This window comes from Thalia democratica, chromosome 4, assembly GCF_965202585.1.
Source record: "Thalia democratica chromosome 4, ktThaDemo2.hap1.1, whole genome shotgun sequence".
Classification (NCBI taxonomy): Eukaryota; Metazoa; Chordata; class Thaliacea; order Salpida; family Salpidae; genus Thalia; species Thalia democratica.
In genome coordinates, this window is record NC_139168.1 from 1,966,017 (window position 1) to 2,110,195 (window position 144,179).

Consider the following 144,179-nt stretch of genomic DNA (forward strand, 5'->3'; position numbering starts at 1 on the left):
GAAACTTTGGGATCCGCTCAGTATTCATTCTCAGGATATGACCGAGCCAGCGAAGCCTGAGCTGACTGAGGGTAAAGTACATAGTGGTAAGACCAGTACGTCTCAATACTTCCTCATTGGTGATCTTTTGCTGCCATGTAATTCCAAGGATGCGACGAAGGCATCGTAGGTGGAAGGTATTGATTTTCTTCTCCTGTACGCTAGGTAACGTCCATGTCTCGCTACCGTAAAGCAGAGTACTGCAGACACAGGAACGGTAAACGTTAGCCTTTGTTCGAATGCTTAGCTTTTGGTTATCCCAAACTCTTGCAGTCAAGCGAGCGAAAGTGCCTGATGCTTTGCCAATGCGACTATTTATTTCTTTGTCCAATGATGCGTTTGACGCAACATTTGAGCCAAGGTATACAAAGTTATCTACATTCTCGATATCCTTACAATTGATCTTGATTGATGGTAAAATATTTGTTCCTTGAATTAGAATTTTAGTCTTCTTAAGGCTTATAGTAAGGCCGAAATCCGAGCATGCCGAAGAAAACTGATTCAGCAGTGTCTACAGGTCTTGGGCAGAGTGAGCCACGAGTGCAGCATCGTCAGCAAATAAAAGATCACGTATGGTGACTTTCTTCAGATTTCGCTTAGCTCTTAGATTTGAAGGGTTGAAAAGGTGTCCGTCAGTTCTTGTATGAAGCTTGATTCCAGTAGTTAATGAATTAAAAGCATGCTTTAATAGCATCGGAAAGAAGATTCCAAACAAAGTTGGAGAAAGTACGCAGCCTTGCTTTACCCACTTTTGATTTCAAATGAATCAGATACACTACCATCATATTGAATGGTTGCCCTTGTGTTTGTATGAAAAGACTTCACAATATTGAATAATTTTGGAGGACATCGAATTTTCAGCAGTATAGTATATAGTCCTTCTCTACTTACCAAGTCAAAAGCTTTAGTGAGGTCAATGAAAGCGATGTACAAAGGCATATTCTGCTCATTACATTTCTCTTGTAACTGACGTACAGAAAAAATCATGTCGGTGGTAGATCTTTTAGACCTAAATCCACATTGAGACTCAGGATATACTCTTTCAGCCAGCTTCTGAAAACGAGGAAGAACCACTCTTGCAAAAACTTTACCAGCAATCGCAAGAAGAGAAATTCCCCTGTAACTATTGCAGTCCGATCTGGAACCCTTGTTTTTATATAAGACTATGATCTTAGCATCACGCATGTCTTGTGGCACTATACCTTCTCTCCAACATTTGGCTAAAATATCATGTAAATGAGGTAACAAGCATGACTTACAATTGCGGACCAAGTCCGCTGGTTTGCCGTCACTACCTGGAGCTTTCCACGGAGCCATCATATCAATGGCTTTACTGAGTTCATTAGTAGTTGGTACGCTATCCAGGTCATCCATCATTGGTAGACTATCCATTCTGTTAAGGGCATCATTAGTAACAATATTCTGTGTAGAATACAGAAGGGAAAAGTGTTGAACCCATCTACTCAACTGTTCATTCCTACTGTGTAAGATTTCACCAGTCTCAGATAACAAAGGTGATATTGACCTCTTTGTTGGTCCAACTGCTTTTCTTATTCCTTCGTAGACTGATTTGGTATCTCCTCTGTCAGCAGCAGCCTGAATACGGGCAATAGCCTTTAACCAAAACTCAGTACCACATTTTCTAGCTGCCCTCCGAAAATTTTTTCTGGCTTCACGAAGTCTATTAAGACACGTGTTACTTAGGTCACGTTGATAATCAACATGAGCCTGTCGCTTTTTCTTTAAAAGAGGAGATAAAATATTGATATTTTCTTCGAACCAGTCTTTGTTGGCATGTTTGTTCTTTCCAAAAGTTTCAAAGGCATTCTGATATATACTTTTTTCGATCCTAGACAAAGACTCAGAAGCAGATGTGTCCGACAAAGAGACAGATGGCATCAGAGTTGAGAACTTTTTGATATTTTCCTTGTTCCGCATTGCACCTACATTTAGTCGAACTTTACGAGCTAAATTGTTTGAATTGTGCATGAACTTTTTTGAGATGTGCATTTTACAGCAGACCAAAGAATGATCGCTGTTGCAGTCTGCGCTTTGATATGATCTAGTTAACAGAACATCGTTAATACGATGGCGTCTCACTAAGATAAGGTCTAATTGGTGCCAGTTTTTAGAACGGGGATGTCTCCAAGATTAATTATTAAACTTCAAAAAAATTTTCTAAGTTGTGTATTTTCAAATTTTTTTTTGATATTTTAGGTGTTTAAGTTGTTTTACATTTAGTTTTATTAACTTTTGATTTATGGAAAACAATATTGTTTTCAATTTTGGTTAATTTAATGAATCTAAGACAGGCTTTTTATTTTAATAATGGTGGTTTTAAATGATATTTAATTGATTTAGTTTAATGTTTTGTTTATTTATAACCAGTTATCTTAATACATTAGTATTGAAGGGACTCAATTCTGACTCAAAGAAGTGTCTACAATGTACATTCAGTTTAACTATAAACTTATATACTTAAAATCAAGTAATTTGAAATTAATTTATAAAAACATATTAAAACTTTTTTTTGCTTGAAATAACTTAATTTTAAACTTTTAATTGCTATGAAAGGAAGAAGTGATGGTTATTTTCAACCCTGAACTTAATGGAGTACAAAATTTAGTACATGCAATGAACAATAACAGCTTCAAGTAATATTTTACTCAAATCAACAGTATACATACTTTTTGAAGTTATTTGAACTTAGTTTGTTCTTTCTTTTTTGTTCAACATCTATGTTAAATACAGAAAATAATAATAAAATAATGTTGAAATTATTTCATGTATGTGTTTAGTTCTTAGTGAAACATTTGAGAGTACTAGGTATTTATTAAGGTAAGCGGAAATGTGTTTATTTAAACTTGTAAAAGGAAATCCATATTAATGCTGTAGAAACAAAATTGCATAAAAAAAGAGGACTGCATGATAAGACTATTACAAATTTAAGCTACAATTGATATAGTTGAGGTATTTGATCAGATATATTTGATCTTTCAGTTGATATTAGTTTGATATAGTTGATGTACTTGATTAGTATATCGGATCAATATATCAGTTGATGTATTTGATTTTTCAGTTAATATTATTATTATATAGTTGATATGGCCTTCAGCTTTCAGTTAATATCAGTTTGATTACATATTTAATTAAGTTTAGTTAATTGTTTCTTGTCGTAAAATTGTATTTCAAAATCAATTAAAAGTGTTTTCGTGTTTCTGCCACTAGAGGCTCTCTTAGATCAGATCTTTGGGTGAACATAATTTTTCTTTGCTGTTCAGTGTGCTAAGATTTCTATTAGCTTGATGGTTCAGGTTATGTGTAATTAGATTAATTTCTACTTATTGTTTAGATCAGTGGTCGTCAAGCTTATCAATAAAAGTTCTACTTTCAATATTTGTTTAGATATTAAACTTGCAATATAAAAGTTTTACAAATGATTTAAAACTAACTTATTATCTACAGTAACCTAAAATATATATAAAAATGTCAACTTTTGAAACCACAACTGGCAACATTGAAGCATCGAGCGCACCTGGTGTTAAAAAAATAAAAACCACGAATTCTGAGAACAATGAATTATGTGAACAGTTGCTCAGGAACTTCGATGAAAACAAAAATTCCGAAGACGAAGTTGTGAAAACTTTCAAAAGAAATGCAGTTTCGTGTTTTCATGGAAGTGCATTGAAAAGTTTCTCGAATTTTTTTCGTACAGGTAAAATGTTTTTTTTTTACTTTCTGTTAATCATATGATGATTAACTCTCTGTTTTTTACTCTCTGTTAAGTTCTGTGATGTTTTTTTTGTAGAATAAAATAAATACTTATGATAGTAATCATCTCTATCTAGTTTCAATAACTTCTGTTTTTTATTTATTAAACTATTAAAATTTGAATTTAATAACCTTTTGTAGGTAATGCGAAATTATCCAACGAAAATTTCTTCAAACTTTACAAAGTGGCAAAACTACTTAATTTCGCCAATGCAAAGAAACATTTACTCGACTCGTTCAAGATTGACCTGAACATTGACAACGTTTGTTTCTACCATCAGTTTTCCATTATTGCCCAAAACAAGCAAATTCAAAAGTGCACTTTCGACTTCATAACAAGATGGTTCTGCTATTTGGCCGAGAATAAAATGCTGGACGGTTTGAGCTTTGATGTCTTTGTGAGGATCTTGTCCAGTTCAGGCTTGAATATCACCTCGGAACTTGAGGTAGCAAAAGCTGTGAACAGTTGGATTGAACACGATCCAAAATCAAGAAGCAAGCTTACATTAGGTTTGGTGAAAACAATTCGTCTACCTCTGCTCTCAACTGCTGCTCTGAATACATTGTTAGAATCTGACACATTTTCAAAATGTGCTGAGAGTAAGGGGGTTATACTAAAAGCTATCAGCGATAAACCTGTTCAGAATCTTGACCCGAGCTCTGCCGACTGTCGAGTGAGACATTGCGCTCAGGATAATTTTGAGGTGGCACTTTGCAGCAAATACCCTACCTATCGCGTGTTTAGGCTCGATAAGAAGAACTACTCGTCCTTCACTGAGATAGCACGTATAGATAAAAGTTTTGACTTGTTCTCCGTTGAGTTCGTGAACGGGATCATGTACTTCTTTGGTAACGAAGATTTACTTGATAGTTTGTCGGTGCTGTCTTACTCAGTTTTGACTGGATCCTGGGAGCATGTAACGTTTCCCGATGATTCTTTGATAGACTGCGATGATTTTTCAACTTGCACTTTGGTTGGAAAAATTTACATTTTAGGAGGAAAACGTCAGCAACGTGACCTATCAGGAACCAACTTTGTCCTTTTTGATCCCAGCACTAAAAGTTTTAGGAAACTGGAAGACACCAAACACTCCAGGGAAGGAGCCGCGTCATGCGTATTCAACGGGAGAATTGTCACCTCAGGAGGATCCGATCATCCGACATCCGTTGAAGCGTACGATCACTGCGCAGGTGAGTGGTCACGTGACATGCCCGACATGCTGGAGGGAAAAAGCGGTCACGCTTCGGTAAGCATCGGCAGCAAAATGTACGTGATCAGTAGATGGGAAGGTTGCGAGGTTTTTGATCTCTTCAGCGGGAAGTTTGCTCTTCTTCAAGCTCCGTGGGTTAAGAGGAAATTTTTCACTTCTAAGTGCGTGGTGATTGGCAGCAAGATGATAGTGGTTTCTAGCCACAATCATCGAGATTTTAATTTCATTGTTTTCGATTCAGAGGGATTAAAATTGGAGAAGGATGTTAGTTTGAGGCAAAACGAGCTGGATATTAATTGTTATCACTGTGTCAAATATCCCAAACTCAATATTTTTCCGGAAACTTTTTAATTGTGATTTTTATTTTTTGTATTGTAGTGCTAGATAAAGTATAACTGAAAATTTCAACTTGGTTTTATTTCTTGTAATCAAGTTTGTTAAGCTTAACTGAAAAAAGTATGCTCAAGATATCATAAAAAAACTTACAAAAAATGTGTAGTTTATTTTTATAGAAAGCAAATATATGTAAAACAGTTTTTACCTTTATTATTTTATAAACTTGTTTGTTTGTTTGTATGTATATAGAAACTGTTTAAAAAGAACTGATAAAATTAGATACTTTAAAAATAGAGTTCAATTGAAAGTGTTTAAAACAATAAAAATCTAAATTTTTAAGTTAGATACCAATTTAAGTAAACATTATCTTTACTTAAGTAAACCATAACGAATAACTTATGATTTACAAGTTTAAAAAAATAATGTTTCATACAATAAGTTTTATCTATAGTAGCTTTAAATGGAAAGGTTTTTAAACAATGTAAGTTTCTAATGTCCCGAACAAGACGTTAAAAGGTATCCGTGGTGTGCGACTCGATAACATTAACTAAAAGGTTTTATTGTACACAAGGTCATTGGAACAAATACTTTTGAGTGGTTTTTTCAACGTTTCATAAGATATTAATTTCATTGCAACTTTCATTTTACAACAATTAAAAGTAATATCAAAATTTCATTGGTTTATGTTTCTTTTTCTAAATAACATAAGGTACGATTTGAAGGGAACCGCTCATTTCCAACAAGCGATCATTTCCCACCTGGTCAAAAACGAGAACCGCTTACCGACCAAGGGTAAGGGTTTGGTGTAATGGTAATAAATAAACAAATTATAAATAAATAGCTAATAAAAAATAGAGGAACAGATAAAAAAATAAGAAAATATTGTGGGGGAATTGATCAGTTGGAAATTTTCGATATACCGATTTCAATTACATAATTTAATGAAACTGACATATACGAAGTGCAGATTGAATTTATAAATTGTATTTTTGAGTGTACAAATATACTAGCATTCACAAACTTTATGTAACTTAGTAAAGAGTATCAATGCAGATATGCCATCATAAACTTTAAATTAGTTTCAATATCAAATATAAATTTTGAATAATTTTGTGCTAAATGTAAAGATATCACAAGAAAAAAATTAAGCTAATGTTTAACTCTTTTAAGTTCATTAGATGAAAATTTAGCAAAAAAACACAACAAAATATATTTACACATGTTAATTTTCTGCTTAATAAACGTTTTTAGTAAGTTATCTACTTTCTTTTTAAAACTCGTAAAAATTGTATTTCAAATCTTGCCCTTGATGTCAAATGAAAAACTTTTAGGACTGGTAAATCTTTGATCTAAGAGAGGTTTTTCTTTTTTTTTTAGAAGGCTCCCTTAAATAACCAAAAAAGCTATGGCACCCTTTAACGAAAATTCTCATAATACTAATGTTGTATAAGACCTTTTGTGCTCCTCACCTTCAACTCGAAAATATCCAGTGTAAGTTTCAAATTATCGCCCCTTTTCATCTTATGGACCCTAAATTTCTAATATAGTCCATTTTCGGAAACTCTGATCTAAGAGTAACTTTACTGAAAGAACAATTAATGTATCAGTAAGTTGTATATATTTAATTATTTTAAATATTATTTTAACATGACTTAAATAAAAGGGTCGGCTGCAGTTGTAAGGTTTTTGAAATGTTTTCATTCATAACATTATGTAAATGAGGAAAAGTGACATAATACGGCAGAATATTAAAAACATCTACAACCAAACCAAATATATAAAAATAACCCTTAAAAAAAGTTATAATTTAATAACATTAAATAAATTATCCAATCAGAAGCGATTTTAGAACTACAGCCGCTAAAGCAAGCATTTACTTATGATAGCTTGCTTATAGAGTTGGTTTCTTTACTTGCAATAAAAAATGTTATTTATCAAAGTTATATGTTTCACTAGACGGTTGACTATATTTAAATTATTGGTAAAACTTTTTGTTTGAATTTTTGTAGAGAATTGGTACTTAGAGGTAAAATATAAAACTATATTTTTGACTTAAGAGCGTAAATTTAAAGTAGTTAATGATTTATAATAGATAGGTTTGGAATAGTTTCAAAATTTATCTTGATGTTAATACTAGTAGAAGAATTTAGTAAACATATTTTAAAATTATTTTAGAAGATACTAAGTTTTTACAATGTAATCCTAAAGCTTAACTTTATTAAAAGAACAAGTGATGTTTTAATTTTTTTTTTGTTTCAAAAGTTAAACAGCACAATCATTAATAAAACGTGTTAAACTTATAGGTATTGTTATAAAAACTTGAAATTTATTATGATCAGTAGTTCCTTAAAAATAACTTTTTTTACTTATCGGTAATGAAAATCATGTGAAACTCAAGTTTTACATAAACTTTAATTTTTCATTTAAAACAAACAAGTTATACAACTGTGAGAAGTTTTACTTTTACTTTACAATTCTACCATATCTCGATTAAGTGACGTTTTCCCTGTGTTTCATTTGGCTTTTTATAAAATGGCCATATTAATCATAAGACTATTCGAGTCTAAAACTCAATTGTCATATTTTAAGTTCATAATGTTGCTAAGAAAATATTTTAAAGTAAAGGAAATATGTGGATGCTACATTTATTGTCTATGGTTGAGTATGGAGGAAGTTTTGTTTGTCATCAAACTACAATAATGGTAGTAAATTAAATGAATTAAACTAAAGGGCTAATTTTTTTCTTGTTTTTAGTAACTTTTCTCAAATTATTATATTTTAATTATTAAATCAAGTTTACTAATTTTAAATAAATTAACTAATATTTTATACTTTTTACACTAGATAACTATTCTTACATTATAATATAAATAGTTTCTTTAATAATTTTACTTAATATTAAGTACTATACTTATAGCAAACTTTAACAAATTATTCTCAATAAAGTATATAAACTCTTATCTACAAATACATCTTGATAATAGCTAATTTTTTTGTAACAAACATTAATTTTGAATAAATCAAATTATTAATGACCATTTATTTCTAATGTTTTTTTGTGTTTATATAGAATTTGAATAGTACGTATGAAATTTATACAAAATATAGGTTTTAGATTAATACAGAGTTGCCACAAACTAAGGCTTCTTTAAACTTTTTAAAGCTTTTGTGAAAAATCAAGACTGCCTTAGGTTTTTCTGAATTTCTTTTTAGTAATATCAGGCTAATTAAAAAACTTTTCTAAAATAAATTTAATCTAGAGAAATTTACTAGTTTCAGATTTTGAAAACTTATTTTTAAAGTTATTTATAACTATCTATCTGTTCAGTTCTTTTGATTTTAATGAAAATCTTAAGAAATTTATTCTTGATTAACTGTACATTTCTCAGTTATTCAAATTATGTTAGCTATTTTCTTTTTATCCAAAAGTCTGGATAGTCTCAATCTAATTTAATGAAATATTTGCTGTTTTTTTTTACTTAGATTAATATTTATACTTTATTTATACTTTTAAAAATAGTTTCTCTGTTAATAATCAGTTAATATCAAGTTTTAAGTTTTAGTATGACTCAGGGATGCCACACTCACACACTCATACCAGTAAAACTTTCCTTAAAAATACAAATTTACTAAGGATATCTTTTTTTTATTTTTCAAAACTTAAAATAGTTTTGAAATTTTTAACAAATCTCCGGATACTTATATGACTCAGATATTTTTTTAAAGTTTTTTTCAATATTAAATCTAACTTTCATATTGTAATAATGATAATTTGAGATATTAAGGAGTGATTAGGTTTATAATTATTTTACTTTTTGCCTTTATCTTTTTCATAAACTTAAGATTACCCAGGCTAGTTTGATGTAACTCATGTTGGTTGCCATACACTCAAGATAAGTAAAGCTAGTTAGAATAATTTTCTGAACGTTTGATGATAAATTGTAATGATGCTATAGTTCTGGCTAATTTAGACTAGTTTGAAATAAAGAAAAAACTTAAGCCAGTTTGATTTTTTATTATAGAAAAATTAGCATTATTTCAAATTTTTAGGAAATTTCATTCAAGTTTTCATCCTAGAAACAAAATCTTGAATGCGATTTGTTTGTTTAAGTTTAAATATTTTTATTATTTTTCGCCAATTTAGTTTGAAAACTGATTTTTAAAAACCTATCTAATTTTTTAAAAATAAGTGTTTTAAAATATTTCAAAACATTTCAAAAACTCACGATGACTCAGGACAGTTTTAAGTTCTTAAGTTTTCTTTTATATGACAAGTTGCAACCCTGCTAAAGTTGTTATTGGTTACTCAGACTGACTTTGTTTTGGTTTTAAGAAAGGCACAACTTTTATTTATAAAATGTCATAAACTGTTTTAATTTAACTTAAACTATTCTTTATTCTTAAATTATTCTTTATTACTATAATGTTTTAACTTTATTACTTTTATCAGAAAGTTTATAATATAAGAACTCACAATAATAATTGTTAGCTGTTTATTTTTAGCAAAAGTTCTTGAAATTGACTTAAAATAGTTTTATGTTTTATACTAAAATAATATGTAATTTAGAAAATACCAAGTAAAACTTCAATTAAAATATGAAATTATTTTTTTGTGTTTTAGTTAAAGTTTGTTCCAAAATAATGAATTTTTTTTTTGTTTCAAGTGTTTCCAAATTTTTATAGTTCTTCAAATGTTTTAATAACCTAAAAACTTGAATAAAAAACTGATAGCTTTTATTCATTTTAAGTATTCAAGTGAGTTTTTATTCTGTTATTTGAATAATGTAAGTTAGTTGAGGTATTTTGAGATTCAAATCAAACCTTAGACTGTTAAGGATTTTTTTAGTAATAAGGTTAAGTTTAATTTTTTTTTCTAAATTTTAATGCTAGTTTTTTTAAATTTAAAACCTTTTGAGCCTTAATAATAATATTTTCAGGCATATTAGAAATGTTTTTGTTTATTTATAAAGAGCTCAGGATCAGTGATGTTAAATCGGAGAGCGAATAATCCCCGCAGTAGAATAAAAAAATAAAAAGCATGGCAATAGAATTAAAATTTCTTATGAAAGCAAAAGCTTATTGGCTTATAAATTTCTTTTTTCTTCTAGCTCTCTCACTTTTCACTTTAGTTTCTTTTATTTCTCCAAATTTCTCTCAATTTACTATAGAGCTTTAAAGCGCGTGTTTACAATTAAAACAGCTGTATTTAACTGCCATATTGATTATAACATGACTGCTCAGGATAGTTTGAGAATTTCTGAAAATCTCAGAGTTTTTTCAAATATTTAAATGATATAAGGTTGATTAAGGTTAAATTTTCGTTTATATATAAGTAGTTTTGTTAAAAAGCTGGATTTTTAATGATTTTAATTTATTGTTTAGGTTTGAAAGGACTCAGGGCAGTTGTAGTCACTCGAAAGAATTTATTTTTGACCAAAAGAAGTGGCAACAATGTACATTCAGTTATAAACTTAAAATAAAGTCATTTAAAACAAACTTATAACAATTATTTTATTTTATTTTTATGCCTGGAGTAACTTAATTTACAATTTTTAGTTTTTTACCACGAAGAAGTGACAGTCTTTAACAATCTTGAACTTATTGGTGTACAAAATTTAGTACATGAAATAAACAATAAAAGCTTCAAGTAATATTTTACTCAGAGCAACAATATACATACTTTTTTAAGTTAACTGAACTTTGTTTGTTTTTCTTTTTTGTTCAACATCTATGTTAAATACAGAAAATATTAATAAAGTAATGTTTAAGTTATTTTATGTATGTGTTTAGTTCTTAATGAAACATTTGAGTTTACTGGGTATTTACTAGTATAAACGGAGGTGTCCTTATTCAATTGTGTAAACGAAAATCCATATTAACGCTGTAGAAATGAAAAGACATTAAGACTGCATGATAAAATTGTTATAAATTTCAGCTTAAGTTGGTATAAGGCTTTCAGTTGATATAGTTGATGTATTTGATCAGTATATCGGATCAATATATAAGTTGATATGTTTGATCTTTCAGTTGATAATAGTTAGATATAGTTGATATGGCTCTCAGCTTTCAGTTAATATTAGTTTGATTACATGATTAAAGTTTAGTTAGTTGTTTCTGATATTAAGAATGTATTTCAAAATCAATTAAAAGTGTTTACGTATTCCTGCCACCAGAGGCTTTCTTAAATTAGAATTTTTAGGTGAACATAACTTTTATTTGCAGTTTAGTGTGCACAGGTTTCGAAAAGCTTGACGGTTTAGGCTATGTGTAATTAGACTATTTTTTTTTGTTGTTTAGATCAGTGATCGTCAAGCTTATCAATACAATACTTTACCTTCAGTTTTTTGTTTAGATATTAAACTTGCAATATAAAAGATTACAAATGACTTTCAACTAACTTATTATCAACAGTGAACTTAAATAAATGTATAAAATGTCAATTTTTAAAAACACAACTAGCAACATTGAAGTCTCTAGCGCACCTGGTGTTGAAAAAATAAAAACCACGAACTCTGAGAACCGTGAATTTTGTGAAGAGTTTCTCAGGAACTTCGATGAAAACAAAAATTCCGAAGACGAAATTATGAAAAGTTTCAAAAGAAATGCAGTTTTGGGTTTTGATGAAAATGCATTGAAAAGTTTCTCTGATTTTTTTCGTATAGGTAAAAAGTTTTTTCTATTCTCTTTTAATTATATGATGGTTTTTTCGTAGAAATAAAGAATATACTTTTAATAGTTAGCATCTGTATCTAGTTTCATTAACTTCTGTTTTTTTTATTAAACTAATAAAATTAGAATTAAATAAACTTTTGTAGGTAATATGAAGTTATCAAACGAAAATTTCTTTAAACTTTACAAAATGGCAAAACTACTCAATTTCGACATTGCCAAGCAACATTTGCTCGACTCGTTCAAGATTGACCTGAATATTGACAACGTTTGTTTCTGCCATCAGTTTTCCAACGAAACTCAAAACAAACAAATTCAAAAGTGCACTTTCGACTTCATAACAAGGTGGTTCTGCTATTTTTCCGAGAACAAAATGTTGGATAGTTTGAGTTTTGATCTCTTTGTGAGGATCTTGTCCAGTTCAGACTTGAATATCACCTCGGAGCTTGAGGTAGGAAAAGCTGTGAACAATTGGATAGAACACGATCCAAAATCAAGAAGCAAGCTTACATTAGGTTTGGTGAAAACAATTCGTCTACCTCTGCTATCAACTGCTGCTTTAAACACATTGTTAGATGCTGAAACATTTTCAAAATGTGCTGAGAGTAAGCGGGTTATATTCAAAGCTATCAGCGATAAAACTATTCAGAACCTTGACCCGAGCTTTGTGGACTGTCGAGTGAGACATTGTGCTCAGGATAGTTTTGAGGTAGCAATTTGCGGCACTAAGAACCGTAACTATCACGTGTTCAAGTTGGAAAATGAGAACTGCTCCTTTGTCACTGAGATCACGCGTTTTGATGAAAATATTGACGTGTCCTCAGTTGAGTTCGTGAACGGGATCATATACTTTTTGGGTTACGAATATTTTCTAAACAATGTATCGGTGCGGTCTTATTCAGTTTTGACTGGATCCTGGGAGGAATTGAAGTTTATCGATTGTTCGTTAAACTGCGGCGATTTTTCAACCTGCAGCTTGGCGGGTAAAATATACATTTTGGCGGGAAACGCGCTACGTAACGTATCAGGAACCAACTTTTTCGTTTTTGATCCCAGCACTGAAAGTTTCAAGAAGCTGAAACATACCGAACGTTCCAGGAAGGAAGCCGCATCATCCGTATTCAACGGGAGAATAGTGACGTCAGGAGGATTCGATCATCCGACATCCGTTGAAGCGTACGATCACTGCGCAGATGAATGGTCACGTGACATGCCCGACATGCTGGTGGGAAAAAGAAGTCACGCTTCGGTGAGCATCGGAAACAAAATGTACGTGATCAGCAAAGTAGAATGTTGCGAGATTTTTGATCTCTTCAGCGGGAAGTTTTCTCTTCTTCAAGCTCCTCCACTTAAGGAGAATGTTTTCAGCTGTCACTATGTAGTAATTGGTAGCAAGATAATAGCGTTTGCTGGCAGCTATGAATATGAATGTGTTGTTTTTGATCCGGAGAAATCAGAATGGGAGAAGAAAGTAAGACTATGTTTCAGGCAAATTGGACTTTGTGGTAGTTACCACTTTGTAAAATATCCAAAATATATTTGTCCTTCGTTTTTTTACCATGTTAAATAAACTTACTACTGAAATTAGCAAAGGTCTAACATTGTTGCCCTAAATGTTTCTTACGTTATTTAAATCACTAAAGTTACATTTTTTTTGAAGTTTGACATGTCCTGGACATGACTTTAAACTTTATTTTGGTGTATGAATCAATAACCGAAAGGTTTTTTCGTACACCAGATCCTTGGACCAAGTGTTTGAGCGTTTTTTGTTTTCGTTCAATAAACATCTTGAATAACACCACACAGCTTTTCAAACTTCAACTAACTGTGGAAACTTTTTCTACAATTGACTACATATAAAACGTTAATTACTATTTTTACTCTGTAAAAATAGTATTACAAAATATAATTATAGCTTTTAAACAAAGGATAATGTTATTTAAAAAAACAAAATTGGAAACCCTAATAAACTAACTAAAAATTTATTTTCTTCATTTATCAAGATATTACTAGTATTTGATAAATTAGAAGAACAATATCAAATAACTTTATATAAACATAAATGTAAAAGACGTTTGGGAATCTGTTCAATTACAACTCTATTTTTAATTGCTGTTTTACTAAAATTAGCAAAAGTTTGCTTAACTCAAATGTATTTTTTACAATAACCGAGTTTTAGCAAAACTTTAGTAAATGGCATTGAAACTTTTGAAGTAAAATTTTACTATTTAAATTGAAAAAAGTGAATAATGATTATTTATACAAGTATAATAGATTTGTTAACTTTATGTAACTTTGTTAATAGTATTAGTACAAAAAGCTCCCACAAGTTATAAATTCATTATGACATCACAGATAAATTCTATTTTTAACTCAGTTTCCGCTTTTAGCAAGTGTAACAACAGCAAGTTACAAAATTTTAGCTTTTTTTGATTTCTTATAAGTTAATTATTTAAAATTTTACTAAAAAGTATAACAAAATCTAAAATTAAGTTTCTGCTTTATAAACGTTTTTAGTAAACAACCTACATTTTCAGGAGTCGTAAAAGTTGTTTTTCAAAATACGCTCCTGATGTCAAATGAAATACCTAACAACTTTTAAGACTAAGGGAATCTTTGATCAATTACAGGGTTTCCCTTTTTTTTCGAAGACTCCCTAAAGAAACCAAAAAGCAATGGCCCATTCAACATATTTTTTCAAAATATTTATGTTAAATACACCTAACATCTTTGTTGGATGTTAATCATCAACTCTAGAATATATAAAGTAAGCTTCAAATTATGGCCTTGTGGCTCCCCTTTCACATCTCACGAACCTCTGACTTTCTGAAGTTTTACCAAAATATCTAGTATAAGTTACAAAACTACTCTTAAACACGCCAAGACCTACTTTCGCTTTTTACCACCAAACTCAGAATAACTAGTGTAAGTTTCAAAATATTGCCACTTTTGAGCTTATAGTCCCCTAAATTCTCTCGGAAACCCTGATCTAAGAGTTACATTACTGAAAGAACAATACCAAAAAGTTTCATGGGGATATTATTTTAAACATGATTTTAAAGAAAGCTTATACTTACGGTTTCTAATTTGTGCAGTTGGTTTCTTCATTGGCAATTTTTTTGTTTATCTATAAAAGTTATACGTTTTACTAGTCTGTTGATTAAATGTTAGCATGTTTATATTTGAATTTTTGTAGAAAACTGGTATTCAGAGGTAATAAATAATATTAAATTATCGTACTTTACAGCTTAAATTAAAAGTTGCTATTGATTTAGAATAGATAGGTTCGGTATAATTTTATAACTTTTCCTCTTTTAATGTTGACACTAGTAGATGGAACTAGCTATAAATTCTTTGGAAAACAAAAAAAAATTACTTAAAATTTAGTTTGTTTAAAAATGCGGTAACGTTTTAAATATTTTTATTTCAAAAGTAAAACAGGAATTAATAAAACTAGTTACTATTGACATGTTTTCTCAAAAAGTTATTGAAAATGACTTAAACAATAGTTACAAAAAAAGTTTAGTTACTTTATGCTAGAGATGTTAACAATATATTTTATTATAAATTCTGAAAATGAGTTAATAAATATTCTCTAAAAATTTACTTGTATTACTTACTGATAAAAAGAATTGAGTAAAAATAAAAATATTTGATAAATATTCAGGGTTTGTGTGCGATTTTTTTTTTCATTTAGCCTGACTGAGACCAATTTAGCCTGACATTTTTTCAAAGTAAGTCAAATACCCTTTAGAAGTCATTTGAGGTATTGGGAATCTGATTAGTACTGTTGTAGTCTCCTACTTTAACCAGCTTTAGATCAAAACTTTATAAACCTTTTTGAACTTTAAAAATCTGCAAAAAGAACCTCATAGCTTAGTTACAACTCAATAAAATAACGCTAAACTGTGAAAAAGGTGATTGACCCCCCTTTGCCCTTAACATAACAAATTAAGTGATAACTTTTTAAATAAGTGATCTACTACTAGTGTAAAAAGTTATATTGTATATAACTAAACACAATTGTTCAATTTAATTAAGCACTAAGTTAAAACATTACAACCAGAAGATTTATAATAAAACGACGTGCATTTTTGTGTTTTATTAAAATTTAAAATGAAACGCTTACACGAGTATTAAAATTCAAACAAACAGCTAAGTTGTTGAACTAAACTGTAATATTTAAAATGTATTTTTTTAATGAATTTTCAAAATTATGACGTATATAACTTACTCAAAATCAAATAATGAAGATTCTTAAAAACTTTATAGAGATCCAACAAATTTTTTCAAGCGTTTATTTTTACAAATAGTGACTGATTTTGTTTTTAATAACTAATTACTAAATTCACATCTCAATTTTATCTTTTAAAAGATTTCTCGATTTTTTTATAATTAAAAATTTTCAAGCATTTGAACTCAGAAAAACTGAGATTGTTAAACTTTTACATAAATAAATTGATTTAGCCTGACGTTTGTCAACTTTTTTCAAAAAAACTGATTTAGCCTGACTTAGGACGCGCACGAACCCTGAATATTAAAAAATAATTTATATAACTTACAGGTTAAAAAAAATGTAAAACTCATAGTTTATATTAAATTGTACTGTTAACGTTATAATAAAAACAAATATAATATACAGCTGTAAGAGGTTTATTGATTATTCGAATACAAAAAAAATAATAAAAATAAAAACATGCAAAAAAAAAAAAAACACCAGCAAATAATAACACGATACAAGAAAAATAAAAAAATGTCAACTGTTTAAAATATTCAATAAGATATGATTTAAAACAATTTGCTTCCAAAGGACTTTTTATCAAAATTGGACCTAACTGAAATTTTATGCTGAAAATAGATATTTTGTTATTCTGTTTAACAAAAACTTATATTCGTATTAAGTTCATTTTGGCAAAAAAAAAATATTCAGTCCAAAATTACAATAAATTCATACGTAAAACTCGCATTAATAAGTATTTGTTTTCATATTTTGTAGTTTACTAAAAATTTTCAGTCAATGAAAAAAAAGACAAAACAAGTTCAATAAAAGAGGTTAACTAAAGGCGTTTAAAAAGCACCCAAATAAAAAAATTAAAAGTGAAAATCAAATAAATTTAAAATCATGCTGAAATTAGTCAATAATTTCGTGGTAAAAATAATAAAAAAGTGTTGCTTCTTTTTTTAACTTGCATTTTACTTTTTTTTATGTTAACGTGCGCTAAAACAGGCTGAAAATTTATATATATTTTTTTAAGTTTTTTTACTTTTTTTCAACAATATGTTTTTAAAAACATTTCAGTAAAATACGAATCAAGCGAATTACAACTTCTACGCCCTCATTCATCTTTACCCGTGAACTTTTCTTTACTTTTAATTACGAAGTCAATCATGGGTGTTTTTTGTGATTATGACGTCATGAATAAACTCACGTCACAATCAGAATATTTCTGCGAAGCAAGAAAAACTTGTGTTTTAGTCACATACTGTAAAATCCTAGTAGCTGTTTTACATAGCGACGTCAAAATTACACAACTATGACATCATTTATTATGACGTCACTCGAAATCGTACACCAGTATTTTGGTGTCTTCAGTCTGGCGAAAAGCTATTATGACGTCACTCAAAATCGTACACCAGTATTTTGGTGTCTTCAGACTGGTGAAAAGCTATTATGACGTCACTCGAAATCGTACACCAGTATTTTGGTGTCTTCAGTCTGGCGAAAAGCTATTATGACGTCACTCGAAATCGTACACCAGTATTTTGGTGTCTTCAGTCTGGCGAAAAGCTATTATGACGTCACTCGAAATCGTACACCAGTATTTTGGTGTCTTCAGACTGGTGAAAAGGTATTATGACGTCACTCGAAATCGTACACCAGTATTTTGGTGTCTTCAGACTGGTGAAAAGCTATTGTGACGTCACTCGAAATCGTACACCAGTATTTTGGTGTCTTCAGTTTGGTACCTGCTGCCCACCGCGCACACCAGCTTGGAGGAGGAAGCGGAAATCCTCCAAACGACTCCTCCGCTGCCTCGGGATTCCAACTCGACTACGTTCCTTATCACCTGAAAAAAAAGTTTAATTATTATTAACATAATCAGGATTGCCAGTATTCTTTTTGAGAATTTTTTTCACAGGTTTTTGGAAGTACACGTTCAATTCAATTATTATTACTGAGGTACCGGACCTGGACTTTTTTTTCAAATAAGAATCCGGCCGGAACCGGATCGGGATTTTTTTTTCATATCAAGATCCGGCCGGATCCGGATATCAGACAAAAGTGGCAATATCCGGCCGGATCCGAATTTTATTTTCATATCAAGATCCGGCCGGATCCGGACTTTTTTTCAAATTAGGATCCGGCCGGAACCTGATCCGGATTTTTTTTTCAAATTAGGATCCGGCCGGAACCGGATCCGGACTTTTTTTTCAAATTAGAATCCGGCAGGAACCGGATCCGGATAGTGAGTCCGGTACATCACTAGTTTTCGCATAAAAAGTAGAGCTTACATTTGTAGTTTCAAAATTTCATTTCTATAAAAGCTAAAAAAAACTATGAATAAGTTTAAATTTAGTATAAGGAAAATTGATAGAAAGATAAAGTACATCACAGAAACAATATCTAGTAGCTAAGATTAAAATCAATTAAATGAGATCAACTTGTAAAAATCAAGGAGGACCCCCCCCCCTATAGCCTTACCAATCTAAAATCAATTAAAATCAAGTTCTTGAACAGAATTAACTAGAAAATCACAAAATATTGAAAACTGGATCAGCTTAAACTCATTCAAAATCTAAAAGAAAACCAGCCTGAGTTTTTCAAAAAAATCTCAAAACTAGCCTAACAATTTTGGTACAACATAGGTAAAGAATTGCATTTCTAAAATGTTTATTTCATAGTTTAAATCTAAACAAATGTAAATTAGCCACGTGTTCAAAATGGGCCAATCATGGTAGGTGTTTAATTTTAACTGACGAAAATGAATCTTTTTAATTTACAAAGGGTTTTGTTTTGAAAAAATACTTTTCTGTGTGCTCTTTTTTACTAACTAGATCTGAATCGGCCGGATCTCTGTTAGGATCCGGCCGGAACCGGATCCGGACTTTTTTTTCATATCAAGATCCGGCCGGATCCGGATATCAGACAAAAATGGCAATATCCGGCCGGATCCGGACCCGGAAAGTGACTCCGGTACATCACTAATTATTATTAATATAATCAGGATTGCCCACATATTTTTAGATCCATTTTAAGTCTAAAGTTAAGTTTAAAAACTGTGTTGAGTAGTATAAGATTATTGAAAAGATTTAATGAATTTTTTAATAAAATAAATTTTATGACAATTTTCAATATGATGATTTTTTTGTATTTTGTCTAAATAAACACGTGAATACTCTTTAAAATTCTCGATTTATTTAAACTTTTCTCAAATACCAGGTTTTTCAGCAACCCTGTTACAAAACATTATGGTTCAATATAAGCAATGAAAAACAAATATAAATTACTTGTCCGGTGTTAGCGTTACACAATTTAACAGTTCCGTCATCAGATGACGTAACAACGAATTTTCCGTGAAGTTGTAGTGAAGTCACTGCCGATTCGTGTTTACTGTTTCCTGTTAGAATGCTTAATTTTCATATATGTACATATACCTATTTAAAAGTATAAATTTAAGTGTTTGTTAACAAAAAATCCTAGAGAAACAAGCTCACTGGCTTATATAATAAAACACACAGAAACATATGTCGGTACAATATAAGAAGGATACTGTATATTTTGTTTTTATTATATATATATAAGCTTAAATTTTATTTATCTATAGTAATCATATTTATGTTTTGAATCTCCTGTAATGACTTATTTATTCTTATATTATTAGTTATACATACTGTTCAAGTGAATTAAGAGTGAAACTTAAGAGTGCTGATTCGAGTTTACTATCCTTGTGTAACAAGATTTAATTACATTTATTGTTGTTCAGGGTTGCAACTCTTTGGAGGCAAAATATTTAAGCTTTAAAACTTCAAACTAATCTTAATGGTCCTAAGTTTGGGGAAAATCTAAATGTTTTTATCAATCCAAAATACTTTGTTGTAAATGAAAGTGGATTGTAAGAAATCATTAGTTAAAAAATAAGTAATATTGATTGACTAAATATAGACATAACCATTCTATATTATCTAACAAAAACTTATAACAATAAACAAATAACCTTCCAATGTAGTAAGACACTTTCCAGTGGGTATGTTCCATATTTTAACGGTAGAATCAGCATTTCCTGATACTAATATGTTATCTTTCAACTGCATACCACTTGTTAGTGACTGGTGGCCCAACAATTGGTGCAAAAATCTGCCTGTTGATCCAATGTAGTGTTTAAAGATATTAATGTGTTAATAAATAAATTACCATGTAGTTAAATATCTATATGTAGACAATTATTAATTAAATTTATCAAAAAAATAATTAAATACATTTAGAAGCTTCCCAAACCCTTATTAATGTGTGAATTTTATAAATTAAAATATATATTTATCTTTTAATATATTTATTAGTTTATATTTTACCTGTAGAAGCATCCCAAACTCTAATTGAAGTGTCCAAAGATCCGCTTACTATGTATCTCCCGTCGAACTGTAGATATAAATAGTTTAACAATATATCACATTGTATAAAGTTAACAGCTAGAACTGGTTACAACACGGTTATACGAAAATATAAGGTTTAAAATTAGACAATTAAATATTTATACACACAAGGCTCTAAATACTTTATAATCTAATAAGATTAGTGATTATTGTTTGTATAAAAGTGTCACATATTTCAAATTATAAAATGTTAACTGTGTCAAAAACTGTTTATTTAACTAGTTTTTAAAATAACAAACTGTTTAACCCGTATAAAAGCATATAACATCTTCTGAATTAAAAACATGATAAAAGATTTGCAGACATAAAAAGCTAGGAATTTTTTTATAGACAATACACTAATTTATTTTATTGTTTTATATTATTACTTATCGTTCGTTCAGACAAACTACTGTCTGGGGACCTAGTAAGAACCACTAACGACTTTTTTAATTAAAAAACAAATTAACATAGACTACGGCTTTTTATAACAAAATTTATAAATACGCTACCGATTTCATTTTGAGTAAACTACATTGCTTATCTGATAATTATTTCTTTACAATTTTGGTAATTTTTCAATACTTTTTTTGTTTGTTAAAATTTTTTGAACTATGGTGGCCTGCAATGAATTTTTTATTAAATCACTAATTAAAAGGCTAAAAATTTTTATTTTGATTCAAGTACAAACAAAAATAATGTATACTTTGATGAAAAACTAAAAATTAAAACTAAAAATGTAATTTATATTTTGCAGCTAACGGAAATTTGAAGGGAATTTTCTGTTGTAAGTAATTTGAATAAACACTAAATAAATAAAGAATAAGTATTAAAACAAATTTCCTGCAACGAGTTAACTATGTATGTCCATTATATATTATGTCTAAGCAACGAATACTATTACTATTTAATAAATTAATAAATAACAAACTAAATAACATGTAATGAGATTAAAGTAAGATTAAATAAGTAATTGATATCAAAATATTAAACTGTTTCCTTGTCTATATATATAAACAACACTAATAATAAATAACTATTTCCGACCTGTAAAGAGTAAACCCTGTTAGTGTGCCCGTGAAGGGAGTTTGTGCAAGTTTCAGTGTTCGGGTCCCAAACCTTGACGATGAAATCGTACGCTCCACTGACCACGCGGTTGCCATCGTAACAGACGCACCTGACGGCCGCTAGGTGGCCGACCAGCTGGTGGGTGCACGTTCCCATGGTGACGTCACACATTCGCAACGTTGCGTCACGTGATCCCGATACAACTCTGTTGGGTTGGGATTAATTATATTTTGGTAATTAGTAAGCTGTATACCAGGGTTTCCCAAACTTTTTTTTTTAAACTGCCCCTTTTAAAGAAATTGTATAACTATTGCCCCTCCAACTAGATTACTCTAAACCTACCATTTAAAACTCCTAAGACCTTTTTTTTGTTTTTTCTCTTCATCACTCAAAAATGTCTAGTGTAGGTTTCAAAATCGCCCCCTTTACTAATTATTGACTCCCAACTTACTCAAATCGCTCCCATGGTTTACATTTTGTTTAAGCATTGTACAAAGTTTTTATTAGTTCTTTATTCGTTAAAAAAAGACCTTGTTTATTAGAGCTTGGTGAAAATAAAAAAATAAACAAATATTTTAATAACATCAATGTTCGAAAAGTTTTTTTACCATGATGTTTTTCAATCAAGTTTTTGCCCGTTGTTAATATTTTCAGCTCAGCGTGGTAATAAATAAGACAAAAAGAAAAAAAAAAGTTTACTTACTTTAACCACATGAGTTCTAATTTTTGTTAGTTTCCAATGTGAATTAACTTTTAAATAGTATATCACCATATCATAAGTAGATTGAAGTGCTTAACAACTTAACAATACTATATAACAAGTTAGTTTTAGATAAAATATTTTTTTTTATAAACCACTTTAGCAGTGTATAAGCAATCTAAAAAAAGTTTTGAAGACTTTACCATTGCGTTTAATGAGAACTTTATAGGAATAAACTTGTATGTTTGTTTGTTAAAAAAACTACACTCAATAGTTTTAATCTTTTTACACTAAAATACCTTAATCTATATTAATTAGCTTTGTGTTGAGTATTTAAAGGACTTTTAGTTTGTAAAATTTAGTTGTTAGCAACTATCCTATTATTAATTAACCAGCCCAATTAAAAAATTTTGTACCAATAAATCTCTAATTAAGGTTCAGACTATAAGCTATAAGTATTGTATGAACTTAATTTGCTTCATACCTTATGTTGAAATATAGTTATTAGCTATAATTCAGATGAAATAACTAACTAAAATTACACATTTGTAGAAGATCTAAAAAGTCGTTTATCTAATCATTACTTTTTAAATTTATTTGTAATTTGTTTAACAAATTAAACAACTTTTAGCTGTGTCATTTTATTAAGAACATGGTGTTATTAAGTTTTTATATTAGCGTATACTTTAATTATAAAATGATGTATTAATAAGTTTCTTGATTCAGATTAAAAAAATAACTAATTACACAAGTTCTAAAAACAAGTTTAATTGAATAAATATCTCACTGATAAATTAAAGCTGCTAAGTTGTGTAAAAATCTTGTTTGTTTCATAAAAATCTAATTTGTTCACAATTATTTTAAATAAATTTAATATCTATTAGCTGTGTCATTATATCAATAACGTGATATTACTGTATTATTAAATCCTTACATTAGCGTATATTTAAATTGTTAAATGATCTAATGACAAAGTTTTCAAAAGGATAATGAGAGTTAAAGAATAACATTGAAGGTTTTAACTTGGTTTTTTTAGCTTTCTAAAAACTTTTTAAAACTTGCATATGTTACTAGACTAAGATCTTTAAAAAAGCGCTTAGAAAACAAATTAAACGCCATACAAGTTTTAAAATACATATAAAACGATTAAACAAAATTTTTATTCGTTTTATTAAGCTAAACATTGAAATATAACAAATGATAATTATTAAAAAAAAATAAAACAAACTTAAAAAGTCATAAGACTACTGCGTATTTTGAACAGACATTACAAACAAAGTGTTTGAAAGTGAAGCTTTAAATGAACATTGGAAAGCATCAAAAATGTATTTTACACATTTACGTACTCTGATAAGTATTAAACTGTTTGAAAATTAATTAATAAATTAATAATTAATTAAAAATAATTAACAACAGTCCATGAGATATTCTGCGATTTAGTCTTATCCTTATTACAGGGTAGCCACTGGATTTTAGAAACTTTTCCAGGTTTTTGTAAGTACACGTTTTTGGGTCTACTTTTATTTTAGAGATAAATTAAAGTTTAGAGATAAATTAAAGTTTAAAAAATGTATTAAATAGTATTAAAACACTGAAAACATACTGTAAAGCTACTTTCAGTGTGTTTTTTAATAAAAATTTTATTTATGTATATGACAGATTTTTCAGGTCAAATCAAAACTTTACTACTAAAAATTTAAAAGTTGTTTGAAATTACAGATTTTTTAAAGATTTCTCTTGTTCCAGGTTTTTCCGGGTTTTTCAGCCTAAATTGTCAAATTCCAGGTTTTCAGGCAGACGCAGCCTCGGTGCCTCATCAGTCAAACTAAACGTAAATTAAAACTAAAACATCTGTTTGTGGAAATAGATGCCACGAAGTTGTTTATAACTGAAGGTCAGTCAAGGCCATAATAGGCACTCATATTTGCTGAGTCAGCACAAAAAATAGACGAGTTTGTTGTGGAAGATAGCTCAATCTGAGTTTAACATTGTTTTGAAACTATTAATTGAATACTATTTGTTTGTATTTTTTTTCTTTGTATGAGTAGCAGAAAAAAATATTATATTTCATCAACAAAGTAAAAGTAAACAGTTTAAAGTGTTTAAGGAAAATTGCTGATAAAAATTTCACCTTTACCCATTATTCCTTGTCTCAAAATTTTTGCCTATATAACCTTTGGTTGAGATGTAGAAACAAAAGAAAAACCTATTCAAATTAAAAAAAAAGAGTAATTTAGAGATTTAAAAAACATAATAGACAATGAAGTGCCACAATTTTTGCGCCAGGTCAATAGTAAATTTATTCAACACGGTAAAAATCGAACCACAAAAAAAACGATCAATGAAAAACATTAAATTTTGGATATTTAACGCAGTGATATTTACGATACAACTCAAGTGGCTCGAAACTAACATCCTTCTCCCATTTTAATCCCTCTGAATCCAAAATAACATAATCAAAGTTAAAAAAAACCGCTATTATTTTGCTGCCAATCACCACGCAATGACAGATGAAATATTTCTTCTTAACCCACGGAGCTTGAAGTAGAGCAAACTTCCCGTTGAAGAGATCAAAAACCTCGCAACTTCCATATCCATTGATCACGTACATTTTGCTGCCGATGCTCACCAAGGCGTGAGAAAGTTTTCGCTCAAGCATGTCGGGCATGTCACGTGACCACTCACCTGCGCAGTGATCGTACGCTTCAACGGATGTCGGATGATCGAATCCTCCTGAGGTGACAATTCTCCCGTTGAATACGGTTGACACGGGTACCTTCCTGATGTGTTTGGTGTCTTCCAGCTTCCTGAAACTTTTAGTGCTGGGATCAAAAAGGACAAAGTTGGTTCTCGGTAGGTCAGGTTGAAGACGGCCCCTGACGATACTTGACGCTTTACGGAGTTTTCCCCCTAAAATGTAAATCTTTCCCGCCAAACTGCAAGTTGAAAAATCACTGCAGTTTATCAAAGAATCGGAAAACCTTACGTGTTCCCAGGATCCAGTCAAAATTGAGTAAGACCGAACCCACAAACTATCAAGAGAGCGATCGTAACCCAAGAAGTATATAATCCCGTTCACGAACTCAACGGAGACCACGCGAATATCTTCATCTATATGCGCGATCTCAGTGAAAGACGAGCAGTTCTCATTTTCCAACCTGAAAACGCGATAAGTACGACGAGTGTTTGCATCAGTAACGCGATTGGTGGTGCAATGAGTGGTGCATCAGTACTGGGTGCAACAGACTTGTTGCCGCAAATTGCCACCTCAAAATTATCCTGAGCGCAATGTCTCACTCGACAGTCGACAGAGCTCGGGTCAAGACTCAGAATAGTTTTATCGCTGATAGCTTTGAGTACAAACCCCTTGCTCTCAGCACATTTTGAAAATAATCCAGCATCTAACAATGTATTTAGAGCAGCAGTTGATAGCAGAGGTAGACGAATTGTTTTCACCAAACCTATTGTAAGCTTGCTTCTTGATTTTGGATCGTGTTCAATCCAACTGCTCACAGCTTTTGCTACCTCAAGTTCCGAGGTGAAATTCAAGTCTGAAGTGGACAAGATCCTCACAAAGACATCAAAGCTCAAACTATCCAGCATTTTATTCTCGGCTAAATAGCAGAACCGACTTGTTATGAAGTCGAAAGTGCACTTTTGAATTTGTTTGTCGTGGGCAATATTGAAAAACTGATGGTAGAAACAAACATTATCAATGTTTAGGTCAATCTTGAATGAGTCGAGCAAATGTTGCTTTGCATTGGCGAAATTAACTAGTTTTGTGACTTTGTAAAGTTTGAAGAAATTTTCGTTTGATAACTTTGCATTACCTACAATAGTTTAGTTAATTGTAATTTTATTAGTTTAATAAAAGAAAAACATAAGTTATTGAAACTAGATAGAGATACTAACTACAAAAAGTATATTTTTTATTTTACAAAAAAAAAATTCACAGAACTTAATAGAGAGTAAAAAACAGAGAGTTAATCATGATATGATTAACAGAAAGTAACAAAAAAACGCTTTACCTGTACGAAAAAAATCAGAGAAACTTTTCAATGCACTTTCATCAAAACACAAAACTGCATTTCTTTTGAAAGTTTTCACAACATTTTTGTCTTCGGAATTTTTGTTTTCATCGAAGTTCCTGAGAAACTCTTCACAAAATTCACGGTTCTCAGAGCTCGTAGTTTTTATTTTTTTTAACACCAGGTGGAATAGACACTTCAATGTTGCTAGTTGTGTTTTTAAAAGTTGACATTTTTATCTATATATTTAGTTCACTGTAAATAATAAGTTAGTTTTAAGTCATTTGTAAAACTTTTATATTGCAAGTTTAATATCTAAACAAACATTGAAGGTAAAATATTATATTGATAAGCAATTGACCACTTATCTTAATAATAAAAAGAGTTTAATCTAGTTACACATAGCCTAAACCGTCAAGCTAATTAAAATCTGTGCACACTGAACAGCAAAGAAAAATTATGTGCAGCCAAAGATCTAATTTAAAAGAGCCTCTAGGGGCAGAAACACGAAAACACTTCTAATTGATTTTGAAATACATTCTTACACTTAGAAACAATTAACTAAACTTTAAACATGTAATCAAACTACATCAACTGAAAGCTGAGAGCCATATCAACTACATCAAACTATAATCAAGTGAAAAATTAAATACATCAACTGATATATTGATCCGATATACTGATCAAATACATCAACTATATCAAACTAAAATCAACTGAAAGATCAAATATATCTGATCAAATACCTCAACTATATCATCTGAAGCTGAAATTTATAATAATTTTATCATGCAGTCCACTTCTTTATGCAATTTTATTTCTACATCATTAATATGGATTTCCTTTTACAAGTTTAAATAAACACATCTACGCTCACCCTAATAAACACCTAATTCTCTCAAATGTTTTATTAAGAACTAAACACATACATGAAATAATTTCAACATCATTTTATTAATATTTTCTGTATTTTACATAGACGTTTAACAAAAAAGAAAGAACAAAGTCCAGTTAAATTAAAAAAAAAAGTATATTTTTGATATGAATGAAATATTACTTGAAGCTGTAATTGTTCATTTCTTGTACTAAATTTTGTATACCATTAAGTTCAAGGTTGAAAAAGATTGTCACTTTTTTCTGTTAAGCAATTAAAAGTTGAAAATTAGGTTATTTCAAGCAAAAGAATGTTCTAAAATTTTTTTCTAAACTAACTCAAGTTACTTTATTTTAAGTATATAGTATTATAGTAAAACTAAATATACACTGCTGCCACTTTTTTGAGTCAAAAGCGAGTTACTTCAAATCTTAACAAAAATAATCAAAGTCATTAAATATTAAGCTTTTTAATAAAACTGGCTATAAATAAACAAAGTATTAAACTAAATCAACTAAATATCATTCAAAACATTCATTTTTGAAAATCCGGTCAGAGATTAATTAAGTTAGCCGAAATTCAAAACAAATTGTTTGCCATAATTTAAAAATTAATAAAACTAAATGTAAAACAACTTAAACAACTAAAATATCAAAAAAAAAACTTTAAAAATACACAACTGAGAAAAAGTGTTTTAAGTTTAATCATTGCCACAGATTAAGCAAAATTATGGAAACTAGTATGAATTCATATTTAAAATATAAAACCTATGTAACTATAGTGTTTTGAAAAAGTTGTTACATTGCTTTGTTTAAAAAAATATATATATAAAATAACTATTTTTAAAGTCATTATGAATAGTTTAAGTGTTTGAAAATCCTGTTTTCTATAAAATTAGTTGTCCTTACTCGCTTTAAATCAAGAAAAAAAACATTTAAAAAGTATAAATAGGGCCAGTGGAAAAGTTGTGCTAAATTTCAAACTTGAAGTAATTTTAGGTAGGTATTATACACTAAAATTGGGAACAGGTCTAAATTGCACTATTGGATTAAAATGCACAAAGCCGAATTTGCACGAAGGCCCAAAATTGCACGAAGACGATTTTGCACGAAGGGTCAGTTTTGCACGAGAGTAAAAAAAGTACAATAAAAATAAATGAAAAAGAAAAAAAGAAAATAAAAGTAATTGACCGAGGGTAAGGGCTAGGGGTAACAGTGATAGTTTAAAATATAAAATTAAAAAAAATAATTAATCACCAACCGAAGGTAAGGGTAAGGGGTAACAGTGAAAGAAAAAAAAAACAAACTAAAAAAAAAAATAATAATAATACAGATATTAAAAGAAAAAAAATTATCCCATGCAAAACTTTTTCCACGCAAAATTATCTGCTTGTGCAAAAGTGTCTTCGTGCAATTTTATGCACTCGTGAAATTTTGTTCCTCATGCAATTTTGTACACTCATGCAAATTAGAAAGCTACCTACCTAAATTAAATATAATCCTTTAGCTGTTTGAAGCTTATTTTTGTTTTTAAATATTTTGAAATTGTTGCAAAATATAATAAAATAAGTTAAATAAAATTTTAGTTGCTAGAAAATTTAAGTAAAAATGACATTTCAATAATTTGCAACTAAAATAAAGTTATTTTGTACTAATATCAGAAATGCTACTTATTGAGACAAAATACTTTTTTATTAAGATAGTAGTAAGGGCGAAATACTGAAAGAAGACATTATTAATGAAGCTGAACACCTAAAATATAATAGATATATAAGAGGCATAATATAAACAAATTAAAACATTATCCTTAACGCAAAAAGGTTTTAAATTCAAAAAACTAAGCTGTAAGTTAAGAAAAAAAAGTCTGAACTTCGTCTAATTAATAAAAAATCCTTGACAGTCTCAGTTTTAATTCAAATCTCAAATACCTAAAAATATCTTTATTAATTAAACTACATAATAAAGTACATATAAATTCTTAAAATGAATAAAAGCTAACAGTTTTTCTTTCAAGTGTTTGCTTATTAAGAATTTAAAGAATTATAAAATACTTTGATTTATGTAAAATAGAAAATAAATTTTGATTGTTTTAAAACAAACTTTATTAAAACACTAAAAACTAATTTCATATTTCACAGGATATTGAAGTTTTACTTAAATTGAAGTTTTAAATTACATATCAGTATAGTACAAAACAAAAAAAAAGTGTATGTCAATTTCAATAACTTTTGCATAACATAAACAATATTTTTTTTTAACAAAACTTCTGATGAAACTAATAAAATTGAAACATTATAATTATGAAAAAAAAAACTAAGATTCCTAGTTGATAGTTTAAGTTAATTCAAAATAATTTATGATTTGTTATAAGGAGTATAAAAATAAAAGTTATGCGTTTCTTAAAACCGAAACAAGGTCAGTTTGAGTGACCAATAACAGCTTTAGCAGGGTTGCCACTTGTCATATAAAAGAAAACTTAAAGGCTTAAAACTGTTCTGAGCCATCTTGAGTTATTGAAATCCTTTGAAAAATCTTAAATATATATTTTTTGATGTAGATAATGTTTAAAAACTCAGATTTTAAACAAAATTGGCTATAAAACGAAAGAGCATTAAAACTAAAACAAACAAATCGTATTCAAGATTTAGAACAGCAATTCTTAATCAGGGGTAAATTTTCTTGTTTTCCGGAATTTTATTTTATTAACTACAAGTTATGTAAGTTAGTGTTTTTAATTCTTGATATACTTTTAAATAAGTAATTAATTGTTGATTTTTTTGGGTTAAATAAACTCATTAAGTTTAACTGTTTTTAACATTTATTAAGCCTAATCATCTAAAAATCAAGATTTTTTTCTTAAAAATTTAACACCACTTTGTACATTATGGGTAAATTTAGTACTTACATTTCAAAAAGGGTAAATTTGGCTATGACCTTCTAGAAAGGAGTAAAACATGAAGAAAGTTAAGAACTACTGTACTCTTTAGATAAACACTGGACTGAAGTTTTCTATAAACTTTAGTTTATGCTAGATTTTTTATTTAAAAATTAAAATGGCCCGGGTTATTCTAAGTTTGTTTTTTTCAAACTACTTTGAGTTAACCTGAATTATACCAGCACTATATTTCATCATGAACTTTGTTTTAGAATTCTAGCTGGCCTTAGTTATCCTGTGTTTATGGTAACTAAGCAAAAGTTACATCAAACTAGCCTCGGTCATCTTAAGTTTTACAAAATAAAGTAAGAGAAAGTCAAAAGCTAAAAAATTATAAAGCTAATCAACCATGACCACTAAAAATCATATTATTACAATAAGTTAGATTTAATATTAAGAAATATACTTTTAAAAGAAAAATCTGATTTATAAAAGCATCCAGAAATTTAACAAAAATATCTAAACTAGCTTAAGTTTTGCAAAATAAAATAAGACATCCCTAGCCAAGTTTTTAAGGAAATTTTTACTGGTATGAGTGTGTGGCAATCCTGATTCAAAGTAAAACCTAGAATTGAATATTAACAGAGTTGCCACTTTTAAGAGTAAAAACTTAAGTCTGAGTAACAAAAATGTAACAACAGTTTCATCAGACTAACTTGAGACTATTCTGACTTTTAGAAGAAAATAGTAAACATAATTTAAATAACTGAAAAATATACAGTTAATCAAGAATTACTTCGTTAATATTTTCTTAAAAATCAAAAGGACTGAAGAGATAGAAAGTTAATCATAACTTTAAAAAAGTTTTCAAAATCAGAAACTAGTAAATTTCACTAGCTTAGATTTTATTTTAGAAAAGGTACCTAACTAGCCTGATATTTCTAAAAAAAAAATTCAGAAAAACCCAAGCCAACCTTAATTTTTGGCAAAACCTTTAAAAAGTTTAAAGAAGCCTTAGTGTGTGGCAACTCTGTATGAATCAAAACCTATATTTTTTATAAAGTTTATACTTACTATTCAAATTCTATACAAGTGCATTAAAAAAATTAAAAATATTTAATCATTAATAATTTGATATGTTAAAAATTGAAAGTTTTACTTAGAATTTAGCTATTAATAAGGTGTATTTGTAGATAAGAGTTTATATACTTTGAAAAATACTAAAACATTTTTTGAAATTTGAAATAATTTAATGAACTTTGCTGTGAGTAAAATACTAAATATTAAGTTAAGTTATTAAAGAAAATATTTTTAGTATCATGTAAGAATAGTTATTTAGAGTAAAAAGTATAAAATACTAATTGATTTATTTAAAAAATGAATAAAATTTATTTATTGAGCATAATATTGTAATTTAAAAAAATTTGCTAACAACAAGAAAATATTTAAAGTTTAATACTTTTGACTTTCCTTCATTATTGTAGCATGATGACGGACAGGGCTTTCTCCATACTAAACTATGGACAATAAATGTGATATTCCACTTTATATTTACTTGAAAACGTTTTCTAAGCAACATTGTGAACTTGAAATATGACAAATGAGTTTTAGACGAGAATAGTCTTATGACTAAAATGGCCAATTTATGAAAAGCCAAACTAAACATGGGGAAAACGTCATTTTATTGAGATACAGTAAGGTAAGAGTAAATCATCTTACAGCTGTAAAACTTATTTGTTTTAATTATAAAATTAAAATTAAAGTAAAAGTTTAAAGTAAAATTCACATGATTCTCTTTACCTATAAGTAAAATAAGTTATTCTTAAAGAACTAATGATAATAATATATTTTCAGTTTTAATAACAATAAATATTAACTTGTTTTTTAAGTAATTGTACTGTATAAATTTAAAATCACAAAAATAATAAAACATCACCTGTTCTTTTAGTAAAGTAAAGTTTTAAGATTACATTGTAAAAACTTGTTACCTTCTGAAAAAAGTTGAAATATGTTAACTATTTTCATCTACTAGTATCAATATTAAGATTTTGAAACTATACCAAACCTATCTATTATAAATCATTCACTACTTTAAATTTACGCTCTTAAGTCATAAATATAGTTTTATATTTTACCTCTAAGTGCTAATTTTCTACAAATATCCAAACAGTAAGTTATGTAATTAATTTAAATATAGTCAACCGACTAGTAAAGCATATAACTTTGATAAATAAAAATTTTTATTGCAAATAAATAATCCAACTGCATAAACAAACTATCATAAGTAAATGCTTGCTTTAGCGGCTGCAGTTCTAAGGTCGCTTCTGATTGGCTAATGTTCTTACATTTATTTAAGTATATAACTTTTGTAAGGATTATTTTTATATATTTGGTTAGGGTGCAGATGTTCTTAATATTCTGCCGTATTATATCACTTTACCTTATTTACATAATGTTGTGAATGAAAACATTTCAAAAACCTTACAACTGCAGCAGACTTTTTTATTTTTAGTCATATTAAAATGATATCCCCATACAACTTACTGACACATTAATTGTTCTTTTAGTAAAGTTACTCTTAGATCAGAGTTTTCGAAAGTGGATTGTATTAGAAATTTAGGGTCCATAAGATGAAAAGGGGCGATAATTTGAAATTTACACTGGATATTTTCGAGTTGAAGGTGAGGAGCACAAAAGGTCTTATACAACATTAGTATTATGAGAATTTTTGTTAAAGGGTGCCATAGCTTTTTGGTTTTTTTCTTAGGCGCCTTCCAAAAAAAAAGAGAAACCCTATATTATATCAAAGATTCCCAGTCTTAAATGTTTTTAGGTACTTCATTTGACACCAGGGGCGTGTTTTGAAAAACAATTTTTACGAGTTTTGAAAAAAAAGTAGATTACCTACTAAAAACGCTTAAAAGCAGAAAGTTAACATGTGTAAATTGATTTTGTTGTGCTTTTTTGCTAAATTTTCATCTAATGAACTTAAAAGAGTTAAACATTAGCTTAATTTTTTTCTTGTGATACCTTTAAATTTAGAAGAAAATAATTCGAAATTCATTTTTGATATTGAAATTAATTTAAAATTTATGATGGCATATCTGCACTGAGACGTTTTATTAATTTACATAAAGTTCGTGAATGCTAGTATACTTGTACACTCAAAAATACAATTTATAAATTCAATCTGCACTTCGTATATGTCAGTTACATTAAATTATGTTAATTTAATTCGGTATACTGACAATTCCCACACAATTTTTTTTTTAATATCTTTACCTGTTTCTTTATTTTTTATTATTTATAAATTGTTTATGTATTACCGTAACCCCAAACCCTTGGTCGGTAAGCGGTTCTCTGGTTTGACCAGGTGGGAAATGATCGCATGTTGACATAAACCAATGAAATTTTGATATTACTTTTAATGGTTGTAAATTGATAGTTGCAATAAAATAAATATCTTATAAAACGATGAAAAAACCACTCAAAAGTATTTGTTCCAATGACCTAGTGTACAATAAAACCTTTTAGTTAATGTTATCGAGTCGCACACCACGGATACCTTTTAACGTCTTGTTCGGGACATTAGACACTTACATTGTTTAAAAAACTTTCCATTTAAAGCTACTATAGAAAACATTTATTAGATGAAACATTATTTTTTTAAACTTGTAAATAGTCTTTCGGTATGGTTTTCTTAAGTAAAGGTAATATTTACTTTAATTGGTATTTAACTTAAAAAATTAGATTATTATTGTTTTAAACACTTTCAATTGAACTCTATTTTCAAAGTATCTAATTTGATCAGTTCTTTTTTAAACAGTTTCTATATACATACAAACAAAAAAAGAAGTTTATAAATTAATAAACGTAAAAACTGTTTTACATATATTTGTTTTCTATAAAAATAAACTACACATTTTTTGTAAGTTTTTTCATGATATCTTGAGCATACTTTTTTCAGTTAAGTTTTACAAACTTATTTACAGGAAACAAAACCAAGTTGAAATTTTCAGTAATACTTTATCTAGCACTACAATGCAATAAATAAAAATCACAATTAAAAAGTTTGCGGAAAAATATTGAGTTTGGGATATTTGACACAGTGATAACAATTAATATCCAGCTCGTTTTGCCTTAAACCAACTTCCTTCTCCCAATTTAATCCCTCTGAATCGAAAACAACGAGTTTGAAAACAATTTGAAAAAATTCAAAGTTGCTAGAAACCGCTATCATCTTGCTGCCAATCACCACGCACTTGAAAAATGTCCTTTTAGCCCACGGAACTTGAAGAAGAGCAAACTTCCCGCTGAAGAGATCAAAAACCTCGCAGCTTTCCGCTCCACCGATCACGTACATTTTGCTGCCGATGCTCACCGATGCGTGACCGCTTTTTCCCTCCAGCATGTCGGGCATGTCACGTGACCACTCACCTGCGCAGTGATCGTACGCTTCAACGGATGTCGGATAATCGGATCCTCCTGAGGTGACAATTCTCCCGTTGAATACGGTTGACGCTGCTCCCATCCTGCAGTGTTTGGTGTCTTCTAGCTTCCTAAAACTTTTAGTGCTGGGATCAAAAAGGACAAAGTTGGTTCCTGATAGGTCACGTTGAAGACGGCCCCTGACGATTCTTGACGCTTTACGGAGTTTTCCCCCTAAAATGTAAATCTTTCCCACCAAAGTGCAAGTTGAAAAATCATCGCAGTTTATCAAAGAATCATCGGGTAACCTTACATGTTCCCAGGAACCAGTCAAAACTGAGTAAGACAGCACCGATACATTGTCAAGTAAATCTTCGTAACCAAAGAAGTACATGATCCCGTTCACGAACTCAACGGAGGACATGTCAAAATTTTTATCTATACGTGCTATCTCAGTGAAGGACGAGTAGTTCTTATTTTCCAGACTGAACACGCGATATGTAGGGTACTTATTGCTGCAAAGCGCCAACTCAAAGTTATCCTGAGCGCAATGTCTCACTCGACAGTCGGCAGAGCTCGGGTCAAGATTCTGAACAGGTTTATCGCTGATAGCTTTGAGTATAACCCCCTTACTCTCAGAACATTTTGAAAATGTGTCAGCATCTAACAATGTATTCAGAGCAGCAGTTGATAGCAGAGGTAGACGAATTGTTTTCACCAAGTCTGTTGTAAGCTCCCTTCTTGATTCTGGATCGTGTTCTATCCAATTGTTCACAACGTTTGCTACCTCAAGCTCCGAGGTAATATTCAAGCCTGAACTGGACAAGATCCTCACAAGGACATCAAAGCTCAAACCGTCCAGCTTTTTGTTCTCGGCTAAATAGCAGAACCACCTTGTTATGAAGTCGAAAGTGCACTTTTGAATTTTTTTGTTGTGGGCAATGTTGAATAACTGATGGTAGAAACAAACATTATCAATGTTCAGTTCAATCCTGAATGAGTCGAGTAAATGTTGCTTTGCATTGGCGAAATTAAGTAGTTTTGTGACTTTGTAAAGTTTGAAGAAATTTTCGTTTGATAACTTTGCATTACCTACAAGAGTTTGATTAATTGTAATTTTATTAGTTTAATAAAAAAAAACATAAGTTATTGAAACTAGATAGAGATACTAACTACAAAAAGTATATTTTTTATTCTACAAAAAAAAATTCACAGAACTTAATAGAGAGTAAAAAACAGAGAGTTAATTATCATATGATTAACAGAAAGTAAAAAAAAAACTCTTTACCTGTACGAAAAAATTCAGAGAAAATTTTCAATGCACTTTCATCAAAGCCCAAAACTGCCTTTCTTTTGAAACTTTTCACAACATTTTCGTCTTCTGAATTTTTGTTTTCATCGAAGTTCCTGAGAAACTCTTCACAAAGTTCATGGTTCTCAGAGTTCGTGGTTTTTATTTTTTTAACACCAGGTGCGCTCGATGCTTCAATGTTGCCAGTTGGGGTTTCAAAAGTTGACATTTTTATACATTTATTTTAGTTCACTGTTGATAATAAGTTAGTTTTAAATCATTTGTAAAACTTTTATATTGCAAGTTTAATATCTAAACGAAAAATTGAAGGTAAAATATTATATTAATAAGCAAGACGACCACTGATCTAAACAATAAAAAGAAATTAGTCTAATTACACATATCCTAAACCATTAAGCTAATCGAAATCTGTGCACACTGAACTGCAAATAAAATCATGTGCACCCAAAGATCTAATTTAAGAGAGCCTCTAGTGGTAGGAATACGAAAACACTTGAATTGATTTTAAAGTACGTTCTTATGCTTAGAAACAATTAACTAAACTTATTTAAACATGTAATCTAACTAATGTTAACTGAAAGCTGAGATCCATATCAACTATATCATACTAATATAAACTAAAAGATCAAATACATCAACTGATATATTGATCCGATATACTGATCAAATACATCAGATTTATCAACTGTAGCTTAAATTTATAATAATTTTATCATGCAGTTCTCTTTCTTTATGCCTTTTTTTTCTACAGCATTAATATGAGTTTCCTTTTACAAATTTAAATATAAATTAAATTAATTAATCTCTGCTAACCCTAATAAATACCTAGTACTCTAAATGTTTCAATAAGAACTAAACACATACATAAAATATCTCTAACATTATTTATTAATATTTTCTGTATTTTACATCGATGTTGAACGAAAAAGAAAGAACAAAGTCCAGTTAAATAAAAAAAAAGTATATTGCTGATCTGAGTAAAATATTACTTGAAGCTGTTATTGTTAATTTCTTGTACTAAATTTTGCACTCTATTAAGTTCAGGGTTGTAAAAGATTTTCACTTTTTCCTTTTATAACAATTAAAAGTTGAAAAATAAGTTATTTTAAGCATAAAAATGTACTAATATTTTTTTCTAAATTAATTTGAAATTACTTTACTTTAAGTCTATAAGTTTATAGTATAACTGAATATATACTGTTGCCACTTCTTTGAGTCAAAAGTGAATTCCTTTTAATCTAAACAAATAATCAAAGTCAATAAATATCAAGGTTTCTAATAAAACTGGTTATAAACAAACAAAATATTAAACTAAATCAACTAAATATCATTCAAAACATTCTTGAAGTTAAAGCCAGTCTGAGATTCATTAAGTTAGCCAAAAGTTAAAACAAGTTTTTTCGCCATAAATTAAAAGTTATTAATAATAAATGTAAAACAACTTATACTTAAACAACTAAAAAAAAAAAGTTTTAAAGTACACAACTGAGAAAAAGTACTTTAAGTTTAATAATTGCTACAGATTAAGCAAAATAATGGAAACTAGTCTTAATTCATATTTAAAGAATAAAAACCTATGTAACCATAGTGTTTCGAAAAAGTTCTTACATTGCTTTAATTTAATAAATATATATTTATATATAATACAACTGGCCAAAAGTTATTATGGATAGTTAAGTGTTTGACAATCCTGTTTTTTATTGAATTAGTTGTCCTTACCTACTTTTAATCTTAAAAAAATATTAAAAAAAATTAGATTAAGACTTAGCAGTGGAAAAGTTGTGCAGAGTTTTAAGTAGTCTTTCAAGTTTGCATTAAGTGAACCACATTTAAAGTTAGAAGTAATTATTAGAAGAGGTATTATATACTAAAATTAGGAACGGGTCTCAAATGCACGAAGACCAAATTGCACGAGGAACTAAATTGAAGGAGAACAAAATTGCATGAGTGCTCAAAATTGAACAAAGCCGAATTTGCACGAGGGCAAAAATTTGCACGAAGACGATTTTGCACCAAGGGTCAGTTTTGAACGAGTAACATTTTTGCACAAGAGTAGAAAAATGAACAAAAAAAATAAAAAAATTAGAAAAAAAAACTAAATGAAAACTAATAAAAAAAAAAGAAAAAGCTACCGACCAAGGATTAGGGGTAACAGTGATAGTAAAAATTGTAAATTAAATTTAAAATCTAAAAACAATAAATAAATAAAAAACTTACCGACCGAGAGTAAAGGGTGACAGTGAAAGTAAAAATAATAAATAAACCAGAAAAAAAAGAAAAAAATTAAGGCAGACATTAAAAGAAAACAAAATGAACCGTGCAAAAGTGTCTTCGTGCAAAATTGTCTACTTGTGCAAAAGTGTCTTCGTGCAAATGTATCTTAGTGCAATTTTGTGCACTTCTTCAATTTTGTCCTCTCTGCAATTTTATACACTCATGCAAATTAGACAGCTACCTACCTAAATTAAATATAATCCTGTAATTGTTTGAAGCTTGTTATTGTTTTTAAACATTTTGAAATTGTTGCAAAATATAATAAAATAAGTTAAATAAAATTCTAGTTGCTAGAAAATTTAAGTAAAAATGACATTTAAATAATTTGCAACTAAAATAAAGTTATTTTGTACTAATATTAGCAATGCTACTTTTTGAGACAAAATAATTTTTTACTAAGATAGTAGTAAGGGCCAAATACTGAAAGAAGACATTATTAATGAAGCTCAAACACCTAAAATATAATAGATATATGAGAGGCATAATATAAACAAATTAAAACATTATCTTTAAGGCAAAAAACGTTTTAAATTCAAAATACTCAGCTGTAAGTAAAAAAAAATCTGAACTTAGTCTAATTAATAAAAAATCCTTGACAGTCTAAATTTTAATTCAAATCTCAAACTACCTCAAACTATCTTATATTAATTAAACTACATAATAAAGTACATATAAATTCTTAAAATGAATAAAAGCTAACAGTTTTTCTTTCAAGTGTTTAGGTTATTAAGATTTTAAAGAATTATAAAATATTTGGATTTATTTGAAAAAGATAGTAAATTTTGATTGTTTTAAAATAAACTTTATGAAAACACTAAAAATTAATTTCATATTTCACAGGATATTGAAGTTTTATTTAAATTGAAGTTTTAAATTACATTTCATTATAGTACAAAACACAAAAGAATATTTTTATGTCAGTTTCAATAATTTTTGCACAACAAAAACAATAATTTTTTTTTAATAAAACTTCTGATAAAACTAATAAAATTGAATCATTAAAATTATGAAGAACAAAAACTAAGATTCCTAGTTGTTAGTTTAAGTTAGTTCAAAATAATTTATGAATTTTTATAAGGAATATATATAAAAGTTGTGGCTTTCTTAAAACCAAAGCAAATTAGTCTGAGTAACCAATAACAGCTTTAGCAGGGTTGCCACTTGTCATATAAAAGAAAACTTAATGACTTAATACTGTTCTGAGCCATCTTGAGTATTTGAAATTCTTTAAAAAATCTTAAATATGTATTTTTTATGTAGATAGTGTTTAAATCCAGATTATAAACAAAATTGGCTATAAAACGTAAGAACATTAAAACTAAAACAAACAAATCTCATTCAAGATTTAGAACAGCGATTTTTAATCTGGGGTAAAGTTCCTTGTTTTCAAAGTAAATTTTCATTATTAACCACAAGTTATGTAAGTTAGTGTTTTTAATTGTTGTTTTAATTTATAAATAAATATTTAACTGTTGATTTTTTTGGGTTAAATAAACTCATTAAGTTTTACCGTTTTTAACATTTTATAAGCCTAATCATCCAAAAATCAAGATTTTTTTCCTAAAAATTTAACACTATTTTGTACATTATGGGTAAATTTTATACTTATATTTCAAAAAGGAGTAAATTTGGCAATGCCCTTCTAAAAAGGAGTAACACATGAGAAAGTTAAGAACCTTTAGATAAACACTTTACTCTTTAGATAAACACTGGACTGAAGTTTTCTGTAAACTTTAGTTTATGCTGGATTTTTTATTAAAAAAATTAAACTGGCCTGAGTTATTCTAAGTTTTTTTTTTCCAACTACTTTGAGTTAACCTGAGTTATACCAGCATTATATTTCAACATGAACTTATTTTTAGAATTCTAGCTGGCCTTAGTTATCCTGTGTTTATGGTAACTAAGCATAATTGACATCAAACTAGCCTCGGTCATCTTAAGTTTTACAAAATAAAGTAAGAGAAAGTCAAAAGCTGAAAAATTATAAAGCTAATCAACCATGACCACTAAAAATTATTATTATTACAATAAGTTAGATTTAATATTAAGAAATATACTTTTAAAAGAAAAATCTGAGTCATGAAATCATCCACAAATTTAACAAAAATATTGAAACTAGCTTAAGTTTTGCAAAAAAAAAAAAGACATCCCAAAAACATTGGCCAAGTTTTTAAGGAAACTTTTACTGGTATGAGTGTGTGGCAACCCTGATTCATACTTAAACCTAAACTGAATATTAAATGATTATTAACTGAGTTACTACTTTTAAGAGTATAAATGTTAATCTGAATAAAAAAACAGCAAATGTTTCATCAAATTAGGTATTAATCAAATCAGATTTAATATTAAAAAACACTTTTCAAAGAAAAAACTGAATCATAAAAGCATTTGGAGGAACTAGCTAAAGTTTTGTAAATAAAAAAAAGACATCTTTTCCTTAGTCAAATTGTATTTTTAATGAAAGTTTTACAGGTATGAGTGTGTGGCAACCCTGATTCAAACTAAAACATAGAATTAAATATTAACAGAGTTGCCACTTTTAAGAGTAAAAACATTAGTCTGAGTAAAAAAAAACAACAACTGTTTCATCAAATTAGATTGAGACTATTCAGATTTTTATAAGAAAATAGTAAAGATAAGTTAAATAACTGAAAAATATACAGTTAATCAAGAATTATTTTCTTAAGATTTTCTTTGAAATCAAAAGAAATGAAGAGATATAAAGTTACACATAACTTTGAAAAAAGTTTCCAAAATCAGAAACTAGTAAATTAGACTAGCTTAGATTTGATTTTAGAAAAGGTACCTAAATAGCCTGATATTTAAAAAAAAACTCAGTAAAACCCAACCAACCTAAATTTTTCGCAAAACCTTTAAAAAGTTTAAAGAAGTCTTAATGTGTGGCAACTCTGTTTTAACCAAGCCTATATTTTGTATAAAGTTTATACGTACTATTCAAATTCTATATAAATACATTAAGAAATTAGACATCTATAATCATTAATAATTTTAATTGTTTAAAATTAAAATATGTTGCTATGAATTTATCTATTATTAAGATGTATTTGTAGATAAGAGTTTATATACTTTGCAAAATTCTAAAACATTGTTTAAAATTGAACATAGTTTGTTTAACTTTGATGTAAGTATAATACTATATTATATGTTTTGGTTTTAAGAAAACAAATAGAGAGATCTCAACTGCTGGAGGAGAAGTAATATATTTATTCTTTCAAAAAATTTATTTTGCAAACTAAGTTTCGGTCAAAGACCTCGTCAGTGCTTGAATAAATTTTATTCAAATAGAATATAAGTAAGTATAATACTTAATACTAAGTTAAGGGCATAGGGGGATGCGAATTTTTTTTTACTAAAAATAACCCTGGATCTTATTTAAAAGCTTCAAGTACAAACTACAAGCTAGTTTTCATACAACTAAAAGATTTTATTTAACTTTTGAGTGATTGTATTTTTTATAAAAATTTTCCGATACAAACATATGAACTGAAAATTTTTCGGGGTTAATTTTTTCGGAAATTTAAAAAATCACTAAAAATCTATCTTCTCCTTCATTAATTGAGCTAGAGACCTCAAACTTTGAGGAAACGTTTCTTTTATAGTTTAAAAGACTCTTAATACTGGAATTTTAAAAATATAAGAAAATAAATATTTTAGATTTATAAATCAAAAAAATGGGTAGTTTTTTTATTAAAAATGTTTATTTTCAATTTAAAAAAAATCCCTGCATAAAATCTAATAATACACTTTCTGTAAAAATTTAAAGAAGATTGCTCAAAAAATGAAAAAGGAGATAGATTTTTAATGAAAAGGTTTTTTTTGCGTTTTTAGTTTGCGCCTTTAATTAGGAACCTATTGAGGTCACCAACTTTGATCTCTCATATCTCAAAAATTACTTTGAATTTTTTGAAGCGATTAAAAATATCTGATAGCTCAGATAAAACTATAAAATAAGATCAATTTGTAAAATTAAGGTGGACCCCCTATGCCCTTAAGTTATTAAAGTCAATATTTTTAGTATCATGTAAGAATAGTTATTTAGTGTAAAAAGTATAAAAAATTAGATAATTTATTTGAAATTTAGTAAAATTTATTTATTAAGCATAAGATTATAATTTTAAAAGAATTTGCTAACAACAAGAATACATTAAGCTTTAAAATTTAATAATTTTGACTTTCCTTCATTATTGTAGCATGATGACGGACAAGGCTTTCTCCATAATCAACTATCGACGATAAATGTAAGATTCCACATTTATTTTTTATTTACTTGAAAATGTTTTCTTAGCAACATTGTGAACTTGAAATATGACAATTGAATTTTAGACGAAAATAGTCTTATGACTAAAATGGCCAATTTATGAAAACACAAATTAAACATCAGGAAAAGGTCACTTAATTGAGATTTGTTAAAATTTTAAAGTAAAACTCAATCATCTTACAGCTGTAAGACTTATTTGTTTTAAATATAAAATTAAAATTTAAGTAAAACTAAGAGGTTCACACGATTCTCATTACCTATAAGTAAAATAAATTATTTTTAAGGAACTAATGACTACAATATATTTTCAGTTTTTATAACAATAAATACTAACTCGTTTTTTAGTAATTGTGCTGTTTAACTTTTAAACACAAAAAATTTAAAACATAACCTTTACTTTTAATAAAGTAGAGTTTTAAGATTACATTGTAAAAACTTAGTATCTACTAAAAAAATTTAAAATATGTTAACTAATTTCATCTACTAGAATCAACATCAAGATAAATTTTGAATTTATTCCAAACCTATCTATTATAAATCAATAACTACTTTAAATTTACGCTCTTATGTACAAAAATTTAGTTTTATACTTTACCTCTAAGTACCAATTTTCTACAAAAATTCAAACAATAAGTTTTGCCAACAATTTAAATATAGTCAACAGACTAGTGAAACATATAACTTTGATAATTAAAATTTTTTATTGCAAATAAATAATCCAACTGCATAAACAAACTATCATAAGTAAAAGTTTGCTTTAGCGGCTGCAGTTCTAAGGTCGCTTCTGATTGCCTAATATTCTTATTTTTAATTAAGTATATAATGTTTTTAGGAAATATTTTTTTATATAATCGGTTAGGGTGTAGATGTTTTTAATATTCTGCCGTATTATATCACTTTACCTCATTTACATAACTTAATGAATGAAAACATTTCAAAATCCTTACAACTGCAGCCGACCCTTTTATTTTAAGTCATATTATAATAAAATTAAAAATAACAAAATATATACAACTTACTGATATGTTAATTGTCAATTCAGTAAAGTTACTCTCTGATCTGAACTTCGAAAATGGACTATATTAGAATTTTAGGGTCCATAAGATGAAAAGGGGCGATAATTTGAAACTTACACTGGATATTTTCGAGTTGAAGGTGAGGAGCAAAAAAGGTCTTATACAACATAAGTATTATGAGAATTTTTGTTAAAGGGTGCCATAGCTTTTTGGGAGCCTTCAAAAAAAAAAAGGGACACCCTGTCTTAGATCAAAGGTTCCCTAGTCTTAAAAGTTTTTAGGTGTTTCATTTGACATCAGGGGCGTGTTTCAAAATACAATTTTTATGACTGATTAAAAAAAAAGAAGATTACCTACTAAAAACGTTTATTAAGCAGTAACTTAGTATGTGTAAAGAGATTTGTTGTACTTTTTTGCTAAATTTTCATCTAATGAACTTAAAAGAGTTAAACATTAGCTTAATTTTTTTCTTGTGATATCTTGACATTTGGCACAAAATAATTAAAATTTATATTTAATATTGAAACTAATTTGAAAATTATGATGGCATATCTGCATTAAGACTTTTTATTAATTTACATAAAGTTTGTGAATGCTATATACTTGTACACTCAAAAATACAATTTATAAATTCAATCTGCACTTCGTATATGTCAGTTACATTTAATTATGTATTTCAAATCGGTTTACTGACAATTTCCACACAATTTTTTTTTTAATATCTTTATCGGTTTCTTTATTTTTTATTATTTATTTATTTATTATTTATGTATTACCGTAACCCCAAACTCTTACCCTTAGTCAGTAAGCGGTTCTCGTTTTTGACCAGGTGGGAAATGATCGCTGGTTGGAAATCAGCGGTTCCATTCAAATCGTACCTTATGGTATTTAGAAAAAGAAACATAAACCAATGAAATTATGATACTACTTTTAATGGTTGTAAAATGATAGTTGCAATGAAATTAATATCTTATGAAATGATGAAAAAACCACTTAAAAATATTTGTTCCATTGACCTAGTGTACAATAAAACCTTTTAGTTAATGTTATCGAGTCGCACACCACGGATACCTTTTAACGTCTTGTTCGGGACATTAGACACTTACATTGTTTAAAAAAACTTTACATTTAAAGCTACTATAGAAAACACTTATTGTGTGAAACATTATTTTTTTTTAATTTGTGAATTAATAAGTCTGTCGGTATAGTTTTCTTAAGTAAAGATAATGTTTACTTTAATTGGTATCTAACTTAAAAAATTAGTTTTTTATTGTTTTAACATTTTTTCAGTTAAAGTCTATTTTTAAAGTATCTAGTTTGATCAGTACTTTTTTAGATAGTTTCTATAAACATATAACGAAAAAAAAAGTGTTTGTAAAATATAAAATTAGAAGATATTTTATATATATTTATTTTCTATATAAACAAACTACATATTTTTAGTAAGTTTTTTTTTTCAATGATACCTTTTGCAAAATTTTTTCAGCTAAGCTTCACAAACTTATTTACAAGAAATAAAACCAAGTCGAAATTTTCAGTAATACTTTATCTAGCACTACAATACATCAAATAAAAGTCACATTAAAAATTTTCCGAAAAAATATTGAGTTTCGGATATTTGACACAGTGATAACAATTACTATCCAGCTCGTATTGCTTGAAACTAACTTCCTTCTCCAATTTTAATCCCTCTGAATCGAAAACAACATAATCAAACTTGTTAAAAACCGCCATTATTTTGCTGCCAATCACTACGCACTGACAGAAGAAAAAATTCTTCTCAACCCACGGAGCTTGAAGAAAAGCAAACTTCCCGCTGAAGAGATCAAAAACCTCGAAACTTTCCGCTCCACTGATCACGTACATTTTGTTCCCGATGCTCACCGAGGCGTGACCGCTTTTTCCCTCCATCATGTCGGGCATTTCACGTGACCATTCACCTGCGCAGTGATCGTAAGCTTCAACGGATGTCGGATGATCGAATCCTCCTGACGTCACTATTCTCCCGTTGAATACGGATGACGCGGCTCCGCTCCTGAAGTGTTTGGTGTCTTCCAGTTTCCTGAAACTTTTAGTGCTGGGATCAAAGACGACAAAGTTGGTTCCTGATAGGTCACGTTGATGACGGCCCCTGACGATTCTTGACGCTTTACGGTACAATTTTCCCCCTAAAATGTAAATCTTTCCCGCCAAACTGCACGTTAAAAAATTGCCACAGTTTATCAAAGAATCGGTAAACCTTACATGCTCCCAGGAACCAGTCAAAACTGAGTAAGACCACACCGACAAACTATCAAGAGAGCGATCGTAATCCAAGAAGTATATGATCCCGTTCACGAACTCAACGGAGGACACGTCAATATTTTCATCTCTACAAGCGATCTCAGTGAAGGACGAGCAGTTCTTATTTTCCAACTCGAACACGCTATAGGTACGACGAGTGTTTTCATTAGTAAGGTGATAGGTATGTGTACTGGGTGCAACAGACTTGCTGCCGCAAATTGCCACCTCAAAATTATCCTGAGCACAATATCTCACTCGACAGTCGACAAATCTCGGGTCAAGAGTCTGCACAGTTTTATCGCTGATAGCTTTGAGTATAAACCCCTTACTCTCAGCACATTTTGAAAATGTTTCAGCATCTAACATTGTATACAGAGCAGCAGTTGAGAGCAGAGGTAGACGAATTGTTTTCACCAGACCTATTGTAAGCTTGCTTCTTGATTTTGGATCGTGTTCAATCCAACTGTTCAAAGCTTTTGCTACCTCAAGCTCCGAGGTGATATTCAAGTCTGAACTAGACGAGATCCTCACAAGGAGATCAAAGCTCAAACCGTCCAACATTTTATTCTCGGCTAAGTAGCAGAACCACCTTGTTATGAAGTCGAAAGTGCACTTTTGAATTTTCTTGTTGTAGGCAATTTTGGAAAACTGATGGTAGAAACAAACGTTATCAATATCCAGGTCAATCTTCAACAAGTCGAGCAAATGTTGCTTTGCATTGACGAAATTGAAGAGTTTTGCCACTTTGTTAAGTTTAAAAATATTTTCTTTGATTAGCTTCTTATTTCCTAGAAAATTTTAGTTAATTTAAATTTTTATTGTTTAACTAAATTAAACATACATTAATAAAGCTAGTTAGAGATGCGTGCTAATAATTGAATATCTTTTTTATAATTATTAAATAAACATCAAGAAACTTAAGAGCGATTAAAAAAAAGTTCTTACGTATGTAAAAATATTTAGAGAAGTTTTTTAATTCTTTTTCATCAAAACACAAAACTGCATTTCTTTTGAAACTTTTCATAATTTCGTCTTCGGGATTTTTGTTTTCATCGAAGTTCCTGAGAAACTCTTCACAAAGTTCACGGTTCTCAGAGTTCGTAGTTTTTATTTTTTCAACACTAGTAGCGCTCGAGGCATTAATGTTACCAGTTGTGTTTTCAAAAGTTGACATTTTTATATATTTATTTTAGTTCACTGTCGATAATAAGTTAGTTTTAATATCATTTGTAAAACTGTATATATGATGTTTTATAAAAAATACAAGTAAAAATTATATTTATTAGCTTGACGACAATTGACATTTCATATATTTATTTTAGGTTGCTGTTGATAATAAGTTAGTTTTAAGTCATTTGTAAATTTTTATGGTGTATGTTTAACAAATTACAAATATTGAAAGTATAAATTATATTTATTAGCTTAACGACCTATGATCTAAAAATCAAAATTAATTTATTTTATTTATTCATAGCCTAAACCGTCAAGCTAATAGAAACCTGTGCACACTGAATTGCAAATAAAAATTATGTGCACCCAAAAATCTAAATTAAGAGAGCCTCTAGTGGCAGGAATACGAAAACACTTTTAATTGATTTTAAAATACGTACTTACGCTTAGAAACAATTAACTAAACTTTAATCATGTAATCAAACTACATCAACTGAAAGCTGACAGCCATATCAACTATATCGAACTAATATTATTTGAAAGCCTTATATCAACAGAAGCTGAAATTTATAATAATTTTATCATGCAGAGTCCTCTTTATTAATGCACTTCTATTTCTACAGTATTAATATGGATTTCCTTTTACAAATTTAAATAAACACATTTCTACTCACCCTAATTAACACCTAGTACTCTCGAATCTTTTATTAAGAACTAAACACATACATTAAATTTTCAATTAACTTTAACATTATTTTATTATTATTTTCTGTATTTAACATAGATGTTGAACAAAAAAGAAAGAACAAATAAAGTTCAGTTAATTTTCAAGTATGTATATTGTTGCTCTATATAAAATATTACTTGAAGCTGTTATTGTTCATTTCATGTACTAAATTTTTTACTTCATTAAGTTCAAGGTTGTTAAAGATTATCACTTCTTTATTTTAAACAATTTTGTTAATTATGGTATTTCAGACATGAAAATAAAAGAAAATGATTTTTATAAGTTTGTTTTAAATGACTTAATTTTAAGTTGATAACTGAATGTACACTGTTGCCACTTCTTTGGGTCAAAAATAAACTTTTTCGAGTGACTACAACTGCCCAGAGTCTAACTCTTATAATGAAAAAAGCTAAAAGTCTTTCATTCAAGTGTATAGGTTATTAAAAAAATTTAAGAACTATCAAATTTTTGAAACACTTCAAACAAAAAATAACTTTGTTTATTTTAGAGCGAACATTAACTAAAACTCTAAAATATAATTTATTATTTCACAGGATATAGAAATTTTATTTGTTATTTTTTAAATTACTTATCATTATAATACAAAACAGAAAACTATTCTTAAGTCAATTTCAAGAACTTATGCAAAATATAAATAGTTAACAATTATTATTTTTGAGTTCTTATATTATAAAGTTATAAAAGTAAAAATTTTAAATAGTATGGTAATAAAGAATAATTCTTAGTTTATAGTTTAAGTTAAATTCAAAATAATTTATGAATTTTTATAAGGAATATAAATAAAAGTTATGGCTTTCTTAAAACCAAAACAAATTAATCTGAGTAACCAATAACAACTTTAGCAGGGTTGCCACTTGTCATATAAAAAAAAACTTAATGACTTAAAACTTCCCTGAGCCATCTTGAGTTTTTTAAATCTTTTGAATTTTTTCAGATATTTAATTTTAAAGTTAGATGAGCTTTTAAAAATCAGTTTTCAAACTAAATTGACTAAAAGTTATAAGAAGATTAAAACTAAAACAAACAAATCGCATTTAAGATCTTGATTCTAGATAAACTTTTGACTAAAACTTCCTAACAATTTGAAATAGTTGTGAGATTTCTATTAAAAAAAATTAATCTGACTGCTGTTTTTTTTAATTTCAAACTAGTCTAACTTAGCCAGAACTATAGCATTATTACAATTTATCATCAAAAGTTCAAGAAATTATTCTAACTGGTTTTACTTATCTTGAGTGTATGGCAACCAAGCATGAGTTACATCAAACTAGTATGGGTAATCTTAAGTTTATGAAAAAGAGAAAGGCAAACAGTAAAAAAGTTATAAACTAACTTAAGTTTTCCAAAAAAAAAAAGACATCCATGTTTAAGTTGTATTTTTAAGGAAAGTTCTACTGGTATGAGTGTGTGGCAACCCTGATTCATACTAAAACTTAAAACTAAATATTAACTTAGTATTAACAGAGTTACTACTTTTAAGAGTATAAATATTAATCTGAGTAAAAATAAAAGTAACTGTTTTATCAAATTAGATTGAGACTATCCTGACTTTTGAGAAAAAAAAGAAAATTAGTAAACATAAGTTCAATAACTGAGAAATGTACAGTTAATTAAGAACCTTTAGATTTTTAAAAGAACTAAACAAATAGAAAACTATATATAACTTAATAAAAAGTTTTCACATTAGAAACTAGTAAATTTCTCTAGCTAAAATCTTATTTTAAAAAATACTCACTAAATCAGTATGAGATTTGCATAAAATTTCAAAAAAACCCAATTCAGTCTTAATCTTCAAAAAACCTTTTAAAATTTCAAAGTATCCTTAGTGTGTGGCAACTCTATATTAATCTAAGCCTATATTTTCTATAACTTATATAAGTACTATTTAAATTATATTTCCATTCAAATATAATTATAAATTGAAAATATACAATTAAAAATTAAAAATCATAAATAACTTCAATTGTTTAGAATAATATTTGTTGCTTTGAATTTATGTATTACAAATATGTATTTATAGAGAATAATTTATGTATTTATGTACTTAAAAAGATTCTAAACTATATATTTTGCTTTAATTTAAAATATTTTGTTAGACTTTACTGTAAGTAAAACACTTAATATTTAGTTAAATTATTAAAGAAAATATTTTCAGTATTATGGAAAAACAGTTGCTTAGTATAAAAATTGTAAAATACCAGTTAATTTTGTTTTTAAAAATTAAACTTGGTTTATTAAAAAATAATATAATTTAAAATAGTTACATAAAACAAGAAAATATTTAGCTTTTAAATTTAATAAATTTGACTCTACTTAATAATTGTAGCTTGATGAAGAACAGAGCTTTCTCCATTCTCAACCATTGACAAATAATGTGAGCATCCACATCTATTTTCTTTACTTTAAGATCTTTACTTAACTGACAGTTGAGTTTTAGACGAGAATAGTCTTATGATTAACATGGCCAATTTATGAAAAGCCAAATTTAAACTAGGGCTGTATATAACTAAACTATTTAAGTTTGTCGCTTGAAATAAATAAAAGTAAAAAAAAACTTTAAGTTAATTTTTTGTTTTTACCATAAAAATTTCATGTAACCCTGAATTATTTTTGTACACCCTACAAATTGCATGCACCTCACAAAACAATTCTGTGCACTCTATTGTGCACCAGTGTACAATGTGATAACCACTGGTTTAGGTTATAGATATTTAAATTTCTATTTTTTTTGTCAACCTAACTTTTTTAAATTGCATTTAATTTAGATTTATAAAAAATTTTTAATTTACTTAATTGCAAGTTATTTATATCATTTCATTATAATTAATACAATTTTAATGGAACTGTTTTATCATGCTTGTTGACGTTTTTAGAATAAAAATGTTTGTAAGCATTAGCTTCAAAAATGTCTAAATATTTTAAAAATTGCATTGCAAAACAATATTTAAGATTATAAATTGAAAGAGACTATCTAATTTTAGATCTTTCAACTGAAGAATGAGACCGGATTAAAGCTCAAAATTATTTTACTATAACAAATGATGATCATAAAAAGTAAGTAACTTTAATTGTAAAACGAATTAAAAGTACTACTTTTTCAGTTTTGTTAATTTTTTAGTGCTTAGAATTTATCATTTTGATATGACTACTTATTTTCTAATTAAGTTAATGTTTTAGTTAAAAATGTCTTTACAGTATATATCATAGATAAGTAGTATACAGTACATCCTATGTACTAGATATCATTGAAAAAAAAACAAAAAAAAAGTTTAGTTTATTTATACTTGTCAAAGAAAATAAATTTATGTAAAATAGCTTTTACCTTAATATTTTATCAACTTATTTTTTGTTTATATGTTTGTAAAAACTTTCTAAAAAAGAACTAATTAAAGCAAATACTTTAAAAGGAGATCTAAACTACATAGTTCAAAAGCAAAAGGACCTATTGTTAAGTTAGATACCAATTGAAGTAAATATTAAACTCTACTTAACAAAAACATACCTACAAACTTATTGAACCACAAATTTATCTATTAAACAATGTTTAACCCATGAAGATTAATTTAATTCTTAAATCCTTACGTTTCTGAAAATCAAATTAAACACTCATCGATACATTAAAGCTTATTTTACAAACTATATTTTGACATTTAAGAAAAGCGGTTAAGTTATAATGCTACTATCTTGAAAAAACAATAATGAATTTTGTTAACATTTTATGTTGAGGTAACGAAGGCTTATTAATAAATTTTAAAAACTATACTAACAATTTATCTACTGAATAAAATCATGAGTGCTAATTTTAACTTAGAAAAAAATAGTTAAAGTTTACAAAAATGTGTTTAAAATTGTGTAAATATCTGATAGTTGCTAGTAAAAATTTTAAATATTATTTTAATAATACTATAAAGGAAATTTTCCACTGGTTAACTGAAATTACTAAATAGTATATGATTAAAAATATTAATGAAAACTAACAAATAATCTAGCTATAAAGTAAAATTAGGATTCTTATTTTACATTTAAAAGAACATTAAGTTGAGTGTACAAATTAAGAAAACTAACTTTGACTGTTGCTTTTGAAATTATTTAGTAGTATACAAAACATAACTAGATAAGTTTTGAATACTAATGTTGCTCAAGAATAAAATATTAAATAATTAAAAACTAGTTTTAACCCTTCTAGTGTTTTCAATTGACTTGATCAAGTTTGAAAACTACACCAAGACAACTGAAAATTTTATAACTCTAATACAAATATTTTTGTAGAAAATGGTCTTTTTATTTAACAGAAAGACAAAACAAGGGAATAAACTAAACTGTACATTTTTTTTTATTAAGTATAACAACTTCTTAATTAAAATTTTTAATTTTTCAACCATTTTATCAGTTGGAGTTGTTTTTAATAATTTTAGGTTATAAAAATGTTTATCAAGTACATTTATTAGAAACTTATGTTAACAAATTTGTTACAAAATCTCAGTTTTATTTCTCAAAAAACTAACATCAATTACGCCTAGAACCTTTTTTTTGCTCTTCATTATCAACTTTTGAATATCTAGTGTAAGTTTGAAATTATGACCTAATGGCCCAGTGTGGTCTCTTTACTGCTCATGGCCATTACTTTGGCCCCTTTGCTGCTCAAGGCACGAAAGGGAGCCACCTGACCAGTTTGAGAAGCACTGATCTAAATTGTTTAATTGGTTTGTACTGAACCTTCAACATAATATATAAAACACTAGTCGCAATAAAAAATCTTTAATTGGTGTCGAAACAAACATTTATTAGTATTATTATGTACTAATTTCATTTAAAAAAAAATTATCTGAGATTTTGTAGAAAAATATTTTAATAAAATTACTTTATAAACCTTGTGATAAACCTAGATAGTTAACAACTTCCGCTGAAAAAAAAACTTGTAAAGGTTCTGTTAGGAACTTGTTATATTTAGTTTATTGAAAAGTTCATTCCTTGCTTTGTCTTTCATTTGAGAAAAAAGACCATTTTCTACCAAAATATTCATTTTAATAGAAATATCTTGACATAGTTTTTAAACTTGATAGAGTAGATCAAAAGTTTTATAAATAGTAAGTACTATTGTTTAAACATAAAGTTTAATTTTTTGTTTCAAAAGTGTAATATTGTTTTATTCTTGAGCAATATTGAAATTTAAAACTTATCTAATTATGTTTTGTATACTATTAGATAGTTTTAAAACTATTGAAGTCGAATTTCTTTTTCTTTATTTGTAAACTTAAGTTGACACTCTTTTAATTTGAAATAAAAATCCTGACATAATTAGTAGTTAGATTATTTGTCAGTTTTCACTAAATTTATATTAATGCCTTATTTATTCAAAATATTCTTTTATTGTACTGTTAAAAGTATATTAAGTATTTTTTTGGTATTCATCACTTTTTTCACAATTTCAAATACATTTCAGTAAGTCTAAGCTATCTTTTTTTAATCAAAATTAGCATTCACAATTTTATTTAGTAGGTAAATTGGTTCATTAGTTTTTATTAATAAGCCTTAGTCACCTTAAACATTAAGTATTAACACATTTCATTATTGCTGTTTTTTTTACAAGCTTTTATAAGTGTTTTAATATAGTTTGTACACTAAGCCTTAATGTCTCTATGAATGTTTAATTTAATTTTTAGAAACCTATAGAATTTAGAAGTTAATTGATTTACTGAGTGAAACATTGTTTTATAGATAAATTTGTGGTTCAATAAGTTTGTAGGTATGTTTTTGTTAAGTAAAGTTAAGTATTTACTCTAATTAGTACTTAACTTAAAATTAGGTCTTTTTGTTTTTTAAACCTTTTTCAGTTAAGCTATACTTTCAAAGTATCTGTTTTGACCAGTTCTTTTTTATATAGTTTCTATAAACATTTAATCATAAAAACAAGTTTATAAAAAAAGGTCAAAGCTACTTTACATAACTTTATTTTCTATGACAACTATAGATCAACTACATACTTTTTTAATTTTATTTTTTAATGATATCTAGATCATCTTCTTATCTGTGTTTCTATACTGTAAAGAAATTTTTAACTAAACAATTAACTTCATTAAAAATAATAATAGTAGTCTTGATAAATTGATAAAAACTAAGTATTAAACTATTAACAAAATTTAAATTTTAAAAATTTAAAAATAAAAATAATAGTTTTACCTAAACTTTAATTTGATATTTAAAACAGAAAAGTGTTAGAGCTTTAAAATGTTTTATTTTTACCTTACACTGTTACCATATCTCAATCAAGAGACATTTCCTCAGTGTTTAGTTTGGCTTTTTTTATAAATTGGCCATTTTAATCATTAGATTATTTGAGGCTATAACTCAACTGTCATTTAAGAAAACATCTTTAAGTAAGTAACAAAAGTGGAATCTCACATTTATTGTCAATGGTCGAGAATGCAGAAAGCTTTGTTCTTCATCAATCTACAATCATGATAAGGAGTTAATTAAATCAATTTTTGAAGCTTAATATTTTCTTGTTTTAATTAAGTATTTTAAATTATAATATTTTTTTAAAAATCAAGTTTAGTCTATGTAAACTAATTTAACTGGTATTTTACTATTTTTATACTGAGTAACTTTTCTTCCATAAGTAACTTCAATATTAAGAGTTATACTTACAATAAAGAATAAAATATTTTAATCTAAATAAAAACATAGGTTTTTAAAATCTTCGCAAGTAGATAAATTCTTCTCTATAAATACATATTAATAATATATAAATTCAAAATAACAAATTTTATTTCAAATAATTGAGGTTATTTATGATTATATATTTTTTTATTATTTATTATTGTTTTATTAGTATATTTATATATGGAAATAAGTTTAAGTAGTACTTATAAATGTTATAGAAAATATAGGCTTAGATTAATACAAAATTGCCACACACTAAGGATATTTTGAAATATTGAAAGGTTTAGTGAGGATTAAGGCTGTCTTGGGTTTTTCTGAAGTTTTATGCAATTTTCATCCTAATTAGGTAAATATTTTTAAAAATAAAGTTTTAGCTAGGATAATTTAATAGTTTCTAATGTGAAAACTTTTTTTAAGTTATCTATAGTTTTATATTTATTTAGCTCTTTTAAAAATCCTTATTAACTGTACACTTCTCAGTTATTGAACTTATCTTAGCTATTTTTCTATTTTTTTTAAAGTCAGAATAGTCTCAATCTAATTTGATGAAACATTTGCTGTTTTTTTATTTAGATTAATATTTATACTCTTAAAAGTAGTTACTCTAATAAGAATCATTTAATATCCAGTTTAAGTTTTAGTATGAATCAGGGATGCCACACACTCATACCAGTAAAACTTTTCTTAAAAATACAATTTGACTAAGGATGTCTTTATTTTATCTACAAAACTTTAGCTAGTTCCTCCGGATGCTTTTATGATTCAGATTTTTCTTTGAAAAGTGTTTTTCAATTTTAAATCTAACTTTTCCTATTGTAATAATGATAATTTGAGATATCAAGGATTAATTAGGTATATATTTTTTTACTTTTTGCCTTTCTCTTTTTCATAAACTTAAGATTACCCAGGCTACTTTGATGTAACTCATGCTTGGTTGCCATATACTCAAGATAAGTAAAGCTAGTTAGAATAATATTTTGAATTTTTGATGATAAATTGTAATGATGCTATAGTTCTGGCTAAGTTAGACTAGTTTAAAATTAAAAAAAAACTTAGGCCAGTTTGATTTTTTATTGTAGAAAACTCAGCATTATTTCAAGTTTTTAGGTTAATTTCATTCAAGTTCTTATCTATAAACAAAATCTTGAATGCGATTTGTTTGTTTAAGGTTTAATATTCTTATATTTTTTAGCTAATTTAGTTTGATAACTGATTTTTAAAACCCCATCAAATTTTGAAAAATAAATATTCAAAAATCTTCAAAACATTTCAAAAACTCACGACAGTTTTAAGTTCTTAAGTTTTCTTTTATATGACAAGTTGCAACCCTGCTAAAACTGTTATTGGTTACTCAAACTGACTTTGTTTTGGTTTTAAGAAAGGCACAACTTTTATTTATAAAATTTCATAAACTATTTTAATTTAACTTAAACTATTCTTTATTCTTAAATTATTCTTTATTACTATAATGTTTTAACTTTATTACTTTTATCAGAAAGTTTATAATATAAGAACTCACAATAATAATTGTTAACTGTTTATTTTTAGCAAAAGTTCTTGAAATTGACTTAAAATAGTTTTATGTTTTGTACTAAAATGATATGTAATTTAGAAAATACCAAGTAAAACTTCAATTTAAATATGAAATTATTTTTTGGTGTTTTAGTTAAAGTTTGTTCTAAAATAATGAAATTTTTTTTTTTGTTTTAAGTGTTTCCAAATTTTTAAAGTTCTTCAAATGTTTTAATAACCTAAAAACTTGATTAAAAAACTGATAGCTTTTATTCATTTTAAGTATTCAAGTGAGTTTTTATTCTGTTATTTGAATAATGTAAGTTAGTTGAGGTATTTTGAGATTCAAATCAAACCTTAGACTGTTTAGGATTTTTTTAGTAATAAGGTTAAGTTTAATTTTTTTTTCTAAATTTTAATGCTAGTTTTTTTTAAAATTTAAAACCTTTTGAGCCTTAATAATAATATTTTCAGGCATATTAGAAATGTTTTTGTTTATTTATAAAGAGCTCAGGATAGTTTGAGAATTTCTGAAAATCTCAGAGTTTTTTTCAAATATTTAAATGATATAAGGTTGATTAAGGTTAACTTTTCGTTTATATATAACTAGTTTTGTTAAAAAGCTGGATTTTTAATGATTTTAATTTTTTGTTTAGGTTTGAAGGGACTCAGGGCAGTTGTAGTCACTCGAAAGAGTTTATTTTTGACCAAAAGAAGTGGCAACAATGTACATTCAGTTATAAATTTAAAATAAAGTCATTTAAAACAAACTTGTAACAATTATTTTATTTTATTTTTATGCCTGGAGTAATTTAATTTACAATTTTTAGTTTTCTAACACGAAGAAGTGACAGTCTTTAACAATCTTGAACTTATTGGTGTACAAAATTTAGTACATGAAATGAAGAATAAAAGTTTCAAGTAATATTTTACTCAGAGCAACAATATACATACTTTTTGAAGTTAACTGAACTTTGTTTGTTTTTTCTTTTTTGTTCAACATCTATGTTAAATACAGAAAATGTTAATAAAATAATGTTAAAGTTATTTCATGTATGTGTTTAGTTCTTGATGAAACATTTGAGTTTACTGGGTATTTACTAGTATAAACGGAGGTGTCCTTATTCAATTGTGTAAACGAAAATCCATATTAACGCTGTAGAAATGAAAGTGTATAAGAAAGATGACTGCATGAAAAAGTTATTATAAATTTCAGCTTCGGTTGATATAATGCTTTCAGTTAATATAGTTGATGTATTTGATCAGTATATCGGATCATTATATCAGTTGATATTTTTATCTTTCAGTTGATAATAGTTTGTTATAGTTGATATGGCTCTCAGCTTTCAGTTGATGTAGTTTGATTACATGTTAAATTAAGTTAAGTTAACTGTTTCTGATACTAAGAATGTATTTCAAAATCAATTAAAAGTGTTTACGTATTCCTGCCACTAGAGGCTCTCTTAAATTAGATCTTTTGATGCACATAACTTTTATTTGCAGTTCAGTGTGCACAGGTTTCTATTAGCTTGACGGTTTAGGCTATGTGTAATTAGATTAATTTCTTTTTATTGTATAGATCAGTGGTCGTCAAGCTTATCAATAAAAGTTCTACTTTGAATATTTGTTTAGATATTAAACTTGCAATATAAAAGTCTTACAAATGACTTTAAACTAAACTATTATCAATAGTGAACTAAAATAATATATAAAATGTCAATTTTTAAAAACACAACTGGCAACATTGAAGCAGCGAGCGCACCTGGTGTTAAAAAAATAAAAACCACGAATTCTGAGAACCGTGAACTTTGTGAAAAGTTTCTCAGGAACTTCGATGAAAACGAAAATCCTGAAGACGAAAATGTTCTGAAAACTTTCAAAAGAAATGCAGTTTTGTGTTTTAATGAAAGTGCATTGAATAGTTTCTCTGATTTTTTTCGTACAGGTAAAGCGTTTATTTCTACTTTCTGTTAATTATATGATGATTTTTTCGTAGAAATAAAAAACACACTTTTAATAGTTAGCATCTCTATCTAGTTTTATTATCTTCTGTTTTTTTATTAAACGAATAAAATTTGAATTATATAAACTTTTGTAGGTAATGCAAAGTTATCCAAAGAAAATTTCATGAAACTTTTCAATGTCGCAAAACTGCTTAATTCCGACAACGCCAAGCAACAATTGCTCGACTCATTCAAGATCAATCTGAACATTAATAATGTTTGTTTCTACCATCAGTTTTCCAACATTGCCCACAACAAACAATTTCAAAAGTGCACTTTCGACTTCATAACGAGGTGGTTCTGCTATTTGGCCGAGAACAAAATGCTGAACGGTTTGAACTTAGATGTCTTTGTGAGGATCTTGTCCAGTTCAGACTTGAATATCACCATGGAGCTTGAGGTAGCAAAAGCTGTGAACAGTTGGATAGAACAAGATCCAAAATCAAGAAGTAAGCTTACATTATGTATGGTGAAAACAATTCGTCTGCCTCTGCTCTCAACTGCTGCCTTAAAAACGTTGTTAGATGTTGAAACATTTTCAAAATGTGCTGATAGTAAGGGGTTTATACTCAAAGCTACCAGCGATAAAACTTATCTGAGTCTTAACCCGAGCTCTGTCGACTGTCGAGTGAGACATTGTGCTCAGGATAATTTTGAGGTGGCGATTTGCAGCAATAAGTACCGTACCTACCGCGTGATCAATATGGAAAATAAGAACTGCTTGTCCTTCACTGAGATCGCGCTTTTTGATGAAAATATCCGCGCGGTCTCAGTTGAATCCGTGAACGGGATCATATACTTCTTTGGTTACGATCGCTTACTTGATAGTTTGTGGGTGCGGTCTTACTCAGTTTTGACTGGATCCAGGGAAGATGTAAGGTTTACCGATTCTTTGATAAACTTCAATGATTTTTCAACTTGCACTTTGGCGGGAAAGATTTACATTTTAGGGGGAAAGTTCCGTAAAGCATCAAGAATCGTCAGAAACCGTCTTCAACGTGACCTATCAGGAACCAACTTCGTTCTTTTTGATCCCAGCACTAAAACTTTCAGGAAGCTGGAAGACACCAAACACTCAAGAAAAGGAGCCGCGTCATGCGTATTCAACGGGAGAATTGTCACCTCAGGAGGATTTGATCGTCCGACATCCGTTGAAGCGTACGATCACTGCGCAGGTGAGTGGTCACGTGACATGCCCGACATGATGGTGGGAAAAAGAAGTCACGCATCGGTGAGCTTCGGGAGCAAAATGTACGTGATCGGTGGAACGGAAAGTTGCGAGGTTTTTGATCTTTACAGCGGGAAGTTTGCTCTTCTTCAAGCTCCGTGGGCTAAAAGGACATTTTATGTCCCTAAGTGTGTGGTGAATGGCAGCAAGATAGTAGTGGTTTCTAGAAACTTTGAATTTTTTCAACTTGTTTTCAAATTTGTTGTTTTCGATTCAGAGGGATTAAAATGGGAGAAGGATGTTAGTTTCAGGCAAAACGAGCTGGATAATCATTGTTATCACTGTGTCAAATATCCCAAACTCAATATTTTTCCGGAAACTTTTTAATGTGATTTTTATTTTTTGTATTGTAGTGCTAGATAAAGTATTACTGAAAATTTCAACTTGGTTTTGTTTCCTGTAATTAAGTTTGTAAAACTTAACTGAAAAAAGTATGCTCAAGATATCATAAAAAAACTTACAAAAAATGTGTAGTTTATTTATATAAAAAATAATATATGTAAAATAGCTTTTAATTTTATTTTTTACAAACCCTTTTTTTTTATTATATGTTTGTAGAAACCTTCTAAACATGAACTGATCAAACTAGATATTTTAATAATAGATTTTAACTGAAAAAATGTTAAAACAATAAAAAACTAAATTTTTAAGTTAGATACCAATTAAAGTAAATATTACTTTTACTTAAAAAACTTTACCGACAGACTCATTGATTCACAAGTTAAAAAAAAATAATGCTTCACACAATAAGTGTTTTCTATAGTAGCTTTAAATGGAAAGGCTTTAAACAATGCAAGTGTCTAATGTCCTGGACAAAACGTTAAAAGGTATCCGTGGTAGGCATGGTAAAATTTCAAAACCACTAATTACAGTTTTTTAATCGATATAGCAACGAGAAAGCTTAAGTAACAAACTATAGCTAATTTTCTTCTCTTATACTTTACATTGGATAAAATTTCATAAGTTAATCTTTATTACTTTTGTTGTTATAAACCTACTATAGTGTTAAATTACTCAAGTTTCAATTTACATTGTACTAAAACAATTTTAACACCTTGATTATAAAACTAAAACAGTTTATAATAATATTTTTACATAATACCTTAATTTTTTTTTCAATAACAAAAAAAATTTCTTCTCAAATTATTTTCAGCTTAATATTTAAAAAATAAAACAGAACAAAAAATCTTTAAAATATAAAACAATTTTTATTTGTAACTTGGTCTTTTATTCAACATTATTATTTATTAACTATTTTTTTGTATGAACGTTTTATAAGGTTAAACACAAAATTTCTTCAAAGTACATTAGACTTAAATGTTTTAATATATTTATTAATCAATAAAAGTTAGAAACAAGATTTTTATATAAATAGTTTAGTGTTATACTTACAGTTTATAAAAATAAGTTTTGTTTTGTGCATGCTTTGTCCACAAATGAGAGTTATAAATTATCGGCTGAATTGTTCTTAAGAAATAACTATATAGTTTTAATTTGAGACTACAAAATAAATCAAAGGTTTAAATAATGAAACTAAAGCGATTTCAGTTTAAATTAATTTTGATATCTCAGTATGAGAAAACCTATCTTGAGAATATAAACTAACTATTATAACTATTTTTAGAAGTTTGTTTACATTTGAGATTAAAAAATCCTATTGTCGGGGATTTTTTGATAGTGATATACTTATTATGCTAGGCTTGTTACCATGTCTGATCCGTGGTGTGCGACTCGATAACATTAACTAAAAAGTTTTATTGTACACTAGGTCATTGGAACAAATACTTAATTTTGAGTGGTCTTTTCATCGTTTCATAAGATATTAATTTCATTGCAACTTTCATTTTACAACAATTAAAAGTAATATCAAAATTTCATTGGTTTATGTTTCTTTTTCTAAATAACATAAGGTACGATTTGAAGGGAACCGCTCATTCCAACAAGCGATCATTTCCCACCTGGTCAAAAACGAGAACCGCTTACCGACCAAGGGTAAGGGTTTGAGATGATGGTAATAAATAAACAAATTGTAAATAAAAAGCTAATAAAAAATAAAGGAACAGATAAAAAGATAAGAAAATATTAAGGGGGAATTGATCGGGTGGAAATTTTCGATATACTAATTTCAATTACATAATTTAATGTAACTGACATATACAAGTGCAGATTAAATTTATAAATTGTATATTTGAGTGTACAAATATACTAGCATTCACAAACTTTATGTAACTTATTAAAGAGTATCAATGCAGATATGCCATTATAAATTTTAAATTAGTTTCAATATCAAATATAAATTTTAAATTATTTTGTGCTAAGTGTAAAAATATCACAAGAAAAAAATTAAGCTAATGTTCTTTTAAGTTCATTAGATGAAAAGTTAGCAAAATAGCACAACAAAATATATTTACATTTAATACTAGGAAATCTTCGATCTAAGACAGGGGTCGGCAAACTGCGGCCCGCGGGCCAAATGCGGCCCGCGAAGGATAAATCTGCGGCCCGCGAGCACGTTAATTTTTTGAATGGAATGCGGCCCGCGACCACGTAAATGTGGTCCGCCGAGCAAAAATATATTTTAAGTTAAACTTGTTTGATTAATTTAGTTGTAAGTTCTTGTATAATACTTTAAAATAATTAAAATACTTTTCTGGTTTAGCTTAAAATGTGAAAAAGACAGGTTAGCATTCCACCAGTTTTTTTTTCTCAATTTTATAATAAATTTCTTCTACAACAGCAAATTATTTTCTAAAAAAAAGTGTAAAAATTGTTTTGAATAGTGAAATAGTTATATAATACCTATTTGTAAAAACAAAACGCAAATGTGTTCCGTTTTGTACAAAAGTAAGCACAGTAATTAAGTGAAAAATTATTTTTTTACAGTTTAGTTTTTAACACGTTTTTGTGCCTAAGTTTCTATTTGTTACTAAATGTTATATTTTAGTGTGCGAAAAAACATTACAAATAACATAATAACAATAACAAGAAATAACATTAACTTTATTCTGGTTTTGACACCTTTAATTCTTAAGAAAATCTCTCTGCATTTTAAATTAATTCCTATGCACACCAATGAACAAAGATGCTTATATTTTAAACCACTTTTTATTTAATACCTAACGAGATAAAATTTAGTTTAAGCATAATTTTCTAACATTATTGTTTCTGCATGTAATATCTAAGTGTGTACAGACACATTTAAAACAATATACATGAAATAAACCAAAAATGTTTTTGTTAGGTATACATTTGATTTTTTAAACAATTGTTTTTGACATAATAAATTAATTTTTATGCGTTGCATACTAATATAAACAGTTGCTGTTTTCTGTAACTACCTATTTAATACAAACTAGATTGAGAAATGATAATTTATTAAGTTCGTACATTCTTAAACAAAATAGTTCAAATTCGATCAAATAAATAAATAAAAATTGTCACACACTCAGACTATGACTATTTGAAGACTTCAAATCTCAGGAAAGTTTAGTTATTTTTCAGTTTTTGGTTTGAATTACTTTTTGTATGCTAAAATATTTAGCTAGTTTAGGTCATTCGGACTGACTTTTTTTTGCTTTAAAGAGTGGTAAATTAAAATCATGATGTATATTATTTCAATGCACAGTGTTGGTTTAAATTAAAATATGTTTTGAACTTTAAGTCATACATATAAGTCTGAAAAATTAATGTTGCCAAAAACTTCCGGAAAAGCTTGGAATTTGACAAATTATACTTAAAAAATTCTGTAAAAGCCTTGAATATGAGATTTATCAAAAAAACCTGGTATTTTAAACAAATTTTACGTGTTAAGTAATAAAATTTAGATTTGACACAAAAATCTACCATATAAATATTTTTTATTCAAAAACATATTTAAAGTAGCTTAACAGTATTTTTTAAAATTTTTCTATATTGTTGAAGACGTTTTTTTTTTCAACTTTAATTTAATTATTTACTAAAAATAGAAGCAAAATGTTGTAATTTTAAAAATTTTATATTGGTGCATTGCACTTTTGCTATTAAAATTTCTTTATCTACTGTTGTGCTTTGTATTGGAACTAAACCTAGAAATTCTTCTAAAATGTCAAAATTATTAAAACACCTGTAATAAAAATTCTAAAAAGAACGATATCTGTTGTATCAGTTCTAATATCTTAACAAATTGATCTAAGTCCTTATTTGGTTTATGCGGCTTTGTAATCTTCTGAAATTTCCTAAACACGCCTTCTTGTTGATATTGAAGAAATAAACAAAAACATTTTACTAACCCCAACACAAATTATTAAAATAAGTTTTCAACTCTAAACGGTATCTTTTTTTAGTAATTAATTTTGCTGCAGTATAACTTGCCTTAATAGTTTTTTCTGATCAGTCTGTAGTTACTGAAAATAATCATTTGAAACTGACATAAGCGATTTTTTTTTTCGTTTCTCGCAATAACTCGAAACTAACGTATTATAGTTCTTGTAGCTCGTCTTATAACTTACATTTGCTCTTTTTAAATACAAAATTTTAATGCAGATAGAGAATTGATAATGCTTAATAAAAAATAGGATTTTCAAATTCTTTAATAGCTTAATAAATTTTTATACATTTGTTAAAAATGTTTAAAAACTAAATTATCCATTTAAGTTGAACTAAAACAATTTTTTAGTTATATATTTAATTCACTGTTAAAAAACTTCGGTATTTATTATTTTGTGAACTTGAATTTAAACAGTGTTGCCAAACAAACAGGCTAGTTTAAAAATTTTATAAATTTCAGACTAGGTTAAAGCTGTTTAAGAAATTTTTATAAAACTTAGGGATATCTTAAAATTTTATTTCATACACTTTAAATAAATCTTCGAATTCTAAGAATAGTTTTTATGCCTGTAGTGTAGTTTACTAATTGTAACTATTTTTGTTTATTACATATTGTGCTTTTTTATAAAATGGTATATGAGTTATGTATTTAAGCTTGATTAAAAGAAAATTTTTAGCTATTGTATCTTTTAGTAAACTTTTAATATAATATAGACATTTTTGCTTTTAAAGTGGCATCCGTGTATAAGACTAATTAATTACTTATAAGGTATTTTATTAAAGTATTCCAACATTGAATATGTTAAAAAATTTGGTACAGGTTATCTAGAGTACAAGTAGGTATTAATTTTATTTTACTAACTAATAACTGAATTTTCTCAAGCATGCAAACTATTCAAGACATAAAAATTATTTTCAAAATTTAATTTTTTTTACATATGAAAAAGTGGCTCATAATATAAAAAATGAATAAAAGTGACCCATAAATGTTTTTCAAGCTTTGTTTTTATAGAGAGTTAGGTTGTTAGTAAAAAATAAAGATATTTTATCAAGTTTAACTTATTAAGTTTTTAAGAAAGTACATATTTTATTAAGACTTAAGTATATTAAACAATGTAAATTCTACTAGAATAGATATTTATATAATAAATAAGCATTCTATGTATAGCTAAAAGTCATGTAAAGTAATAAGTAAATGAAAGTAAAACTATCTCTGGTGTGACCAAAACTAAAGCCAAACATTATTCAAACATCACTCAAACTGAAACTGTGACCCGCGAAGATTTTGAAAACTTGATATTTGGCCCGCGAGCACCAACTGCCTGCCGACCCCTGATCTAAGACAAGATTTCCTTTTTTTTTGGAAGGCTCCCAAAAATTAACCAAAAAAGCTATGGCACCCTTTAACAAAAATTCTTATAATACTAATGTTGTATAAAACCTTTTTATGCTCCTCACTTTCAACTCGAAAATATCCAGTGTAAGTTTCAAATTATCGCCACTTTTCATCTTATGGACCCTAAATTTCTAATATAGTCCATTTTCGGAAAATCTGATCAGAGAGTAACTTTACTGAAAGAACAATTAACAAATCAGTAAGTTGTAAATATTTTATTATTTTAAATATTATTTTAACATGACTTAAATAAAAGGGTCGGCTGCAGTTGTAAGGTTTTTGAAATTTTTTCATTCATACAATTATGTAAATGAGGTCAAGTGATATAATACGGCAAAATATTAAAAACATCTACACCCTAGCCAAATATATAAAAATATTCCTTAAAAAAAATTATAGATTTAAACAAAGATAGAAATATTAACCAATTAGAAGCGACCTTGAAACTGCAGCGACTAAAGCAATCATTTACTAATGATAGTTTATTTATGCAGTGGAATTCTTTATTTGCAATAAGAAATGTTGTTTAGCAAAGTTGTATGTTTCACTAATCGCATAACTAAATATATATTATTGGCATAACTTTTTGTTTGAATTTTTTTAGAAAACTGGTACTTAGAGGTAAAGTGTAAAACTAAATTTTTGTACTTAAGAGCGTAAGTTTAAAGTATTTAATGTTTCAATATAAATAGGTTTGGTATAGTTTTAAAATTTATCTTGTAGTTGATATTAGTAGACGAAATTAGGTAACATATTTTAAATTTTTTTTAGAAGATAACAAGTTTTTACAATTTTTAGAATCTTAAAACTTTACATTAATAAAAGAATAGGTGATGTTTTAAACTGTTTTTGTTTCAAAAGTTAAACATCACAATTATTAATGATAGGTGACAATACTTATAGGTATTGTTATGAAAGCTGAAAATGTATTATAATCAGTAGTTCTTTAAAAATAACTAATTTTACTTACAGGTAATGAGATTCATGTGAAACTCTTAGTTTTACCTCAAACTTTTTTTAACTCAAATTTTATATTCAAAAATAAGTGTTACAGCTGTAAGATGATTTACATTTACCTTACAGTATTACCATATCTCAATAAAGTAACGTTTTCCCATGTTTAATTTGGCTTTTCATAAATTGGCCATTTTAAACATAAGACTTTTCTAGTCTAAAACTTTGTCATATTTTAAGAAAATGTTGCCAAGAAAACTCTGTCAGTAAATAAAAAACTGTGGATGCTCACATTTATTGTCCATGGTTGAGTATAGAGAAAATCATGTAGGTTATCAAATTAAATCATGATAGAGAGTTAAATGTATTAAATCTAAAAGCTTAATATTTTCTTGTTTTAATTAACTATTTTGAATTATAATATAATGCCTAATAAATCAAATTTACTCTTTTTTAAATAAGTTAACTAATATTTCATACTATTCTTAAATGATACTAAAAATAGTTTCTTTAATAACTTAATATTAAGTATTAAACTTACAGCAAAGTTTAACAAAAAATTTTAAATAAAAAAAAATGTTTTAGAACTTTGCAAAGTGTATAAACTCTTATCTACAAGTACATCTTAATAGTAACTAAAATCATAATAACAAATTTTAATTACAAACTATTCAAATTATTGATGATTATATGTTTTTAATTTTTTTAATGTATTTATATACAATTTAGATAGTACGCACAAAATTTATACAAAATATAGGCTTAGATTAATACAGAGTTGCCACACACTAAGGCTTCTTTAAATTTTTATAAGGTTTTGTGAAACATTTAGCTGGCTTGGGTATTTCTGAATTTCTTTTTAGAAATATCAGGCTAGTTAGGTAACTTTTCTAACATAAAATTTAAGCTAGAGAAATATACTAGTTTCTAATTTTGAAAACTTTTTTTTAAAGTTATGTATAACTTTCTATTTCTTCAGTTCTTTTATTTTTAAGGAAAATCTTAAGAAATCATCCTTGATTAACTGTACATTTTTCAGTTCTATAAACTATTTTTATTTTTTTTTTTCCAAAAGTCAGGATAGTCTCAATCTAATTTGATGAAACAGTTGCTTTTTTTCTTTAATCAGATTAATATTTATACTCTTTTAAGTAGTAACTCTGTTAATATTCAGTTAATACTCAGTTTTAGTTTTTAGTATTAATCAGATATGCCACACACTCATACCAGTAAAACTTTCCTTAAAAATACAATTTGACTAAGGATGTCTTTTTTTTATTTTACAAAACTTAAGCTAGTTTTAATATTTTTGTTAAATTTCCGGAAGCTTTTATGACTCAGATTTTCTTTGAAAAGCGTTTTTTAAAATTGAATCTAACTTTTCATATTGTAATAATGATAATTTTAGGTATTAAGGATTAATTAGGTTTATATTTGTTTTACTTTTTGCCTTTCTCTTTTTTATAAACTTAAGATGACCCAGGCTAGTTTTATGTAACTCTAGCTTGGTTGCCATACACTCAAGGTAAGTAAAGCTGGTTAGAATAATTTTTTGAACTTTCGATGAAAAATTGTAATGATGCTATAGTTCTGGCTAACTTAGATTAGTTTGAAATAAAAAAAAAGATTAAGCCAGTTTGTTTTTTTATTGTAGAAAACTCAGCATTATTTCAAATTTTTAGGAATTTTCATTCAAGTCTTTATCTAAAAACAAAATCTCGAATGCGATTTGTTTGTTTAAGTTTTAATATTCTTACATTTTTTAGCAAACTTAGTTTAAAAACTGATTTCTAAAACCCTATCTAACTTTTTAAAATAAGTATTTAAAAATATTCCAAAAGAAATTACAAACTCACGATGACTCAGTACAGTTTTAAGTTCTTAAGTTTTTTTTTATATGACAAGTTGCAACCCTGCTAAAACTGTTTTTGGTTACTCAGGCTGACTTTGTTTTTGTTTTAAAAAAGTCACAACTTCTATTTGTATTCCTTATAAAAAAAAATAATTAACTATTTTGAATTTAACTTAAACTATCAACTTGGTATTATTCTTTATTACTATAATGTTTCATATTCATTACTTTTATCAGAAAGTTTATCATATAAGAACTCACAATAATAATTGTTAACTGTTTATTTTTTGCAAAGTTCTTGAAATTGACTTAAAAATAGTTTTTTGTTATGTGCTATAATGATATGTAATTTAGAATATACCAAATAAAACTTCAAATAAAATATGAAATGGTGTTTTAGTGTTTTAGTTAAAGTTTGTTCTAAATAATGAAAATTATTTTTTTGTTTCAAAAGTTTCTAAATTTTATAGTTCTTCAGACTTTTTAATAACCTAAACACTTGAATAAAAAACTGTTAGCTTTTATTCATTTTAAGTATTTATGTGAATTTTCATTCTGTAATTTGAATAATGTAAGTTAGTTGAAGTATTTTGAGATTCAAATCAAACCTTAGACAATTAAGAATTTTTTAGTAATCAGGTTAAGATTAGAATTTTTTTTTAATTTTAATGGTAGTTTTTTAAATTTAAAACCATTTGTGCCTTAATGATAATATTTTCAGGCATATTAAAAATATTTTTGTTTTTTTATAAATAGCTCAGAATAGTTTAAGAGTTTATAAAAATATCAGTAATTTTTTCAAATATTTAAATGATATAAGGTTGATTAAGTTTAAATTTTCGTTTATATATAACTAGTTTTGTTAAAAAGCTAAATATTTATTGATTTTATTTTTTTTTTAGGTTTAAAGGGACTCAGGGCAGTTGTAGTCACTCGAAAGAGTTTATTTTTAATCCAAAAAATTGGCAACAGTGTAAATTCAGTTATAAACTTACAATAAAGTCATTTAAAACAAACTTATAACAACTATTTTATTTTTTTTTCATGCCTGTAATAACTTAATTTACAATTTTTAGTTTTTTAACACGAAGAAGTGAAAATCTTTAACAACCTTGAACTTAATGGAGTACAAAACTTAGTACATGAAATGAACAATAACAGCTTTAAGTAATATTTTAATCAGGGCAAAAATATACTTTTAAACTTAACTGTATTTGTTTTGTTCTTTCTCTTTTGTTCAACATATTTGTTAAATACAGAAAATATTAATAAAACAATGTTAAAGTTATTTTATGTATGTGTTTAGTACTCGATGAAACATTTGAGAGTACTGGGTATTACTAGGATAAACGGAGGTGTATTTATTTAATTGTGAAAACGGAAATCCATATTAACGCTTTAGAAATGAAAAGTGCATTAACATTGCATGATAAAGTTGTTATAAATTCCAGCTTCAGTTGATATAAGGCTGACAGTTGATATAGTTGATGTATTTGATCAGTATATCGGATTATTATATCAGTTGATATATTTGATATTTTAGTTGATATTAGTTTGTTATAGTTAATATGGCTCTTAGCTCTCAGTTGATGTAGTTTGATTACATGTTAAAATAAGTTTAGTTAACTGTTTCTGATATTAAGAATGTATTTCATAATCAATTAAAAGTGTTTACGTATTCCTGCCACCAGAGGCTATCTTGAGTTAGATTTTTATGTGAACATAACTTTTATTTGCAGTTCAGTGTGCACAGATTTCGAAAAGCTTGACGGTTTAGGCTATGAGTAATTAGACTAACTTCTTTTTTTGTTTAGATCAGTGATCGTCAAGCTTATCAATATAATATTTACTTTCAATATTTGTTTATATATTTAAACTTGCAATATAAAAGTCTTAAAAATGACTTTAAACTAACTTATTATCAACAGTGAACTAAAATAACAATATAAAATGTCAATTTTTGAAACCACAACTGGCAACATTGAAACCTTGATGGCACCTGGTGTTAAAAAAATAAAAACCACGAACTCTGAGAACCGTGAACTTTGTGAAGAGTTTCTCAGGAACTTCGATGAAAACAAAAATTCCGAAGACGAAATTATGAAAAGTTTCAAAAGAAATGCAGTTTTGGGTTTTGATGAAAATGCATTGAAAAGTTTCTCTGATTTTTTTCGTATAGGTAAAAAGTTTTTTCTATTCTCTTTTAATTACATGATGGTTTTTTCGTAAAAATAAAGAATATACTTTTAATAGTTAGCATCTCTATCTAGTTTCATTAACTTCTGTTTTTTTTTATTAAACTAATAAAATTAGAATTAAATAAACTTTTGTAGGTAATATAAAGTTATCAAACGAGAATTTCTTTAAACTTTACAAAATCGCAAAACAACTCAATTTCGACAATGCCAAGCAACATTTGCTCGACTCGTTCAAGATTGACCTGAACATTGATAACGTTTGTTTCTACCATCAGTTTTCCATTATTGCCCAAAACAAGCAAATTCAAAAGTGCACTTTCGACTTCATAACAAGGTGGTTCTGCTACTTGGCCGAGAACAAAATGTTGGACGGTTTGAGCTTTGGTCTCTTCGTGAGGATCTTGTCCAGTTCAGACTTGAATATCACCTCGGAGCTTGAGGTAGCAAAAGCTGTTAGCAGTTGGATAGAACACGATCCAAAATCAAGAAGCAAGCTTACAATAAATTTGGTGAAAACAATTCGTCTACCTCTGCTATCAACTGCTGCCTTAAACACATTGTTAGATGCTGAAATATTTTCAAAATGTGCTGAGAGTAAGGGGGTTATACTCAAAGCTATCAGCGATAAAGCTGTGCAGAATCTTGACCCGAGCTTTTTCGAATGTCGAGTGAGACATTGCGCTCAGGATAACTTTGAGTTGGCGCTTTGCAACAAAATGTCTATTGGATACGATACATATACCTATCGCGTGTTCAAGTTGGAAAATGAGAACCACCCGTACGCTACTGAGATAGCGCATATAAATGAAGATATCCGCGTGGTCTCCGTAGAGTTTGTGAATAGGATAATATACCTTTTTGGTTACGAGTGTTTCCTAGATACTGTGTGGGTGAAGTCTTATTCAGTTTTGACTGGATCTTGGGAACAGGTGAAGTTTCCCGATTGTTCGATAAACTGCGGCGATTTTTCAACCTTCAGCTTGGCGGGTAAAATATACATTTTGGCGGGAAACGCGCTACGTAACGTATCAGGAACCAACTTTTTCGTTTTTGATCCCAGCACTGAAAGTTTTAAGAAGCTGAAACATACCGAACGTTCTAGGAAGGAAGCCACGTCATCCGTATTCAACGGGAGAACAGTTGCCTTTAAAATTATTTAATTCTTTACAAAACATAATTAAATAAGTTTTAAATAACAATATTGCTCAAGAATGAAATTACATTACACTTTTAATATTAAAAAACAAAAAGCATGTGCAAAAATAGTACTAAATATTTTTAGTTATTTCGAATTGACCTAAACAAGTTTTGAAAACTTTATCATGATATTTCTATTAAAATGAATATTTTGGTAGAAAGTGGTCTTTCTACTCAATAGAAAGATAAGGCAAGGGCATAAACTATACAATAAACAAAATATAACAAGTTCCTAACAGAACCTTTACAAACTTTTTTTTCAGCGGAAATTGTTAACTATTTAAGTTTATCACAAGGTTTATAAAGTAAAATTATTACCAACTGTATTTTTACAAATTTGTTACAATATCTCAGAATAATATAGTTTTTTGTTGTTTTCTAACAATAAAATTGGTACATAATTTTCGATAATGTTTGTTAGAAACCAAATAAGCAATTCAAAGCAGGGCTTCTCAATCTCGGCCAAATGGCCCCCTTGAGTGCCATGAGCAATAAATAGACCACAGGAGCCATGAGCTCATAATTTTAAACCTTACACTAGATATTCTGGATTTGATGACGAAGAGCAAAAAAAAGGTCTTAGGCGGTTTTAATGGTAATTATTAGAGAAATCTTGTGAAGGGGGCTATAGCTTTTTTACTTACTTTGAATAGAGAAAAAATTTGGGAAACCCTGATTTGAAAAAACTATTCCTTACCAAGATTTTTAGATAAATAGTAAGCTGGTAGAGAAGAATCGAACCTGAAGAAAAATATAGTGAAAATGTTTCAATAAAACTAAAGGTATTTTATTAAGTTTTCTGGTTTAAAGATTGAGTCAGCTTTTTCAATAGACCTTAAAAAGATATTACAAGTTTTTGTGTCAAGCATGGTAAAGTTATTAAAATTATTAAGTTTACCATTTTTTTTAATTTAATTTTTATTTTATTATACATTTTATTTAATTATTTAAAAAGTTATTTAATTATATTAGTTGGAAAATTTAACAAAGATCTTTAGTTTTATTGAAGCACTTTCAGTTTATATTTTTCTTTACGTCCCATTCTTTTTTACCAGCTGACTATTTATTTTAAAATCTTGTTAAGAACAGTTTTTTTCAAATCAGGGTTCCCTAAATTTTTTTCCTTAAAAGGAAGTAAAAAAGCTATGGCCCTCTACAACAAGATTTATCTAAAAATTACCATTAAAAGCGCCTTAAACGATTTTTTGCTCTTCATCATCAAATCCAGAATATCTAGTGTAAGTTTCAAACTATTAATTCATGTCCCCAATGGTACCCTTTGCTGCTCATGGCCTCCAAGGAGGCTACTTGGCTTAGTTTTGGAAGTCCTGCGTTAAATTGTTTATTTGGTTTGTACCGAACCTTCAGCATAATATAGGACATACTAGTTGCCATAGAATAGCTTTAATTGGTTTCTAACAAACATTGTCAAAAATTATGTACTAATTTTATTTATGAAAATTAAAAAAGCTGTATTTTTGTGATATTTGTAACATATTTTTAAACATACAGTTTTTGATAAATTTACTTTATAAACCTTGTGATAAATTTAAATAGTTAACAATTTCCGCTGATTGTAAAGGTTCTGTTAGGAACTTGTTACAATTAGTTTATTGAAAAGTTCATTCCTTGCTCTGTCTTACAATTAAGTAAAAAGACCATTTTCTACCAAAATATTCATTTTTAAATATCTTAACATAGCTTTTAAAACTTGATAGAGTATATCAAAATTTCTAGAAGTAGTAAGTACTATTTTTCAAACATATACTTTAATCTTTTTATTTTAGAAGTTTAATATTGTTCCATTCTTGAGCAACATTAAACTTTAAAACTTATCAAATTATGATTTGTACACTATCAGATAATTTTAAAACTATTGAAGTTATTTTTTTTTATTTGTAAGCTTAAGTTGATACTCTTCTATTTGAAATAAACATCCTGACTTAACTTAGTAGTTAGATTATTTGTCAGTTTTCAAAAATTTTTTCATTTATGCCTTATTTATTTAAATTATTCAACAAGTCAACATCTAATTCTTTTATGGTACTGTTAAAAGTATATTAAGTTTTATTACTGGTGTTCATCACTTTTTTCACAATTACAAATGCATTTTGGTAAAATTAAGCTATCTTTTTTTAATAAAAATTAGCATTCACAATTTTATATAGTAGGTAAATTGGTTCTTTAGTTTGTATTAATAAGCCTTAGTCACCTTAAACATTAACAATTAACATATTTCATTGTTGCTGTTTTTTTTACAAGTTTTTATAAGTGTTTTAATATAGTTTGTAAACTAAGCCTTAATGTCTCCATGAATGTTTAGTTTAATTTTTAGGAACATACAGAATTAAGAATTTAGTCGATTTTCTGAATGAAACAATATTTTATAGATAAATTAGTTTGTGGTTCAATTAGTTTGTAGGTATGTTTTTCTTAAGTGGAGTTAAATATTTACTTTAATAAATATCTAACTTAAAATAGGTCTTTTTGTGTTTCAAAAATTTGTCAGTTAAGCTATACTTTCAAAATATCTGTTTTAATCAGTTCTTTTTTAGATAGTTTCTATAATCACTTAATAAAAAAAAACAAGTTTATGAAAAAATAAAGGTTAAAGCTACTTTACATATTTAAATTCTCTATGACAACTATAGAAAAGCTTCATACTTTTTGTAATTTATTTTTTAATGATATTTAGTTATTCTTGTTATCTGCGTTTCTATACTGTAAAGAAATTTTTAACTAAACAATTAACTTTATTAAAAATGATGATAATAGTCATGATAAATTGATAAATACTAAGTAAATAAAAACAAATTATACAGTAATCTTCCTTAATTCCACCAACATGTGTTTCTGTGTGTTAACCAATCAACACACTTCAACTAGGTTCTGTAAAAAATAATTACTGTATTGAAAGAATAGAAGCATAGAATAAAGTGGATGTACACATTTTTTACATTAAGATAAAATAATTTCTACAGATAATAGTTAATAATAAGTAAAATACTTAATATTAAATCCGACTGTTATAAAACTATATAATATTTGTAATTATTAAGTCTTAAACAAACATACATACTTACACAGAAACATATGTTGATGAAATAAAGGAAGATTACTGTATAATTTGTTTTTATTTATATTCCGGTGAAGTTACTTCACTAGGATCTTTTATTAGCAAACGATTAAACCTATATTTTGAAGAGTTAAATACCAAGTATTAAAGTATCAACAAAACTGAAAAAATGGTGCTTTTAAATTGTTATTTAATCAATGTACTTTTTCTGATGATCGTTTTTTGATAAACTATTATAGTTGTTAAGTGTAATCCAGTACTTCCTTCAGCTATACGATCTACATTTGAAAAGTCAATCTCTAATTATAATCTTCAATAATGGTTTAATGCAATTTTTTAAATAATTATAAATTTTTAAGCTAATGCTTTTTTAGTCTGAAAAAGTTAACAAGCCTGATAAAAAAGTTTTATTAAAATTGTATTAATTATGATGAAATGATACAAATCTGTTGAAATTAACTAGGTGTATTTATAAAAAGTCTTTAAATTTTTTAAATTTAATCTAACAATAGTTTTAAAATTAAATACCTTTAACCTTAAACCAGTGGTCGATAAAGTGTACAATGGTGCACACTAGTGTACACAGAATTTTTTTTGGGTTGCAGGAAATTTAATCACAAGATTACTTGAGGCTAAAACTCAACTGTTATTTAAGTAAAAATCTTAAAGTAAAGAAAATGTAGATGCTCACATTTATTATCCATGGTTGAGTATGGAGAAAGTTTTGTCCTTCAACAACCTACAATCATGATAGGAAATTAAATGAATTAAATTTTAAAGCTTAATATTTTATTGTTTTAACTAACTATTTTAAATTATGAAATTATGCTCAATAAATCAATTTTACTTTATTTGAACAAAATAAACTAGTATTTTACAACTTTTATACTAAGTAACTGTTCTTTCTTAATACTGAAAATAGTTTCTTTAATAATTTAACTTAATATTAAGTGTTATACTTACAATAAAGAAAAAAATATTTAAAATAAAAGAAAAATAAATGTTTTAAAATTTTCTTAAGTACATAAATTCTTCTCTGTAAACACATATTAGTAATATATAAATGCAAAGTAACAAATTTTATTTCAAACAATTGAAGTTGTTTATAATTATATATTTTCTAATTATAAATTGTTATTTTATTAGTATATTTATATGGAAATAGAGTTTAAATAGTACTTATAAAAACTATAAAAAATATAGGCTTAGATTAATACAGAGTTGCCAACACTAAAAATACTTTGGAATTTTGAAAGTTTTGTAAAAATTATGGCTGTCTTGGGATATTTTAATGTTTTTTGCAAGTCTTATGCTGGTATGTTAAGTATTTTTAAAAATAAAGTTTTAGCTAGGAGAATTTACTAGTTTCTAATGTGAAAACTTTTTATTAAGTTATCTATAGTTTTCTATTTGTTTAGTTCTTTTGAAAATCTTAAGATATTTGTTCTTAATTAACTGTACATTTCTCAGTTATTGAACTTGTGCTTACTATTTTTCTTTTATTTTTCTCAAAAGTCAGGATAGTCTCAATCTAATTTAAAGAAACAGTTGTTGTTTTTTTTTTACTCAGATTAATATTTATACTTATAAAAGTATTAACTCAGTTAATGGTCAGTTAATATCCAGTTTTAGTTTTAGTATGAATCAGGGTTGCCACACACTTACACCAGTAAAACTTTCCTTGAAAATACAATTTGACTAAGGTTTTTTTTTTTGCAAAACTTAAGCTAGTTTTAATATTTTTGTTAAATTTCCGGATGCTTTTATAAATCAGATTTTTCTTTTAAAAGTATATTTTTCAATATTAAATCTATTTTATTGTAATAATAATAGTTTTTAGTGGTCATGGTTGATTAGCTTTATAATTTTTCAGCTTTTGACTTTCTCTTTTTTATTTTGTAAAACTTAAGATGACCGAGGCTTGTTTAATGTAAGTTTTGCTTGGTTGCTATACACACAGGATAACTAAGGCCAGCTAGAATTCTTAAAAAAAATTATGATGAAATATAATGCTGGTTTAATTCAGGCTAACTCAAACTAGTTTGAAAAAAAAAATAGAATAACCCAGGCCAGTTTATTTTTTTTAATAAAAAACCTCAGCATAATTTGAAATTTATAGAAAATTTTAGTCCAGTGTTTATCTAAGGTTCCAGTGGTTCTTAACATTTTTTCATGTGTAACTCCTTATATAAAAGCTATTGCCAAACCTACCTATTTTTTAAAGGTAATTACCAAATTTCCCCCTAATATACAAAATAGTGTTTAATTATGAAGAGAAAATCTTGAATTTTGGATGTTTAAGCTTATTAAATGTTAAAAATGAAATTAAATGAGTTTACTTAAGCCAAATTTTTTTATTTTAGTTTTAATATTCTGATATTTTATAGCCAGTTTTGTTAAAATTTTCAAACTTTATCTACATCAAAATATATATATATTTAAGATATTTAAGAAGAATTCAAAAAACTCAAGATGGCTCAGAACAGTTTTAAGTCATTAAGTTTTCTTTTATATGACAAGTGGCAACCCTGCTAAAGCTGTTATTGGTCACTCAAACTGACCTTGTTTCGGTTTTAAGAAATGCATAACTTTTATTTTTATACTCCATATAACAAATCATAAATTATTTTGAATTAACTTAAACTATCAACTAGGAATCTTAGTTTTTGTTTTTCATAATTATAATGTTTCAATCTTATTAGTTTCATCACAAGTTTTATTTGAAAAAAATATCAATTGATTTTGTTTTGCTAAAATTCTTGAAATGGATATAAAAATATTTTTTGTGTTTTGTACTATAATGATATGTAATTTAAAAAAGTATCAGTAAAACTTCAATATCCTGTGAATTTTTAGTTTTTTTATAAAGTTTATTTTAAAGCACCAAAATTTAATTTCTATTTTAAATAAATCAAAGTATTTTATAATTCTTTAAATTCCTAATAACCTAAACACTTGAAAGAAAAACTGTTAGCTTTTTTTAATTTTAAGAATTTATATGTATTTTATTATGTAGTTTAATTAATATAAGATAGTTTGAGGTAGTTTGAGATTTTAATTAAAACTCAGACTGTCAAGGATTTTTTATTAATTAGACGAAGTACAGACTTTTTTTTCTTAACTTACAGCTAAGTTTTTCGAATTTAAAACCTTTTTGCCTTAAAGATAATGTTTTAATTTGTTTATATTATGCCTCTTATATATCTATTATATTTTAGGTGTTCAGCTTCATTAATAATGTCTTCTTTCAGTATTTCGCCCTTACTACTATCTTAATAAAAAAGTATTTTGTCTCAAAAAGTAGCATTCCTGATATTAATACAAAATATCTTTATTTTAGTTGCAAATTATTGAAATGTCATTTTTACTTAAATTTTCTAGCAACTAAAATTTTATTTAACTTATTTTATTATATTTTGCAACAATTTCAAAATATTTAAAAACAGAATAATCTTCAAACAACTACAGGATTATATTTAATTTAGGTAGGTAGCTTTCTAATTTGCATGAGTGTACAAAATTGCACGAGGAACAAAGTTTGCACGAGTGCATAAAATTGCACGAAGACACTTTTGCACAAGCAGATAATTTTGCAAGGAAAAAGTTTCGCATGGGTTATTTTTTTTTTTCTTTTATTATCTGTATTATTATTTTTTTTTTTTTTGTTTTTTTCTTTTACTGTTACCCCTTACCCTTACCTTCGGTCGGTAATTAATTATTTTTTTTTAGTTTTATGTTTTAAACTATCACTGTTACCCCTAGCCCTTACCCTCGGTCAGTTACTTTTATTTTCTATTTTTCTTTTTCATTTATTTTTATTGTACTTTTTTTACTCTTGTTAAAAACTGACCCTTGGTGCAAAATCGTCTTCGTGCAATTTTGTGCCTTCGTGCAAATTTGGCTTTGTGCATTTTAATCCAGTCGTGAAATTTAGACCTGTTCCCAATTTTAGTGTATAATACCTACCTAAAATTACTTCTAGTTTTAAATTTAGCACAACTTTTCCACTGGCCCTATTTATACTTTTTAAATGTTTTTTTCTTGATTTAAAGCGAGTAAAGACAACTAATTTTATATAAAACAGGATTGTCAAACACTTAAACTATTTATAATAACTTTATAAATAGCTATTTTATATATATTTTTTTTAAACTAAAGCAATGTAACAACTTTTTCAAAACACTATAGTTACATAGGTTTTATATTTTAAATATGAATTCATACTAGTTTCCATAATTTTGCTTAATCTGTGGCAATGATTAAACTTAAATCACTTTTTCTCAGTTGTGTATTTTTAAAGTTTTTTTTTTGATATTTTAGTTGTTTAAGTTGAAGTTGTTTTACATTTAGTTTTATTAATTTTTAAATTATGGCAAACAATTTGTTTTGAATTTTGGTTAACTTAATGAATCTCTGACCGGATTTTCAAAAATGAATATTTTTGAATGATATTTAGTTGATTTAGTTTAATACTTTGTTTATTTATAACCAGTTTTTTTAAAAAGCTTAATATTTAATGACTTTTATTATTTTTGTTTAGATTTGAAGTAACTCGCTTTTGACTCAAAAAAGTGGCAGCAGTGTATATTCAGTTATATTATAAACTTATATACTTAAAATAAATTAATTTGAGTTAGTTTAGAAAAAAATCATAGAACATTTTTATGCTTAAAATAACTTAACTTTCAACTTATAATTGTATAACAGAAAGAAGTGAAAATCTTTTACAACCCTGAACTTAATAGAGTGCAAAATTTAGTAAAAGAAATTAACAATAACAGCTTCAAGAAATATTTTACTCAGATCAGCAATATACTTTTTTTTTATTTAACTCGACTTTGTTCTTTCTTTTTTGTTCAACATCTATGTAAAATACAGAAAATTTTAATAAAATAATGTTGAAGTTATTTTATGTATGTGTTTAGTTATGAATAAAACATTTGATAGTATTAGGTATTTATTAGGGTGAGCGGAGATGTGTTTATTTAAACTTGTAAAAGGAAATCCAAACTAATGCTGTAGAAATAAAACTGCATAAAGAAAGAGGACTGCATGATAAAGTTGTTATAAATTTCAGCTACAGTTGATATAGTTGAGGTACTTGATCAGATATATTTGATCTTTCAGTTCATATTAGTTTGATATAGTTTATGAATTTAATCATTATATCGGATCAATATATCAGTTGATATGTTTGATTTTTCAGTTGATAATAGTTTGATATAGTTGATATGGCTCTCAGCTTTCAGTTGATGTAGTTTGATTACATGTTTAATTAAGTTTAGTAATTGTTTCTAAGCGTAAGAATGTATTTCAAAAACAATTAAAAGTGTTTTCGTATTCCTGCCACTAGAGGCTCTGTTAAATTAGATCTTTGGGTGCACATGATTTTATTTGCTGTTCAGTGTGCACAGATTTCGATTAGCTTGACAGTTTAGGCTATAAGTAATTAGACTAATTTTTTTTTATTGTTTAGACCAGTGGTCGTCTAGCTTATCAATATAATTTTTTACCTTGAATATTTGTTTTTATATTTAAACCTACAATATAAAAGTTTTACAAATTACTTAAAACTAACTTAATATCGACAGCAAGCTAAAATAAATATATATAAATGTCAACTTTTAAAAACACAACTGGCAACATTGGATGCTCTAGCGCACCTGGTGTTGGAGAAATAAGACCCACGAATTCTGAGAACCGTGAACTTTGTGAAGAGTTTCTCAGGAACTTCGATGAAAACAAAAATTCCGAAGACGAAAATGTTCTGAAAAGTTTCAAAAGAAATGCAGTTTTGTGTTTTGATGAAAGTGCATTGAAAAGTTTCTCTGACTTTTTTCGTACAGGTAAAGAGTTTTTTACTTTCTGTTAAGTTCTGTGATGTTTTTTTGTAGAATAAAAAGTATAATTTTTACAATTAGCATCTCTATCTAGTTTCAATAATTTCTGGTTTTTTTTTTAATAAACGAATAATATTTGAATTAAATAAACTTTTGTAGGTAATGCGAAGTTATCCAACGAAAATTTCTTCAAAATTTACAAAGTCGCAAAACTACTTAATTTCGCCAATGCAAAGCTACAATTGCTCGACTCATTCAAGATCGAACTAAACATTGATAACGTTTGTTTCTACCATCAGTTTTCCAACATTGCCCAAAACAAACAAATTCAAAAGTGCACTTTCGACTTCATAACAAGGTGGTTCTGATATTTGGCCGAGAAAAAAATGCTGAACGGTTTGAGCTTTGATGTCTTTGTGAGGATCTTGTCCAGTTCAGGTTTGAATATTGAGCTCGGAGTTCGGAGCTTGAGGTAGCAAAAGCTGTGAACAGTTGGATTGAACACGATCCAAAATCAAGAAGCAAGCTTAAAATAGATTTGGTGAAAATAATTCGTCTACCTCTGCTCTCAACTGCTGCCCTAAACACACTGTTAGATGCTAAAACATTTTCAAAATGTGCTGAGAGTAAGGGTTTTATACTCAAAGCTATCAGAGATAAAACTATTCTGAGTCTTGACCCGAGCTCTGTGGACTGTCGAGTGAGATATTGCGCTCAAGATAATTTCGAGGTAGCGATTTGCAGCAGTATGTCTGTTGCTTCCTCTCGTGACGCATATCACGTGTTCAAGTTGGGAAATGAGGACCGCTCGTTCATCACTGAGATCGCGAAGATGGATGAAAATATCCGCGCGGTCTCAGTTGAGTTCCTGAATGGGATCATATACTTCTTCAGTTACGAGCGTTTTTTTGACAATGTGTATGTGCGGTCTTATTCAGTTTTGACTGGATCGTGGGTCGAAGTGAACTTTCCCGATTGTTCGATAAACTGCGAAAATTTTTCAACATGCAGCTTGGAGGGAAAGATTTACATTTTGGCGCGATCAGAAACCAACTTTTTTGTTTTTGATCCCAGCACTGAAAGTTTAAGGGAGCTTGAAAATACCAAACGTTGCAGCAAGGGGTCCGCGTCATCCGTATTCAACGGGAGAATTGTGACGTCAGGAGGATTCGATCATCCGACATCCGTTGAAGCGTACGATCACTGCGCGGATGAATGGTCACGTGACATGCCCGACATGATGGAGGGAAAAAGCGGTCACGCCTCGGTGAGCATCGGGAGCAAAATGTACGTGATCAGTGGAGTGGAAAGTTTCGAGGTTTTTGATCTTTACAGCAGGAAGTTTGCTTTTCTTCAAGCTCCGCCCGTTCGGGGAGACTTTATTAACTTTCAATGTTTGACGAAGGGCGGTAAGATAATAGCGTTTGTTGACAAATATGAATATGTTGTTTTCGATCCAGAGGAATCAGAATGGGAGAAGATAATTACTTCCTGGCAATTCGATTTGCATCTTAATTATCACTGCATTAAATATCCAAAATTTAATGTTATTCTTTGATTGTTTTGCTTGGTGGTTCGATTATTTTACCGTGTAAAATAAAATTACTACTGAAATTAGCAAAGGCTTAACATTGTGGCCCTTAAATGTTTCTTATGTTATTTAAATCCCTAAAATAACACTTTTTTTTTGCAGTTTGAATAGCACCATACAACTTTTTAAACTTCAACTAAGTATGATATGGAAACATTTTCCACAAATGACTACATATCAAAAGTTAATTATTGTTATTATTCTGTAAAATGCACCGTATAGTATAGAATTAAAGCTTTTAAACAAGGGCTTTTATTGTATTTGAAAAAAATGTTAGAAACTCTATGGCCTTCAAAAACTAACTAAAAATGTTTATTTTTTAGCATAATGCTAAAAACTTAATTAATTAAAGAAGAATATAAAATAACATTATAAAATCATAAATGTAAAAGACGTTTAAGAATCTGTTTTTTTACAAGTTTATTTTTAATTACTGTAATTATAAAATTTGCAAAATTATGCTTAACTCTAATGTATTTTTTACAATAAATTAATTTTAGCAAAGTTTAATAAATAGCATTGTACATTTTTGAAGTAAATTTTTCTTTCGAAATCGAAAACAGTGAAAAATCATTGTTTATACAAATATAGTAGAATTTGTAAACGTTATGTAACTTTGTAAATAGTATTAGTACAAAAAGCTCTCACAAGCTCTAAATTCATTTTGACATCACAGATAAATTCTAATTTTAACTCAGTTTCTGCTTTTAGCAAGTGTAACACCAGCAAATAATAAATTTTTAACTTACTTTAATTTCTTAATAGTTTTTGTTTAAATATTTAGCAAAATATTCTAACATGTTAAGTATCTGCTTAATAAACGTTTTTAGTAAGTAATTTCCTTTTTTTTCAGGAGTCGTAAAAGTTGTTTTTCAAAAAAGAACACACCCCTGATGTAAAATGAAATACCTAATAGCTTTTAGGTAGTTTAGGTAGTTAATAGCTCTAATATAGGATGTTCCAAACTTTTTTTGGGTAAGGCTCCCTTAAAGAAATCAAAAAAGCTCTGGCCCCCTTCAACATATTATTTCAAAATACTTATGTTAAATACACCTAAGATCTTTGTTGGATGTTTATCATCAACTCTAGAATATATAAAGTAAGCTTCAAATTATGGTCTTGTGGCTCCCCTTTCACATCTCACGAACCTCTGACTTTCTGAAGTTTTACCAAAATATCTAGTATAAGTTAAAAAACTACTCTTAAACACGCCAAGACCTACTTTCACTGTTTACCACCAACCTCAGTATAACTAGTGTAAGTTTCAAAATATTGCCCCCTTTGAGCTTATAGTCCCCTAAATTCTCTCGGAAACCCTGATCTAAGAGTTACATTACTGAAAGAACAATACCTAAAAGTTTAATGGGGATATTATTTTAAACATGATTTTAAAGAAAGCTTATACTTGTGGTTTCTAATTTGTGCAGTTGGTTTCTTCATTGGCAAATTTTTTATTTATTTATAAAAGTTATACGTTTCACTAGTCTGTTGATTAAATGTTAGCATGTTTTATATTTGCATTTTTGTATAAAACTGGTATTCAGAGGTAATAAATAACATTAAATTTTTGTATTTTACAGCTTGAATTAAAAGTTGCAGTTGATTAAGAATAGATAGGTTCGGTATGATATAATAACTTTTCCTCTTTTCATGTTGACACTAGTAGATGGAACTAGCTATAAATTCTTTGGAAAACAAAAAAAAATTACTTAAAATTTAGTTTGTTTAAAAATGCGGTAACGTTTTAAGTATTTTTATTTCAAAAGTAAAACAGGAATTAATAAAACTAGTTATTATCGATATGTATTCTCAAAAAGTTATTGAAAATGACTTAATCACTAGTTACAAATAAAGTTTAGTTATTTTATGCTAGAGATATTAACTATATATTTTATTATAAATTCTGAAAATGAGTTAATAAATATTCTCTAACTATTTACTTGTATTACTTACTGGTAAAAAGAACTAAGTAAAAATAAAAATATAAAAGTAATAAATATTCAGGGTTCGTGTGCGAATTTTTTTTTCATTTAGCCTGACTGAGACCAATTTAACCTGAAATTTTTTCAAAGTAAGGAAAATACCCTTTAGAAGTCATTTGAGGTATTGGGAATCTGATTAGTACTGTTGTAGTCTCCTACTTTAACCAGCTTTAGATCAAAACTTTATAAACCTTTTTGAACTTTAAAAATCTGCAAAAAGAACCTCATAGCTTAGTTACAACTCAATAAAATAACGCTAAATTGTGAAAAAGGTGATTGACCCCCCTTTGCCCTTAACATAACAAATTAAGTGATAACTTTTTAAATAAGTGATCTACTACTAGTGTAAAAAGTTATATTGTATATAACTAAACACAATTGTTCAATTTAATTAAGCACTAAGTTAAAACATTACAACCAGAAGATTTATAATAAAACGACGTGCATTTTTGTGTTTTATTAAAATTTAAAATGAAACGCTTACACGAGTAATAAAATTCAAACAAACAGCTAAGTTGTTGAACTAAACTGTAATATTTAAAATGTATTTTTTTAATGAATTTTCAAAATTATGACGTATATAACTTACTCAAAACCAAATAATGAAGATTCTTAAAAACTTTATAGAGATCCAACAAATTTTTTCAAGCGTTTATTTTTACAAATACTGACTGATTTTGTTTTTAATAACTAAATTCACATCTCGATTTTATCTTTTAAAAGATTTCTCGATTTTTTTATAATTAAAAATTTTCAAGCATTTGAACTCAGAAAAACTGAGATTGTTAAACTTTTACATAAAAAAACTGATTTAGCCTGACGTTTTTCAACTTTTTTCAAAAAAACTGATTTAGCCTGACTTAGCCTGACGCGCACGAACCCTGAATATTAAAAAATAATTTATATAACTTACAGGTTAAAAAAAATGTAAAACTCATAGTTTACATTAAATTGTACTGTTAACGTTATAATAAAAACAAATATAATATACAGCTGTAAGAGGTTTATTGATTATTCGAATACAAAAAAAAAACAATAAAAATAAAAACATGCAAAAAAAAACACCAGCAAATAATAACACGATACAAAAAAAATAAAAAAATTGTGAACTGTCTAAAATATTCAATAAGATATGATTTAAAACAATTTGCTTCCAAAGGACTTTTTATCAAAATTGGACCTAATTGAAATTTTATGCTGAAAATAGATATTTTGTTATTCTGTTTAACAAAAACTTATATTCGTATTAAGTTTATTTTGGCAAAAAAAAAAAATTCAGTCCAAAATTACAATAAATTCATACGTAAAACTCGCATTAATAAGTATTTGTTTTCGTATTTTGTAGTTTACTAAAAATTTTCAGTCAATGAAAAAAAAGACAAAACAAGTTCAATAAAAGAGGTTAACTAAAGGCGTTTAAAAAGCACCCAAATAAAAAAATTAAAAGTGAAAATCAAGTAAATTTAAAATCATGCTGAAATTAGTCAATAATTTCGTGGTAAAAATAATAAAAATGTGTTGCTTCTTTTTTTTACTTGCATTTTACTTTTTTTTATGTTAACGTGCGCTAACACAGGCTGAAAATTTATATATTTTTTTTAAGTTTTTTTACTTTTTTTCAAGAATATGTTTTCATAAACATTTCAGTAAAATACGAATCAAGCGAATTACAACTTCTACGCCCTCATTCATCATTTCCCATGAATTTTTCTTTACTTTTAATTACGAAGTCAATCATGGGTGTTTTTTGTGATTATGACGTCATGAATAAACTCACGTCACAATCAGAATATTTCTGCGAAGCAAGAAAAACTTGTGTTTTAGTCACATACTATAAAATCCTAGTAGCTGTTTTACATAGCGACGTCAAAATTACACAACTATGACATCATTTATTATGACGTCATTCGAAATCGTACACCAGTATTTTGGTGTCTTCAGTCTGGCGAAAAGCTATTATGACGTCACTCGAAATCGTACACCAGTATTTTGGTGTCTTCAGACTGGTGAAAAGCTATTATGACGTCACTCGAAATCGTACACCAGTATTTTGGTGTCTTCAGTCTGGCGAAAAGCTATTATGACGTCACTCGAAATCGTACACCAGTATTTTGGTGTCTTCAGTTTGGTACCTGCTGCCCACCGCGCATACCAGCTTGGAGGAGGAAGCGGAAATCCTCCAAACAACTCCTCCGCTGCCTCGGGATTCCAACTCGACTACGTTTCTTATCACCTGAAAAAAAATATTCAATTATTATTAACATAATTAGGATTGCCAGCATTTTTTTTTGAGAATTTTTTTCACAGGTGTTCGAAAGTACACGTTTTAGGGTCGAAGTTTAGTTTAAAAACCGTGTTAAGTAGTATTTCAACATTAAAAGGTACTGTAAAATTAAATTAAGTTTGTTTTTTAATAAAAGTAAAATTTATTATAACTTGTGTTTCCATATGATGATATTTTTTCTGTATATTATCTAAATATACATGTGAATACTCTTTAAAGTTCTAGATTTATTTTAATTTTTCTCAAACACCAGGTTTTTTGGTAACCCTGTTACAAAATATTATCGTTGGATATTTACAATAAAATAACAAATATAATTACTTGTCCGGTTTTAGCGTCCCACAATTTAACAGTTCCGTCATCAGATGACGTAACAACGAATTTTCCGTGAAGTTGTAGTGACGTCACTGCCGATTCGTGTTTGCTGTCTCCTGTTAGAATACTTAATTTATATATATATATATATATATATAAAGGTTTATTTAAAGATGCAAAACTCAAAGGACTCGAGTTTCGTGACTATTCACTCATCAGCTTTAAAACAAGTTTAAAATAAAGCACAAAACAAAATCACTAATGAAAGTAAAAAAATTTTTGCATAAATAGATTATGACGTAATTTTGAAACTATTAATATTCATGCAAAACGGCTTGTGCAAAAATTAATCTACAAACAGACAATAAACTAGCAAAAATTCATATAACTTCAGTGAGTAACTATATATTAGGACAGATAATTGTGCTTTATTTTAAACTTGTTTTAAAGCTGATGAGTGAATAGTCACGAAACTCGAGTCCTTTGAGTTTTGCATCTTTAAATAAACCTTTTTATTAATAAAGCCCTCAAGGTGGGCTCAGTGTGAAAAATTTGATTTATTAAGTTAAATAACTTAATTCTATATATATATATATATATAAAATAAGGTTAATGTTTAAACGTAAACACTTTCAACTGAGCCCACTTGAAGGGCTTTTAAATAATTTATTCAAATGGCGATTTTAAAAATTCTGGAACATATGTTTCACAAAGCTTTAATTTTTCATAAAGCTTTGATCATCAGCCAGTTAAACTTAACTAAGAGTTTCACTGCTGATTCAAGTTTACTATATCCCTGTGTAACAAGATTTGTCTATTTATTACATTTATTGCTGTTCAGGGTCGCAACTCTTTGAAGGCAAAATATTTCAGCCTGAATTTTTTAAAAACTTTAAACTAACCTTAATTGGCCTGATATTGTTTTTATAAATCCAAAATATTTTGTTGTTATAAAAGTGGATTGTAAGAAACATTAGTTGAAATGTTAATATAAGTAATATTGATTGACTAAATATAAACATAACCATTCTATATTTTCTAATAAAAACTTATAATAATCAAACAAACAACCTTCTAATGTAGTCAAACATTTGCCAGTCAGTATATTCCATATTTTAACAGTAGAATCAGCATTTCCAGATACAAGTATGTTATCTTTTAATTGCATACCACTTGTTAGTGACTGGTGGCCTAACAATTGGTGCAAACATCTGCCTGTTGATCCAATGTAGTGTTTAAAAATAAAATATTAATGTACTTTAAATAAAAAATAATGTAGTTAAATATCTATCTGAAGACAAATATTAATTAAATTAATCAAAAAATAATTAAACAGAAGTGGAAGCTTCCTAAACTCCGATTGATAAGTAAATATTTACCTGTTAGTTTATTTATTAGTTTATATTTTACCTGTAGAAGCATCCCAAACTCTTATTGAAGTATCCAAAGATCCGCTTACTATGTATCTTCCGTCGAACTGTGGATATAAATAGTTTAACAAAATGTTATGTAAAGTTTACAACTAAAGCTGTTTACAACATAACTAATTATGTACTTTAAAATGTTAATATTACATTAAAAGTTCTCAACTTATAAATAAGGAGAATAATGTCAATATGAAAATGACATAAGTAATTATGCAAATATAGAAAGACAACAACATATTTCAAAAACAAATTTCAAAATACTTTATAATCTAACTACAGATTTGTAATTATTGTTTGTGTGGTTAGATGTGTCACATGTTTATATTTCTGATTACAGAAGACTAATGGTTTCAAAAAAATGTTAAATTAATTACTATTGGTTTAAAACACAACTTGTTTAACCCGTATAAAAACATATACAATTTTTGGAAACAAAAACATGATAAAAGATTTGCAAACACTAAACCCTGGGAAACAAAACTTCAGACAATACAATGATATATATTAATTTTTTATTACCAATTACTGTTCTTTCAGACAAACTACCGCCTAGGGACTTAGCACAAACCGCGACGGATTTTTATAACAAGCTTTACAAATATTCTATTAACTTTGTTTTGAGTAACCAACATTGCTTATCATATAATTATTTTTTTACAGTTTTAATAACTTTCCAAGATTTTTCTGTTTGTTTAAATTTTTAAAGTTACAGTGGCAAGGACTTTTTTTTATTGAGTGTGGTCTATCATTTATCAAAAGGTTAAAAATTTTAATTTAGATCCAAGTAAAAACAAAAATAATGTACACTTTGATGAATATTAAAAACTAAAACGAAAAATTTAATCTATACTTTGCAGTTAATAGAATCAATAAAGAGAAATTTGAAAGGAACTTAACCATTGTAAATAATTTCAATAAATACTAAATAAATAAGTATTAATATATATATATATAATAAATGAAATCTTACAAAGAATTATGTCCAATCAGTGGTTGTTAATAATTTTAAAAAAATTATAAAAAATAGCAAACCTGCAATGAGTAAACCCTGTTAGTGTGCCCATGAAGCGAATGGGTGCAAGTTTCAGTGTTCGGGTCCCAAACCTTGACGATGAAATCGTACGCTCCACTGACCACGCGGTTACCATCGTAACAGACGCACCTGACGGCCGCTAGGTGGCCGACCAGCTGGTGGGTGCACGTTCCCATGGTGACGTCCCACATTCGCAACGTTGCGTCACGTGATCCCGATACAACTCTGTTGATAATAACTACGACATTAAAATTAACACGCTTTTAAACTGTTTGTTTGGATTAAATTTATAATGGGTTTGTAATTAGTAAAACGTAGCTAATCTAATCCAGGGTTTGCCAAAATTTTTCATAGGCCCCTTTTAAAAAAACTACAATCAATTACGCCTAAGATTTTTTTTTTCGTCATCATCAATTCCATATTATTTAGTGTAAAATTCAAATTGTGACTTACTGGCCATTTTACTACTCATGGTCCCCCTTTGCAGCTTATAGCCCCCTAAAATTATGAAATGGACCTTTTTTGGGAAACCCTGATCTGAGTTATTATGTTTGTTTGTTTTATGTATTTTAACAAAGGGGTGACTTGTGTACAAGTTATAAGTTTTTAATGTCGAAGGAGCAACGTAAAAAATATTACATTGTGCTTTGGTAAGAATAACTTTTTAGAAAGCTTATAAAACAAAGTTTTATTTTTAAGACATTTTTAATGTGTGAGATAGTAAAAAACTTTAAGTGATTGATAAAATTATAAATTTTGAATATGCTATGTAATTTTTTTTATGTGTTTTTAAAAGACAAGGAACAATATTAATACTTAGTTAAAAAAACTTAAATTAAAACCGTATTTTATTATTAAAACATTATCAGCTTACTTACAGTTTTCTTAAAAATTGTATTCTATTATTTAAATAATACTAACGTGTTTCCGTGTAGAGCAAGACATCTCACTGTTGAAGAATGGCCGAATAAAGTGTGAACACATTCACCTGTTTGAATATAAATACTTAAATTAAAGTGTGAACACATTCACCTGTTATTAGAAAATTAAAGTGTGAACACATTCAGATGAGAAAAAATAAAAATTGAAAACAAGTTACTATTACAAGCTAGTTTTGTTTATTGTCTAATTTTATTTGTCTAATTTATTATTGCAAAAACGTTATAAAATATTGTTTACATCAACTGTCCGGTATTAGAAAAAACAAAATACTAACCCGTGTCTGCGTTCCAAACTTTCAGTGTTCTGTCCGTAGACCCACTAATTATGGTGTTTCCCCGCATCTGAGAGGCCCATACACCTCCTTTGTGACCAACTAAAGTTCTCAAACACTGAAATAATATTTAAATAATTATAATTACTAATTATTTTGTTTCCACTCATTTGACTACCCAATACAGAGGGTGGTCTTTTTAGAAGTTTCTTCCAGGTTTTCTAAATTATTTCCAAGTTTTTGAAAGTACATGTTTTAGGGTCTATTTTTAGTTCAATAATAAGCTCAAAATAAAAAACCGTGTTAAATAGTATGACACCATTGAAAAAATACTGTGAAGCTACTTTAAATGTTTTTCCAATAAATGAATTTTAGATGTTAAATAAAGTTATGTTTTGATAGATTATATGTGTAAAATCCAAGTCTTACTACTTAACATGTGAAAATTGATCAAAATTCCAAGTTTTCTAGGATTCCAGGCTTAGTGGCCAACTAAAGTCCTCAAACACTGAAATGTTTTGTGATATATTTAAAACTTGTATCTAGTATTTAACAAAGAAGTTTATGTGAAAAGTCAACATTTGTTTGAGGGGGGGGGGGGGGGGGGGGAAATGAATAGAAATAGGGACCTGATCACTGTGAAACTTTCTGAAACATTTATATTTAGTTGGGAATTGTTTACGTATTAAGAACTATAAATAATTGTAGGTGTAATGAAATTTGTTTTTAATAATTGAAAAAAAACTTTTTAATGTAAAAAAACCGTGGCAATGCCTTACAATTAAATCTTAAGAAAAAAAAAATAAATAGTTAAAATTACGATATTTTGATATTATTTTGAAATTAAGCAGATTTTTATAATAAATTAGCAAATGAAATATTTTTTAACTCTAAAACAGGCAAAACCAAATTACTTTACAAAAGTTTTTTTTTTGAATAATTCTATGCAAATAGATGGTGTTACTCAAATTGTACTAAACCGTTTGTAGCAATAAATAGCTGCAGAACAAAAATTTTAAAAATTAAATGCTGACAATTAATTTTCTGTGTTTGCAAATTAATCAATGTTTTATGAACTGAAAATTAACAACTATAATAATCAACAGTATTATCAGCATTTAATTTCTTATTTAACTTAATTAGCAATATTAGAAAACAGTAATATTCTTAATGGTTTAGAAAAGTTTTAAAAATGCTAGCTTACTCATACTACAGATTTGACAGTAAAAAAAAATATTTGTTTTAAACTGACTTACTTAAAGTACAGTTTAAAACATGAATCTACAAAGTTCATAATGAAAACATGCTCACCTGAGTTGGCAAACTTATAAATAATAAATTAAATAAACATCTGTTAAGTTAAAATGTTTTTCAAGTCAATTATTTTTTTTCAGTTTTTATTATTATTTATAATAAATTTTTATTTTCAAAACAGTTTAATTATTAACCTTCCCACTGGTAGCCGACCAAACTTTTAAAGTATTATCATCAGATCCACTGACAATTGTGTCTCCGTGAAATTGAAGCGAAGTTATCACGTGATCGTCGTGTCCTTTTAATACCTGTTAAAATATATATATATATATATAAAATAAGGTTAATGTTCAAACGTAAACACTTTCAACTGATTAACACTTTCAACTGATTTCAACTCAGTATCAATATATATATATACATATATATTGATACTAATAATACCTATTGAATATATATATACATAATCATTTTATTAGCGCTAATATATGTACGGAAGGGTCATGACTTTTAATACCTATTAATTTAAACATATTTAAGTGAAATTGAAGTGAAGTTATTACATGATCATTATTGTGTCCTTTTAATACCTGTTAGAATATATATATATACGTTTCATAAGCACTAATGTTTGTATTAAATGGTCAACTAAATACATAATACATTTTTGAATCTTATTAGAAATACTTTATATATATAAGGATCATGACTTTTCAATTGATACCAATAATACCTAATGAAAAAATACATACATAATCATAATATTAGCACTAATACATGTATGAAAGGGTCATGACTTTCAATACCTATTAATTTAAATGTACCCGTATAGTTTGTATGGTATACCATTATAGTATCTACTTACGTGTTTATTAGTCTATTTACAACAGTTAACATTTTATCAAAATTTTTATAAAAAGGTCATAACACTAGGTGATAATGAAAGATAAATTTATGTAAAGTTAGCGGTGTTTTATTGTTCAAATCTCCATAAAACATCAGTTGTTTATAAAATTACAGAGTTAATCTGTTTTTACTCACTTTAACACTTGTATAAATTAGGCTGAAAAAAATCTTAAACTTGTCAATTTATTAGTTCACTATTGTCTTAACTGGCTATCTTACTTACATTAGAAAGTTTTTGAAAATAAAAATCTTTATTTTTATACAGAAGCTCTTCAGTATTATGAATTTATAAAAAGTTGAACCAAAAGTTATGAAAACTAAATTATTCATGGATGATAACTACTTTTATATCTTCTTTTTTTTTTAATTTATGTGCTGTAATAATTAATCCGAAGTACAAAAAGACTATTTTAAAAACTTATTTAAAAACTAGTTTTTCATCTGAATTAAAGTTTTTACAACAGCTCAAAAAAGCAGTCTAAATTTAAAATCACGGATTCCATTAACTTAGTTTTTCTATATCAAGCTTTTGTAAAACATGTGTAATCCTTAAAATTTGAACAGATTTACAAGACAAACACAAAAACGTATATGATCGTTTCGACTGATAAATTTGGGATCAGCTCCAACCCGCGGTCAATTCGAAAACCGCTTACCGATCATGGGTAAGGGTTAGGAGTTACAGTAATAGTAAAAAAAATAACTTAAATATAAATATACTAAGAAAATAAAAAAATATTTGGGTTGGAAATGTGCGCGGGTAGGAATTATAAGTTTAACTAAATATTGAACAAATATTTTCAAAATTAAGTAGCCTGCTTAAAATATTAAGTTACAGCGGGCACCCAAATATATTTTCATGAGGAACCCTAAACCTAATGTTGTTTTAATTTGAGAAATTCTCTCATGTAAATCAATCATAACAAGTACTATTTAGCTCCATCTTTGAGGTCATTATAGCAACTATGCCTGATTTTTATCACAATTAAACAAATATTGATGAGAGATAAGATACTTATATTAAGATATTTATACTTACCTTAGGTATACGATATTTCCCGCGACCAAAACATATTCAACTTTAATTTAGTCTTAATAAATATATTAGATTAAAGAGGTATGAATCAAATAAGATAATATTTGTTACCTTGGGAATATTATACATAATCAATTAACATTTGTTATATTTGTTACCTTGGGTATGTTATACTTCCCGCCACCAAACTTCCAATTATGTTCGATTTTCATCTGCCGCATGAAGGCGCTCTTCCACGACTTCCTGTTGCCTAGCAACCGACCCCGCGTCCTCCTCAACCCCTCGCTATGAGGGAATTCCCCTGTTACATTACAAGGTTCGTGGATGTCCCGCTTCAAACACAACTTCTTCCACAAGATGTCGTCGTTGCAGATTTCCCGCCAAAACTTGCAAGTTTTCGCGGCAACCGACAAGTCACGTGGTTGGAGAAGACTCATTATGTGGAGAGAAAGCTGTAAAATTGGAATTTATCAAATTAAGTTATCATTTATTTTATTTATTGTTTGAACAAAAGAATATTATGAAAGCTAAGAAAATAAAAAGTTTATCTACTATATAAAATTATTATTATATTTACTAATTATTTTACTTCAATCACCTCAAATTTTAGTATGAAGGGTTAACTATGAAAATTGTTGATAAAATGTTGAATTTCAATCAAGTTAAACAACTATTCTAAAATAATTTCCTTCAAACTTTTTAATTAAAATATCTAGGGGTTGATTTTATTTTTATTTGACAAATTTTTTTGTATAATTAGTTAGAGAGAATATATATAAGATGCTCACTTCTTTGGGTAGCAGGGATATGAAGTCTCTTTTGAAATGAGGTTCAATAATATTCATGACATGATGAACTTCGTTAAAGTTGCAATTCGAAATTAATTTTTCCAACATGTTCAATTTGTTGCTGCTATTCCAACTCATAAACCTTTGGGAATAAATAAATTTTATACAAACATAATAAAATTAGAAATTAATTTTTCCAACATGTTCAATTTGTTGCTACTATTCCAACTCATAAACCTTTGAAAAAAAATAAATTTTATAAAAACATAATAAAAATTTAAATTCATTGTTACCACTGCTCCAAATCGTAAGCCAATGAAAAAGTTTAATCTAATACATAATTTGTAGTAATAAGAATTGAACTTTTATTGCTTATCTTATTTTTTTTTATTATCACAAAGTTGCTAGCTTGTAAAATTTATTCAAACTACTTTTTTTAACCTGTGGAAGATACAAATTAATTTAAGAAATGAGCTAAAAAAAAACTTTATAAAAGATTAATTAAGTTTATTTCTTATTACAGTAAAGTTTTGTCTCAGGAACTTTCTTATACGAGTAATATCAAACAGGTTAATTTCTTTTTTTTTTTTGACAAAGAAATTTTCGAAAACATTTTCACAATTCAGGTCATAAACAAAAATTGCTAAAAAGAGTGTACATTAATAAATTAAATACTCAAATTATAGTCATTATAAACTTACTGTGCAATCCAATCATTTTTATTATCTAATTTTTGTAAAATTATAATAAAACTAGTGATGTACCGGACTCACTATCCGGGTCCGGATCCGGCCGAGTTTAGTTTTTTATAAAAACTCAGGCTAGTTTTAAGATTTTTTGAAAAACTCAGACTAGTTTTCTTTTAGATTTTGAATGAGTTTGAGCTGATCTAGTTTTCAATATTTTGTGATTTTCTGGTTAATTTTGTTCAAGAACTTGATTTCAGATTGTTAATTGTAAATATTACCAATAATTGTCAACCTTGTGGCTAGCTGTTCAACTTGTTATTAGATAAAAGTTTTTTTTCAGTTTTTAAAAACCTCATTCTGAATCAGGCTAGTTTAGACTCACTTTACAGGGTTCCCATATCCCTAGATTTCTCTAGATATTCCTATTGCAATTTTCCAAAAAACCTTAAATTTCTCTAAATAAAATTGAAAAAATCATGAATTTCCCTAGATCTCTCTAGATTTTATATTTTTTTTAGTACTGGACCACTTTTTATTATATATATATATATATAATAACATAGTTTTTTTATAATGTATATTTATATTTTAGATCCGTTCCGGATCCGGCCGGATATTGCCTTTTTTGTTTGATATTCGGATCCGGCCGGATCTTGATATGAAAAAAGATCCGGATCCGGTTCCGGCCAGATTCTAATTTGAAAAAAAGTCCGGATCCAGGTCCGGTATATCACTAAATAAAACAAACTAACTGTGCAATCCAATCATTTTGATTATCTAATTTTTTGTAAAATTATAATAAAACAAACTAACTGTGCAATCCAATCATTTTGATTATCATTTTGAACAGGTGATGATGGAGCTGTTAGTATTCCTTCAGTGCTGTAAAGATAAATTTATAACTTATTTAAAGATATTAACGAAAATCTTAATTATTTTTAAAATGTTTTTTAGAAATAAAAACTGTAAGTTATAACAAGTTGTAAAATATAACTAAATTTTGTATAAGTCTTGATTCTTTATTTAAATTAAACTCATTTCTTTCAAATATAATAGAATTAGAAAATCAGTCGAGTTTTAGTGAAAATTTAACTCTACTTATATAAAGAGTTATATGATTAAAGATAAACTTACTTGGGCGAGAATATTGGGCTTCCGGGAAGTTTGTCTTTGAAAATACTCGGTCTATCAACCAATTGGTTGCTATGGTGTGACCTGGTTGCTACGGCAACTGACGTTTTTTCCAAGTTGGCGCGTTTTTTTGAAGATGATTCGTTTCTGTAATGTATAATTTAAATATTATATAAGTTAAGAGGTAAAAAAATACTTTAAAAACTGAAAAGTATAATATTTTATATTCTTAAAGTTTTTTTCATCACGTCATAGAAAAGACAGAGATTCTTCACTTGATATGACTCATAATTGTCCCTATTTAGAAATACACTCTTACTTGTATATATTTACTGATATGTTAAGGAAATCATTTGAAAATTTATAGTCAATTTTTTGTTTTAATTTTTTTTTTTTTTTTTGAAAATGAAATTAATTAGAACAAAGCATTATTAAATCAGGGTGGCCACAAGTTTTTGGAAAATTATGTCCAGGTTTTCAAAATTTCTTCCAGGTTTTTGAAACTACATGTTTCTGAGTCTATTTTTATTATAAAGTTAAGTTCAAATTAAAAACTGTGTTGAATAGTATAACAACATTAAAAAGATACTGTAAAGCTACCTTAAATTTGAGTTAAAGTAATAAAAAAAATTTAATGATAACAAAACATTATTGTCTATGTGATAATTTTTTTGTATCAAACCGAAATTTTACTACATAACATGTAAAAGTTGTTTGAAATTCTAGCTTTTTCCAAGTTTTTAGTGGTTTTTGTTCAAAGCTCGAAGGTTTTTCCAGGATTCCAGGTTTAGTGGCCACCCTGTTAATTTCAACCACTAACTATTCTAATTTTTTATCAATTAAATATTTAAATATTGGTCAGGAAGCTAACAGAAAAAAATAAAAGTTTCAACCAACCTGGCACTTATCTTGCTTTTGGCTTTCTTAATTTCTCTTCCACTTTCAAATAAATCTTTATTTTTGTCATCTTTGCAACTGTTCGTCGGACTGCTTTGATCAAGTTTGCGTTTTTTCTGTAATTTTTTTTTTACTATAAAAACTTACAAATTGTGTATAAAAAATATTTTTTTAAATGTTAGAAGTTTACGTTGTACTCTTTGATATTTATAAAAGTTTTAAGTTAAGTTGTGCTCATATTATTAAATAACACTAACTAATAATAAACCCTAACAAATAAAATTATATATGTTTCTGTTGTTGTTTATTTTGCTATATGGATTGTTTCAAGTGTTTTACAAAATGTTTTATCATAAAAGAGTTGACTAAGTTTTATTAATGTCTATTTAGTTTCAAAACCAATAAAAACAAACACTGGTAAAATGTTTTAAAAGTACAAATTATCTACATCATTAATTATTTTAAAACTAGAAAAAAAAATTAACATTAGCAAAATTACTGAAAATTAAGCTTATATATTTAGTTATTAAGTATTTTATTTAAAAATGATAAATAGTAAAACAGTCTTAATTAGTATATAAATAAAATATTCAAAAAAAATTTTAATATTTATTTTCCTTTAGTGTAACATTAATTAAGATTACTAAGAATTTTTACGTACTTAAAATAAAATGCTTAAATAGTTTAAAATTACAAAAAAGAAAAATTAAAAACTTTTTAGAATATTAAAAAAGCTTATTTATGATACGTTTCAAATAAACACAAAAAGTTAAACTGAAAAATATTTGTTTTAAGTAAATATTAGCAAGTAAAAAAAAATCGATACGAAGTAGCAAGATGGTATATTTTATAGAAAAATAATTAGTGTCATTAACATAATGGAATTAGAAAACAAAGAACATTTTAACAAATATTGTTGATTTAAACTGTTGAATAAATATCTTTAAAAATTACCAATGAACAAAAATCTTCCTACTCATACAATAATAAATAAATTACTCGCTTTCAAAATTTTGTTTTGCAATAGGTTTTTTACCTAACAGACAATAATTGTTGAGTTTTGTTCATCCCAAAATAAAAAAAGTTTAACAACTTAAGACATATATTTCATAACTTTTATAAATTATTAGAGAATAAATACTAAACGCATGCTTAAAATTGCTTAAATATTTTATTTTTTAACATGAAAGATTTCCATAATTTCAAAGCTATGTTTATTTCAAGTTGTTCTCACACTTTAATTAAATATATTATGGTCATAAAATTACAAAATAAACTTAATTGAAAATTGTGTTTTCATTTCTTTGTTTAAAGCTATTACACAAACTTTAATAAAAAGAGGAGATAAAATAATTAATTAAGATGCTTCGTTATTGTTTTTGTAAATCAACTTATTATAAAAATTAACAAACTCAAGTCAGTTTAAACCAAAGATCAATCTACATAAAATTGATAATTTTTTATTTAATTTTTATATACTATAAATAAAACATTTTTCACAATATAAGGATTTTAATTTCATTAGCATAATATTTTAAACAATAAATGTTAATTGTTTAGAAGGTCTGTTAGTATTATTTTTTAGTAACCTTTAAGTTTAATTCAATAATTAGAATTAAATATATATACAAACTAAACTTTTTATTTATGCATGTTTTGATGCTTAACAATAATAAACTTGTATTATTACCTTATAAAGAGTTCATAAGAACACGTATCAAGATATTTGCAGTAAACAGTTTAACAAAAGTATTGTCTACAATGTGGTTTAGAACCAAGTCAATAATATTTGAGTTAAAATTATAACAGTTATAAAACTGTTAAAGTAATTGTTTATAAACCAAAAAAAAAATAGTTTATAATGTATAAAAATGCAGTCTTACAATTTAGAAATTTGTGAAACCACTATTAACAACTTGTACAGAACAATTTAACAAACATGTTGTCTAGAATGCGGTCACAAACCAATTCGGTGATTTTTTCTAGTGTAACAACTTATGTAATATATAACAATAGTTTAACAGTTAAAATTTTTTAAATACAACAAATTGGTGTGCCAGTAAAATTTACAAAAATAAATTTTGCGGTTTGTTATAACTCCTTTTGTTTGAATGTTTAATTTGTTTCAATAGTATTCAAGTTTTGTTACTACATTGTAACTTATACTTACACAATTTTATATTCATTGATTAATTTATATGTTTAATACAAATTTTGTACAAAAAATACAAAACATGTACCAAAACATTTAAATATGTTTATGTATTATAATGACAGCTAAAATTATTTCCACTCTATAAGTCAGTTCTAATAAGGACTGTAAAATAGCTGAATTATGTAAAAATAAATAAATTATTAAACTGCAGACCATTAATAACAAAGTTATTATAGGTTCAATAAGTTTACCGTTTTGTTAGTTTTTCTTAATTTTAATAAAAAACTTTATGTACGCTGATACATTAGCTTTTTTAGTTTTTATAAGAACTAGAACTTTTAAGTTGTTACTATTTTTTTATCATATTAAGTTTATTTGGTAACAAAAATATATTTATTTTTAAAATAATACTAATTTTAACGACATAATACGTTTTTAATACAAACATTCAGTGGTTAATAACTTTAAAGAAATTAAGAAGATTTTTATACAAATGTTTACAACTAAGTAAATGATTATTTTATTTACTTGTTACATAAATTAAACTTCTATGATTACATTATAACAAGTTAATTTATATAAATTGTCTTTTTATTAAGTAGTACACTTTCTTTTCGCTTATCTTATTGAAGCTGATTAACATAAAGATGATGTAAAATTATACAAATGTACGATTATTTACAAAACTTTAAATAACATCAAATCAACACAAATCTGTCAGTATCGCCCATCTATGTGCCAAAAACTTCAGCCTTTATTACGTCAGACTAGCCCGAGTTTATGAGAATGTTGAAAGAGTTAAGTAGTAAAAGTCAAAAACCAAAAAAATAGTGCTTTAATTAAGCTTGAATTAAAAAAAAATTAAATGAAATTCAATATAATAAATTAAAATATAAGTTTATAAAAGAAAAAAAATATTTCAATATCATAAAAACTAACCTAAGCTTTAACAACTAGCCGGAGTTCTTCAAAATTAGTTAGACTAAGTGTAAATCCCGACTCATATTGCCAAACTTCCACTTTTTTCCAAACAAAAAGTCTTCATTATTTTTTAACAAAATAAAAACACGTAATATTTTTAAAAACACACCTTAATTGGTGATTTGACAGTCTGCTGTTTGCTAGACCTGGTGTTCTGGTTTATGCTAGTTTCTTTCGAGGGGTTTCCCCTAGCTCCGTGGATCAGTCTCATTTTCCCGCGCATTTCCTCAACTTGCGGCTTGCTTTTGGCGGGATTCTCGATTTGACAAATTTTGGCGGAAATCTTCACACAAATAATTTTTATTTAGAAATCTTCACACAAATTAATATTTAATTAGAAATCTTCACACAAATTAATATTTATTAAGAAATCTTCACAAAAATTAATATTTATTAAGAAATCTTTACAAAAATTAATATTTATTTAGAAATATTGACACAAATTAGTATTTATTTAAAAATCTTCACAAAATAATGAATGTTAAAAATCTGTTTAACTTGTAATTTGAAAAAAAAAACTATTGAATACCAACAGAATTAACAATGTTTAATTACTCTAAATATTGTCTTTATTTCTTAATTTTTACTAAAAAGTGTACTAAAAGCATTTTTAGCCCCTTTTAAGATAAGGGTGGGTTAAAGCGACGTACTTTTAAGTATCAAAACATTTTGTAAAAACAAATTTCAGATCTCGTAGATTTTACAAACTACTTGCGAAGACTAATAGTAACAATTCTTGGTTAAATATTTTTGAAGAACTTTTCTAGGAAATCTGGCCAGCCGACTAAAAAACTACCGACACTTAAGTTTAAAAATATAAAAACAGCAAGTCTTCAATTTTATTTTAAATGAAAGACATGTAGTTTATTAAAAGTTGTTTTTTCAATAGTCGCACAAAAGAATGCACATCTGTACTTTTCAATTAATGTAATAAAAAGAAGTTTGCAAAAAGAAAAATGTGCTTCGCTTCAAGGGTCTTGTATGATTTGTTTTTAGAAAAATAAAAATATGTATGAAAGTATAAAAACATTAAAATAAATTACACGTACAATTATTTAGAATGTTCTTTTAGAAATATCAAGATTATTATTTTTATCAAATTTTTATTTACTTTTACCGTTTCAATAAACTTGAACAAATTATACTAACTTTCAAAAAACTATTCTGTACCCTTAATGAATATTTAAAGAAAATAATTTCTTTAATGGAACTTATTACTTTGTTATAATTTGTTACATTTTAATTATTTCTGTTAATACTGTTATATCATTTTCCGGTTTATTGTTGCGTCATAGACAGCCGCAAAACCAGATAAAAAAATTCCTTTAATTTTTTTTTATACATAAAGTTCGAGATAAAAAGCATCAAAAAGTGTTGAAAGAATTTTTTGTTATTCTCACAAACACTCAATATCTCTCAAAAATATCTGCCCGAATTTATCTGATAAAAGTAGCACTTCTCAAATAAAATATTTGTTTTTTGTAAATTGAAATCATGAAACTTAAACTGATATTTTATACCTGCAACAACAGATATTTTTTTTTGAATATAACTTTTTGCCAAGGTAAGAACAAGCGAAACAGTAAATTAAATTTTCATAACCAGTCAACAGCAAAATGAAAATTCAGATTTTGAAGCGCCCGTATAATGCACCGATCAATAAATGTTTCTACTTGCTCTTTTTGTAAGTTTTGTTTTACTTATATAACAAAACTACAAGGAATATAAAACTTGAATTGTGATTGTTAAACAAAAAAAACTTTATAATGTTAAATAAAAACTTAATGACTAAAATCGTTTAATCTAACAAAAATTTCATTGATCGATATATTTGTAGGTGCTCTTTTCTGTAGTTATTAACAATAAGACTTTAAAACCTATTTAGAATTTGAACTGAAAGTAATTTTCTATGTATGTGCACACTTAAGAGAATACAAAAACTGGTATGAAGAACAAAATACTTCAAACTTACAAAACATTTACGACCAACATAACTGTACATTCTTACTGTAGTTTTTTATAAACTTCAGGAACTAGTTTAGAATGTGAATTGAGTTCTATTTTTAGAAAATGTTTTAAATGGTATTAAATTCAAAAACAACTTTTAAGACTAAACTGCATTTAAAGCAACAAAAAAATATCGATCAATGCATTTGTAGACAGTCTTTCTTAAAACAAAACTGAAAGAAAACAGCTTCAATTTTGATACTAGCTGGTAAGTGTCATTTTTTAATGTGTGTGCAAACTTGATCATTGAAAAAAAGTGCACACTTGATCGTTTAAAAAGTGTGCACGATCAATTATCATATATTTGCTTCACATACAAAAAGTGAGTATGCGTTCGGACTAATAGTGGCTGTAGAATAAAGGTTTTTTATAACCTTTAAAGTGAAATGCACACCTATTATCAAAAATATTCACACATTTCCATTTTACAACACAACAAACCATCTGTGCACACCAAGGTTCACAAGTGAATTAAAAAGAAACCATTCAAAAGCTACAATTAAAACCCTCTACAAAAAACCCAAAGGGCTTAAATCAAACTGCTGAAAAACATATACTTGGTACAAAAATGTAATTTATAATATAAATTCAACTGCAGTAGACTAAAAACTTGCACGCAAACTAAACACGAAAAAGATATATATAAATATAATACCAATTAATTTTTTATCAACTGTCACAAAGGTTTCGACCTCAGTGATCCTAAATGCAGCTTTGAGCAAACCGAAAAACTATACTATCAAATATACATTAACAAGTGGTAACTCAAAAATATTTGTCATCAACTGTTACTATACTAGAGTAACTAATTTTAACAATATCAAAACGCAGTAAATTGTATAACCCCTAAGTAAACTTTATTTTACAAAAAAAATATAATATTTCATATATAATATAATATTTAAAATTCGACTTATTCAACCGATTTTTATTGTAAACTATTACCGAAGAACCTATTTTAGCGTTATAAGCAAATAATATATAAAATAAACATGTAACTTATAGTTCTTCAGCTAAACTATATTTTAATAAAAAACTAAACACCATTGAAAAACATTAAGACTTGACAAATTCTACCTATTCTGTAGTAAACTGTTACTACCTTAGTACCGATTTTAGCATTATAGGCAAATCGCTACACAATAAAATTAGACGAAGAACAAAAACAAAAAACAATATACAGTAAAGAAAAAATAAACACATACTATAAAACATAAAAAGTTTTAACAAATTTTCAACAAACTGTTACTACTTTAGTACCGATTTTAGCATTATAGGCAAATCGCTACACAATAAAATTAGACGAAGAAGTGCAAAAATCGATGAGATACTTTCTGTGTTGTGAGAAAAGACGAGAAAGTTTTGAAGAAAAAACACAAAAAGAGACTGCTTTCCGTGAAAGATATCAAAAATTCACCTTAACACAAGTATATAGACAAAACTGTTGAAGTGTTTTTTAACTTCATTTAGATTTTTGAAAATTTAAAACAAAAACTTATAAAAAAAACAATATTTAACTTCCGAAAAAACATTAAAAATTAGACTTTTTCGCAGGTTGAACAGCATCAACTGAACTTTTAGTGTTAAACATTCAAATTATTAAATAATCATATAATATTTAAAAACATATCGCTGACAAGTAACTGCTTGACTAAATGACTACTGCTTGTTTATTAAGCTGAAAAACAAAAGAAAATAAATTGTTTTAACATCTGAATTTCTTTTTTATTGTTATTTTTTATTTTATTTCGTTAAAACTTTATAACTAGTTGATGATTCAAACAAAAAGTCTTCAAACCAGAAGACTTGATTTTCAGGAGACCAACTGAAAACCAACAAAAATTTTGATCATACAATTCGGACAATAAATCTGAAGTGATGTTCGTAGACTTCGGATAAAACTGACTAATAGGTTTCAACCTGTTTCCTGAGTTGTACGCCATAAAAAAGCATTTATTTTTTAATTATTTTTTCATGGAACAAAACTATGATCTTATTACCTGCAAGTGGGAACCGCTCAGATCCAACCCGCGCAATTCCAGTAGATTGAATCAGAGAACCGCTCACCGACCAAGAGTAAGGGGTGACAGTGTTTGTAAAAAAAAATACGATAAAATAAAAATAAAGATAAAAAGGTGCGCGGGTGGGAATTGATGTCGGGACTTACCCGTACAAGTGTATCAGTAATCTCGCTAGTGGGACTTACCCCTACAAGTGTATCGGTTGTCTCGCTAGTTTATTTTACGTTTAACAGCAATTAGAGAACCTAATAATATTTAAAAAAAATAACATCGCGATTAAAATTATAAATGTTTGTATATCGACGAAGAATTTTACTATTAAGACTTGATGAGTTTTGGTAAGAATAATAGGTTGCGGTCTTACAATACAGGTGATGTGATCAAAATTTGTTGTTGGTATGAATTAAAAAAATTAGCGAAAACCAGAATCCGTAAGCAATGTAATATTTGAGAACTTGTTTTTAGTGTAAAATTTTGTCCTAAATTGTTATCAAATTAATATACATTCTATCGTTTTTTTCTTTTCACATGCAATTTTACCAATATTTCTGCACCCGTTATAGTATTTTCAAATAAATAAAATTATATTAGTAACTTTTTTCAAGAGTACATGATTGCAAAAAGAAAAATAAGTAAATATTTTCGACTTTTACAGGTTTTCAAACTACTGCTTATATTGAAAAAGACTTTTCGAAGTTATAAGATCGCCAAACATAATTTCTGTAACATCCTCCAATAAATTTGCTCAAATTTCATTTTCTTATTTATAGATTTACAATATGAAAAGTTTTAATAACGTCATGTCTAATGCGAGTTATACCTCATAACAATTTCTATTTTAACACTTAAAAAGATGAATGACTTCTTGTTTATTTGAGTAGTAGTTTGCAACTAAAACTTTTATTATTCTTTAGGTTGTTTGTTGAAGATACATTGCTTCTTATATAAACTTTGAAACTTGAAAGTATAACAGATGAACAAAGAGAAAACAATATTACTGAGAGGTTACATAAGGTTTTTCAGAAATTTCTTTCAGGTTTTCATAGTACGAACATTTGGGTCTTTTTTACTATAAAATTAAGTTTAAGATAAAAAACTGCTTCATTGATCTAATAACACTTAAAGATGTTGTAAAGCTATTTTAAATTTATTCATTAAAAAAACTTGTAATAACAAATAAAAATGACCTTTATGACAGATTTTTTGTTTCAAATCGAAATTTCATTGCTCCACATATAAAAATAGTTTAAAATTCCAGATTTTTTTCAAAATTTCTCAAACTCCAGGTTTTCTAGTCTAAATTGTCAAACCCCACGCTTTTCCGGTACTCAAGGTTTTACGGCAACGCTGAATCAAGACAGCAAAACATAAAATTTAAACGGACATATTTAGAGCATATTTGAAAATTTGGTGCATAATGTAGAGTATGTTTACAGCAAACTTAATATTGCAACAAAAAACGCAAGTTTAGAGAAAAGATGGGAAACTGTATACGGATGAAACTCTTTTTGTTGGCGACAAATCGATATGTGAAAATATACAGGGAAAATCATCTCGGCAAGGAAAATCTTTTGAAGGCAAGCAAGGAAAATCAAGCGAGATAAATCGCATAAAAGATAATCGCGCTATTCGACTTGCTCTTTATATTACAATATCATATATATATGTATATATCTATACATTTATGGTTTATTAAGTTTCAGTGAGTAGAAATATTTAATTAATAACAAAGCGAAAAGCAGCGTATTTTTTAAACTTAACTTACTGTACAAAATTCTTCAACATCATTATACGTCACAGTATTTATAAAATGTGTAAATTCTAAACTTCTGCTAAATATTTCTGATAAACTTAAGCGTTTCTGATGACTGTTTCTATCTCACATATAACAAAAGTAAAAAAATGTTGTTTATTATATAGATAAATATACATATATTAATACAGTATTACGTTTTTTACTAAAACAATTATATATATATAGAAAACTAGGTGAACATTTAAACGTAATCCTAATATGTTTATATGTAAGTTTTTTACGTCTTGTAAAAAACGTTTTTATTAAAAAAGCCTTTAAGGTGGGCTCTGTGTTGAAAAACCTAATTTCTAAAGTTAATCAACTTATTAACATACATATATATATAAGAAATCATTTTTTTTAATTGACAGTTGTTACCGTTCTCTATGCAAACTGCAGGTACAAACTTTTAATATACAATAAAAAGCAACTATTTGCTTTGAAATACTTTATTTGCTTTGGAAAGACGCCTTTCAGCGTTGAAACAGCTTTATTTAAAAGTTGCTATCTTTTATATAAAAAACTATAGATACAATCCAATGACTTAACGTTATTTTACTTTAAAAAATGTATATGATTAAAAAAAGTGTGCAACTTAACTATTAAACTAAACTAATTAGCACTTTTGTGGTTGAAATTTAGTTTTAAAATAGAGATCTAAAGCATTGTAATTTTTTTTTAACAAACATCAGATGATAAAAATTACTTTTGTTTAAAAAGTTTCTGTATGTAGTAACGTGGCACACTTTTGTGCACAAAGAAGATCAATTAAAGCAGCAAAATATTTCTTTTAAACTTACAATTATTATGTACTTGTAAAATGACTGTATTAGTATGAAATATACTGAAGCATATTAAGAAATTACAAAACAGTAGAGTTTAATAAATGTGAAAATTCATAAAAACGTAATTTAAAACTTATTGTTGGTCAATAAAACAAGTTTCTGTGCACAAGAAAAAACTTTCATTTTACGCGCGTTGTGCACACTAGACAAGGTATTTGGAATTAATAAAACACTTTGGCTATTTTTCATATACATTTACAAAACCTGCCTAAAATGCAAAGATATGAGTTTAACTTTAAGGTAATATAAACTTTGTCGAGCTTTTTTTTAAACACTTTACAATTACAAGAATTAAAGTGCTTACATCTTAATACTAGCTTTTTAAATTCTAATTATTGTGCTAATTACTTTGTCAGTCTTAATTTTTTGTGTTTTTAGTGTAAACCTATTCATAATTTTATATTCTTTTAGGTTCTGATGAAAAGTAGCGAAATACGTATTAAACTATCACAGAAAAACTTGGGAGATTGTTTTATACTTGTTGTGCATTTAAATAAAAGCTAATAATGTTTGAAATTATAATGTGTTTTAACTTGTTAAAGTTTTTCCTTTAAATAACTATATCAATCTCGTTTAGAAAACATCAAACATTTAGAGTAAACAAAGCGATCAAATTTTTAGCAACAATCAATAACAAATAACTCAACAAAAGTACTAGTCTGATCAAAAATAAAGCTGCTCACTCGAAAACAAATCAAAACAAACTTAAACTACTTTCAACGCAAAACAAAGCTGCCGAAACAAATTGTGAAAAACTAATCATACAACGCAGCTCTCAATATAAAAGCTGGAAAACAGAAACAGCGAAGCAGCTCCACTGCGAAGCGCATACAAGTCGCTTCAGTGGCTAGAATTTTGCAGAAAGGAGCAACATTCGTGTGGCAGCAGCTCTGTACGGAGAAGGTTGTGCGGTGAAAATTTCAAAGTCACGTGTTGCACGCTTCACTGGTTTTGCGCTGAATTTTTTCAGTTCGGAGATTCAACATGAACAAAAAGTGATTTTGAATGGTTTTGTTGAATCACAAGTTTATATGACTGTTCATAAATAATACTTAAGAGCTAAAAAATAGCCCTTAAATAGCTGTCTAATGAAACAATAACCAAAACACTTTAGTTGCAAAGCTTTCGTCCTTTATTTAAAACATTTTCAATGCAAAAATACGGCTGTAAAAACAAAAATTAAAATATAAAATTGTTCATAAATAATAATTTAATGTTAAAATAAACAAAATTTATATGACTGCTTTTTATTGAAACCGATTTTGTTGTTTGTCAGTTTTAATTTTTACAGCTTGTGGTAAAATTTTTATTGGTAAATTTCCATGCGAAGATGCATTACAATATAACGATTTTCAAAAAGCATTCAAGGTAATGTTGAAAATATATTTTTTTTTTTACTTTTTTAATATAAAAAAAATCAAATATAAATAAAAGAATATAACTTTTATTTTAAAAAAAAATCTATAACTCGTTGTTTATTTATTCATCAGTTCGGTATATCTTATCAAAAAGTTTTACATAAATAATGTGCAATGTTAAACTTTCAAATACTGAAAACTAAATAAAAATGATTTTTTTTTAATAATTAAGATTTGATTTCTCGCAGCTGACGTCAATTTTAACTTTTTTGCGGTATTGTGACGTAACAACCGACAGAGAAACGATTGTCGGCCGAGCAGAAGCTACAAAAAATCATTATTTATTCATAAGTTGAATTTATAAAATAAAAATTTGTTTAACTTGTTTGTTTACGAAACTGATATTTTTAATATATTTTATGTTAAATTAATATCAACAGTTTTGTTAATATCAGTTTTCAAACATTTCCTTTTCATTTTGGAAAGTTTAAAGCATCTCATTAAATATTTAAATGTTTTATTACTAACAGAAAACTAACTAAAACAATGAACTAAATACCTAGAAATTGATTTTGCCAGCAAAAATAAACTCCATTGCTCAACTAACGTACAATGGAAATTCAATGGAAACCACTTTATTTCCAGTTAAATACTCGAAATATTTAAGCTTCAAATAAAAATGTCTCATTTAAACTGAATGTTAAAGCAAATAATTTTGATGCGAAAAATAACTCAAGTAAATCTGCTAATGTTGTTCAATTCAGAAACTAACTGGTTTTTTCATCATTGACACAAAACAAATATCAATGCTTTTGCTAAATATAATCATTTTATACTGTTTATACGTCTATTTTACTGAAAAGATAAAGATCTTTTAAGATAAACTAAATTAATTTAATTTAAAGAATGGTATAGCAATATTTAAATTTTTACAAGAAAATATTACATATTGTTTATTTTTATAAAAACAATTATAATACACATTGAGACATAACTTTTGTAGATTTATTGAACAAATACTTCTGATTAACAATCAATTTTAAACGACAACGACAAAAAAAGATTACTACTTTTTCTAAATACTACTTTTGATTAACACAACAACTCAGCAATCACTTTTTTCTGTAAACAAATAGAATACCCTTTAAAGGTGAACAAATAGTAATTTATGCTTAGTTATCTTACATTTTTACTTTCATCAAATTCTTTAACACATTGAAAATAAACAAAAAAAATCAAATAAAGCTTTAGTTGAATATTTTTTCACGATAAAAGATAGTAAAATTACTAACTGAACGATACAACAATTTTTAAATCTATACAAGACTTAAAAACAAACATATAAAAACCTAATATACTTTCAAACTAGTTGAAATTGATACAACAAACACACACTGCTTGGCATAAGTGCAAAACCAGCTACACACAACAAACTTTGTGACGTAATAATTGAGAAAATAAAGTGAATAAATATTAAGTGTTTGTACACAATCGTTTGGTTGCATAAACGTTTTATACAAACTTTTTGTAGCTAAAATTTGAACTGAAATATTTTTGTGAATATGCCAGTTTAACAACCCTACCAGTTTAAATGTGTTTTAATGTTTTAAATGTGTAAAGCAAGTTGTTCTAAACGAGCGATACCTAAAATTTAAAATTCAGTTTGGCAATTTCTTTGGTGATTTACAAACGTTTCATACAAGCTGTTTGAAGTTTTATTTGATGAATTTATTAATATTAATGTTATAAATTCGTTTGGCTACATAAACAAAACTAAAAGTGTAAAAAATGTATGCATACTTATAAAACAATTCTACAAGTTTAAAATTTGTTAATATTTAATTTAAATTTAGTTACACTCAAGTTTTAAAATATGTACAATAAATGATTCTAGTTACAGTTTTTTGGTTTCGGTGCAACCATTAAAAATATGTTGTTTACAAGTTATAGCCTAATATTATTTAAATACTTTCTTAGCCAATTACTGTACATAGTTTAACACTTTAGAAATATTATTCTAAACTGTCAACTAGTAACTTTGTATTGAAATAAAATAACTATAACTATTTTAGCAGATGTCGTTACTTAAATTGGACTCGGTTTTTTAAATCTCGACTTTTGTGTTTTTTTTTTGTCTCTGGTGTGTATCTTTATATAAAAAGTTGAGGGCATAGGGGGATCCACTTTGGTTTTTACAAGTTGATCTCATTCTACAGAGTTCTTTATATTTTTTATTTTTATTACTATCTTAATTAAAAGCTGAACGGTTATTTTGAACTTAGTATGTCGCCAGCATAATTACTGATGAGTCAAATCAAATTAGACGTCTACGTTAGTATTTGGTATTAATATCCAAGTCATCTCAATAAGTTTATTAAGTTAAATTCTTTAATTAAAACTAATAAGTATATTTAGACTTATAGATTTATGAGTTAAACATACTCAAATAAATAAATAAATAAGACCGCGGAAATTCTTAATTTAATGACCTTTTAATGTTCCCTAATAAAACAATCCAAACTTCAAACTTATCAAATTTTAACAGCTGAATCAACTAAGATTGTCACAATTTTTAATAATTTAACAGCTAAACGTAAAGATTCACAACAGAAGTTACAACAAAGAATTTCACACAACTCAAACAATAAACAGCTGTTACACTTTTTCACCACTAGCTGACGCCACACACGTCACAATGCTAATTACCGGCCGGCAATCCTACATGAAAGCTTACAGTTTATAGTGAACCATTATAGTTCTTATGACAGCTTCAATCTCACATGAAATCTTATACACTCAGTCTAATATTATCATTTTATATTTCTACTTTAACAGTTCAGCATTCAAGACATTCTTAATTGTTCATGGTTGCCACTGATCAAGCTGAGAAAATTTTCCTGACTTTTCCTGACTTTTTCCTGACTTTTTACCAAAATTTTCCTGACTTTTTTAAATCAAACTCTTAAATTAAACTTATTGTAAAATACATAATCTAACACTTGAAACTATATAAAGCTGTTCAATATGTTAATAGAAATTTTTTGCAGTTTTATAAAGGATATTTTACTAATTCATACCAGATGAAGGCATTGGAAATTAAATTCAAAAAATTTGTAAATTTCTAGGCAAATTTTGGATTTTTCTCTGACTTTATAGGAATTTTAATTAATTTTTACCATTTGATGGCTTTGGAAAACAAGGAGTTTTGTAAATTTAAACTGATAAAATCTGACTTTTTTTTAAATGTTATCAAATTTCCTGACTTTTCCTGACTTTTTTTCAAAACCCCCCATTTTTTCCTGACTTTTCCTGACTTTTGTCATTTTTTTAAATTTATCCTGACTTTTCCTGATTTCCTGACTTTTCCTGACCGAGTGGCAACCCTGATTGTTATTCATAACGACTATGGTGATGCTTCATTAGCGCACTTACAAAATCACAACTTCTTTTGATATCTAAACTATTATTATATCATGTTCATATTAAATAATTTATATAAAGTTCATTGATCATGAAAATGTTCATGTCCTCTGACGACACGATCATAAAAAACATCTCCCGTTTGATAACTTTAAAGCTAGAGGTTCCACCATAAACAAATCTCAGAGTAGTTAGTCTCAAACGTTAATCAGTTGGAATAAGTTTACAAATGTACTATCCATTTTCAACAACAATTACTTTTCGTAGAAAGTGATTTTATATAAAAGTTTCATATGATGATTACGCCTACTAAGCGCATTTAAAAGGTTTTAAATGTTAGCCACTAACTACTTACCAGCTTAGACGTCTGAAAATCAGTGGTCATTTACTTAAGAAAAGGAAAAGCTATATTTACATTTAATTACTTAAACTGGTATAAATTGGTAGTATTTGAAGTCAGTAATAAGGTATAAATCAATCAATTTCTTGTATATGTCTTTCAAATCTCTTTGTATTTAAAAACACAGGTTACAAAACATATTTTAGTTTATTAGTCTCTGTATTAAACTGATTCGAAAAATTCAAAGTGTTTTTTGAGATATGAGCAGTCAAAATCGGTGACCTCAATAGGTTCCTAATGGAAGGCGCAAACTAAAAAGCGAAAAAATACCATTTCACTAAAAATCTATCTCCCCCTTCATTTTTTCATTATCATTTCAAAAAAAAATGCCGGACCCCTATGCCCTTAATCTCTGTATTATACATATTCGAAAACATTAAAGTTTTTTTCCTCTTACTATCAACAAAAAAGGTATGAGCTTTACGAGTTAAATATTTAATTTGTTTAAACAATAAATACCTTTTTAGTAACAGTCTGTTTAGTGTAACTGCAACCAGGTACATTCTGATCTGATTTCGAATTTTTGGATATTCTCTTTGAGCTCCTTTCTACAGGTGATTTCTGTCCATTAAGAAATTTGTGTTAGAAACAAATTTAAAATTAATTATGTTAGCTAAAGTATGTTAGAAAAACTCAATTTTATAATTATAGATTAGAAATAGTTTTAAAAATTAAAATAAACGAACTTATAAAAAGAATAAATAAAACTGGTAATCAACATAAATAATTTACTTTTTATATTTGAATTTTTTATGATAAACTTATTTTATATACCACAATAGATAACAAAATTTGTAATAAATAAGTACTTTTTGTCATATTTTTACTGAAAACTAATTTAAAAAACTGCAAATTTTGGTATGCGTTTTTTAAGTTCATCTTAGTCGTTTTTAAATAATGAAAAAAAACAATTCTAGACTAGCAACTATTTCACTTAAAATAAAAACTTTTATTATTGTTAATGTAACAATCAAAATTACACTGGTACTTCTCAAGAAAAGACGTAACTCCGTTTACCTGAGCATTCTTGTTAGTGTTGAGCATCCTTAACTTTCCCCTGGTCATCACAGTTGTCCCTCCTTTCTTACTCACAGAAGGGAATTCCCCACTTGTTCCCGCCTTCCTCAACATTTCCTCCCTGAGTTGCGCTTCGGAGGGGGGAAATATGGTCTTTTTCGTCTTGCAGCTGTGGTGCTTGTACAGCGGCATCTTGTGGTCGGAGTTCAGGTCGACCGTCTGACCCGGTTTCAGTTTCAGGTAAGGGGGAAATTTGGTTTCTGTGATTTTAATTTTTAAATTAAAATTTTAAAAACTATTGGTGAGAAAATATGGGGAAATTTTGTTTCTGAAAAAGGAATTTTTTGTTAAAATTTTAATTATTATGTTTAAAAATTACTGTGAAGCAAGTATGGAGATTAATCTGATCCTACACTTTATCTTATATCTATTTATAAACTAAATAATTAATATCAAAATCCTTGTTCAATTTTACACTTTTAGCAGTTTATTTTCTTACCTACCTTCAGTATGAATTTAAAAAAAAAAAATTTTTTTTTTGCTGATTCAACGATTAATTATTTAGAAAAAAGTTTGTAACAGTTGAAAAAAACAACGCTAGAACACTCAAAGATAAATTGTTAGTTCTAATTAAATGGAGTACAGAATGTGGCAAAACGCTCTCGTACTTTTTGTCTTATTTCGAACTACTTTATGAGCTAGTTATCCATAATTACAACATATGTTTAAAATTTCGTATTTCAAAATTAAAAATCAACAAAGATGATGCATACAATTACTAAATTTAAAACTAAAACCTACTTACAAGCTTACATTAAAAAGTACAAAAATAAATTTTATATAAATTATTAATACTAGATGTTTTGGTTTTAAGAAAACAAATATAGAGATCTTAACTACTAGAGAAAAAAAATGAATAATACACTTTTAAGACTTTATTTTACAAACTAAGTCAAAGACCTCGTCAGTGCTTAAACAACTCTAAAAAGATAAATGTTTAAATGCTGTTTTCCATGACTGTCACGTATCTTTTTAGATTTATTTTTGCACTGACGAGGTCTTTGACCGAAATTTAGTTTGTAAAATAAACTCTTGAAAGAATAATTCATAAACCATTAATACTTTGAATATAGACCACGCCTTCCAAGTGTTGGCTGACCTCCTATACGCCCCTTTACTTAACTAACAAAAAAAAACAAAGTTATTAAAGTTTTAGTTTATTATTTCAACAAAATGTTGTACAATAAACTAAAAATATAATATGATTTAATCTATGGTTACACTCCTTCCCTCAAAAACGAGAGAAAATAATAAAATCTTAAACAGAATGACAAAGTATGAAATTTTTCAAACTGACTTGCCCTCACTTTAATTCTTCTTCTGCTCCTGAGCGCCTGGGTGTTGTATATGGTGTATCTGGGTTCCCTCCTGATTACAGTCGGGTCCTCCTCTTCTTCTTCTGAAGACGTATCACTGTCCTCACTTAAATCTTCTTCAACAGGACCTGGTTGGTCAGCTTCTTCTTTCTTCACTTGAGGGAAATACCCTGGCAGTTCTGTTTTCACTTCTTCTTTTATTACAAGATCATCACTTGGTTCTTGCTTCACTAAACCTTCTTCTTTAGTTTCTGCAAAGTTTGTAAAATAACAAATAATTAACTTGATATTAGTTTAATAATTTACTTTTAACTAAACTTGAGTAGCTTGTTAATGGTTGTAAAATATTTGTAACTTCAAATTTATCACTCTAGCATAAAGATAGTAATCTCAACAACTATTAAGTTTACTTTGTTGTGTTTAAAATAAACATTAATTAAGAAAAGTAGTAAACTATATACTAGTTTATAGTTTTTCTTTTACTATAGTAAACAGCTTTATAACACAAACAAAAAGGCAAGCTTAAATAATTTTTTTTTTAAACAAAATATACATTTATGATAAACAAACAGCTTGTAAAATTTTTATTTCAAGCACATACTTCAGAAAAATCATTTTAATAAAAAAAACTTTCTTTTTACCTCTTACAATCGAAATTAGTGGTTTAGTCAAGTTTGTCTCAGGCTGATTAAAACTGAAAGACAAACTTTAAAGCACCAGCCAGTCTATATCGAGCTTGCTGCTTTTATACTTTATTATGACGTCACAAACAGCTGTGTGGTTTGTGATGTCACAAGGGACTTGATATGAAGAAACGGAATGTGTGATTGAAGTGGTGCGTTGATTTAAAAGTGTTCAGCTAGCATTTGAGAGAAAAATGTTTCAGTTGAGAGCAATAAGGTTTTTACTTATAAAATTCTTTTAAACAATTAATTGGTATTGTATTCTATTTATATTAATTAAATGCGTTTTAAGCTAAGTATAGTTAAAAAGATGTACGTTTAAAATATAACGTTTTTGTAAATCAGTAAACTCATTCTTATTTAAGTTTTATTTATCCAAGTTTTAAAAGTTGTGTTTAAGTTAAATGGTTTAAAAATAATTAATTTTCTTCTGTGTGTGACATATATACTTTCCTTGTAAGAAGTTTTATAGAATTTTAGTTTTATAATGAACTACTTACAACTTAACTCATATAAGTTGTTTCTAAGATTAGCTACATAAAAGATCTAAATTTAAATAATCTAAATCGTCATAAGGTGTATTTTTGTTTTTCTTTAGAAAATTTAGCTGTTAACTTTATTATTTTTCTGGTGACACACTCAAAGTTCAGAAACTATAGTAAACCATTCAAATTTTATTTGTTTTTTTTTGGATTATTAATATACTTTGTTTTATTTACATTAGTATACTCTGTTTATAATGATTTGTTTGCTAAAAGGTTTAACAGGTATTTTCAATATAATATTAATTTAATTTTTGAGGCTATTTAAAAAAGTTTATAAGATAACAAACTTAATTTTATAATTATGTGTTTTTTTGGTAAATATATTCACTTCAACAAACTTAAGTTTATTTTTGTTTTTTTGAGTATAGTCTTTGTTTGTTTATTAAGTAAAACATACTTAAATAATATACTTTTTTTTAACTCAACTTTTTTCAAATGTTAAGTTTATGTTTCAAAACCAGTTGAAAGTAATTCAATTTAAATTCTTTAAGATTAAAATAGCTTTAAGATTTAATAGAAAGCAAATAATCCTTTTCAAGACAGCAGCTTTTAATAAATTTACAAAAATTACTTCTTCAAGTCTAAAATTTTGATGTTTTTGCTTTCATATTTCAAAAGTATTTTTTTAAATTATGATTAATTCTACAGTTAAAAATCTTGACATTTTTAACAACTGCATATTAAATGATTTCACTTTCTTTTTTTTAAATACTTGTTGTAATTTTGGTTATTTTACAGTTATAAATCTTACCAATTTTAACAATTTGATTAATTTACAGTTAAAAGTTTTACCAGTTTTGATAATTGCATTTGAAGGTCCTGCCTCGTCCATTTGAAAGATTTTGATCAAAAATTTTTATATTTCTAAAAAATATATGTCAGTTATACAAACAAAACAGCTAAAGAATTTCATAACTAAAACTCTACCACACATTTTAAGTGAAATAAGTACTACACAGTTATGTGTACAACTGTAAAAATTATAATTAAAAATGTTTAGTTTCCAACAAAGTTGAATAAAAAAATAATTTTTCATGCTGATAACTTTTAACTCTGAACTTATGTTGAATTAGTAAGTTTTAACTTAACTCTTCACCATACTACACAAAATATGCTATTAAATGTTCTATAACAATAGGCTACTAAACTTTACAAATTTTGTTATTGTTCAACTACAAGTAAATCTAAAATCTCAATAAGTGTATATTTTCACATGTAAATTACATGATGTGTCTTTATAAAATACTTTTTTTAAACAACTGCACAACTGCTTAGTCAAGTTGACTTAACTCTTTTGTATTAACTGTATTTTTAAATATTGGACTTAAGATTAACGGCTTAAATCTTAAATTGAGGATTAATGGCTTAAAACTTAAAGCACCTTAGGTCATACAATTTAATCTAACTTCAAAACCTTATGATAAATAAATACAACTTTTTTCGAGTTCTAGCCAAAAGGTATAGGAACATATCTTATAGTTAGGCAACTAATGAAAAAAACTAAATGATGAAACATTAAAAAAAAATTAATTAACTTTTAACATTAATTGAAATGACTTTTTATAAAATATTTAAGTTAAACTATTATATATTAAAGTTGTAAACTTAAATAACCTATAAAACAACATAAATTTTTCATATTGTGTTCTACCAAAAACTATTTAGCTATAAGACTTCAAAACACTAAATTTTCACTAATCAAAAAGGTTTAAAGTAATGAGAGAAAAATTCTAACAGAGCCTAAGCCTAGACTTAATGACCATCAGATAACAAGCTCTTGGTAGATCAAGTCAAAAATTGCAGCTAAGTCGTATTTTCAAGTCCATATTCCTAGCACAACCAGGGTTTAACAAAATATAAAAACTTTTTGGCCAACGGTACACATGACGCCCCAGTCAGTCCAACCAAAGCTTTTAGTTTTATAATCAAAGTGGTATAATCAAACCTTTATTGTCAACATTTTTTCATCAGTTGTAAAACTCTCAAGATCTCATTTTTTGAGTTTAATACAGTTTGAATAGTGGTGGTTTTCAGAAAATCAAAATTTGTTAGCATGAAAGTTTCTTCAAATCATCTAAAATTTTGCACAATATTTTTTGTAGAATTTATCAAATGTAAAAACTTTTTTAAACAATTACTTAAACTTTCCTGTTATTATAAGCACCTTTATTACCAGTCGAAGTTGGAGAGTTTATAGGTTTGTTAAGGAAAGTACAAACTTAAATAGCAAAAAAAGTAACTTGACTATCCAAATTTTTACAATATAAAGAAACCACTAACAAATAAAAACTCTTTAAGGGATAAACGGTGTAGGGGTTTAACAATACTTAAATCATCTTAGAGTGAAATTTTGTAAGATCCAAACCCATTGCTGACACATATACTAAAAAAAATTTTATGAGTCTTAAATTTTATTTTGTTTGATTCCAGCTTATACATTGTTTGACCAATATAGGCTTGAGTGTTTTATTTTTTGAAACAGATTTTTGATATAGTTCAAAGTCATCCCTAGAAGGAATTCTTCTAAAATAAATAGTATTTAAAATTATTAAAAAACATACATTAAAGTCTGGAACTGTGTTTGTAGGAACAATGATAAAGTTTTGAATACAGTTGGATACTATTTTGATGCTCAAGGTAATAAAACAATCTTAAAATTATAAACTAGCTTAAGTAGTTCATCAGCTTTAACTGATGATTAAGGGCTTAGGGAAGTCCACCTTGATTATTACAAGTTGATCTTATTTTATAGAGTTTTATCTGAGCTATCAGCATTTTTAACTGATATAAAAATTCAAAGTAAATTTTGAGATATAAGTGGTCAAAGTTGGTGACCCAATAGGTTCCTAACAAAAGCCTTCAAAAAAATTATTTGATTATAAATCTTTCTTCTCCTTCATTTTTTATCCAACCTTCTTCAAAATTTCACAGAAAGTCCATTTTTGAGTTTAAAATAAAATTGATGCAGGATTTTTTTTGATAAATAAACTTTAAAAAAAATAGGACCTGTTTTTTTGTTTTTATTATTTGATATTTTTATATTTTATGCTTTTAAAATTTTAACAATAAAAAAATTTTCAACTATAAAAGAAACATTTCCAGAAAGTTTGAGGTCTAAAGCTCATAAAAATGAAGGAAAAGATATAGTTTCAATAACTTTTTAAACTTCCAAGAAAGTTGTTACCAAAATATTTGTGGTCCACACATATGTACCCAAAACTTTTTATAAAAATTACACTGTCTAAAAAGTTAAATAATATGTTTCAACTCTATAAAAACTGGCTTGTAGTTTGTACTTTGTAGTTAAAACTTTCATAAAAGATTCAATGTTATTTTTAGTATCAGTCTAAGTCTAACTTTTTTTTTATTTTCTATCCTAAATTTCAATCCTGTCTGGTCTTTAAAATCAAAAGAGGCAGACTACCTTCATCCCATTTTAGTAAAAACAATTTTAGCCACCCCTTATGCTTTAAATCAAAAAACAGAAATAACAACAGATTTAAAATTTTGATATTTTTTAACTTTTAAATACAACATTGTTTATCACAAAATAAAACAGTTTTTTTTTTTTTTTAAGTTAAAAATCTTTTGCCTTTATTTTTGTTCTTAATACAAAACCTTTTAGGAAATAAAAGAAAAACAATGTCTTCTGAAAACAATATCATAGATTCTTTGTCAACATATTACAAAGTAGATACTATTTGAAAATGGTAAATTTTATCAAGCATTAGTACAAAAGGTCTTTTTTTAATAGCTTACAAAACAATATTTTTCTTTTTTTTTTTCTGAAATTTTGTAGGTAGTGCCACAACCTACGAAATTGAAACTACAGACTCTTTACTACAGCAAGTGGTTGTTTTTAAAGAAATAAAAAACAGTTAGAAACTTTTAATGCAGAATATTAAAAAATTTTATACAGAGTAAGTACACCTAGAGGTCAGTCTTATTTGCTGAGTCAGCAAATTTTTAAAATATTTTCTTCATTACTCTTACTGTTATCCGACCTTACCTAAACTTACTAAAAACTAAGTAAAAAATAAAGTTTTACTAACTAAAGTTAAAAACAGCATAATAAAAATAAGCTTTTTCGGCTGAATTAGCAAATATGCAAATCAGACTGATCCTTAAGTTTACTAGCCCTTGTTGATAAGTTAAAAAACTTAAATTCGATACTTATTACCTTTTTCGGTGTATACATAAAAAACAGACTTATTTAGGTTTACCTGATGTACATCGACTTTTATTTTTCTCCTCCTTTTATCTTCAACTGTGTTTGCAATTTCAATTGACTTTAATTCATCAAAATATTTTTTTCTTGTTTAGCTATGATTTTTTGCTAAAATTTTGGTTATTTGAGATTAGTTAGTTCTAGAAAAGTTAAATTAGAAAAATATTGATTTAAATAAAATTAGGCTATAAGGAAAAAAGGATTTTAAAAAATAACTTGAACTTAAACAAAGTTAATCTAGTTAAAACATTTTTACCTTAAAACTATGGTTGTTTATATTGTATATTGAGCGACAAAAACAAAATCGCTGAAAATACTTGGTCCTAGGACAGGTACCTGGTGTACGAAGAACCTTTCGGTTATCGATTCGGGCACCACATGGATACCTTTTAACGTGTTGTCCAGCACTAAGCAGGTTAAACTTTTAAACTTATAGCTGTAGTTTTGAAATATTGTTACAAAAAGTTAGATTAGAGGTATCAAATGTTAACTATAATAATGTTTAAGCATAAAACAAGAACGACTAAAGGTTAATAATTTTTAAACAATTTAGAAAACTATAATGAGCTATTAACTTTATATTTTTCGTATTCTAAAAGTTAATTCATCATAAATGTTAATAGTAAAACTAAGTTTTAAACGCATCAAATAAAGTTCACTTCAAATTATTTTTTGTCGTAAATTTTGCGTTTTTTTAATCTGTTTAATTTTGTTGTACTATCATAATTTAGCACCAAATCTTAAATTAATACATACATAAGTGTAACCTTCTTCAAATGAAAAGCACATACTGTCAATTTAGAAAATATTTATGTGCAACCATGTTGACCTATTTTTTTTACTGATTTTGTATTCACTCTTTAAACTTAAAAGATCGTTTTATTTTATTGCTTAACCTCAAGATTTTCGCCTTTATAATAACCTATTTTTTACACATAAAAAAAATTGTATACAGCTGAATGAAATGCACTTAGCTGGCATTGAAAATTTTTGAAAATAGTTTATTGTAAGTTTTAATAAAACAGCTAAACCTTTATTAAGTTATAATTTTAAACAAACTTTGAGCATATTTACGCAAAAAACAAGATTGTATTTTCGTAACTAATACTGCTTTTATATTAACGTAACTGCAAAAAAAAAATTAATACTTTTATAACGTTTATTGGTTTCTTTTTCTAAGGTAAGAAACTAGTGATATAATTAAGTATATCTTATATATATATATCTTAGAAAAACGTAAAAAAAACGAGTTACATCTTTTATCAAACTTTTTGTAATTAACTGTTTGTTTGAAGCAATTTTTTAAAGTATAAATAAAAATTACTCTGCTATACACTACTTTAGGTTTTAATTTTTATCTTAATCTAATAATTTTTTAACTGCGTAAACGTTCTTTCATTTTAAATTTAAATGTATAAAAAATTAAAGAATATTTCTTTGTAGGTAACGAAACTTTACTTTGAATGTATTTTTAAGTCGAAACATGTTTATAAAAGTCCATGTTATATAATTTTGTCTACAACTTACATGAAAAAGAACTAATCAGATTCACAACAAATTAAGTTAAAGCCATTTTCGTCAACACTATTGAATTTTGTTCATCAGTTTGTTAAATTGTAGCATCTTTGTTAAGTAAAACTCACCGTAAAAGTTGTAGCAAAATGGATCTTGTTAATGAGCAGTATAAAATTGCTTTGGAGAGTTTAAAAAAAATGAGAGAGTTGTCTTTGGAAAAAGTATTAATAGATTCTACAGTTATTGAAGATAATTGTAATCAGGTTAATCAAACCATAGAACAGAAAATTGAAATCTGTGATGCTTTAGAGAAAGAGGCTGAAGAAATTGAGAATGAAGTTGAACTCAACCGAAAGGCGTTGAAGCTGTATAAAGAGAAGCTAGCTAAGCTTGAAGCCGATATAAATCACCAAGATAAAGAAATTGAAACTGCTAATAAGAACATTGAAACTTATAAAAAATTCATTGAAGAGAGTGAACGAAAGTATCCGTTTTTTAAGAAGCTCGACGAAATATATGATGTGTTGAGCAAAAATCCCTTTGCTTCAAAGTCAACTGAATTGAAACCAGCTGTTTCTGATGATCTGGACAAACTATTTGGCGATTATAAGTCATCAGGATCAGAAACTAGCACAACAGCAACAAAATATTTCAAGCAACTTCCGATGATGAAAATGATTTGGAAGAAACAAATAATTCTTCGACAAGTGACTCCGATGTAAAAAGCTCTCAAGATCATTGTTTGGATGGAGAATGTCAAATTGGAGCAGAAGTTTCTGATGATAAATCTCATGTGAAAAATGACAGTCTCAAACAAGATCAGAAGAAATAGATTGGTGGTAAAGAAAATGCAGCAAATGTTGGTAGTGAATGATTTCTTTTAAATAGATGAATTAATTGTTGGTTGTTTTCGTGCTTTGTGAGTTAAGTGTCTTATTTATACATTTAAGTTATTTATACATGATACATGTTTGCGTTCTTTTTATTAAAGTTTATATATATATTTAATTTGAAGTGTACTTTTTATGTAATAAAAGCTGTGAAAACTAGACAAATAGTTATATTATTATATATACATGTAATAACAATAGTTTTTATTTAAGAAAAGTATATTTTGAGCAACAGATTAGATTTATTTTGATAAAAACGGAAATATCAAAAAACATTAAAAATTTTAGTCGTTTTATTCTATGCGAGTATTATTTCAACTACGAATTAACTTACTAAAGTTTTTACGATTGTAAGCAAAATTTTAAAAAGTTTTACACAAAGCTAGATAAACTAGGCTAAACATTGTAAAACAAACAATAAAATAAACTAAATGCCAAGGTCATTAAAAGATTTTAATTGATCAAAATTTAGAAATCCGCATCTTTTCTTTGTACACTCGAAGTCTTTTTATGCTTTTGCTTATAAAATAGTTTTCTTAAAATAATTTTAATTAAAAAACGTTTTGGGTTTTTTTACACTTAATGAAATCAAAACTGTTTAAAAATGGAGTTTTAGGTGTTTATAAACACGTTATAACAGATGAAGTTGGTTTTAAAAAAGAGCACAAACAAAAATTAAATTTTGTAAACCACAGTAGAAGCAAGATTAATAAAAAACGATTTTTCGATCAAAGAAATAGTAAGAAAAACTAACACAAAATTGAAAAGCTAAATAGTCTTTTAAGGTTCTTTTTATGTGAATACCCCAACAAATTCCACATATTCTTAACGATAGAATAAAAAAAAAGTAATGAAAAATATTGTGGAGTTAATAAAACAACTATCGAGCAATAAAACCGCATAAAACAACAATTCACAAAAAAAAAATTATTTTAATAAATAATAAACATAATAAAAGTGTATTTAACACTGATCACCAAAAAGCAGGAAAATAGTTCTTAAAACATAGAACCAAAATATAAAAAAAGTGTTTGAATTTTCCTGCGCGGTTTTTAAATATAGTTAAAATTAAATTCTTTTCTGAAAAAGTTAATCATAATCGTAACACATATCAATAAGTTTACTGGCAACTGCTTTATAACTCATCTAAAATATAAAAACAATAGATCTGAAGTATCACATAATTTAAATCTTAATTTAAAAAGAGGTCTAACTAAATTTCAGTTGACTAAAACTTCAAAATAACTTAACTAAGTATTTTATGAGTTCCAGTTTGAAAAACATACCCCAAAATGTTTTGAATAAGTTTTTAATTTAACATTTTTATTTAACACATGATGATAAATACGATGCATCTTCTCTACTAAAATTTTAAATTATAACTTTATTTTCAAAAGTTTGTAGGTGACATCCTCAAGGTTTGTAATTTAGCAGTTCAGCTTTTTGTTTTAAATTAATTTTTATTCTTAAAAAAAAAAACGACACATGAAAAATCGATTTTGTCTTTAAAATTTTTTTTTCAGAAAATTTCCTTATTAGGAGCAATAACTGGTTGTAAAAATTTCAAGAATTTTTTAGTTGTCTGTAATTTTGCAAAGCAATCTCTGAATATTTTTAAAATAGTCTTAAAAACAATGTTATTTATCGTTTAAGAAATCTTTATCCTAGAGTTTTATTTAAAAAAAATAAGGTATTTGAATCTGTCTCTTGGTGTTTAGTTTTGTAAAATACTTATTTATTTTTAAATTTTTTAAATATTCTAGTTGTATAATCCAAAATAAAAAGTTAACTTTATTAAAACTTGTAACTGCCAATTAAAATATGAGAACAGCTTCAGAAATATTTTAACTTTCAATATTAAACGTACAAATGTTCCTTTTGATTTTTTCTTAAAACAAGTTCTTAAGTGTGTCTGTAATTCAATGTTAATCAATTAAAAAACTTTAAAAAGATAGTATTAACTAAGAATAAACAAATTATTTTCTATATAATGTACTTAAGTTTTTGATTTTCAAATTTTTATAAGGAACAAAAATGTTCTTGATGCACAATAATTTAAAGGAAAAAAAAGACTTGTACAGACAAAAGAGATACACAAACAAAAGAAGCTGATTTTTAAATTTTGATCAACTCAAACCTTTTTATGACCTTGGCATTTAGTTTATTTTATTATTTGTTTTATAATGTTTAGCCTAGTTCATCTAGCTTTGCGTAAAACTTTTTAATATTCTACTCGGAATCGAAAAATCTTTAATAAGTTAATTTGTAGTAGAAATAATACTCGCATAGAATAAAACGACTTAAATCTTCTTTCAATGTATTTGAAATTTCCGTTTTTATCAAACATAATCTTATATGTTGCGCAAAATTATAATTTTCTTAAACAAAAACTATTGTTATTTAATGCGTTATTACATGTGTATATAATAATATAACTAATTTGTCTAGTTTTCACAGCATTTATTACATAACAAGTACACTTCAAATACAATATAAAAAAAACGCGTATAAAAAAACGCAATTATGTATAAAAAATATGAGCACTCAACTCATAAAGTAAGTTCACCAAAGAACGACAACAATCAACAAAGTTTTCGACAATTGAAAAGAAATAATTTAACACCAACATTTGCTGCATTTTCTTTACCACCAATCTACTTCTTCTGATCTTGTTTGAGACTGTCATTTCTCACATGAGATTTATTATCAGAAACAAGCTGTAAAAATAAACCAACAAACAATGAAAGTATTTAAAATAAAGTTGCTCAAGCGAACTAACAATCACTCACTTTTATATTGTGACGTCATTATTGTCACTCACTTTTGTCTTCTTCCATGGTTCTTTTTTTAAATTGAGCAGGTGAAAAAAATATCTGAAAAATAAAGTTTGGTTTGTTAAGTATAAACAAACTCATAAAACTATGGTGTAATTCTACTGTTGAGTTTGAATTTAAATTGTTATTACTAAAAGTGTCTTATGTACTTTTATTTAAAAGTTTTTGTTCTAAAAATAATTTTAGTTTTGGCAGTTTGGTTTTATATAGTTAAATGTTAACAATTGAGAAACTAAAATGCAATCAAGTTAGAGTTTAAAAGTGTTTTGAATTTCGAATAGTACTTTTAAGGTAGATTTAATTTTGCTCACTAAATAGATAAGTTATGTTTTTTAATTACAATACTTTTACTTTAAAAGTGTGAACTTGAGTTTTAACTAACTTTTAAAGCATGTAATACTAATAAAAATAGTATACTTAAAGTTTAAAAAACTTAAATGTATAAATATAAAATTATCATCCTAATAGTTTAAATCACTTATTTTTTGCTAGTTTATTGAAAAAATTAAAATTGTATACTTTTGGTTTTTAAGTCGTGCACTCATACTTTATAGATCACAATAAAAGACTTAATGATAAGCATAATGATCAATTCAATTTTTCAAGTTCTATGAACAAAACAATGTTTCAATCGTTTGAACTAAACTAAACGAGATCATTAGTTGAATAAAACCTGTAAGAAATTAGAAATCCTGTTTACATTTATTGTCATTTGTAATAAAAATGGGTGAGTATCGGAGGTGCGGAAATTCTTGCAGGAGTGTCACTTTTTCACAAAGACACTTTTGCACGAAAATATTTTGCACGATGACAGTTTTGCATGAACGGTCACTTTTTAATGAAGACACTTTTGCTCGGGTTGAAAAACTTTTTTGTAATATACTTAAAGTTTATTTCATATTTTTTATTTTATACGAATTATTATACTTTTAATCATTATATTTTTTTGATAATTTTGTTTTGTTTTTTACTACCACTTTTACCCCTAACCCTTACATTTGGTCTGTAAGTTTTTTCATCTATTTTGTGTTTATTTATTTTTTTATTATTTGTTTTTGTTTACTACTACTGTTACCCTTACCTTCAGTAGGTATTTTTTCTTATTATTGTTTTATTTTATGTTTATTTTTTATTATCATTGTTACCCCTAGTCCCTAGCCCTTACCCTTGATCTGTATTTTTTAATAATTTGTATTTAATTTGTATTTACTCATATGTATGTTTTTACTATTGTGCAGAGTTGTCACTCGTGCAAAAGTGACTCCTCAGGCAATAGTGTCTTCGTGCGAAACTAACGATACTCCCGAATAAAAATACACCAAGTAAAGCTACCAAACGATTTTTAACAAAAGATACTGTTTTAGTTTGTTGATAGTTGTTAATTTCGTTTGGTTTTTGAATATTGAATTTCAAATTTTAGTACATTCTTACTTCTAAACATAATTTTTTAGAAGCTGTGAAGTAGGAACCAATATTAACAAGTACTTGCAAGGTTTACTAGAGTAAAGTTGGAAAATAAATAGTTGAGAGTAAACAAAATATTATGTATGAGTGTAAAGTTAGCTTGAACAATTTTTTTTAAATGTACAAACTTTAGATCTATTTATTTTCCTTATCTTAATAGCTAATTAAAAACTTTTTTTTGTTCTAGAGTACGTTCCTTTGTCTTTAAACTAAAAAAGATCCATTGGATTTTTTTTAGTTTTCTGAGTTTGGCCCCATAGAAAAAATTGGGTTTAAAATTTATTTTATTTTATGAGTTTGAGTGAAAAAAAAAATTTTTTTTTAAATCTTTTTAATAATATATGTACAAACGGCTATTTTTTTTATTAACTGTCAATATTTTGCACAATTTGGCCTTGATAGAGTTTTTTGTTATGATTTTTTTTATTTCATGAGTTTGAGTTCATAATTTATAAAGTTCGTAAAAAAACCCTGTTAAGTCCAAATTGTATATAATTTTGACGGTTAGTAAAAAAAATTATAACCCTTTATATACATATTATTAAGAAGATTAAATAAAATATTTTTTCTTTTACTCAACTCATAAAAAAAAACATTATTTTCTAAGGGGCCCACTCAAAAAACCAAATCCCAAGCCAATGGATTTTCTTTTTAGTTTAAAGACAAAGAAACGTTCTCTAGAATAACAAAAAAGATTTTTATTAGCTATTAAAACAAGGAAAATAATTAGATCCAAAGTTTGGACATTTAAAAAAAAATTATTCAAGCTAATTATTGTGTAGGTACTTAATACTTGGTATAAAATTTAGATTTATTACATTTATTTTTATTGAAGTTAATTTTTAAAACATAAAAGCAAAAATTTATGAAGTTTAAATTTATCTGTACTTATTTTTACTCTCTTAATAAAACAACTTGAATATATAAACAATTCTAATAACTCCAAGTCTATTAAAAGGCTTAAAATGTATAGTAAATTAATAAGAAAAGCTTAGTAAGAACTTTTTTAATGTAATTTTTGATTTAAAAGATCTACTTGGTTAATTTTTTTTGTAAGAACCTTGTTATGGGTGTAAAACAGGAACATTTCCGAAAAGTCACATGTGTATTTAAGGCAGGGTTTCCCAAACTTTGTCCCAAAATGTCCCCTAAAAAGAAAATAAAAAATATGTGTCCCCTTTAACAAGATTACTCAAAAAATTAACATTAAAAACACCTAATATTTTTTTTGCTCTTGATCATCAAAACCAGAATATCTAGAGTAAATTTCAAATTATGACTTCATGCCCCCCCCCCCCCCCTGTGGCTCCTTAAATGTTCTTGGCCCATTAAATTCCCCCTAAATTTAATTTCAGTCATTACTGCACTTGTCCCACCCTGGTTTAAAATAAAGTTTAGTTGGTGTACTTGAGAAGGATATTGTAACAAAAAAAACTATATTTAGTAAGTAATGTCCTAAAATATAGTAATTGGCTTTACCTTAAATAATTTTTGTAGCTTAATAATTTTTCAAATACTTTTTCTTTTCTTTACAATAATTTTTGGAATAATTTTCTTTATTCTTATAGAAACTAACTATCTGCAAAAGTTTACTAGTGTGTAACAGTATAATTATTTTTTATATTACAAAACATTTTAGTATACTTACACTTACTAGCTTACAAATTATAAAAGTTCTAACTGAATTAAAGTGTGTTTTTGTTTTAATTTGTCCAAGTTTTTTATAGTATCTTATAATATAAAAACCACTAACATAAAGTTTAAAGGTTAAAATGAACAATTTTTTTTACAAATACATTTAGTGTTGTAAAAAAATTTTAATTCATAGCAAGTAGAACACAAAACTGATTACTTAGATAATCGAAGCTGCTTATAGTTTTTGAATGGTATTTTTTCACAAAGAAACTTTTGCACGAGTGGTCACTTTTGCGCTAAAACTTTTTTGCACAAAGAATTTTGCACAGGTCAAACATTCTTATTATATTCATTATTTTTATTTTTTGCAATTTTATTTTTACTAGCACTCTTACCCTCGGTCGGTAACTTCTTTTCTTTACAATTATTTTTATTTTTATTAATAATCTTATTTTAGTTACTCGGTGTATATGTTTTTTATCATTACTATCACTATAACCCCTAAGCCCTAACCCTTTCCCTCGGTCGGTTAATTTTTTTTAACTAATTTATCTTTTTGTTGTTTATAACAAGATTTTAAAATTTTGAAACTTACACTAGGTATTCTTGAGTTGCAGATGAAAAGCTAATAAAACAAAGGTTTCAGCTGTTTCAATCGGTAGTCTTGTTGGAGTAGGCAATAGCCTTTTTAATTTGGTTAAAGTGGGCAATTTGAAAATAAAGTTTGGGAAACCCTGGTCAGTGTCCATTTATTTTCATTGTAAGCTATAAAGTATATAAAATATAGAAAAAAAAGTGAAACATCAAACCTATTCAATAAAAGTAAAGTTAAAAACAGTGGTAAAAAAGTGCAGTAATATCTATATAGTAGTTGATATTAAAATTAAGCTAAAGAATAGTGTGAATTAGTAGCTAGTATAAATTTTCTAAAACACTATCTAACAGATAAATTTTTTTTGATAATTATGCATAGATTTTTGCTTTCTGTTTCATAGATTCCTAGAAAATTTTTATTAAATTTTAGTGGGAACCCTGTAAATACATGACATGTAAAAAAAATAATAATTAAAAAAAAATAAAAGGTTTAACTATTTGCTTTGAAAATTGATATATTTTTTGTACAATACAATCTTTAGTTTATTCTCTTTTTAAGTAAATTAGAATTTAGTTTTAGAATGATTTTTATGTATACTGGCCATTTAAATTATTTTTTTTGATTAGTGGGGCCGAAACTGTATCAAAATTGTGCATTGTATGATTATTACTTGTTTTTACTCTTGAAGAAGTTTTAAATTATAAGCTTAGCGCAGGGTTTCCCAAACTCATTTACTAAATCGCCCCCTTTTCAGTAACTTGAAAAAAAAATCGCCCCCCACGATTTTACAACGTAGTTTTTCTTTTGAGTACAAACTTTTGAGCTAAAAAAAGCTGTGTACGAAATGTAATTTAGTCTTGTACTTCTTATGCACGCACTTTTGTGTTCAAAGTAGTTTACAGGGCTTGAGAAAATAATTTACAGTTATTTTCTTAGAAGCCCAGTAAAATGTATCAAAATACTTAATTATTATAAGCCTTGAGTAATCTGTAATCAATTCTGTTTAAATATGATCTGTTTTGAAACTATTGAAACTTTTACGTCAGTGGTGGACAACTTTTGTAGTCAGCAATTCATATTTAATAAAAAAAATATTTTCTATTTTCAGCTCGATAGAAAATGTAATTGCGGGCTTCATGATTTAGAAAAATTACAAATAAGAAAATTAAAAAACTCGAGCAAAGTTGTAATAAAATGATTTAGTATTATTGTGATCTAGGAAATACTTTTGTGAACTGAAAACGAAATGAAAGCGTATATCAAAATATTAAATATAAAAAAACTAAATTTTATTTATTTTGCACAAGTAGTTTTCAATTTACTTAACGGGTCGAAATTCGACTGGATCTGCGACTGGATCTGAGCCGTACGTTACCCACCTGAAATTTTAACTTAAACCTGACATTTTAATAATATCTCATATAACAAATTTCGGACATTTAGAAGTTAATACTAAGCCGCACAAAATACTTAAATTACTTTATAAATAGGCGTTTTTAAAATATCTATACAACAGATTAAAAAACTTTAAAAGAATTAACAGTTTATTTTACACATAATGTTATAAATATTAAAACATTATTTCTAATCTATTTAAAGGAAGTTTGACCGACTGGTTGATTATCTCACATGAAAAGTGGTTTCATCAACAGCTTAAGTTAATGCAGTAAATTTACTAATTTTAATGCTAAGATATATTGTAAGCAAGTTAGTTGTAAAGTTAAAAATTTAATTTTTAACTTTTTAAACTATTTTTTCGTAGTAGAATACCATGAAATAGCATTTGACTTGGAATAATCTTTAGGGAACTAAACCTTAATTCTAACAATTTTTTTTCTTTATTTAAATTAAAAAAAAAATCCAATCTTTTACAGTTAATTCTATGAACAGAAAGTGATCAATTAAAAAAAACTTTTAACTAGGTTTAAATTTTGTTTTGTAACTGTAGCAATCTTTTTGATGGCTTATTTAATTCTGTTTAAAAAGTTTTTTTTTTTCTAGCTGTTAGCCTACAATAATTTAACAGAGGAAAATAGTGAAAAACTAAAAGCTAGTGTTGAAGTATTAAAATAAACTAAGTATATTCTAATTGCTAATGTATATTGAATTCAGATAAAACAAAAAACAGTTGTATTAATAGTTTAAAACTCCTTATATTATAATAAACTTTTAAACAATAATAAATCAAGTTAGAAAATAAAATTGTTTTTAAGAAACTTTTAAATGAAAAAGTAGAAGTCATTTCAAATAGAGACCTCAAATTTATACTCTTTTAAAACCAAAAAAATCTTTTTAGAAATAAAAACTTTAATGGTTGTCAAAGTATTACAATCAGATAATAGTTTTATAGTTATATAAATTGTATACAGATTAAACTAGTAATAACAAAAACCTGTCAAAAAAGGTCTTTCAAACAAATATTTTAATCACTATGCTATAAAAGTTTTTAGCGTAATGTAAATCAACGAATATCAACTACAAAATTAATCAGGTCAAAATGAAATTATTAAAATCTTTAAAACATAAACCATTTAATAAATATAGTAGACTTCCGCTAGAGTTCGCACTTTGAAAAAAAAACAAAAAGTGCAAACTCAAAAAACTGTTACCATATTTTTTTTACAAAATGATAAATTTCAATGTTATATTTAATAATGTTATGAATAAACATGAAATCAACTAAAACATAAAACAAACTTTCATCAAAAAAAAAAAAAAGATCTATATAATCTATTAAATATTATATATATTTTGTTTTATTAATATTTAGTTAGTAATAGACTTTACTTAGTTAAATTTAAGAAAATATAAATTTGCACTTTTTTTTGGGTAAAAAGTGCGAACTCAAGAGGAAGTCTACCGTAAATAATATTTATTAGGCATTATGCAAACCTGTTGTAGAATAAATAGCTTTATAAAGTTGTTATTATAAAAAGACTACTTAAATACAATACAAACCAGGTTAAATAAGAAATACTTCAAAAGATTAAATGAAATAAAAAAACTTCCATAAAATAATGTCTGCTACTGAAGTCTAATATAATGTGAAGGATGAGGAATATGACTGCTTGCAACGTTTTCTAATCTTATTCTTAATTAGTAAAATAGAGCCTTAAGTCACCTCCTTTATAAATATCTAGATTAGACCTTTTGCTGAAGATGTTGATAACTGAACTTAAAGCTTTCTCAACAACATAGCTAGAAGGAAAAGCTATAAACAACAATCTAAATTCCTCTAACTCGATTAGATACTTTTGCCTTAGTTTTTGTTGAATCCAAAAGCTTTCATATCTTTGGAAGAATTTACTTTAAGTTCAAGGTCATTTTGTAAGTCTGAGAAGGTTTCCTGTAAGTCGTTTACTTCAAAAGTATTTGTCTCGAAGGGATCCATACTTTTATCTATATGATAGCTTTTTTGTTTCAAATCTAAATTTTACTACTTAGAATGTTAAAATTGTTAAAAATTCCAGATTTTTTCCAGGAGTTTTTTTGCTTAAATTGTCAAATTCTAGGTTTTTCCAGGTTTCTAGGTAAATTGGCAACCCTGTATAGTTTTATTTCTTAGTCTTACTTAGTGACTTTTCAAAAAGCAACTGGAAATATCATGAGGTAATAGTTAGTAAAAAATAACATAGATTTTTACGAACCATTTATAACCCCAAATATCATATTATCAGGTTATAAAATAGTGAGAGGGATATATGTAATTGTTAAATATGGAAATATATAATTGAAAATATAGTATTTACTTGAAATTAGGAGTCATAAGCACTAGATATTTTTCTTTTTTTTTCATAAATAAAATAAACTTTTTTGTTTAAGTTTTACCTCAGGGTCAAATAATTAATAGCAAGCTAAAAATAGTAAAATAGCAAGAAAAAAAGAAAAATCTTATGACAACCCAAAATTTTAAAATCGCCCCCTTTTCGCCCCCTTACTAGATATCGCCCACCCTTTCGCCCCCTTACCAATTATCGCCCCCCAAAATACTAAAATCGCCCCCAGGGGGGCGATATCGCCCACTTTGGGAAACCCTGGCTTAGCGTGATGATTTTTTTATTTAAGTTAGAACTTTAGTTAGTCAACAGTTTACTTCCATCGTGATTAAAACTCAATCACTTAAAAATTTTTGAGGTTTATTTATTCATATTTATGAGGTCTTTGAATAAAACACTATTGATGAAACGTTTTTTGATAAAACTCAAACTTTAATACAAATAAATGACTAAAACTATGACAATAATAACTAAGTTTTTGAATGCCTCTTTTTTTTTTGGTAATAGTCAAATATTAAAACACTTATGTCAATTCTTACATCGTTTTTGTTTCATTTAAGGTTACTGTAAAATAATACCTGAGAAATTGTAAAAAACAGTTCTACCCAACTTTTAAAAGCATAGATACGCTAAGCAAGTGAGCATCTAAATAATTTTCAGTTAAAATTGCTGAAGTAATACTGACTAACTGTTAACACATATATACAAATAAACATACAAAATCGAACGCATTTGTATGATGGAAACCAATAAATAAAAAGTTAACTATGTTGATTTAAGTGATCTTAAGGTAATCTTTTCCACATTACAAAATATATAATTTCTTCAGCTGGTTATTTAAATTTGCAAAAGAAAAAATTAACAATGGAAAATGAAAAAGGTTAGATTTAATTAAGTAACAGACTAAAATATTAACAAAATTCTAAAAATAGTTTTTTTAATTTAGCTATGTTTCTACATATTCAAAAAGTATATTTAATTGTAAAAATACTAACAAAACATTGTAAGTGTTTAGAAGTGAGAGTTTAATGTAAACTTTTTCTGACATTCAAAAAAGTTTAACATAAGCAATCATGAAGTTAAAATAAACTAGTGTACATTGTTAAGTTAATAACCATTTAGTTTGTTTATGTTTTTATACATATATTATTCGTTAAAGCTCAAAGTGTTTAAATAATTATAAAAAACCTATCGTAAATAAGTTGAAAATCATACACTCAAAAAATGTTTATAGTATTAAGGTAAAAAACGATAATTTTTCTTATTTTTTTTTTTTTGTTTTATTTAACTCTTTGGACGTTTTAGAATATCTAAAAACAACCCTCTTAAAGTACTTTTTTTGTAAAATTTTTCGAATATAAATTAACTTATAAAAAATAGTTTTTGTTTTTTTAGCCAATTTACAACAATTTAAATAAAAATTGAAGAGTTTATTTCAGTATTTTCAAATATGTGACAACGAACAAAAAACATGTTATTCAACTTTTCTAAAATAATTATCTTAAAACTAAAAACTTTTCAGAATGTTACATTTCAGTATTTTCAAATATGTGACAACGAACAAAAAACATGTTATTCAACTTTTCTAAAATAATTATCTTTAAAATTAAAAACTTTTCAGAATGTTACATTTGCCTTAGTAAGAGTGAGGACAAATTTGTACACCCCTGCAAATGCAAAGGTTCGTGTTTAAATGTTTACTTTTTCATATTACAATATTAAAATATGTTTCGCTTTAACATACGTTTTTAATTTATGGTTAGAAATGCAAAAAGTGAATTGCATTTTAGTTGAAACTTTATATTATTTCTTTCATTTATCTGCACAAAACAAAAAGATAGAATACCACGCTAGTTTTTTTCTTTTTAATTTTGATAGTTATAGTAATAATTATCGATAAATATTATCTTTTGCCTTGTTAAATTGAAAGTTTTTTAACATGTTTCTAAAGCCAAACTTTAATTTAAAACACTTTTCGTATACAAAACAGTCTTAAAACACTTAAAATAATATTCATTGAAAAACTACATTGTTACGTAATAACTAGGTGGAAACAAATACGTTCATGAGAAATGTCTCAGCAAATGGGTAAAATTAAAAAGAACAACAAAGTGCAGCATTTGTAAGCATGAGTGAGTAAAAATTTTCTTTAAAATTAAAATTATTAAACTTGCTACTGTTTTTCAATCATCAATTTGTTTGCAAGTAGAAGAACTTTATAATTTTTTATTTTGTATTAATTTTTATATAACTTTTTATAAAACAGTTGTTTTCTTTGGCTTTCATTTAGTCTCTGTTATCTTATTAGCAAACACATCAGCGAAAGTTTGCAGAACAGAAGCCTGGACTTTCGTATGCCGTGTGACAAGATCAAGGTTAACAAAAATTCTCGATCATCAGACCACAGGCTGCGGTATCCTGAAACCGGTATCCCAAAGCTTGTATCCTGATGATCGAATTGGCATGATCATTTCTTTTGTTATCTGATAATTTTGTTCAATTATTTTTAGTAATATATAAACAATCTTCTTTAGTGAAGCGATAGCTTTAGGTTTAGCTGTCCTTTTGTTTTTCAAAGCAAGTCATTAATAAAACTAGTGGATGCACTTGTGGTTATGTAAAGATAGAAATAATATTACGGATATTATCAGCTGAAGCAATAAAATAAAATCAATCGTAAAATATAAAATATGAAGTTTATCCTTACTTAGGGTGGAAGTAAAAATATGACCTCATTTAGAAAAATATTTCTACTTGGCAATGGTCACTAAATAATTTTAGTGCAAATTTTAGCTGATTTGAAAAGCTTTAACAGAGGCAATTGTTGATTTTTAGAAAACATTTTCAACGTAAACTGGAAACGCTAAGTTCCAACCCGCACACATTTTCCACACCCCAAGCAATTTCCCACCGCAACAAATTCTTACCCGAATCGATTCCCACCTGAGTGAAATGTTGAAATTGATCATGCTCGAATTGATTCGTGTTTTGACTGATTTAGGTGGAAATTGTTTGGACGGATGATTTTTTTTTATATTATCAGTTTAGAACTGTGCTCCAGTTGAAATTTTCTAATTATACCATATCAACTGCATGAAACCTTGAAAGCGCAACCGCAGTGTTTTGCATACTGTTTCACACCCAATAATTATCAGAACAACTTGTTCTTAAGAACTCACAAAAACGCTTCATAAGTTTTTTTTCCAAAAACAACTCAAAACACAATTTTTAAAACTGTTGAAGGTACAATATGAAGTACGGGACGGTGATGACGCTGATGAAGAAACTGGTCGGCAAAGTGGACGCGGTCGCGCGTTTTTCGGTGGACTTCTACGGACCGCTCTTAGATCACCGGCTGCCCGTTCTAGCGGTTAATCATTTGTTATCTTAACATATTTCTAAAATTTCAAAACTTTTTTTTGAAAACGATGGTTCACTCCAAAACAAAACAGATCATCGGTAAATGATAAAATATTGTTAAACTCATATTTAAAATCTGTTTAAATAAAATTGTTAATATTCTTCGGCTAAAACATTGTTTTTAAAATTAAACCTTAAATGAAAATAAATTGTTCTCCTCGGCAATAAGTTGAGATGTCAATTGTTATTTTTACAGACAAAAGCATGACAATGTTTTTATTTCAGATTATTTTCTTTCCGGTTTACTTCGTTCTTGTCTTTCTGTTCCTTGGTGTGTGGGAGGCGAGAGACTGGCTGGAGTGAGCAATTTGTTTTTCTTTTATAATTTTTTTCATTTACTTCTCAAACGGCCACTCAGTGTTCAGTCCGAGTGAGAAACTTGTTCTTGTTCATTCATGCGTGTGAAAAACACTTCAAACTTCTACGTTGAAACTTGTTCTTGTTCATTCATGCGTGTGAAAAACACTTCAAACTTCTACGTTGAAACTTGTTCTTGTTCATTCATGCGTGTGAAAAACACTTCAAACTTCTACGTTGAAACTTGTTCTTGTTCATTCATGCGTGTGAAAAACACTTCAAACTTCCACGTTGAAACTTGTTCTTGTTCATTCATGCGTGTGAAAAACACTTTAAACTTCTACGTTGAAACTTTTTTGTTTTTATGTGGACATTACAAACTAATAAAATTACGATCACAGGCCCAAGCTGCTCGGCAACGAATTTCGCAACTTCGAACACGAAAGCTGAAAAATAGTACCCGAAATTAATAAAAAAATTAAAACTTTTATAGTAAATTGGAATTTTTGTGTCGTAAAATAAATTTACAGTATTATATGCACTGTTTTATTGTACAACAATTGTTTTCAGTAAAAAATCCAAGTTTTTAGACTTTTGTTTTTATTAGCTTATTTAGATGTAAAACGTATAATTAAACTGTTATAAATATTTATTAAAAATATGCTAAAATTAAAACGAAACTCGTTTAGTGTTACTGTAAAATCCTAGTTGATTTAAACTACTTGAGAGTTAATCTACAAAAAGCTTTTAGCTGAAAACAAAACAATAGACGAAAACATTTTTCAACAAATTTTGCATAAAAAATTCTAAAGCTTTTCCTATTATGTACTACTAATATGAAAAAGATGATGTGCAGATCTTCTGATATGGTTGCCCAACTTACAAAATTATTAAAAACATAAACTAGTCTGGTTTTAGTTTCGTGTTTTTAAGTAACCTTCTTAAATTAGATTATGTTTACTATGAACTTTTATTTTAATATCTCGAAAACATTATTTTTCGCATTTAGGAAAAGAAAAATTTAATGCATACAATACGATATTTTATAACTAATATGAAAATACGACAAATGAGATTTCCAATTATTATAAATTGATTTTAATTAGGTTTAAAGAAATATTTGTTTTATTAAATTTACGTTTTGAGTCAGTTTTTATTTTTGGTTAATTTTTGGTACTAACTTAATTTACCCAAGAAAGCATTTCAAGCAAACCCAGCTCGTTTGTTTGTTTAGTTTTCAACTTAAGAACAGAAATGTTCTAAAATAAAAACTTATGCTTTTAAAGTTACACTTTTCTTTCCAGTTTTCTGTTTTTTTATTGATTTTACCTACACGAGTAATAACATTTGTTTATAAAAAAATATAAGACAAAAACAATCTAGCTAGACTATAAAGAATAATTATAAAAGTTTATAACTAAATAAAAATTAAAGTTATAAAACCGTTTTTAATTTTAAAGTAAGACCTTTAAAATATATTATTATGTTTATGCAAACTAACAAATTTTACCGAAACGAAACTCGATAAGAACTAATTCTAAAGATTTGTTAAAAAATGTATTGCCACCTAGATTAGAACTGATATACGAGACGGTTCAGGATTCTTCCTACTAAATGAAATCAAAACTGTTTAAAAACTATCGTTTCTTATCCTGGGGTAAATTACTTTGTTTTAGAACTCTAAGGGATTAATTTTCTTTATTACAAGTTATGTATATTAATGTTTTTAATTTTCGTTTTTTTAATTTATAATTTTTTATTTGATTGTAATTTTTTAGTTAACTAAACTCTTTAAAATTCAATATTTTCTAAATTTAGTAAGCTTAAGGTTTAGAAAATCTAGTATCTTTGCTCAAACAGTATTTTGTATATGGAAGGTAAATATGGTAATTATCTTTCAAAAAGTGGTAAATTTGGTAATAATCTTCGGTTAACAATGAAAATACATTTAGACAAATCAATTCGCATACACAACATAAATTCAACTTTAAAAATAATTAACAAAAGTAGTATAAAAATCACAGTAGAAACAGGAATAAATAAACCGATTAACTAGACATCGGATTAAATATAATTACTGAAAAACATTAATTTGGAAAGCTAAAAAGTCTTTTAAGGTTCGTTTTAACGTGAATACCCCAACAAACTCTATTATACCAAACGAGTGCGTAAAAAATACAGAGCAATGAAAAAATTGTAGTGTTAATAAAATAATTATCAAGTAGAGAATTACCTTTTGGCCGCAGAAAGCAACAATTCAAGTTCAAAAAAAAAAATTAATTTATAAAAAAGTAAACAGCAAATTTTTTTTTAATCTAAAACTGGCCACCAATAAGTAGAAAAGTAGTCCTAAAACACAACATAGAAAAAACTATGACTGGTCTGCGTAATTCCTGAACAGAACAAGTATCAAATAATTTTCCAAAAACATTTATCATAATTGTAAAATTTTGTTTAATTTTTGTTTAAAATTTAAAAACAACATAAATCAGGTAAGAAGTATAACATAAATCAAATTTTAATTTAAAAACAGGTCTAACTTATTTTAAATTAACAAAAACTTCAATATTAATTTAACTACATATTTAATCATGGCCAGTTTGAAAAATATAAATTATATTGAATAAGTTTTTAATTTAAAATGTTTATTTAATACAAGTTCAAATTTTACGCTGCATTTTCTATACTAATATTCTAAATTTTAATATTATTTCAAAAGTTTGTAGGCGATTTCCTCAATGTCTGTAATTTTGAAATTCAGTTTTTAAACTCAAATACTTTTTAATTGTTTTGAAAAATAACGTCACACAAAAAACAATTTTACGTTATTCAAGCTTTTCTCAGAAAATTTACTTACTGGTAATAACATGTTGAAAAAGTCCAAGAATCTTCATCAACGTCTGTAATTTTGCAATTCAGTTTTTAAACTCAAATACTTTTTAACTGTTTTGAAAAATAACGTCACACAAAAAACAATTTTACGTTATTCAAGCTTTTCTCAGAAAATTGACTTACTGGTAATAACATGTTGAAAAAGTCCAAGAATCTTCATCAACGTCTGTAATTTTGCAATTCAGTTTTTAAACTCAAATACTTTTTAACTGTTTTGAAAAATAACGTCACACAAAAAACAATTTTACGTTATTCAAGCTTTTCTCAGAAAATTGACTTACTGGTAATTACATGTTGAAAAAGTCCAAGAATCTTCATCAACGTCTGTAATTTTATAATTCAGTCGTTGGTTTTTAAATATATTTTAATTCTTTTCAAAAAAACACCACACAAAAAATTTTTTTTGAAAGGTTTTACAAGCTGCATTTATTTAAAAAGTGTATACTTGACGACTTAATATAGTTAAACTTTTAAAAGTTTTATAAAAATATGCTAAAATTAAAACGAAATTCGTTTAGTATTACTATAAAACCCTAGTAAATTAAAGTTACTTGAGAGTTAATCTACAAAAAGATTTCAGTTAAAAACATGTCACTAACCAAGTTCATTTTTCAAAAAGTTTTACATAAAGTATCTAAAAGCTTTTCTTTTTATGTAGTACTAATATTGAAACTATATTGTGATGCGCAGACCTACTGCTGTGGTTAGACAGTTGCTTACGAGTAAAAATAAAAGAAAGATCAATGCGAATTACAGTAACCTCTCGCATCTTTACGCACTTGTGACGTTACACACTCTCGTTTTGTTACGCATTTTATAGTTCTAAAAAATTCAAAAGATAAAATTTTGCACAAATTATATTTATTGTATATCTTTATTTTAAAGTATGTATGTATTTAAATGCTAGCTCTGTTCTCTATATCTAAGACTGTGTAAATTTTTCTTACTTGACTAATTGATAAACATTTAGTTATACCTCATTATAGCAGAAATTAAAAATTAATTTTGTTAGCAATCAAAGATTAAATTAAAATTCTGAAATAAATATGACTGTGTTAAATAATGAAAGTATAATTAAATGATGAGAGTTTAAAACACAAAAAAATATTTTTAGTTTGTGCCTTCCATAAGAAGCCTATTGTACTCTATGGCTTTAACCTCTATAGCTCAGGTGTCTTAACACCCCTCCTTTTATACCTTTTAATAAATAAAAATGTACTTTTCCTCAAATTCTTATGGTATGAAGTTTCATTCTAACTCAAACAAATCATAAATACATATATTATATACAATGCAAGACAAATTTATCCTTATGTAGGCAAAGGTCAATTTGAAAAAGTTGAAGTAACAGAAAACAGTTTTTATCAAACATTTTTCTTATATTTTATATATTTTTGTTTAAAAGAATAAATCCATTACAGCACCAAATGTATATTTTTGTAAAAGGCTACAGGAACAAATTTTAATATAGACACAACACCATCTCTAAATTTTAAACAAATGCTTAATTATAAATTGAGTTTGCTAAGTAGAATAGAATATAAATGTTAAGTATCAAATAAGTCACATATAAATAAAGATAAAATCTACTTAACATTAAAGTATTTTTATTTTATATAAGTTTAAATCTTTTTTTTTTTTTTTTTAAGTATAGTTTTATCTTTTGTTTTCATATATTTAAATAAAGTAAACAAATTGTTAAAACTAAGAACCAAGTCTGCTTTTAACTAGAATCAATATCAAAAACAAGCCATTATGGTAAGTATGTTTGGTACTTCTCGTATCTTTACGATCTCTCGTATAATTACGCATTTTTTCCGTGGACACAATGTGCGTAAATAAGCGAGAGGTTAGTGTAGCTTTGTTTTTAAAATTAACCACATTAAAAAACTTCAAATTAAATCATTTTGCTAAATGTATTTATTTTGTACGTTTTGGATAAGTAAAAATTTAATGCATAATTCCCACAAGTATGGTTATTAATTTTTTGATAGTAAACTGTACTTAGTGTTAAAGAAATGTTCTTTTTATAAAGTTAAGATTTTGAGGAAATTTTTTGAGGAAGTTAAAAGCTTTAAAAGTTTCAAAAGTTTCAAAGTTTCAATATTAAACGTACAAATGTTCTTTTTGATTTTGTCTGCAAAAAATGTTTAACTTGACTACTGTCTTAGATTAAAAAATGTAGAAACTTCAAAAGTTAAAATAAGCTTTGAGATCAATAAATTACTTTCTATATAATTTATTTTTATTATTTATTTCGAATAAGCAGATTTAAAATTCTGAACTAACAAAATATTATTTTATGATCATAGCATGTGTAGTTAAGTATTCAACTTAAAAATTATTAATAAATATTTTAATTTGTAGTATATAACCAAACACTTTTTTAAAGTTCTGCGTAAACTTGTTTAACAAAAAGTCTCATAAAAAGTTTAGTTAAACTTATACGAAAGTATACAAATAAACAAACTTAAATAATTAAGATAATGTTAAGTTGTTTCGTAAAAAGAAAATGTGACGAAATTCTGACATACAATAAAATTACTATAAGTTACTGTATTTATATTTTATTCAAAAATAATCCTATTCGTATTAATTACACAAAATTATACTTTTTCTAAATACAAAATGTTGTTAGTTACATGTGTAGAAAGAAAAATTATTATTTTATCTAGTTTTAACAAGTTTATTTAATAACTAAATCATTTCAAATACAATATTTAAAGAAAAGTTAACTTCATTCTCAATTTCGTCAGCCTCTTTCTCTAAAGCATCACAGATTTCAATTTTCTGTTCTATGGTTTGATTAACCTGATTACAATTATCTTCAATTAATACTTTATTCCTAGACAACTCTCTCTTTTTTTTTAAATTCTCCATAGCAATTCTGTACTGCTCATTAACGAGATCCATTTTGCTATAACTTTAACAAAAGTGAGTTTTACTAAATATAGTTGCTCTCAATTTAAAAAACTGATGAACAAAATTCAATTGTGTTGACGAAAATGGCTTTAACTTAATTAGTTGTAATTCTGATTAGTTCTTCATAATGTAAGTTGCAATTAAAGTTAATTGATATGAAATTTTTTCACCTGTTTTGACTTGAAAATACATTCAAAGTAAAGTTTTGTTACCTACATAGAACTTTCCTTAATTTTTTATACATTTTAATTTAAAATGAAAGAAAGTTTAAGCTGTTGAAAATTATTTGATCAAGTTTAATTTTAAATACTAAATTAGTGTATATCGCGATTATTTTTAATTTTGTTCACAAGTGTTAAGGAAAAAACAAAAATTTAAAATTCTTTAAAATAAGGATTAATTTTGATGAAAAGTACACAGAGTTGTTTTTATTCCAACTTTAGAATATCGCTTAAAACAAATAGTTCAGTACAAAAAGGTTGATAAAAGATGCAACTCGTTTTTTTAATCTTTTCCAAAGATATATGTTTATAAGATATACTTAATTATATCACTAGTTTCTGACCTTAGAAAAAGAAACCAATAAACCTTATAAAAGTGTTTTCAATTTTTTTTTTGCAGTTACGTTAATATGAAAGCAGTGTTATCAAAAAAAAAAAAAGAATTTTATTTTTTGAGTAAATATGCTCAAAATAAGTTTGTTTAAAATTAAGACTTAAAACAGTTTAGCTGTTTTAGCTGTTTTATTAAGACTTAAAACAAACTATTTTCAAATATTTCTAATGCCAGCTAAGTGCATATCAATCAGCTGAATACAATTTTTTTTGTGTGTAAAACCTTTAGATTATTTTAAAGGCAAAAACCTTGAGGTTAAACAATAAAAAAAATTTTTTTAATTTTAAAGTGCGAATACAAAATCACTAAAAACAACATTAAAGATAAATTTGTAGAAATGTTATCACATAAAAATCTTCTAAATTGACAGTATGTGCTTTTCTTTTTAAGTAGTTAAACACTTATGTATCTATTAAAGTTTCGGTGCTAAATTATGATAGTACAACAAAATTAAACAGATTAAAAAAACGCAAAACTTAAGACAAAAATATTACAAGTGTTGTTTATTTGATGCGTTTAAAACTTAATTTTACTATTAACATTTATGGTAAGTTAACTTTTTAAGTTAAATTATAAAATACGAAAAATATAAAGTTAAGAGCTCATTATAGTTTTCTAAATTGTTTAAAAATTATTAAATTTTAGTCGTTTGTTTGTGCTTAACAACTATTATAGTTAACATTTGATACCTCTAATCTAACTACTTGTAACAATATTTCAAAACAACTGCTCTAAATTTACATCTATCTTTAAACTGCTTAATCCAGGACAAGACGTTAAAAGGTATATAAGTGTTGTCCGACTCGATAACCGAAAGATATTTTCGTGCACCAGGTCCTGGGACCAGATATTTTGAATGCTTTTGTTTTTGTCGCTCAATAAAGAATATAATCAACAACAGTTTTAAGGTAAAATTTTTTCAACTAGGTTAACTATGTTTAACAAAATACAAAATATTTTTTTGAAATCCCCTTTTCTCATTGGCATAATTTTTTTGAAACATAATTTTTTCTAACTTAAATTTTTTAGAACTAACTAGTCTCAAATAACTAAAGTTTTAGCAAAAAATCATAGCTAAACAAAAAAAAATATTTTGATGAATTAGAGACAATTGAATTTGTAAACACAGTTGAAGATAAAAGGAGGAGAAAAATAAAAGTCTTTGTACAGCAGCTAAACAAAAACAAGTCTGTTCTTTATGTATACACCTATAAAGGTAATAAGTATCGAATTTAAGTTTATTAATTTATAAATAAGGGCTAGTAAACTTAAAGGTCAGTCTGATTTGCTAATTCAGTCAAAAAATTTTTTTTTTTGCTGTTTTTAATTTTAGTTAGCATAACACTTAATTTTTTACTTAATTTTCAGTATGTTTGGGTAAGGTTGGATAACGGTAAGAGTATGAAAAAAAAAAACTTAAAAAAAATTCTGACTTAACAAGGAAACAAACAAGACTGACCTCTAGGTATGCTTTCCCTGTATAAAAATTTTTATTATGCTGCATTGAAAGTTTCTAACTGTTTTTTATTTTTTTAAAAACAACCACTTGCTGTAGTAAAGAGTCTGTAGTTTTAATTTGGCAGGTTGTGGCACTATCTACAAAAGTTTTAGAAAAAAAAAAATTTTTGAAAAATTTTGAAAAGTTTTTGAAAAATATTTTTTGTGAGTTATTAAAAATAAGGGATTTGTTTTATGGTTTGATAAAACTTACTATGTAATAAAAAAATCTAATGAATAATATGTTGGCTGTAACCACTTGTCCCTTTTATATTATTATGGAACTTTATATTGAATTTTCCGTGGTTGTTCTTCTAAAAAGACCATCAAGAAAAATGTGAACATATATGATTGTAAAAATTGAAATCTAAGGGGAAAGACGGTGTGGGGCTCATGGGAGTTGATTTCTAAAGTCAATATTTGCAGAAATAAGTATAAAACAGAATGTTCACAAATCTTTTCATTTAAAAACGATTCTGTTTTCAGTTAATTTGAATAATAAAACTTAAAGTAAA

General features: G+C 26.9%; 3 protein-coding genes across 5 annotated transcripts; 2 read left to right on the forward strand and 1 right to left on the reverse strand.

The window, feature by feature from the left end:
• The first annotated feature begins 3,525 nt into the window (after window positions 1-3,525).
• On the forward strand, window positions 3,526-6,166 carry LOC145835038 (kelch-like protein 7). The gene is made up of 3 exons (XM_082942569.1): window positions 3,526-3,730; window positions 3,952-5,285; window positions 6,080-6,166. Exons 1-3 carry the CDS (start codon window positions 3,526-3,528, stop codon window positions 6,164-6,166), a joined length of 1,626 nt encoding a protein of 541 aa, XP_082798695.1.
• A 6,050-nt stretch (window positions 6,167-12,216) lies between these two features.
• LOC145835041 (ectoderm-neural cortex protein 1-like) lies at window positions 12,217-13,785 on the forward strand. Its single transcript, XM_082942571.1, has 2 exons — window positions 12,217-13,497; window positions 13,765-13,785. The coding sequence occupies exons 1-2, from the start codon at window positions 12,217-12,219 to the stop codon at window positions 13,783-13,785; spliced, it is 1,302 nt and encodes a 433-aa protein (XP_082798697.1).
• Window positions 13,786-17,944: 4,159 nt separating this feature from the next.
• LOC145834399 (uncharacterized) lies at window positions 17,945-115,950 on the reverse strand. 3 transcript variants are annotated; one of them, XM_082941819.1, is made up of 18 exons: window positions 115,877-115,950; window positions 113,838-114,107; window positions 112,481-112,740; window positions 111,923-112,024; window positions 99,727-99,900; window positions 96,482-96,597; window positions 95,588-95,731; window positions 95,267-95,335; window positions 93,765-93,906; window positions 93,135-93,428; window positions 91,229-91,342; window positions 89,784-89,898; window positions 89,489-89,555; window positions 88,567-88,792; window positions 87,518-87,584; window positions 87,179-87,322; window positions 86,114-86,223; window positions 17,945-18,094 (listed from the first exon to the last, which is right to left on the reverse strand). In XM_082941819.1, exons 1-18 carry the CDS (start codon window positions 115,914-115,916, stop codon window positions 17,948-17,950), a joined length of 2,601 nt encoding a protein of 866 aa, XP_082797945.1. In that variant the 5' UTR covers window positions 115,917-115,950; the 3' UTR covers window positions 17,945-17,947. The 3 variants fall into 3 exon arrangements, with proteins under 3 accessions (XP_082797945.1, XP_082797944.1, XP_082797946.1); XM_082941818.1 differs by lacking the exon at window positions 17,945-18,094 and adding an exon at window positions 84,503-85,741; XM_082941820.1 differs by lacking the exons at window positions 17,945-18,094; window positions 115,877-115,950 and adding an exon at window positions 84,503-85,741 and having other exon boundaries at window positions 113,848-113,962.
• Window positions 115,951-144,179: the final 28,229 nt, after the last annotated feature.

Coding starts and splice junctions, on each gene's coding strand:
- LOC145835038 (XM_082942569.1), top strand. CDS start 3,526: ATGTCAACTTTTGAAACCACAACTGGCAACATTGAAGCATCGAGCGCA. Junction 3,731..3,951: donor TCATGGAAGTGCATTGAAAA/GTTTCTCGAATT, acceptor AACCTTTTGTAG/GTAATGCGAAATTATCCAAC. Junction 5,286..6,079: donor GATTAAAATTGGAGAAGGAT/GTTAGTTTGAGG, acceptor TACGATTTGAAG/GGAACCGCTCATTTCCAACA.
- LOC145835041 (XM_082942571.1), top strand. CDS start 12,217: ATGGCAAAACTACTCAATTTCGACATTGCCAAGCAACATTTGCTCGAC. Junction 13,498..13,764: donor AATCAGAATGGGAGAAGAAA/GTAAGACTATGT, acceptor TTCGTACACCAG/ATCCTTGGACCAAGTGTTTG.
- LOC145834399 (XM_082941819.1), bottom strand. CDS start 115,916: ATGGACGAGGCAGGACCTTCAAATGCAATTATCAAAACTG. Junction 96,598..99,726: donor CTGTCAAATCACCAATTAAG/GTGTGTTTTTAA, acceptor AAAAAATTACAG/AAAAAACGCAAACTTGATCA. Junction 86,224..87,178: donor ATGTTTGACTACATTAGAAG/GTTGTTTGTTTG, acceptor GTATTCTAACAG/GAGACAGCAAACACGAATCG.